At 38.3% G+C, this 144,179-nt stretch overlaps 7 protein-coding genes and 1 long non-coding RNA gene across 10 annotated transcripts; 4 read left to right on the forward strand and 4 right to left on the reverse strand.

Annotated features, from left to right (window-relative positions):
• Positions 1–19,399: 19,399 nt before the first annotated feature.
• On the reverse strand, positions 19,400–20,318 carry LOC115263208 (SOSS complex subunit B homolog). The gene is made up of 2 exons (XM_029866192.2): positions 20,164–20,318; positions 19,400–20,103 (listed from the first exon to the last, which is right to left on the reverse strand). Exons 1-2 carry the CDS (start codon positions 20,181–20,183, stop codon positions 19,473–19,475), a joined length of 651 nt encoding a protein of 216 aa, XP_029722052.2. The 5' UTR covers positions 20,184–20,318; the 3' UTR covers positions 19,400–19,472.
• A 31-nt stretch (positions 20,319–20,349) lies between these two features.
• Positions 20,350–70,194, forward strand: LOC115263203 (ubiquinone biosynthesis protein COQ4 homolog, mitochondrial). Its single transcript, XM_029866183.2, has 5 exons — positions 20,350–20,479; positions 68,281–68,546; positions 68,616–68,820; positions 69,717–69,940; positions 70,001–70,194. Exons 2-5 carry the CDS (start codon positions 68,308–68,310, stop codon positions 70,155–70,157), a joined length of 825 nt encoding a protein of 274 aa, XP_029722043.2. The 5' UTR covers positions 20,350–20,479; positions 68,281–68,307; the 3' UTR covers positions 70,158–70,194.
• On the forward strand, positions 28,933–39,426 carry LOC134287223 (uncharacterized). Its single transcript, XR_009997129.1, has 4 exons — positions 28,933–29,136; positions 29,195–29,389; positions 29,497–29,877; positions 39,308–39,426. It is a non-coding gene; the product is annotated as an uncharacterized LOC134287223 (long non-coding RNA).
• LOC115263201 (UDP-sugar transporter UST74c) lies at positions 47,199–49,368 on the forward strand. Its single transcript, XM_029866180.2, has one exon. It carries the CDS (start codon positions 48,025–48,027, stop codon positions 49,042–49,044), a length of 1,020 nt encoding a protein of 339 aa, XP_029722040.2. The 5' UTR covers positions 47,199–48,024; the 3' UTR covers positions 49,045–49,368.
• Positions 70,170–75,939, reverse strand: LOC109430818 (uncharacterized). Its single transcript, XM_019706902.3, has 3 exons — positions 74,986–75,939; positions 70,570–70,703; positions 70,170–70,501 (listed from the first exon to the last, which is right to left on the reverse strand). The coding sequence occupies exons 1-3, from the start codon at positions 75,864–75,866 to the stop codon at positions 70,302–70,304; spliced, it is 1,215 nt and encodes a 404-aa protein (XP_019562447.3). The 5' UTR covers positions 75,867–75,939; the 3' UTR covers positions 70,170–70,301.
• Positions 75,940–83,320: 7,381 nt separating this feature from the next.
• Positions 83,321–96,084, forward strand: LOC109430831 (ubiquitin-conjugating enzyme E2 N). Its single transcript, XM_019706919.3, has 2 exons — positions 83,321–84,571; positions 95,873–96,084. Exon 1 carries the CDS (start codon positions 83,611–83,613, stop codon positions 84,067–84,069), a length of 459 nt encoding a protein of 152 aa, XP_019562464.1. The 5' UTR covers positions 83,321–83,610; the 3' UTR covers positions 84,070–84,571; positions 95,873–96,084.
• Positions 96,085–101,303: 5,219 nt separating this feature from the next.
• On the reverse strand, positions 101,304–107,018 carry LOC115263209 (chymotrypsin-2). Its single transcript, XM_029866194.2, has 4 exons — positions 106,567–107,018; positions 101,954–102,049; positions 101,593–101,890; positions 101,304–101,521 (listed from the first exon to the last, which is right to left on the reverse strand). The coding sequence occupies exons 1-4, from the start codon at positions 106,791–106,793 to the stop codon at positions 101,369–101,371; spliced, it is 774 nt and encodes a 257-aa protein (XP_029722054.2). The 5' UTR covers positions 106,794–107,018; the 3' UTR covers positions 101,304–101,368.
• Positions 107,019–115,367: 8,349 nt separating this feature from the next.
• LOC109424150 (glutaminase kidney isoform, mitochondrial) lies at positions 115,368–137,868 on the reverse strand. Of its 3 annotated transcripts, XM_019699237.3 has the most exons (5): positions 136,954–137,868; positions 128,613–128,704; positions 117,760–117,795; positions 117,523–117,619; positions 115,368–117,457 (listed from the first exon to the last, which is right to left on the reverse strand). In XM_019699237.3, the coding sequence occupies exons 1-5, from the start codon at positions 137,224–137,226 to the stop codon at positions 115,853–115,855; spliced, it is 2,103 nt and encodes a 700-aa protein (XP_019554782.3). In that variant the 5' UTR covers positions 137,227–137,868; the 3' UTR covers positions 115,368–115,852. The 3 variants fall into 3 exon arrangements, with proteins under 3 accessions (XP_019554782.3, XP_019554783.3, XP_019554784.3); XM_019699238.3 differs by lacking the exon at positions 117,760–117,795 and having other exon boundaries at positions 136,954–137,867; XM_019699239.3 differs by lacking the exons at positions 117,760–117,795; positions 128,613–128,704; positions 136,954–137,868 and adding an exon at positions 124,188–124,669.
• Between the last annotated feature and the right edge of the window lie 6,311 nt (positions 137,869–144,179).

Raw genomic sequence — 144,179 nt, forward strand, 5'->3', positions numbered from 1 at the left:
ACCTTGAGACTTTCCTGGGGTACTCTTGGAGGAATTCCCGTGGAACTGCTGGAGGAATTCCCGAAGAACTCCTTGAAGAATACAAAAGGAATTCCTGGAGGAATTCACGAGGAACTTCTGAGAAATTCCTGAGGAACTTCTGAAGGAATTGCCGGGAAGCACCTGGGAGAATTTCCGATGAACACCCATAGAAAATCTTGAGGAACTCGTGGAGGTATTCCCGAGGAATCCCCGGAAGAATTCGCAGGAAACTCCTGGGGGAATCTCAGAAGAACTCCTGGACGAATTTTCGAGGAGTTCCTGAAGAAATTCCCCAGGAACTCCCGGAGGAATTTTTGAAGAACTACAAGAGAAAATCTCGATGAACTCATGGAGGACTTTCAGATAAACTCCTGGAGATTATCTAAGAACTCCTGGAGGAAATTCCTGAGTATCTCCTAAAGCAATTCCTGGAGGAGTTTTCGAGAAATTCTTGGAAAAATTCTTTAAAACTCCTGGAGGAATTCCCGAGGAAATACTGGAAGGATTCTTGAGAAAATACTTGAAGGATTCTTGAGAAAATACTTGAAGGATGCTTGAGAAAATCCTGGAAGAATTTCCGAGGATTTCCAGGAGGAATTCCCGGGGTACACCCGGAGAATTTCATGAAAAACTCGTTTATGTACTCCTGAGGATCATCTGAAGAAATTCCCAAGAAACTCTTGGAGGAATGTCTCATGAAGTCCTCGAGGAATTTTCGAAAAACTCCTGGAGGAATTCCCGAAGAAGTACTAGACAAATTTTTAAGGAAATCCTGGAAGAATTCTCGAGGAACTTCTAGAATAATTTTTGAGGAAGTCTCGAGAATATCTTGGAGTAATTCCCAAAAGACTACTGGAGGTATTTCCGGGGAACTTCTGGTTGACTTCCTGAGAAACTCCTGGAGGAACTCTCTAGGAACTCTGCAGGAATTCTTGAGGAATTTTTGGACGAATCTTTGAGGAACTGGAGAACTGGGGGGATTCCCGAGGACCTAGGTCTGGAAGAATTCCTCCTTCTGGAAGAATTCCTGAGACCTTCTGAACAAATTCGTAAGGAGCTGTTGGGGAGTTCCTTGAAATTTTTTGAGGAACTTCTGAGTGGATTTTTGAGCATTTTTCGAGGAACTCTTTGAAGAGTTTTCGTTATTAACACCTAGTGAAATTCCCGTGGAACCCCTTGAGGAATTTCTGAGCAACTCGTGAGGAATTGCCGAAAATTTTTGGATGAATTTGTGTGGATTCTTGATAAAGCCCTGGTAGAATTTCCGAGAAACTCTTGGAGGTATTCTCGGGGAGCTTCTGGATGAATTTCTGAGGAAAACCAAGAAGAATTCCCGAGAAATTCCTGGAGGAATTTCAAAGCTCCTAACTCCTAAAAGAATTTCTAAAGAACTCCTGGAGAAATCTCCGAGGAACTCCTGGAGGGATTCTTGAAGTTTTCCTTAAGGGAATCTCGAGAATTTTCTGGAGGCATTGCCGAGGAACTCCTGGGAGAGTTCCCGTGGAATTCCTGGAGAAATTTTCGAAGAACTTCTGGACGAAATCTTGAGGAACTTATTGAGAGATTTCCAAGGAACACTTAAAGGAATTTCCCAGGGACTTTTTGATGAATTCGTAATGAACATCTTTAAAATCGAGGAGAATTCATGGAGGAATCCCCGAAAGAATTCTCTGAAAAGTCCTAGGAGAAATCCTTAAAAATCGTCAACAGCCCATTTCTCAGCAGAATTTGACCAAATTTTGAATACAAACTCGCACAACACTCTAGTTTTGAAAATATACGGGATCAAAATTTTCTTGGACTTCTGGACGGAGTAAGGCCGGTGGCTACATTTACGGTTGTTGTTTTCAAATGACATTAAACACGAGATACAGGGGATGGCCAAAATGTTTGGGATAGGTAACTTTTTTTTTCTCTCACAAAAAAGTTCAACAAGCTATAACTTTTCATAGAGCGCATCAAAAAATCTCAAATTTTGACTGCTTGTCAACCTATTATGTGTGCATCATTGGTACAAATTTGGGCTCGATTGATTAATATTTCGCAAAGTTAGAACCGTTCGCGTAAAACACTATTTTTCAGACAACTCATTTTTGAGGTGTCATATCTCGGAAACCAGCGAACCGAATTGAATGAAATTTTGAACGTACACTAACAATATGTAAATGCTTCACAAACTATTAAAACATAGGTACTTTTTAAACGTTGAAAAAAGTTATCATGGATTGACACTTTTTGGATTTTCCTCGAAAAAATGTATTTTTTTTACGTCAATGTCAATATATTTTAGTGTTGATATCCAAAGATTTTCCATTTCTGTTCTCAAGTTATCTCTAATCAGATATATTAGAGCCTATTAAGATTGAAGGAAGAACACATTTAGTAATTTTTGGGTGGTATTGTAAATTTGACTTATTTTCCTCTATATGGGTAAAAATTTCAATCCGGTATAACTTAATTCGCCGTGAGAAAATATAACATTTCATAACGTCGTATTGAGTTTCAATATATTGTTGATAAACGTTAGAAAAATCATTCAATTCGGTTCACTGGTTTCCGAAATATGACAGTTCAAAAATTAGTTGTCTAAATAATAGTGTTTTACCCGAACGGTTCTAACTTCGCGAAAAAATAATCAATCGAGCCCAAATTTGTACCAATGATGCAAATATAATAGGTTGACAAACAGTCAAAATTTGAGAATTTTTGATGCACTCTATGAAAAGTTACAGCATGTTGAATTTTTTTGTGGGAGAAAAAAAGTTGCCTATCCCAAACATTCTGGCCATCCCCTGTATGATTCCCTTATTGACCCCATAGGACACACGAAAGTTTTACGAGAAGCTGAACCGCTCGCGCAGAGGCTTTGTGACACAAGCCGACATGTGCCGAGATAATCACGGAAATATTCTCACGAGCGAGCGTGAGGTGGTCGAGAGGTGGCGGCAGCATTACGATGAGCACCTCAATGGCGACGTTGCAAGTACCGAAGGTGGCGTGGTAACAGATCTAGGAGTATGTGCACAGGACGAAAGACTTCCGGCCCCTGACCTCCAAGAGATTGAGGAGGAGGTTGGCCGGTTGAAAACAACAAAGCCGCTGGAGCAGATCAAATACCAAGCGAGCTTCTAAAATACGGTGGAGAAGCACTGGTGAGAGCACTACACTGGGTCATTACCAAGATTTGGGAGGAGGAATGGATGGAAGGTATCATGTGTCCCATCTACAAAAAGGGCGACAAGTTGGATTGCGGGAACTACCGCGCGAGCACACTACTGAGCGCTGCCTACAAGCTCTCTCAAATTTTATGCCGCCGTCTATCACCGATTGCAAGAGAGTTCGTGGGGCAATATCAGGCTGGATTTATGGGGTGAACGCGCTACAACGGACCAGATGTTGACCATCCGCCAGGTGTTGCAGAAATGCCGCGAATACAACGTGCCCACGCATCACTTGTTCATCGATTTCAAATCGGCGTATGATACAATCGATCGAGAACAGCTATGGTAGATTATGCACGAATACGGATTCCCGGATAAACTGATACGATTGATCAAGGCGACGATGGATCGAGTGATGTGCGTAGTTCGAGTATCAGGGACACTCTCGAGTCCCTTCGAATCTCGCAGAAGGTTACGTCAAGGTGATGGTCTTTCGTGCTTGCAGTTCAACATTGCGTTAGAGGGTGTAATAAGGAGAGCGGGGATAAACACGAGTGGAACGATTTTCACGAAGTCCGTTCAGCTGCTTGGTTTCGCTGATGATATTGATATTATTGCTCGTAGATTTGAGACGATGACGGAAACGTACATCCGATTTTCTATCGACGGTGATGAAATCGATGCGGTTGAAGAATTCGTGTACTTGGGCTCACTGGTGACCGCCGACAACGACACCAGCAGAGAAATTCAGAGGCGCATTGTGGCACGAAATCGTGCTTACTTTGGGCTCCGCAGAACTCTACGATCGAATAAAGTTCGCCGTAACACGAAGTTAACTATCTACAAAATGCTGATTAGACCGGTCGTCCTCTATGGGCACGAAACAAGGACCCTACGTGCAGAGGACCAACGCGCCCTTGGAATTTTCGAACGGAATGTGTTGCGTACCATCTACGGCGGAGTGCAGATGGAAGACGGGACTTGGAGAAGGTAAATGAACCACGAGCTGCATCAGCTGCTGAGAGAACCAATCATCGTCCATACCGCGAAAATCGGGAATTTACGATGAGCGGGTCACGTCATCAGGATGTCAGATAGCAACCCGACTAAAATGGTTCTCGAGAGTCATCCGACCGGTACAAGAAGACGTGGTACGCAGCGAGCTAGGAGGGTCGACCAAGTGGAGGACGATCTGCTGACCCTACGCAGAGTGCGGAACTGGAGACAAACAGCCATGGACCGAGTGGAATGGAGACGGCTGCTATGTACAGCAGAGGCCACCCCGGCCTTAGCCTGATCGATGGGATGATGATGGGCGAAATGTCAACGTACTGCAGACAGTTTGGAAGATCTTATTGAAGTTATGCCTTGACATTATAGAACCATAGATTGATTACAATTAGAGCTATTTGCACGCGGAAAACAATGGTTAGCTCCAGATACAAAAACTTCACCGAACACCTGCTCGGGATGGCCTGGTTGAAGTCAGGGCTTGAGTTCATTGAGCTGTAGATGACCTGTACTGTCACATTTACTAACTGTTCGATGTAGTATTGGTTTCTGGAGCTAACCGTTGTTTTCCGCGTGAAAATAGCTCTAATAGACCATTCCCGTCAAAAATTTTTATGTGCTCTACGGCTTTCCGACAAATTATTGAGCAAACTTTCCCAAAGAACCCATATGTTTTGAAGCCTCTAACTATTGAAAAACAACGAAAAACCTGCGAAGTAGCGCTTTAGCCCTACCGTCTCCTATTTATTATTTCACCCCAAGTTCCGCCAAACCCCTTTCTCCTCTATGGTTCGACCGCAGCGATGTGGTGAGTTTCTGATCTGCGAACTGTCAGTGGTTTCTTGTTTGTTTTGTTTTGCTTGCCAAGTAAATCGTAAAGTAAAGTGCAAATCGTGCAAAATATTGGTTCGGATGAGGGTTCGGTTAATTTTTAATCCCAGCAGTGCTAACGAATCGGTAGCTAACACGTCCTGCACCAGGATCCTAATTCCGCCGATTCCTCAACGCGACACAATCAGCCATTAACGATGACAACGAACTTCTGGGCGATAAAAGTGTGCTGCAGCTGCTGTCTCGTAGCTGGTGGATGGAATGTTGAATCTAAAAGCCGGAACCAGCCTCGGTACACCGACTGTGTACATCACCGCAAGGATTGATTAGGGTAAGTTTAGTGTCCATTCTAGTAATGCAACTGTGAATGCATCACATCAGGCTAGCCGCGACAAGGTCGGTGAAGTGTTGCAATGTTGCTGCACCGACATTGTGATCGACCAAGGTCAAGTGCTATTATTTTGGTTTGACTTGTTTTTTTATTATTATTATTTTAGATGCAGGCGCAGCTAATTTGGGAGGTGACGCGATTCCCAATGAAATGTCACGTCGTTGGGTTAGTTTCTGTAGTGCTTGGAACCATGCGATCACTGGTTAGACGGTCACCGTCAGACGGTGTTCAATTCGCCGTATCCTAGTGCTAGTAAGCAGTATAGTGTCTAAAGTAAGCAAGAAAACAGAAAAGGCTGGGTATGCCAATGGTTGTCATTCTTCTCTTTTGTCCGACTTATCAAGAATATTTTCAAATGTACTACACGCTAAAACCGCTCAGCACCTAAAATGTGTAAGACCTACTCATAAGTGCATAATTTCCAGACTATATAAAAAATGTGTAACAGTTACACATTCCTAAAAACAGCTCGTACACTCTTAGATGCGAAATATCGATATTTTTTGTTTATTAAGGTCACTAGTAAACCTAGCTAGATTGCCGTACAATTTTTTTGCGAATTTCACGATTTTGTGGACGCAGGAGTTGTTTTTGTGAATGTGCAAGTGTTACACATTGTTGGTGTAGTCTGGAAATTATGCACTTTAGTGCTGAGCGGTCTTAGCGTGTACGGAACTACCTTCCATCTTTCTCCCTTATGATGATGAATAAGCCTGCCCGTAGGATATAATTCAAAATCACAATCTCATTCTTAGTCCCCATATATTCTCAATTACTGCGGATTAGTAAGATGAAAAAAATTAATGTGCGATGAAATGCCAAAGCCCAGATTTTGTACTATTATTTTTACTGTCCTACTTCTATAGTTTTATCCAAAAATTACTTCACAAATGTCAATAGATTTCAAATAAGCTATGCATGTTTCCGGGATTTCCTCTCCAAGAGCTCTTGAAAGCCGTTAGTCATTAGGGTATTGGTTCTCTCAATAAGCATGTGACTTCCATGTTCATCCTTATTTTTGTATTTTTTGCTAGAAGTAGTGCAGGCATGAAAACAAAAAGAACGGAATTGGCGAGATGAATCTACATAGGGTGCGGGCACCGGTTTTGGCCAGTCTAAGAGAAATCATTTTTATAAAAATAACCAATAATCCTATGAAAACAACCAATATGTCAAATGAAAGGTTTCAATCTATATTTTGAAGGAAAAATGCAGAAATCGAGCCAATACTTGATTTTTGTATTAAAAGTGGCATTGGCCAAAATAGAAGCACTGCCGCAGTTTTGGCCATATTCTTATGTTTGGTTTCTATTTTGGCCAATCACGTGTATTTCTTATGGGAGTGGCCAAATTAGAAGCACACTGGCCAAAATAGATATATGGGAGCTGATTTTTTAAGGAAATATATTTTTTTCTTCCAGTTTTTAATCGAAAGGTGTGGTTTTCACAGCTATAATCATCATATTGTATTAGTATCTATTAGTAAAAAATAAATGTACGCCGATTCAGATTGCAATAGCCTGAATACCGCACTATGGCCAAAACTCCGGGCTGGCCAAAACTGGTCTTAGCCGAGTCGAAAGACATCAGCAAAGAAAAAAAAGAAAAAAAAAAAGGAACGGAATCAATCGGTGCCGTAATCGTTAATTTACGAATAGGATGAATTTGGGAACGTGAGATTACTTTTACTTACTTTTACTCAAATTTTGATATAATGAGGTTCCCAAATCTAACATTACAGCTGATTGGAATTGAGGAAATCCTTTAATGAAGCCTTCAACTAAGAAAAGGTTTCAGGAACTATTTAGAGTATACAAGTGTTAAGTCTTCTGATTAGGTAGCTTTTCAACAGCTAAAATATTATAGGTTAAAATGTTATTGTTTATAATTCTGGAGCTCGATTTGAATAGGTCGTATGTGATTTTGTCGATTAAAAATTCGATCAGTTGGATTCGCTTATTATAGCGAAAACCGTTGAAATTGAGCAAAGTTTATACATACAGCAGAATCCTCACAAAACAGGCTTTCTGTTCCATCATTAAAAGTTTGCAAAATATCTGCCATATTGCTACAATGACTAAAATAAACTGATCGAATTTTATATCGACAAAAGCACATACGACCTATTCAAATCGAGCTCCAGAATTAAACAAATAAGTTGAACATCCGATTTTTTATCATTTTACAGACACTCCCATCGATCATGGCCATCCTACAAATATTCGATATTAAAATTTCATCACTGCAGTTATCACGGAAACTTATACACATATGAACCAATATTTCCTGTTCCACAACAAAAGTGCTACCGGACCAGCTTGATTATCATGAACAGGATCAAAATTCGCCAGTGTCTTGGTAGTATTGTTAAATTTAGTGTTTTCGTGTTAAGAGCTAATAATAAAAATATCGAGGGTGGGGTGTTTCTGTGGGTGCTGTGATTTATCCGAAAAACACACTCAAGACTGGAAATTAAGCGCATAAAAATTGGATAAGGTTTGGGTTGTTAACATAATGTATTGAAGTCTCTATTTTATTCAAATTATTCTAGAGGGTTATTCCTGTTATATTATTAGCTTCCTAGAATATCAAAATAATATTTCAATAAGCCCTTACTTAACCAAACTAAACTAAAACTGAACTAAAAGGCCTCAACAAGTTATCTTGAGTTGAGAGGCGACGCATAAAAAAAATTGTTTTTCTTGCTCACTTATTCGTAGAATAGCTGGATGGAATGGAATAATGTCCATAGACTAATCTGCCAATGATCGCATATCAGTCCCATATTTGCTGGGTTTCCTATTCATATGGGACAGTTATGCGATCATATGCAGTAATCCTTTACTTAATAAGTTTTATATATATTGTAACATGATTTACTGTGTTAAATAAGCTCATCATGTCCCCTCAAGAAGCGAGCTGAAAGTATATTCGAACTATTATTATTAACTACTCCACATTAAGACTTCCATAACTACCCATGAACTCATTTTAAGGGGTTTTGTTGTTGCTGAATAGGTTCACCATGTCCTCCTAAATAACGAGGTGACGCAAACTATTGATAAGAATTACCTACTGCTCATTTAAACTTCTATAACTGCTCCAGAGATCCATAAGTGATACTTCTTTTAAAGAGATTCTGCTTTGACTGAGCAGGTTCACCATGTCCTCTCAAATAGCAAGGTGACGCAAACTTTGTTCGCTATTGATGATGGCCACTTCTAATTAAGGCTTCCTTTCACTACCCCAGAAATCCATGAGTCTTCTTTCAAAGAAATTTTGCTGTTGCAGAATTGTTTCACCATGTCTTCCCACGAAGCGAAGTGACGCAAACTATTGATATTGACAACTACTCATTAAGACTTCCTTAACAACTTCAAAGATTCATGTGTGATTCTTCATTTAAATAGATTTTGCTATTGTTGAATAGGTTCACTGCATATTCCCAAGAAGCGTGGTGACGCGAACATTATTCAAGCTAATGATATTTAGCCACTCACTCATTAGGATTTCCTTCGCTACTTCAGAGATCCTTGAGTAATTCTTCTTTTAAAGAGAATTTGCTGTTGCGGTATAGGTTCACCTTATCCTCCCAAATAGCGAGGTGGCGCGAAATTTGTTCAAACTATTGATAATGGACACTTCTAATTAAGGCTTCCTTAACAACTTCAAAGATCCATGATTCATTTAAATAGATTTTGTTATTACTGAATAGGTTCACAATGTCTTCCCTCGAAGCGAGGGATTCAAAGTGGCTATCAATAGCGAATAGCCACTTCTTATTAAGACTTCCTTAGCTATTCTAGAGATCCATGATTTTTTTAGATTTTTTTTAGAATATCTCTGCTGTTACTGCATAATGACCTAATGAGGTTACAATCATAGTATGAAAACGATCGAGTACTTATTCAATTCCGTTTTGTCTAGACTTCGTTGAATACCCAGGCTTATTCTGCGCGGCGTGTAAATCAAATGGGGCGATTTGACTTTTGTCACCTCATTCGACTCGTCTCACCTCACACGCCGCGCAGAATAAGCCTGACCGACAGTACTCAAGAGAGGCTTCAAATTTATTAATTTTATTTTATTCGTTTCCCTTTAATAATTTAGTAAAATAGGTTAACCATGTCTTCCCAGAACTGTAAGGTGATGCTATGCAGGTCTTCTTTAATAATTTAGTAAAATGGGTTCACCATGTCCTCCCAGAACTGCAAGGTGATGCTATGAAGGTCTTCTTTAATAATTTGTAAAATAGGTTCACCATGTCTTCCCAGGGCTGCAATGTGATGCTATGCAGGTCTTATCTAATAATTAAGTCAAATTCGTCGTTAAATGGGTTCACCATGTCCTCCCAGGGCTGCAAGGTGATGCTATGCAGGTCTTCTCTAATAGTTTAGTCAAATTCGTCGTTAAATGGGTTCACCATGTCTTCCCACAACCGCAAGGTGATGCTATGCAGGTCTTACCTAATAATTAAGTCAAATTCGTCGTTAAATGGGTTCACCATGTCCTCCCAGAACTGCAAGGTGATGCTCTACAGGTCTTCTCTAATAGTTTAGTCAAAATCGTAGTAAAATAGGTTCACCATGTCCTCCCAGAACTGCAAGGTGATGCTATGAAGGTCTTCTTTAATAATTTAGTGAAATAGGTTCACCATGTCTTCCCACAACCGGAAGGTGATGCTATGCAGGTCTTATCTAATAATTAAGTAAAATTCGTCGTTAAATGGGTTCACCATGTCCTCCCAGAACTGCAAGGTGATGCTATGCAGGTCTTCTCTAATAGTTTAGTCAAATTCGTCGTTAAATGGGTTCACCATGTCTTCCCACAGCCGCAAGGTGATGCTATGCAGGTCTTACCTAATAATTAAGTCAAATTCGTCGTTAAATGGGTTCACCATGTCCACCCAGGGCTGCAAGGTGATGCTCTACAGGTCCTCCCACAACTGCAAGGTGATACTTATGCAGGTCTTATCTAATAATTAAGAAAAAATCGTCTTAAAATGGGTTCACCATGTCCTCCCAGAACTGCAAGGCGATGCTATGAAGGTCTTCTTTAATAATTTAGTAAAATAGGTTCACCATGTCTTCCCACAACCGCAAGGTGATGCTATGCAGGTCTTATCTAATAATTAAGTCAAATTCGTCGTTAAATGGGTTCACCATGTCCTCCCAGAACTGCAAGGTGATGCTCTACAGGTCTTCTCTAATAGTGTAGTCAAAATCGTAGTAAAATAGGTTCACCATGTCCTCCCACAACTGCAAGGTGGTGCGCTACAGGTCTTCTGTAATAGTTTAGTCAAATTCGTAGTAAAATAGGGATCCCAGTCTCGGCCTAATCCCATCCCCAAGTCCCATCACAATAGACACGCTCCACATACAGAAAAACATATTAATCGCAAACGCTTGTGTAAATCCGCCAGTACGGCAAAACGTTTTGGGGTTTTCGGCGCAGCATTTCAAGACACCAGAACGATTAAAGGTACGAGCAGAGTTAGCGATGTTGTACCATTACATTACCGCTCTCTTTTTTCTTGAACGGTTAATACTAAACAACAGACAAAACACAGAACATCCTGTACCCAATGAATAATTATTCGTTTAATTGAGACGAGAATCGATTCCACAGCCTAAACAAAGAACATCCATACGGTTGTGATTTGGACTCGGAAGCAGTAGCAACCCTGGATCCATACTTGTGGAGGTTTCCGTCCGAATATGAAGTTTCCAGGCACGTAAGCCGCAGTTGGTCCATCACGTTGCAGCAACGGTTCCGGAATGGCTAGAGCTTTTCTAAACGAGCTGCAGTATAAATACGAAAGGCATTCGCTGGTGGTATTTACGGGAGGAGAAAAGTTGGAAACGGTATTTAACTTCCAGCACATCTAGAGTTCGGTCCGGGCACATTGACAATTCCAGCAGCTGCGAGTTTTGATTCGTGCTACCTAGAGGTAGCCATTCATTCGTATGAGCGTCGTGATCTTTTGCCTTGTCCACGACCACCAATTCCATACTGAACACCCGTGAAGTCTAGACCAACATGTGAAAAGGGCGGATATCCAAAATGTTAGAATCGAGAAAAACGCTTGCAAAGTTTCACAATCTAGAACTAATTCCTATTTAACACTTTGTGCGTGTGCACTCAATCTTTTTCGTTGTTTTAGAAGAAAATACTATCCTCTTGGTGATTTTATGTCAAAAAGTACAAACAAGCGTTTTTCCTTGAAGAAAATGAATGAAATGAAAATTACGCCCAAATAAAAACTCATTGGTCATTACGCCCGACATGCTACGCCACTTGGTCGCCAGCACTGGAATTACGCCTGGTCAATATTACCTAGAATCGATCGCTTTTGTTGTTACGCCCGAAGAAATTTTGTATCGAAATTAGTGGAATGCAATAGATTTTGAACCTAGTCCACTGCAATAAATTGATTTTGAAGCTTTTTTAACTAAAAGTAATTAATTGAAGATTATCTGACATTGGACAATGGAGGAGGAAGCAAATTTTCTCTTGACGTTGCCTACGATGAGTGGTAAAAAAACAATGAGTAAAATGCAATGGCAATCAGATTTCGATTAAAATCTATATTCTAGCTCTTATCTACGAACAACAACTCTTTACAGTTTATCTAGTATCGTACAGCAAAGTAGGGAGTTGTCCCTGCCATTGTCCATAATGCGCGTTGAAAAAAAATATAGCTACAAAACCGATGGGGAAGCGTAGGCAGCATATTATGTTCCCAACAAGCCCGTGCACAACGGATGGGTTTTAGAGGTTAAACTCCTCCCGTTGCCGATACTCTATACACAAGGCCTCCTCCACCCTTTGCTAAAATTGGGTAAAACCCCTCCCTTGTCGCCTTTTCTGTGCACGGGCCTGGTTCCCAATATCACCTTTTGCTGAATCTACCTGCTGTGACCTATGCCGGTCAATAGATTTGAGACCATTAGCTAACATTTTTATCACTGAAGCTTTACCAACTGCATATCATCCAAATCTGGGTCCTTTGGAGAAAAATATATCCTGAATAGACATTGAAGCCATATTATCGCCACTTATTGCAGTCAGTCAGCGACTTTATTGAATTTTACGATGAAAAACGCACGATTTGATCTTGGGCGTAAGAACCATCCGTGCGCAACAAGAGCAATAAGTGCGCGGCGGATTTCCACTCAGACATTTTGATGGGCGCCGAAGCACGACGTAATGACGAAGGCTTTTCAATAACGGTGTAAGTAGTTAGGGGCGACTTTAATCAAAAGTGGGAGTAAAAATTTTGTGTAAATTTGATAAATATGAATGGCGAGATGCTGTTCTCGACTGTTTATTCAACAGTGTTAACAATTTTGTGCATTTTTGTGCTTTTTTCAAAGGCGCAAGATCATTGGCGGAACAACCAAATGAAATGATCAAAATCAGATGTGGTAATCCGCCTTTATTTAAATTATTGTTTTCCAGAAGTGGAAACTCATTTTTGAGCTAGCGTCAGGAAAAATCATATGTTTATGAGTTGTTTCATCAAATTATGCTGAAAAGTGATTTGTTTACATTTTGGCTCTTCCGCCCTTTTCAAATGTTGGTCTAGTCTAGACCAACATGTGAAAAGGGCGGATATCCAAAATGTTAGAATCGAGAAAAACGCTTGCAAAGTTTCACAATCTAGAACTAATTCCTATTTAACACTTTGTGCGTGTGCACTCAATCTTTTTCGTTGTTTTAGAAGAAAATACTATCCTCTTGGTGATTTTATGTCAAAAAGTACAAACAAGCGTTTTTCCTTGAAGAAAATGAATGAAATGAAAATTACGCCCAAATAAAAACTCATTGGTCATTACGCCCGACATGCTACGCCACTTGGTCGCCAGCACTGGAATTACGCCTGGTCAATATTACCTAGAATCGATCGCTTTTGTTGTTACGCCCGAAGAAATTTTGTATCGAAATTAGTGGAATGCAATAGATTTTGAACCTAGTCCACTGCAATAAATTGATTTTGAAGCTTTTTTAACTAAAAGTAATTAATTGAAGATTATCTGACATTGGACAATGGAGGAGGAAGCAAATTTTCTCTTGACGTTGCCTACGATGAGTGGTAAAAAAACAATGAGTAAAATGCAATGGCAATCAGATTTCGATTAAAATCTATATTCTAGCTCTTATCTACGAACAACAACTCTTTACAGTTTATCTAGTATCGTACAGCAAAGTAGGGAGTTGTCCCTGCCATTGTCCATAATGCGCGTTGAAAAAAAATATAGCTACAAAACCGATGGGGAAGCGTAGGCAGCATATTATGTTCCCAACAAGCCCGTGCACAACGGATGGGTTTTAGAGGTTAAACTCCTCCCGTTGCCGATACTCTATACACAAGGCCTCCTCCACCCTTTGCTAAAATTGGGTAAAACCCCTCCCTTGTCGCCTTTTCTGTGCACGGGCCTGGTTCCCAATATCACCTTTTGCTGAATCTACCTGCTGTGACCTATGCCGGTCAATAGATTTGAGACCATTAGCTAACATTTTTATCACTGAAGCTTTACCAACTGCATATCATCCAAATCTGGGTCCTTTGGAGAAAAATATATCCTGAATAGACATTGAAGCCATATTATCGCCACTTATTGCAGTCAGTCAGCGACTTTATTGAATTTTACGATGAAAAACGCACGATTTGATCTTGGGCGTAAGAACCATCCGTGCGCAACAAGAGCAATAAGTGCGCGGCGGATTTCCACTCAGACATTTTGATGGGCGCCGAAGCACGACGTAATGACGAAGGCTTTTCAATAACGGTGTAAGTAGTTAGGGGCGACTTTAATCAAAAGTGGGAGTAAAAATTTTGTGTAAATTTGATAAATATGAATGGCGAGATGCTGTTCTCGACTGTTTATTCAACAGTGTTAACAATTTTGTGCATTTTTGTGCTTTTTTCAAAGGCGCAAGATCATTGGCGGAACAACCAAATGAAATGATCAAAATCAGATGTGGTAATCCGCCTTTATTTAAATTATTGTTTTCCAGAAGTGGAAACTCATTTTTGAGCTAGCGTCAGGAAAAATCATATGTTTATGAGTTGTTTCATCAAATTATGCTGAAAAGTGATTTGTTTACATTTTGGCTCTTCCGCCCTTTTCAAATGTTGGTCTAGTCTAGACCAACATGTGAAAAGGGCGGATATCCAAAATGTTAGAATCGAGAAAAACGCTTGCAAAGTTTCACAATCTAGAACTAATTCCTATTTAACACTTTGTGCGTGTGCACTCAATCTTTTTCGTTGTTTTAGAAGAAAATACTATCCTCTTGGTGATTTTATGTCAAAAAGTACAAACAAGCGTTTTTCCTTGAAGAAAATGAATGAAATGAAAATTACGCCCAAATAAAAACTCATTGGTCATTACGCCCGACATGCTACCACAGAGAACAGACATCCAGGCTAGAACAAATTTCATTTGGAAAGTTGTGTAAGGATTTGAATCTTTACTTGAGTAAGGTTGCAAACCAATACACGATGAAGCACTAACGCCACCATACACCATATTGCCACAGTCAGTGGTGAATTGAAACATTTCAAGTGGTGAATTAAATTAGTATGGGAAATTAACCGATTGCAGCGCCACGCGATTGCCACTTGTGTTGCCGATTTCAAATGGCCGTTAAATTCCTTACACAGTTTCGGAACTGGACTTGGATGTCTGTTCTCTGTGATGCTACGCCACTTGGTCGCCAGCACTGGAATTACGCCTGGTCAATATTACCTAGAATCGATCGCTTTTGTTGTTACGCCCGAAGAAATTTTGTATCGAAATTAGTGGAATGCAATAGATTTTGAACCTAGTCCACTGCAATAAATTGATTTTGAAGCTTTTTTAACTAAAAGTAATTAATTGAAGATTATCTGACATTGGACAATGGAGGAGGAAGCAAATTTTCTCTTGACGTTGCCTACGATGAGTGGTAAAAAACAATGAGTAAAATGCAATGGCAATCAGATTTCGATTAAAATCTATATTCTAGCTCTTATCTACGAACAACAACTCTTTACAGTTTATCTAGTATCGTACAGCAAAGTAGGGAGTTGTCCCTGCCATTGTCCATAATGCGCGTTGAAAAAAAATATAGCTACAAAACCGATGGGGAAGCGTAGGCAGCATATTATGTTCCCAACAAGCCCGTGCACAACGGATGGGTTTTAGAGGTTAAACTCCTCCCGTTGCCGATACTCTATACACAAGGCCTCCTCCACCCTTTGCTAAAATTGGGTAAAACCCCTCCCTTGTCGCCTTTTCTGTGCACGGGCCTGGTTCCCAATATCACCTTTTGCTGAATCTACCTGCTGTGACCTATGCCGGTCAATAGATTTGAGACCATTAGCTAACATTTTTATCACTGAAGCTTTACCAACTGCATATCATCCAAATCTGGGTCCTTTGGAGAAAAATATATCCTGAATAGACATTGAAGCCATATTATCGCCACTTATTGCAGTCAGTCAGCGACTTTATTGAATTTTACGATGAAAAACGCACGATTTGATCTTGGGCGTAAGAACCATCCGTGCGCAACAAGAGCAATAAGTGCGCGGCGGATTTCCACTCAGACATTTTGATGGGCGCCGAAGCACGACGTAATGACGAAGGCTTTTCAATAACGGTGTAAGTAGTTAGGGGCGACTTTAATCAAAAGTGGGAGTAAAAATTTTGTGTAAATTTGATAAATATGAATGGCGAGATGCTGTTCTCGACTGTTTATTCAACAGTGTTAACAATTTTGTGCATTTTTGTGCTTTTTTCAAAGGCGCAAGATCATTGGCGGAACAACCAAATGAAATGATCAAAATCAGATGTGGTAATCCGCCTTTATTTAAATTATTGTTTTCCAGAAGTGGAAACTCATTTTTGAGCTAGCGTCAGGAAAAATCATATGTTTATGAGTTGTTTCATCAAATTATGCTGAAAAGTGATTTGTTTACATTTTGGCTCTTCCGCCCTTTTCAAATGTTGGTCTAGAAGTCCGTAAAGCTTCTTCTTCTTCTTCTTCTTCTTCTCGTTGTGACTGATCAACGTCAAGTCACTGTTTGGACTGGTAGCACCGACCATATGTCCAAGTCCGTAAAGCGAAGTCCGGTTGAAATCCGATCGATTATCCGATCCGTTGCTGCTGCTCCTGTTCCTGATGAAACTGATTGTGCCGAGAAGTGGAGAGTTTGACATTTCCGAATGTAAACAAGAAAAGGGCTCCCAGACGTTGCTCTTTTTCTGAGGTGAAAAAAAAGTTCACCATTCCAGGGTTGCCGAAAACTGCAAAAAACTACTTCGCATGGTGATTTTAATTTCAAAATGTGGTGAATTTCCCAGTTTTTAAAAATTTGTATGAAAATCAGGAGTTGATATAAAAAAAATCTAAAAACGGTAATAGTCATAACAAACACGTGGCTTTCGAAAAAAAATATGAAAAAGGGGGGTTAGGTCAGACGGGAATGGTCTATTGTATTCCATCTATGGTTCTCTGAAGTCGAGGTATGACTTCACTTAGGTCATCAAATTTTCCTAGGAGTAGTTTGTGAGAGGCCTTCTCGTTACTTACTTACCACAGAGGTACCACATACGTAAAATAGTGATTACGGTTTATCAACAGGCCATAAACAACGTAGGTGGGTTTGGGGAGGCTGGCCAAAGTCTACGGTCCATACCAATTTTGAAAATTTTGTGTGGACTAAAGTCTACGAGGAGGGAGCGGGGGGGGGGGGGGGTCTGAGATTGCCAAAATTGAGTCTACGTAGTTTATGCGCAGCGCCGGTAAGATCGTGCTACTCTTGGTGCTGCTACAACCCATCAGATCGCCTTCGGGCCCGGAGAATTTCGCCAACAGTACCACATATAGTACCACCAAGTAAGCATTTTTGGTCGGGTATCATTGGCGTCCCGACGTCGCACGTGGTTTACCATGCCAACAGGGTGCAACTCATCACATAGCGATCGCAGCGCCGATTGAAATTAAAATTCGTGAAAATTTTCCACCTGCGAGCACGTGTGGAATTGAACGCTCTGAACTTTTAAAACTGAAAATCAAATTTAATTGAAAATCCATGGATTTCACTCTGCAGAGCGAAATTAGTAAATACATCTTCAAATTAATGTTAATAGTAAAAGTAATTGTAAATCCACCCAAGGAACAATTCGAAATCATAAATAAGCATAAATGTTGAACTATTGCTGGTTTATAACATTCGCAGCTGAACAAAACCAAATGCTGAATAATAAGCTGAAATGATGCTATTTACATTGGAAATAAGCCCAAATGCAACATTGGGCACGTATGTGAACAGCAATTTAATTATAAGCTTAATAAGCGTCAGCAATTTTTGTTTGTTCGATTTGGCCTTACTAGCTTTAATATAAGTGGAAGAAGAGCTTTCTTCTACGCGTTAAAAAGCTTATGTTCCACAGTTTCCGATAGCTGATTATTGTGGTCTACATAAGTTGAACAAATGCTTTTGATGTTTAATACTTCAGCTATTGTGGAAACGTTCAAAAATGGTTTAACAGTAAGCTTTATAAACGAATTTATGATTTATTTGTTCGATTGTCACTTTTCGATTGAACAACAGATCAAAATGGTTATAATGGAGCAGTACTGGAACGTTCCTCATTATTAAATATGTTTTGATATTTGTTGCACCCCAATGCAAAATATTCGAAACACTTGCCAATTTTCGTAGCAATTTCAAAGTTGTAGTCATCTTCACAACTTTTTTTAAATAAATAATTACAACCTTCCATAAATCTGAATATTGATCTTTCACAGCTTTGTGAAGGTGTTTCACTCTTAGCGAGCAACTTACCAATTCCAGGATGGCGTAGTCGGCAAGGCATGCGACGGGTGATTGGAAGATCACGAGTTCAAATCCCAAGTTGAGAAATTTTTAGAAGAGCTGGTGTGTTATAAATGTGTTTAGATGCGACAAATAAACATGATTGGACCATAATTGCACCTCGCACTTCGATTTGTTTTTGTTTTCGCAGCAGGTTATTATAGCTGAATACAAGTTTAATATGAGGCTGATATAACACAGATTACTTCCGATTGTAAAGCCTGTATCGCGCTTGCAGAAAAGATTGCTGAATAAATTCTCCACTTTTGTTTGAACAACGCCTGATTACAAGCTGTTATGAAATAATGTTAAACTGTAGTTCAATCAAATGTGGAATAAAAATGTCATTGCAATGTTGGTTAAATGAGTGATTGTTCCTTGGGCAGAGTTAAATTAGTGAACAAATCATTGAATAAATGTTAAAACTAATGTGTTATTTTTAAATTCAACATGAGTGATTAAGTGACTTTGGCGCAATAACCAGAAGAAAAGCAGGAAATTTGGAAGGCGAGCTTTCAGGTTAGTGACCACCGTCCTGCTGTTCCACAACGAGAGGTGGCTTAAACAGTTTGAAAAACTTTAACCTTAATGGTATGATGCCTGAACCCTGAGAAGATTCTAGAATCCGTATGAATCATTCCAAAATGATTCAGAGAAGGTTCCTGGGTACGTTCCATGAAGGATTCTAGAATCACTCCAGAAGGATTCAGTTACTATCTCAGAAGTACCCATTCAGGAACCTACCAGAATTATTCAAATTCATGTTGGTGCATTTTTGTATCGTGCCGCAATAGGCGCGCTGCAGCGCCGCTCCCCATTGTACCTGGGCCTTTAAGTATGAACAGAAACTTCTATGCAAGCCCTATATAGTAGGATTACCAATATTTTTGGTGAACTTAGTCAACATGCACATGTGCATATCTTTTGAAGTTTGAAAATATTCGGAAATCACAAAATTTAATTGATTTATAATAAGATAATAATGATTATTCATCCTATGCAATACTATGCTGAAGGGTTAAGTTAATATAAGTATTAGTTTTTATTCAGTTTAGCGTTAGCCAGTAAAAAATATACTAAGACCATAGCTCGACAAATAAAAGTAACATATCCTTAGGAATGAATGCACTATATGAAAGATTTATATCAAGCTTATACAAACAACTGTCATCGTTAGCATAGTTTATTATCTCCTTTCGTTCTTCGCTCCACCCGCTTTTGCTTGTCCACTACGGCCCGTCCTTGGGGCATTCTTAGGCGATGATTTACTCTGCTCAGCTGCACCGGATCCAAACCGACCGGCCGCCGTTTGGCCAGCTTTTACGCCTCCCGCGCCTCCGCCCGTCACTTGCGGAGCTCCAGTCTCGCTAGGTGCCGGCTGTCGTCCTCCCACTTTACCTCCGGCAGGATTGCCCGTTGCTGCACCATTCCCGTGAATAGGGGCATTCCCCGCGCCCAGATTCGGATTCGGGTCGCTCATGTTGATCATTTCATTGAAGGTGAAGCAGAAATCACCCAACCGGTGGATTTCCCCATTCTTGCCCGAGTATAAGGTCAAACATTGGCGCCAAATGGCCGCGTAGCCTTTGGTCAGTCGCACGATATCGCCCGGCATCAGCAGCTTGCCCGGTTCATCCCACACGGACACGTTGATGGCGGCACTCTGGTCGGCGACTTTGAAGGTACGCACCTCCCGGTTTTCCTTCGTCAGCGTTACCGGACCGACGTCCAGTACGATGAAGATTACGTTGATGTTCTTCAGGCCGGGGTAGATGTCCTTTATGGCGATTATTTCGATTGGGTTCGGGTGGGGTGCGCTAAATGGAAGCTTATGGTTAATTCGAAGAATTTGGACTAAATGTTAAGGTAATACGAACCTGTGAGATGGCAATGCCATGGTGTAATTAGGGAAGCTAAAAAAACTGGCTTTTTTACACCAGAACAGGGAAATAAACTCTTATTTATAATGTTTTGTTATGGATTTGAAAGTTTAATGCAGTGCTGGCTTTCTGTCAAAGACGCATGCAAGAAGAACTAAACGCACCCTCAGTCCGGTTCGCGGACCCCGCGAGGCGGACCTGACGTGTGCGGTGAAGTTAGCCCAAGTCAGCTGAATGTGATTGCGAATGAAAAATCGGCGGAAGGTTTTGTTCAGAATAAAAGGATAGCTTACCACTTTTTTGCGACGAAACTGTAAGTAAATCAATGCAGCTCACTTGAATTTAGCGTAGAAACTTATCAGGGATCCACTAAAGCAGCATTTAACTTGAAAAAATCACGTTAAAATCACTGTTAGTATTCCACAAAAAAACGTAAACATTACGTATCACACCGCACCGTTTTGTCCGGTCGGACCAACACAAACACACTTTTACTACGCCTTTCGGTGGTCAACACGCCAGCAACACAAAACCAAGGAGAATACATTTTACTAAGGTGGCGCAGATAAACATTGCAAACCACTGGTTGTCTCTTTCACTCTTCTGGTGTTCTTATGCAATTAAAATAGTGACGTCACTATTTCAGTTCTATAAGAACACCAGAAGAATGGAAGAGACAACCAGTGGTTTGCAATGTTTATCTGCGCCACCTTAGTAAAATGTATTCTCCTTGCACAAACACTACCGTTATAGGGCACTGCACTGTTTTGATTTTGTATGGGATTTTGACGTTTCGTGGCCTTGTTGTTTACAAAATTTCTGTAAGAGTGAAAGAGAAGGAGATAATCACCCTCATTCTCGTTTACGGACGTATCCACTTTCGAACGTTTTTGGTTCGATCGAATCAGTAGGCCATTTGATTTTGCTGGCGTAAACGGGAATGCGAACGATTTTCGTTCGAAAGTGGATTCGATCGAAAACAAGAATGAGGGTGAATTTCATGCACTGCCCTATTCATTCGAGTTTGCACGGCTAGGACCAAAGTATATAAATATGTACCAAGGTAAGAGATTCCCGTAAATGTCAAAAATGAGACTCACCAACACATCTGCGTTAGTTATGAAAAGTTGGTGTTTTTACACTAAAATGTCATTATTTCAGCAAAGTTTGTGAAGTTTTGTTAGTTTGGATGTTTCTAAATGCTGAAAAAATATGTTTAGAATCAATTAAAAAAAATTTGTTACCGATTTTCAAATGGCGATATTTTCTGTTTTATTGCATGCAGGTCACATTTAATCCAGTCAGATGCAATTAAATAATACCCAAGTAACCACAAGCATTATATCATTGCACGAATTAGACTGAATATCAACATCTGCAATGCGAAATGCAGTTATTCCACACTTGTCATGCAATAATCCTTTAGATTGGCATTATCAATGTAATGATGCATTGCATTTTTCTTTACATTAGGGCTCATTAAAAGGTGATATAAGATAATTCAATAATTCAACACTGCAAAGACTGAATAAATGCAATGTACAAACTAGCAAAGTTTGCTCTAACAATACAATTATAAAAGCTTGACTCAACTTTGGTAAACAAATCAAATCAAGAAGATTGAACAACTTTACGGTCAACTCCATCAGTATTCAACATTTCTGGTTCGACTCCCGACCAATTTAATCCTCATTTGAGCCACCGATCGACGACAGCAAAACCTTTTTAGAGATGACCTTTTTTTTCTGTAGGCTGCTATCACAATTAGCATATGAGCAGCATGCGAAGGGTGTTTTAATCGACGTTTTAATTTTCTTATTGATTAAATATCTTCTAAAATGCATTATGTATTTATCATTAATTTATCAGAATGTGATAAATTACTGTATTCTATTCACTATGTCATTCGTTTTGGCTTCTACTGCAATGATTGAGACAGAAGATCAGTTTCCTTTTAGTTAATGAAAAATCTGTTGTTATCACTGCAGCAGAAACGGTCCAGGGCGCCAGCGCGATGGAACTCATCTAGCGGTCTTCAACACTTCTGGTTCGACTCCCGACCGGGCGACAAAAAATAATGGTTAAAACAGCATGTGTGGGGGCATCAGTACCGCCGATAACGAAACGGTGCTAAAAATAGTTTTTTGTTTTGGTTTTTCGTGTTGCACGTATTAAGCATGTGCAAATGCAAATGTACAGCACATGCATTTATGTTACTTTAGCAATGGCTGTCAGCGTGCTGCAATATGTGGCACTAACTTGATTTTAGTGGGGCCCTTTTCGACTTTAATATTGCTTTAATGAGGTGTTTAAAGTAATGCAGCATTATATACACAATTTTAAATATGAATTGATGGCAAAATTGATGCACTTATATACGGCTTCGTGGTTACTTGGGTAGCTTCTAAGATGGGAGTGCTTAATTTCTTAAGAAAGTTTGCTAAATAGTGATGTGCCCATACAAATCAGCGCAAACTTCATAACTATTTTTTGCTTTTTACCCTTCTTACACCCATAAGAAGGGTATAAATATCGCTCGAAAAACCGACTTTCGATCCGAGGCCCGGAGGGCCGAGTCTCATATACCAACGAACTCAGCTCGACGAACTGAGCAAATGTCTGTATGTGTGTGTGTGTATGTGTGTATGTGTGTATGTGTGTGTGTGTGTGTATGTGCGTTACAAAAAAAAGTCACGCACGTTTCTCAGCCGTCTGTCAACCGATTTGAGTTCTCTTGGAAGCAAATGAAAGCTACTACATCCTAGTAGAACGCTATTGAATTTTTTTTCGATTGGACGTTTGGTTACCGAGATATCTCTCGAAGAGTACTTATGAGTCATGCATCTAAACTTTTTACGATTTTTGACCAATTGTATCATAATAAATATTTCAGCCGTTTGTTAATCGATTTGGGTTCTCTTGGGACCAAATTAAAGCTACAGCATCCTAGTAGATCGCCCAGAAATTTTATTTCAATTGGACATTTGGTTACCGAGATATCTTTCGAAGAGTACTTTGAAGTAATATAGGTTAGCTTTTTGAGAGATTTTTGACATTTAGCATATTGATGAATATCTCAGCCGTCTGTCAACCGATTTGAGTTCTCTTGGCAGCAAATGAAAGCTACAACATCGTAGTAGAACGCTCTGAAATTTTATTTCGATTGGACATTTGGTTACCGAGATATCTTTCAAAGAGTACTTAGGAGTTATGCAACTAAACTTTTTGAGATTTTTAACAAAGTGTATCATACTAAATATCTCAGCCGTGTGTCAATCGATTTGGGTTCTCTTGGCGCCAAATGAAAGCTACAACATCCCAGTAGATCGCTCATAAATTTTATTAGAATTGGACATTTGGTTACAGAGAAATCTTTCGAAGAGTACTTAAGATTTATTCAACTAAACTTTTTGAGATTTTTGACCAAGTGTATCATAATAATATCTCAACCGTCTGTCAACTGATTTCGGTTCTCCTGGCATCAAATGAAAGCTATAACATCCTAGTAGAACCCTATACAATTTTATTAGGATTGGACATTTGGTTATCGAGATATCTTTCAAAGAGTACTTGGGAGTAATACAGGTTAACCTTTTGAGAGATTTTTGACCAAGTGTATCATAATAAATATCTCAGCCGTCTGTCAACCGATTTGGGTTCTCTTAGCACCAAATGAAAGCTACAGTATCATTTTAAAAGGCCCTGTAACTCAACTCGACGAATTGAGCAAATGTCTGTATGTGCGTGTGTGTATGTGTGTGTATGTGTGTGTGTATGTATGTTACAAAAAAATGTCACTCACGGTTCTCAGCCGTCTGTTGACCGATTTGAGTTCTCTTGGAAGCAAATGAAAGCTACTACATCCTAGTAGAACGCTATTGAATTTTATTTTGATTGGACGTTCGGTTACCGAGATATCTTTCAAAGAGTGCTAGGGAGTAGTACAACTTAATTATTTTAGATATTTTTGACAAAGTGTATCACCATAAATTTCTCAGCCGTCTATCAACCGATTTGGGTTCTTTAGGCCCCAAACGAAAGCTACTACATCCTAGTAGAACGCTATTGAATTTTTTTTGATTGGACGTTCGGTTACCGCGATATCTTTCAAAGAGTGCTAGGGAGTAGTACAACTTAATTATTTTAGATATTTTTGACAAAGTGTATCACCATAAATTTCTCAGCCGTCTATCAACCGAATCGGGTTCTTAAGGCTCGAAACGAAAGCTACTGCACCCTAGAAGAACGCTTTTGAATTTCATTCCGATTGGACATTTTGTAACCGAGATATCTTTCGGGGAGTACTTTGGAGTAATACAACTTAACTTTTTAAGAGGTCTTTGACAAAATGCTTCATAATAAATGAATCAGCCGTGTGTCAATCGATTTGAGTTCTCTCAGCATCAAATGAAAGCTACAGCATCCAAGTAGTATGCTATTAAATTTTATGCCGTTTGGACATTTTGTTTCCGAGATATCTTTCCACGAGTACTAAGGAGTCATGAAATTTACGCTTTTGAGAGATTTTTGATAAAATGTATCATAACACATTTCTCAGCCGTTTGTCAACAGATTTTTTATGATCATATTTGGTTACACAAGTTAGTTATACATAAAAATGCAATTGCATCAAGTACATAAAAGCTACTATCTCTTTGTTATATTTGAGCTTAGTAGCAAAAATATCACGGAATGTATGTAGGAAAAGCCTTTTTACCCTTCTTACACCCATAAGAAGGGTATAAATACCGCTTGGAAAACCGACTTTCGATCCGAGGCCCGCAGGGCCGAGTCACATATACCAATCAACTCAGCTCGACGAATTGAGCAAATGTCTGTATGTGCGTGTGTGTGTATGTGTGTGTGTATGTGTGTGTGTATGTATGTTACAAAAAAATGTCACTCACGGTTCTCAGCCGTCTGTTGACCGATTTGAGTTCTCTTGGAAGCAAATGAAAGCTACTACATCCTAGTAGAACGCTATTGAATTTTATTTTGATTGGACGTTCGGTTACCGAGATATCTTTCAAAGAGTGCTAGGGAGTAGTACAACTTAATTATTTTAGATATTTTTGACAAAGTGTATCACCATAAATTTCTCAGCCGTCTATCAACCGATTTGGGTTCTTAAGGCCCCAAACGAAAGCTACTACATCCTAGTAGAACGCTATTGAATTTTTTTTTGATTGGACGTTCGGTTACCGCGATATCTTTCAAAGAGTGCTAGGGAGTAGTACAATTTAATTATTTTAGATATTTTTGACAAAGTGTATCACCATAAATTTCTCAGCCGTCTATCAACCGAATCGGGTTCTTAAGGCTCGAAACGAAAGCTACTGCACCCTAGAAGAACGCTTTTGAATTTCATTCCGATTGGACATTTTGTAACCGAGATATCTTTCGGGGAGTACTTTGGAGTAATACAACTTAACTTTTTAAGAGGTCTTTGACAAAATGCTTCATAATAAATGAATCAGCCGTGTGTCAATCGATTTGAGTTCTCTCAGCATCAAATGAAAGCTACAGCATCCAAGTAGTATGCTATTAAATTTTATGCCGTTTGGACATTTTGTTTCCGAGATATCTTTCCACGAGTACTAAGGAGTAATGAAATTTACGCTTTTGAGAGATTTTTGATAAAATGTATCATAATACATTTCTCAGCCGTTTGTCAACAGATTTTTACCCTTCTTACACCCATAAGAAGGGTATAAATATCGCTCGAAAAACCGACTTTCGATCCGAGGCCCGGAGGGCCGAGTCTCATATACCAACGAACTCAGCTCGACGAACTGAGCAAATGTCTGTATGTGTGTGTGTGTGTGTATGTGCGTATGTGTGTATGTGTGTGTGTGTGTATGTGCGTTACAAAAAAAAGTCACGCACGTTTCTCAGCCGTCTGTCAACCGATTTGAGTTCTCTTGGAAGCAAATGAAAGCTACTACATCCTAGTAGAACGCTATTGATTTTTTTTTCGATTGGACGTTTGGTTACCGAGATATCTCTCGAAGAGTACTTATGAGTCATGCATCTAAACTTTTTACGATTTTTGACCAAGTGTATCATAATAAATATTTCAGCCGTTTGTCAATCGATTTGGGTTCTCTTGGGACCAAATGAAAGCTACAGCATCCTAGTAGATCGCCCAGAAATTTTATTTCAATTGGACATTTGGTTACCGAGATATCTTTCGAAGAGTACTTTGAAGTAATATAGGTTAGCTTTTTGAGAGATTTTTGACATTTAGCATATTGATGAATATCTCAGCCGTCTGTCAACCGATTTGAGTTCTCTTGGCAGCAAATGAAAGCTACAACATCGTAGTAGAACGCTCTGAAATTTTATTTCGGTTGGACATTTGGTTATCGAGATATCTTTCAAAGAGTACTTAGGAGTTATGCAACTAAACTTTTTGAGATTTTTAACAAAGTGTATCAGACTAAGTATCTCAGCCGTGTGACAATCGATTTGGGTTCTCTTGGCGCCAAATGAAAGCTACAACATCCCAGTAGATCGCTCATAAATTTTATTAGAATTGGACATTTGGTTACAGAGAAATCTTTCGAAGAGTACTTAAGATTTATTCAACTAAACTTTTTGAGATTTTTGACCAAGTGTATCATAATAATATCTCAACCGTCTGTCAACTGATTTCGGTTCTCCTGGCATCAAATGAAAGCTATAACATCCTAGTAGAACCCTATACAATTTTATTAGGATTGGACATTTGGTTATCGAGATATCTTTCAAAGAGTACTTGGGAGTAATACAGGTTAACCTTTTGAGAGATTTTTGACCAAGTGTATCATAATAAATATCTCAGCCGTCTGTCAACCGATTTGGGTTCTCTTAGCACCAAATGAAAGCTACAGTATCATTTTAAAAGGCCCTGTAATTTTTTTTCGATTGGACATTTGGTTACTGAGTTATCTTCCAAAGAGTATTTCAAAAAATTCCTTTTTTTATTATCATATTCGTTTGTTATCTTGCATGAGCTTTTGACCAGTCTAATGTTCAATCAATAATGCTGACCTCATATAAAATGTATGTGGTTATTGTTTTCAATAAAATTATAAATAACAAATTACAAATAAACAGGAATTCTATGAAAACTAACAATATGTTAAATGAAAGTTTTGAATTTATATATTCTGGGGAAAATGCAAGAACTGGACAGCCAAATTAACTAGCTAATTCCAAAACTGATTAGCATAGTAGATATATTATTTTTGTCCTTTTATGGTGTTAACTATAGATAGTAGAGTAAACATAGATCCGTGTTGATGAATCCGTTGTATCCAAACGAACTGTCAAAATCTGTATCCAAACGAGCATGACGTCACGATTTGGACAACATCAACGGAACGCATGACGTCATATTCAAACGTCGCACTCTTGAAAATTACTACTTACACGCTTGACACATTTTAGTCAGCGGTGTCCGCGGATCTATGTTTACTCTACTATCTATAGTGTTAACCATGAATACCAAGTACTTCAGAGCTAATTTAATCGACTGATTAAGAGATATTAGACAAACTGTATCTCGCTGATTTTCTTATCCATTTGTTAATCGATTCAAGATCTTTTGGCAGTTAACAAAAGATACAATATTCCAGAATATGTAAGCTATTTTTTAATATTCCGATACAAGTTTCTAGGAGGTGTCTGGCATTTCTGGTAGTTTAGTCCATGGTCTAATGCTATTTTGGAAACCAATCCACTAGATGCCAAATCCACAATATTTTCTAGAACTTTTGATCAATCACACAAAATAAATTTGTTAAAAACGAATAATACAACAATATTTTTAATAAGTGTAAGAAGGGTTCTGTTCACCATGGGTGGATTAAATCGGGTTTTTCCTTTTCTCACTAATCCGTGAATATTAGCGGGAATCTCTTACCTTGGTATTTAGATACTTTCCCTAATAAAAATGTATTATTCACTGCTGATAGGGTGAATGATTGTATCATTCCTTGTATGATCAAGATGATATCCCGAAAGGGTTGTTAAGCACGTTGTATCATATTTTTCTATTAGGGTTGGGCTAGGACCAGGACCGGTACTTTACAAACGAATGGGAAAGGGACAGTAAATACGGTAAATACCATTCGAAGGGCTGATAGTGAGTCACTTTTTAGTGGTTACTTACATTTTTGCCAATTTCGACTATATGAAATTGATTTTAGGTATCAAAATTAAATTTTAAAAATCTTAAAAAAGCATAGTGGCTCAGTGCTTTTTCGTATGAAAATTGAAAATCAACATTTCTTTTTTAATTTAAAAACAGCTTCGTTATCGCGATGGGCTGTGTGTGTAAACCATTGTTATAGAAATTCTGACTGTTTTTAGAAATTTATTAGATATTTCTTTAAATATTTCTGCAAAAATCTCTAGAGAACTTTTCCCTATAGATAAAAGATATCATAAAGTAAATCTTAAATCAAAATTTGACATTTAACATTAACATTAAGTAACATTTAATCACAAACTTATTTACAGACGGGACACTGGCGATTTTTCCATGGCTCACTTCTTAACGACTATTCACAGTGTACTTGTTTTGGATTCGAGGGGTTATGCGGAAAAAAATATGTACTAGATTCGATGTCAGAAATGACGTTTGATTGACGTTTCGTTTTTTCGTGTTTGGTTTATTTACTTTTAGTCCTGTTCAACGACGTAGGTTGAACTTGTTCGAAGTTGCTGCATCCCGCTCTTACCCGTTTGATGACAAATGGGTGAGAGCAGGATGCAGCAACTTCGAGCAAGTTCAACCTGCGTCGTTGAACAGGAATTTTGTTCCTCGCGAGCCTTGATCCTCGATCAGTTTTGACGGAAATTTCACCCGACGGTGTCTGTCCCACCCGCGCTTAGTCTCAATTAATTATAGCCATAAAATGATTAAGCAATAATTAATTATTAATTGCGAAAAGAAAAAAATCAATGTGTGATTCTTCTGATTAGGTATGTAAAGTTGAAGATTTAGTGTGAAGAATTTATTTTATCTTTGTTGTTACTGCAGATCCGGAGCCTACGAGGAGCAGCGGCGACGGTGCCCGTTGGGATCCGCTGATGGCCTTGATCCGCTGGACAAGTCCAAATAAGAACACTGTGACAGGTCAATCGTAGAGTGATTTGAAGCCCAGCTAGTGCTGTTATTTCGTTTTTGTCTCCACTTTCCGAAAGAGTCGTCTCGATTACGACCAATATTTCTCAGGTATGCAGATTTGTTTATTTTTAAATTTACTTTTTGTTTAAAAACTATGGCTAGCAAAAGTTGTAGTTATATTGTGCTGTCATGTTTATGTATGTATTATTTCACAGGCTATCAATCAGGAGTGGGAACACCGCCACACCAGGAGAAAGTCAGGTAGAGGAAAAAGCAAATCAGACGGCTAGGGCCGGGAGAGTCAACAACCGGAATCATCACAGCAGATATTTGAAAAGGCCCTGCTTGTACTCGTCCAAAAGGACGGCACGCGTGCTGCGAATGCAGAAACTGGACGATATGCTGTTATTTGTACTAGAACATCATAGCACGGCCAACGGAACCGATTCCTTAGTTCAACTGGCCACCACTTTCGGTAGGCATTTAGCGGAGTGTCTGAACGATTTTCAGCGATTTTCAAAAGTCAACCTGCGCGAATGCGGCGATTCGCAAGGGAAGCTAGCGACAATGCACTGATAATGAATATTTTCTTGGAGGTAAGTCCATGATACACGCAGGGCTATTACAGAACATAATTTTTGAAATTATTTTTGGATATTCTCTGAAGGAACTCCTAGAGGTTTATCCGAATGAACATATGAAAGATTCCCTGAAGGAACTCCTGGAGGATTCCCTCAAGGAACTCCAGGAGAATTCTCTGGAGCGATTCTTGGAGGATTCCCTAAAGGAACTCCTGGAGGATTCCATGAAGGAACTCCTGGATGATTACCTGAAGGAACTCCTGGAAGATTCCCTGAAGAAAACTTCTGGAGGATTTTTGTAGGAACTAATGGAAGATTCTCTGAAAGAACTCCTGGAGAATTTCCTGAAGGAACTCCTGGAGGATACCGTTAGGTATTTATGGAGGATTCGCAGAAGCAACTCCTGGAAGATTCCTTGAAAGAACTCCTGGAGAATTCCCTGAAAAAACTTATGAAGAATTCCATGAAGGAACTCCTGGCGGATTCCCTGAAGGCACTCCTGGAGGATTCCTTGAAGGAATTCCTGAAGGATTCCCTGAATTATAAATTGATAAGACGATTGGATGATTAGTCATCAGTCGACAGTGCCCGAAGTTCACGACAATTGAATAAATAATTCCTCTCCCACTTCCCACTTCGACATAGGTAGGGTGGGGTGGGGCAAGATGGGTCGCCTAAGGATGGATCATCATAATTTTGTAAATACAAATCGTATAGGTTTTTATTCGTCCTCTAACCTTTAATACCCTAGTTAGCTATGCTAAAAGTCGATAAAAAGTTCTTTAAATACAAGATATGATGTTAAACAAGCAGTTTTAAAAAGTGACCGATTTTGCGTCGTGAAAAAAGAGCGGGGCAAGATGAGTCATCTTTTAACCCTCTAATACCCAATTCCGCCTTTAGACGGGGTATAGTTTGAGCATTTTTATAATTTTTGTTTCGTGGAAAATAATTTTTTTTATATTTTTGGCTGATATTTAGGACTGTTCTGTATATCTCAAAATGGTTTTTGGTGTACTTTAAAGCGTATTTACATTTTTTTTAAATCATTGAAAAATTGATGTTTTAGTCATCTTTTAGAAGTCATTGTTTATTTTGTATTGAATAGCTACAATTAACATATTTAAATTTTTTCCCAAATCATTCTATCCTTGTTCAATAGTTTAAGGGAATCGAATACACTCTAAAATTATTTTTCTTAAATTAGCACGGAAAATAAAATTTTCTGTGAATAAAATTAAAAATAATAATATTTCAACAATAATCATAAAATCTCAAAATGTTTTCATCCCAAAAAATCCGTTCCCCAAATTGGCTTCCAGGAAAAATATAAAAGTGTGGGGATGTTCAAAAATAAAAATTAGAAAAATCAAAAACTGAAATTCACGAAATTGAGAATCAAAAAGAGATGTGTGATCTTCCAAAACATGTTCAAATCGATTATAGATGACGAAAAATGATATTTAGATCAAAATAAAAAATTTGGGTATTAGAGGGTTAAGTAATTCACATTTTCTCAACGAAAAACGGCAATGTATAATATTTATTCCGTATTCATTCCATACTGAGTAAACAAGAGTTACAAGTAAACATTTTATAAATTTACCGTGACCGGCCCTAATTCTGCGCAGTCCCTAATTCGGCGCACTTTCCCGAATGTACCACAAAATCACGGACGCTAGTTCAATATTAGCTTCAAATATATTTTTTGAATATTGCTTCAATAGTAATGAAAAAGTTTGTGAAGAAAAAAATTTCAAATCAACGATCATTATTTTGTAAAAAAATTAAATGATGTCGCAAGTACTGTAAATTGTCTGAAATCTGTGTCCGTTAGCGAAAGTGCTAAAAAGTTGCTTCATGAGCTGAAGCATTTTACGAAATAAATAATGAAGAGAATGTCTGCTTTTCCATGCGCATCCTGTACTACTGTCTTCGAGGAATCAGAATCGGCAAAAAACAATTGAGTTTTCTTCTTCTTTTTTTAATCTTCTTGTTCTTCTTAGGTGCGCAGAATTAGGAACCGGTATTAAATGGTGGTCCTAATTCTGCGCAGACATTCAACACTAAGTTTTAAACATATAATTAATAAACAAACATCATATAAATGCCACCATAGTTATAACTAGGATATTCTATGTTTCTAGCAATCCGGTGAATGTAATTACGGCTCAACAAGTTAGTTTATAAACTTTGAAGGCTAATTTACGATTTTTGAATTTTTGATCTGATATGTAGTTCGACCGGACTAACCACTTGTTTGCTATCAACCTCGGGTGAAATTATATGTATTCATGTAAGCATTCGTCAAATGCGAGATATGATGTGAGTTTACATGGAATTTTCTTAAACAGTGGAACCCTGGAGTTAGACAAGAAAGAAGTCTCAGTTTGCAAACAAAGATTGTGCCACCTTGTCATGGCGAAAAAGTTTATATTGCCTTTAGAAATGAAAGTAAATTTTACTAAAATGTGCATATGCGAATAACTAAAAAGCTTTACGTAGTAGTATTCGATAATACTACAAAATCCTTTTGTGTATTACGATTAAAATTCCCTTTGCTTAGTAATCAAAGTAGGTAATACCAATATTGAGGACATGCATAGTTCCAATATGGTCGTAATGTCGTATAAAAGTTGAAAATGAAGAATTCAATTGAATTTCATCTATGAATCATGTTCTCATTACAATATGTTATCTTTTTAGAGTTTTTCCCATTTGCGCAGAATTAGGAACATTAGTGCGCAGAATAAGGAACATTCCAAAAATGGGTGCGCAGAGTTAGGAACAGAGACACTCTTTAGAATTTTCATGATTTTACATATAAATTGAGTGTTTTGTATAAGAATTATATTTTTCCCTCATTTACAAAGCTAATAACTATGTGCAGTCAAAAATTCAGCCAAATCGGTTCGATTTGGAATTTGTTACAGCTGATTGAAATTGAAAAAGTCTTAGATGCGCAGAATTACAATTTGAGTGGTCCAAAGACGATTTAAAAATCGATGTTTTCACTAAAAAATTATCATAATTTTATGTTATAATTTTAGGCGTTTATTCCGCTTGATTGAAGAGAGGTGATGAAAAAAAAGCTTTTAAATTTGAACCATACGCTCTAAATGGAAGGCGACCCATCTTGCCCCGCGGTCGTTTATATTGAGATTATATGGAATGTATCGCATAAGAAAAATGGCTAAAACTCATTTTATTTTTTATGTACAATGAGAGTGAATATTTTTTCAATCAATACCCAAAACTTTTGTATATTCTTGGTGGTCACCTAACAAAATTTTTAACATAATCAACCATCTTGCCCCGGCCCACCCTTCATGTTTTTTTATCTGTATTAACGAGATTTTTAGCCTTAGGCTAGTTCATCTCGGGACCCACGCTCGGGACTTCCCTTCCGAAGGAAGAACTCACATTTTGTGAGTTTGGCGGAAGTGAGATCCGATCCCAAGTCCTCGGCGTGATAGTCACGTGCTTTAACCATCACACCAGATCCGCTCCACATAGTGCACAGTAGAGATGTGTGAGTGGTGTTCATCATTTATTGTCGTTAATCAGAACTAGACCGCTTTGTTACATTTTAAACCTAAGGGTTTAATTTGTAATTTGTTAAAAATATCCCAGATGACTGGGAATTTCTGAGAATCTTCAGGGATTTTCAGGAATTATTAAAACATATTTCGTGAAGCTAACTGACTTCTATAAGTAATTGAGAATATTTTCTGCAATTTGTTAAACATATCCTAGATGACTGGGAATTTCTGAGAATCTTTAGGGATTTTCAGCAATCTTTAGGGATTTTCAGAAATTTTTGAAACATGTTTCGTGAAGCTAACTGACTTCTACAAGTGATTGAGAATATTTTTAGATTCATTTGTAAAATATATCACAGAAGACTGGGAATTTCTGAGAATCTTGAGAGATTTTCAGGAATTATTAAAACTTTAATTCAGGAATTCTGTAATTTGTTAAATGTATCCCAGATGACTGGGAATTTCTGAGACTCTAGGGATTTTCAGAAATTTTTAAAACATATATCGTGAAGCTAACTGACTTCTACAAGTGATTGAGAATATTTTTAGAATCATTTGTAAAATATATCCCAGAAGACTGGGAATTTCTGAGAATCTTTAGGGATTTTCAGGAATAATTCAAATATTTTTCCGTGAAGCTATTACCTTTTGTAAAAGATTGAGAATATTTTTTATACTTCGCAAAATATATCCCAGATAACTGAGAATTTTTGAGAATCTTTAGGGATTTTCAGGAATTATTCAAGTATTTTTCCGTGAAGCTATTACCTTTTGTAAAAGATTGAGAATATTTTTTGTACTTCGCAGAATAAATCCCAGATGACTGAGAATTTCTGAGAATCTTCAGCGATTTTCAGGAATTATTCAAATATTTTTCCGTGAAGCTTTTCACTTCTATAAATGACTGAGAATATTTTCTATACTTAACAGAATAAATCCCAGATGACTGGGAATTTCTGAGAATCTTCAAGGATTTTCAGGAATTATTCAAATATTTTCCGTAAAGCTATTTACTTCTAAAAAAGATTGAGAATATTTTCTATACTTCGCAGAATAAATCCCAGATGACTGGGAATTTCTGAGAACCTTTGGAGATTTTAAGAAATTATTTAATTTTTTTCCGTAAAGCTATTTACTTCTATAAATGTTTGAGAATATTTTCTATACATCGCAGAATAAATCCCAGATGACTGGGAATTTCTGAGAATCTTTAGGGATTTTCAGAAATTATTCAAATATTTTTCCGTGAAGTTATTACCTTTTGTAAAAGATTGAGAATATCTTCTATACTTAAGAGAATAAATCCCAGATGACTGGGAATTTCTGAGACTCTAGGGATTTTCAGAAATTTTTAAAACATATTTCGTGAAGCTAACTGACTTCTACAAGTGGTTGAGAATATTTTCTGTTATTTGTAAAATATATCCCAGAAGTCTGGGAATTTCTGAGAATTCGGCATCAACATTTCAAAAGGGCGTAACTGCTTTTACAACCAATTACTTCTCACAGAGCTGTGCATCGTATATCATTCATCTTACGCAATTCACATCCATTAAACGAAAGAGGAGGATTTTATCTTTCTATGTGTGCTAGTGGATTGCTCGGGAGGGATGAGATACGGTCCACAGTTTATGAGAAGGCATTGGTTGCAAAAGCAGTTACGCCCTTTTGAAATGTTGGTGCCGAATTATTAGGGATTTTCAGGAAATATTCAATTATTTTTCCGTGAAGTTACCTTTTGTAAAAGATTGGGAATATTTTCTATACTTCGCAAAATATATCCCAGATAACTGGGAATTTGTGAGAATCTCTATGGGTTTTCAGGAATTATTTAAATATTTTTTACGAGAATCTTTTCACTTCTATAAATGACTGAGAATATTTTCTATACTTAACAGAATAAATCCCAGATGACTGGGAATTTCTGAGACTCTAGGGATTTTCAAAAAATTTTTAAACATGTTTCGTGAAGCTAACTGACTTCTACAAGTGATTGAGAATATTTTCTGTAATTTGTAAAATATATCCCAGAAGACTGGAAATTTCTGAGAATTATTAGGGATTTTCAGGAAATATTATTTTTCCGTGACGTTATTACCTTTAATAAAATATTGAGAATATTTTCTATACTTCGCAAAATATATCCCAGATAACTGGGAATTTGTGAGAATCTTTAGTGATTTTCAGAAATTATTTATTTTTTTCCGTAAAGCTATTTACTTCTATAAATGTTTAAGAATATTGTCTATACTTCGCAGAATAAATCATAGATGACTGGGAATTTCTGAGAATCTTTAGGGATTTTCAGGAATTGTTCAATAATTTTTCCGTGAAGCTTTTCACTTCTATGAATGTTTGAGAATATTTTCTATACTTTGCAGAATAAATCCTAAATTACCGGGAATTTATGAGAGTCTTGGGATTTTCAGGAATTATTCAAATATTTTGCCTTGAAGCTTTTCTTTTCTATGAATGTTTGAGAATATTTTCCATACTTTGCAGAATAAATCCCAAATGACCGGGAATTTCTGAGAATCTTTAGGGATTTTCAGGAATTATTTATTTTTTTTTTCGTAAAGCTATTTACTTCTATAAGTGTTTGAGAATATTTTCTATACTTTGCAGAATAAATCTCATTTGACTGGGAATTTCTGAGAATCCAATGATTTTTAGGAATTATTTATTTTTTTCCCGTAAAGCTATTTACTTCTATAAAAGATTGAGAATATTTTCTATACTTCGCAGAATAAATCCCGAATGACTGGGAATTTCTGAAAATCTTTGGAGATTTTCAGAAATTATTCAAATGTTTTTCCGTGAAGTTATTACCTTTTGTAAAAGATTGAGAATATTTTTTGTACTTCGCAGAATGAATCCCAGATTACTGGGAATTTCTGAGAATCTTTAGGGATTTTCAGGAATTGTTCAATAATTTTTCCGTGAAGCTTTTCACTTCTATAAATGTTTGAGAATATTTTCTATTCTTTGCAGAATAAATCCCAAATGACTGGGAATTTCTGAGAATCTTTAGGGATTTTCAGGAATTATTTATTTTTTTCCCGTAAAGCTATTCACTTCTATAAATTATTAAGAATATTTTCTATACTTCGCAGAATAAATCCCAGATGATTGGGAATTTCTGAAAATCTTTAGGGATTTTCAGAAATTATTCAAATTTTTTCCGTGAAGCTATTACCTTTTGTAAAAGATTGTGAATATCTTCTAAACTTAACAGAATCAATCCCAGATGACTGGGAATTTCTGAGAATCTTCAGGGATTTTCAGGAATTATTCAAATATTTTTCCGTGAAGCTTTTCACTTCTATAAATGTTTGAGAATATTTTCTATACTTCGCAGAATAAATTAAAGATGACTGGGAATTTCTGAGAATCTTTAGGGATTTTCAGGAATGACTGGGAATTTCTGAGAATCTTAGGGATTTTCAGGGATTATTTAAATATTTTTGAATTTTTGATGGAACTCCTGGAGGAATCCCTGATGGAACTCCTGGAGGAATCCCTGATGGAACTCCTGGAGGAATCCCTGATGGAACTCCTGGAGGAATCCCTGATGGAACTCCTGGAGGAATCCCTGATGAAACTCCTGGAGGAATTCCTGATGGAACTCCTGGAGTAATCCCTGATGGAACTCCTGGAGGAATCCCTGATGGAACTCCTGGAGGAATCCCTGATGGAACTCCTGGAGGAATCCCGGATGGAACTCCTGGAGGAATTGCTAATGTAAGTCCTGGAGGAATCCTTGATGGAACTCCTGGAGGAATCCCTGATGGAACTCCTGGAGAAATCCCTGATGGAACTCCTGGAGGAATCCCGGATGGAACTCCTGGAGGAATTGCTAATGTAAGTCCTGGAGGAATCCTTGATGGAACTCCTGGAGGAATCCCTGATGGAACTCCTGGAGGAATCCCTGATGGAACTCCTGGAGGAATCCCTGATGGAACTCGTGGAGGAATCCCTGATGAAACTCCTGGAGGAATCCCTGGTGGAACTCCTGGAGGTTTCTCCGAAGGAACTCCTAGAGGATTCCCCCAAGGAACTCCTGGAGGATTCTCCAAAGGAGCTCCTGAAGGATTTTTCGAAGGAACTTGTGGAGGATTCCCTGATGGAATCCCTGGAAGATTTTCCGAAGGAGCTCCTGGAGAATTTCCTTAAGGAACTCCTGGAGAATTCCACGAAGGAACTCCTGGAGAATTTCCCGAAGCTGCTCCTGCAGGATTCATTGTATGAACTCCTGGAGAATTCGCCGATGGAACTCGTAGAGGATTTCCCGAAGCAACTCCTGGAGGATTCCCTGAATAAACTTCTGGAGGATTCTCCGAAGAAATACCTGTAGGTTTTTTCAAAGGAATTCCTGGAGGATTCGCCGAAGTAACTTCTTGCGGGCTCCCCGAAGGAATTCCTGGAGTATTCCCCGAAGGAACTTCTGGAGGATTCTCCGATGGAACTCGGTGAAGCGACTTATGGAGCAAACCCTGAAGTGAAGGTGGTCGGAAAAAGTTGGGTCGCCCTGCGGTAAACATCGCCATCAACTACCCGAGCACAAATCGGACGACGAAGCTAGGCGGCTCTATCCCGGCGACGACTCCCACCGGAACCAGTAGCAGCCTCCAGAATGGCTTGGAGGCTTGTTTCTACGTGATTTTTCGTTTCTTCTATGAAAAAATATCATTTGTTTTAATGAGGTATCTTTCAAAGTTGCAAAAAGTTGCAAAAAAGTCAAAGCATAATGTGAAGTTGAGTAAAAATGCTATCTTATACAGGTCAACTGATTAGTTGCTTTTTGTCTCTTCGATGCTTAAATTGTGTTTGAAAATTGAATTTTTCTCACTTTTTAAGCTTGAAAAGGGCCAATTTCTTCACCTCGGCTTAACCGGTAAGCCAGGCTTACCCATACAGTTAAACCTGGCTTAACGCTTAAGCCAGGTTTAACAGTAAGTATGGGTAAGCCTGGCTTACCGATTAAGCCGAGGTGAAGAAATCGGCCCTAAATTCGTTGATGCCATACACTCCCGTGCAAAAGTTTGTGGTCACCCCCTCTAAAACATGAACATGTTTTCGGTCATACCTCAGTCATCTTTCATTCAATTCTCTTGTTTTTAGTCTCTATCGAAAGATAAAGGGTTAGATTTGATTCGTAGGTACTTAGCATAAATTTCACATGAAATTTTTAGTATAGAAAGTTTTACCTGTACTTACATGTTTTTCCTAAATCTGTTCAAAAAAATTGTTTTCCGTGTAATTTTAAATTGGGTCTACCATATTTTGAAACGAAAGTTGCATTGGAATTCTATTTCTGTCCTCTTTAAGAGCTATTCATTAGATTTTAGCCGAAAAAAATCATAACATAATTTAAATTATTGATTGAGAGGTATGAGCTAACACCCCAGGGGAGCGTCCGCCTTCGTGATCACGGAGCTTCCTGTGTGCGGTAAAGTGTCTTAAATATATAGTAATAATAATAATAATTTAAATGATCGAGTTAGGTTTACAAGTCACCGTGCAAAAGTTTGGGGTCACCTTTTAAATCAAATCTGAGTAGGATTTTTATTCAAATCGTCATTTTTTTATATACAACTTCAATTCCTTCTTTGATAGTTGAAAGCGTTGAATAATTGAAAATTGAAATTGAAAATAATGAAGGTGATCATCTTGTCCTGTGGTTATTTATATGAAGATTATATGGAATGTATCGCATACGAAAAAAAGGTCAAAAGCCATTTTATTTTTTTTTGTATTAATTATTTGCTTTGAAAATCAAAAAAATACATATGATTAGATTATCTTTACGTAAAATAATAAGAAAAAAGTTTGGTATACATTGCGTATCAGAAAGTGTTCTACATCTAGGATCCATCCCTTATTCATTTTTAAACCCGTTCTAGGTACTCTCGTCAACATGGCTAGCCAACACCCCTGGAAACAACAATTGAAAAAAAAACTTGCATCTTTACCATGCCTGGCAAAAAATATTAATTTTTCATTTCTATCCATTTTAATAAAACACTACGGTGGGTGGGGTGTCTCTTTGATCTCAATAATCCATCCGAAAATCCACCGGGGTTCTGAACAAGACCACTTATACATATTCGTACATCTAAAGAAGTGCCAGCTTTTTCCATATTAGTTACAAAGTCTCAGGTTGCGTGGTGACACAAAGCACTTCAGATTTATGGAACCACCCCAGCGATCCATAAGATATCCTTCTATTATATTAGAATTTTTCGCTTAGAAGGTTCATCATGTCCTCCCAGGTTGCGTGGTGACGCAAAGCATTTTAAAATTGAGGAACCACTGTACTATCTATAAGATATTGTTCTATTATATTAGAATTTTTCGCTTAGAGAGTTCATCATGTCCTCCCAGGTTGCGTGGTGACGCAAAGCATTTTAAACTTGAGGAACCACTGTACTATCTATAAGATATTCTTCTATTATATTAGAATTTTGCGCTTAGAAGGTTCACTATGTCCTCTCAGGTTGCGTGGTGACGCAAAGCATTTTAAACTTGAGGAACCACTGTACTATCTATAAGATATTCTATCATATTAGAATTTTTCGCTTAGAAGGTTCACTATGTCCTCCCAGGCTGCGTGGTGACGCAAAGCACTTTAGACTTATGCAACCACCCCAGCGATCCATAAGATTTTCTTCTATTATATTACATACTAGCTGTCCCGGCAAACTTTGTCTTGCCAATCTTGTGGTGGTTTGACTGCTTTTGAGCTTATTTAAGCAACGCACTCTAGATTGGTTTAATTTCGATCGTGTTGATTTTCTTCCCAACTCATGCAAAACCAATACTTTATCATTTTTCTTACATTTTCATATGATTTTAGTAACTTTTTTTTGCATATAAACACAGCCACCATGAATACGAATCGAACCATGCAAGAGTCATGCTGATCGGTTAATCCGTTCGGGAGTTTTGTTGCCTCAAAGGGACTTCAAACTCATTTTTATATATATAGATTTCGCTTAGAAGGTTCATCATGTCCTCCCAGGTTGCGTGGGGACGCAAAGCATTTTAAACTTCAGGAACCACTGTACTATCTATAAGATATTCTTCTATTATATTAGAATTTTTCGCTTAAAAGGTTCACTATGTCCTCCCAGGTTGCGTGGTGACGCAAAGCATTTTAAACTTGAGGAAGCACCCCAGCGATCCATAAGGATTTTCTTTTATTATATTAGATATTTCGCATAGAAGGTTCATCATGTCCTCCCAGGTTGCGTGGTGACGCAAAGCATTTTAAACTTGAGGAACCACTGTACTATCTATACACTGAAAAAATAAATCACATATCACATGGAAAATTTCCATCAGTTTGGCTATATAACTGTTATTAGATTTTCCGATAAAAATTTCTTTGAAAATTTCACATGAAATCGATACGGTATATGGAAAACATTGGGAAATCACTTAACCTCTATTGGGAAATCACATAACTTTGCAAAATCTATGTGATATTCCCATATAATTCAATGGATACGCGTATGGAAACAGTCCATGTGAAAATCAGATGAAAACAATGTGAAAACTTTTTTCAGTGTAAGATATTCTTCTTAATTTTTCCCTTAGAAGGTTCATCATATCCTCCCAAGTTGCGTGGTGACGCAAAGCATTTTAAACTTGAGGAACCACTGTACTATCTATAAGATATTCTTCTATTATATTAGAATTTTTCGCTTAGAAGGTTCACTATGTCCTCCCAGGTTGCGTGGTGACGCAAAGCACTTTAGACTTATGGAACCACCCCAGCGATCCATAAGATATTCTTCTTTTATATTAGAATTTTTCGCTTAGAAGGTTCATCATGTCCTCCCAGGTTGCGTGGTGACGCAAATCATTTTAAACTTGAGGAACCACTGTACTATCTATAAGATATTCTTCTATTATTGCAGACTACATCCCAAATTGGACTATCACACTTTTTTTGGGACGCCTAAAAAGTGTGATAAAAGTGCACATTTGCCTCGGATCGTCTCGACGTCTTCGGTGCACTTATTCCTCCATTTACAAGGAATAAGTGCACCGAAGACCTCAACTCGATCCGACGTGTCCCTGCGCTGCAATCACACTTTGAAGGTGTGTTCACACTATTGTGTCAGTCAGAGGCGCCTCGTCCACATGTTCGACCTGTTCTTGGAACGGGTATAGGCTGAGAATAAAACTCGCAAAATATTCTTTAAGTATATATACCAAAAGAATAAACTAAATTTAAAACTCCCACCGCACATATCCCATAACAACTTGCACACAAGGCGCTAACATCGTTCCCGGTTTATGAAGAACGAAAGACGACTCCAAGCCATCCACCGGCAGAAACCAACAAGAGCATGCGAGAGCCAGCCTTGCGCAGCTCTCTCTTGCTCGACTCTTCGAAACTACATGCCACCGGTTCCCCGATTCATGCGAACGATGGATGCTGTTCCCAAACCAACCGTTTCCTCCCTTTTTTGCCTCCGAATGGCAGTGTTCATTCGAATTCATTTCACTTTACTCTGTCGCTCATACGTTCCCTACTCGTCTAGAACCAGCAGCAACGTTGTCAACGTTTCTTTCCATTTTTCACTTCCCGCCTGCTTCTCACGCGTACACGCACGCTAAGCGCAATCGACTAAAGTCTTTAAAATCATGTTGAAAATTTACAGTTTTAGAATGCTAAAAAATGTATGTTGTATCGTTGTTGGAAATTAAAGGATTATTTAACAATATCTAAAAAAATGGAATAAGGAACATTCATTGCACAGTATTTAAATCAATTTAAATAAATATTTTGCCAGCTATGCTTACCGATCAGGTTCTCAAATGTGTGTAAATGATTGTTAGCATGCTGCTCGGTATACTCTTCAGAGAAAAAAGCGATGGATACAGATGGATACCAGAGGCACACAGCTAAACGCAAAGAGCTTCTTCAGTGGAAAGTTTACATGTGTGTAGCAAAACCAGAAATCAGGCCAAACATGTCTAAAGGTCCTATCTGCAAAAGAGAGGCTCTCTTTGGTTTCCCTCTCTTTCGTTAATATCTCAGCTGTTTATTTGTATTATGATTATCTCCTTGCATTGAACGATGGTCAAAACAATCGTCTTTTGATATGTACTGCAAGAATAGTTGAAAAGTGTACCATTACATTGCAATAATTGAAAGAGAAAGTGAACAAAGAGAGCCTCTCAAATGCAGATAGGACCTATTGAAATGTTTGGCCTGAAATGAATGAAAGCTTGGATTGTGGCTTCTCGGTTTGTCGTTCTACGTAGGCTGAGAACAACTTGCGCAGCTAGAGCACATTTTGGCACACCCAATGTCGTGCGCGCTTGTTATGCATTAGATCCAGCGTGGATGAAGCTGGGGGTGCCGAATGTGCTCTAACTCGTTGGCAACGGTTTCCAAATTTTAAATTCGAGGTCATGATACGAGCTAAAACAATTTATGGAGGTGGAAATTTCGTTCATTTGCGGAAAAGAGAGCATGTTGGACATGATTGAAAAAAAAACCAGTTTTGTCGGTGTGTGAAGAACGTTAAAAAATGACTTCCACCGAAAATTGATTTTTCTGTAGAACAGGTCAGTCTGCTAGTCACGAGACGCCTCTGGTGTCAGTCCAATTTGGGGTGCAGTCAGCAATATATTAGAATTTTTCGCTTAGAAGGTTCATCATGTCCTCCCAGGTTGCGTGGTGACGCAAAGCATTTTAAACTTGCGGAACCACTGTACTATCTATAAGATATTCTTCTATCATATTAGAATTTTTCGCTTAGAAGGTTCACTATGTCCTCCCAGGTTGCGTGGTGACGCAAAGCACTTTAGATTTATGGAACCACCCCAGCGATCCATAAGATATTCTTCTATTATATTAGAATTTTTCGCTTAGAAGGTTCATCATGTCCTCTCAGGTTGCGTGGTGACGCAAAGCATTTAAAACTTGTGGGACCACTGTACTATCTAAGATATTCTTCTATTATATTAGAATTTTTCGCTTAGAAGGTTCACTATGTCCTCTCAGGTTGCATGGTGACGCAAAGCATTTAAAACTTGTGGAACCACTGTACTATCTAAGATATTCTTCTATTAGAATTTTTCGCTTAGAAGGTTCACTATGTCCTCCCAGGTTGCGTGGTGACGCAAAGCACTTTAGACTTATGGAACCATCCCAGTGATCCATAAGATTGTCTTCTATTATATTAGATATTTCGCTTAGAAGGTTCATCATGTCCTCCCAGGTTGCGTGGTGACGCAAAGCATTTTAAACTTGAGGAACCACTGTACTATCTATAAGATATTCTTCTATTATATTAGAATTTTTCGCTTAGAAGGTTCACTATGTCCTCTCAGGTTGCATGGTGACGCAAAGCATTTAAAACTTGTGGAACCACTGTACTATCTAAGATATTCTTCTATTATATTAGAATTTTTCGCTTAGAAGGTTCACTATGTCCTCCCAGGTTGCGTGGTGACGCAAAGCACTTATGGAACCATCCCAGTGATCCATAAGATTGTCTTCTATTATATTAGATATTTCGCTTAGAAGGTTCATCATGTCCTCCCAGGTTGCGTGGTGACGCAAAGCACTTTAAACTTGAGGAACCACTGTACTATCTAAAAGATATTCTTCTATTATATTAGAATTTTTCGCTTAGAAGGTTCACTATGTCCTCTCAGGTTGCGTGGTGACGCAAAGCATTTTAAACTTGAGGAACCACTGTACTATCTATAAGATATTCTTCTATTATATTAGAATTTTTCGCTTAGATGGTTCATCATGTCCTCTCAGGTTGCGTGCATCACACGTGCAAGCACTTGAAACTTGTTTCCATAAGATATTCCTCCATTATGATAGATTTTTTCGCTTAGACGGTTCACTATGTCCTCCCAGGTTGCGTGGTGACGCAAAGCACACTAAACTTGAGGAACCACTGCAGTGATCCATAAGATATTCTTCTATTATATTAATTTTTTTTGCTTAGAAGGTTCACTATGTCCTCTCAGGTTTCGTGGTGACGCAAAGCACTTCGAACTTTAGAATCACTCCTGTGCTCCATAAGATATTTGGATTGGCGATCCAAAGCCTTATCCACAAGGCAAACCCTCGGTAACCAAATGTGCAATCCAAATAAGATTGAAGAGCGTTCTACAAGGATGTTGTAGCTTACATTTGGTGCTAAGCGTCGTTTGACGGACAGCTGAAAAATTTATTACGATTTGCTTGGTCAAAAATCTCAAAAGTTATGTTGTATTACTACTTTGTTGTATAAGATATCTCAGTAATCAAAATGTCCAATCGAAATAATATGGAAAAGTGTTCTACTAGGATTTTGTAGCTTTCATTTTGGTGCTAAGAGAACTAAAATCGATTGACAGACGACTGAGAAATCTGAGCGAATTTTTTCGGAACATAAATTTTGTATACACCTACAGACATTCTCAGTTCGTCGAGCTGAGTTGATTGGTAATGAGACTCGGATCGAAAGTCGGTTTCCCGAGCGATATTCATACCTTTCTATGAGTGTAAGAAGGGTAGAAAGGAAATATGGCTCATTATGACATTTTTTTTAGAGGAATTCCCTTTTTATTTGGGCAAATGTAGATACAAAGGTTTGGGCCGCATTCATAAGTTTTATTTACCCGGTATAAAATTTCCACCTTACATTTGATCTTTGATACACTCCTTAATGCTCAGCTGGTCCATACCGATGAGCAGAGCCCCAAGAACGTACTGAGGTAAGGCATCATGAACGCAGATTTTTCTTTCCTTTTCGATCGCTTGTCCAATGCCGCTGAACTCCCCGCTGGTGAGCGGTGCTCCGCCGATATGTGCATGCGCTCCCCGATCGCCAACATTCCGAAGCCCGCCGAGGATGTCCCACCTCGAGTTGAAGGTGGTTCTCTTTGGATTGTTCAAAGCGCAAGCGCGGCAGATTCGACCACCTCGTTCGCCTCGGTAAAAAGGAAAAGGGACACCTCCCCGACTGGTACGTAAAGTGGTGGCGGTCGTTCCTGATTACAACTGCTCTTTTCGTATTCATCGTACCGACACCAATGTGTAGTTCAATTACGATGGCCTCCTTTGCTTCGGCAGATCGATCGGCAGGGGAACCCACTTGGGACGTGGTCGCTTGCGGCTGTTGGCACCGTTGAGCTGATCGCCCCTCTTTGGTCGACTGTGATCTTCCTCGGCGGAGAGCTGTTTGGCAGGAACTTGTTGCTGAGTTTACGGTGTGGCGAGTGGATCTACTTGCAGTGCCGTATGCCTTCAAGCCGTTGCTGCCGGAGGGTAAGATTTCGGCGCCGCGGAACTGGTGCTGGTTTGACGTATGTTGGACTGGCTGCTGGTTGTTCACTGGGGGTTGTGGGCTTTGCCGGTTCTAAGGCGGGCGCTACGGACACTGCTGACTCAGAAGCCTCTTGCACAGCTCCCGGCTTTTTCGCTGGCTTGATTTGAAATCTGGCGTTGGCCAATCGGAGTTGCTGGATAGGTCACTTGACTGAAAGAGAAGTTGATCGATTTGATTAAAAATAGAAGGAAATTATGTTGATACAAAACACGAAGTACCTTTTGACTAGGTCGCTTCTTTTCCTTTGCTGGGGCTGGGGTTGGGGCAGGTTTCGATTGTTCTGGGCCTGCTTTCGGCAGAACATTCATTCGGGCTGCCAAATAAAGAATAAACTTCAGCTGCAGAACTGTATGTACCTATGAGGTTCAACCACATCAGCTTCTTTTCTTCTAAACCGATTAAAAACTGTTTTTCTCCCATCATCCGCCACGGATTCTCCATGCAAAATAACAAAACTTGAGCACCTTTCCTGAGTATGCAGCACAAGAGGACATTTTTCAAGCACGGGAACACACTTTTCAACGAGAAATTTTATTTAAATTCCCCACAAAAATGCACACTGGTGCAGCCACAGAAATGATTCGTCAAGCGCCTATCCACTTTATTTACAAACAAATCGATGCAGAAAAAAGGGAGCGAACTCGGACCAGGACGTGCACCGTGCAGAAAAGACGACCTGCTTTCAAATGCATGTTCAAGCCATAAAATATATTAATTTTTCAATAAGATTTTGTATAATAAATCAACATTTTCAAAACCAATTAACTAAATATCATCAAATTTGATTTAGGTCACATAAATATTTACCGTTTTATGACAATTTGGGTCAATATTAATTTAATTACTGACAAAATAATTGAAAGTGAGCACGTTATTTGTTTAAGTGTTTCGTGCTTTGACGTTTTGTTCGCGTGTGAAAGAAAGAGATGGAAATAATGTTTACATGACGAGGGAGAGCCCTGATGAACACGCTGAAAAAATCGTGACCAAAATAAAGGAAAATGTGCTAGTACTTCATGAAAAATTCTATTCCCGAGAACCATGATTTATTTACAGATTCCTTCGCAGTAAGGGAACGTCCATAAATTACATCACGCTTTGAGGGGGGAGGGGGGGTTCAGCAAAGTGTGACGACCCATACAAAAATTTCAGAGGTCTCATATAAAAAGTGTGACATAGGGGGGAGGGGGGGTTGAAAATGGTCGATTTTTGCGTGACGTAATTTATGGACGTTCCCTAAGTGGTCTGTAAATGGGTTTGTGATTTAATGTTACTAATTCGCTGTCACTATTATTCTGGTATCAGCTCGCTATCTTTCGCTACCAGCCCTGTAGGCGCTGGTGTTTGTGCGCGAGAATCAGTGCCGCACAAAGAAAGTGCGAAGCGAGCGAACGACCGAACGTCAACGATCTCTCTCGTCTCGTCTATTTCGTCAGGTCCGTGTCCGTCCGTCAGATGCTCGAGTCAATCTGTCAATTCAATCCAATCGCGGATCGCTCGCGAGTGGCCTGCCTTTGCCAGCGTAGCCACCGGTTCTCGTTTAGTGTAATCTCGCGATTCGTAGGTACTTTATTGTTTGATAAGAATACTTCGACAAATCCTACACAACGGAAGGAGTGGTAATCATTACGCAAACGATACCGAAAGATTCGGACGGACTGGTGGTCGTGATTCGTGAGTGAAGAAGGAATCTGAGCTGCCGTCGTCGCGAGTGATGATGTTCTTGTCCCGCTAAAGAACAATATCCAACTCAGCTCAATGCAGTCAGTGGATGATTGTTTATAAGTGCGCGTGTGGGAAGCGGAGGAAGAGGGATTTTTTCTTGTCCGTTCTTCCCCGGAGTGGAAGATTCAGCTCCCAACATTTGCTGGCTAATACGTCAAACTAAAATCAGGGAAGAAGCAGCAAGGTCATCGGTTTGAGCAAGTGTTTCGTAGTTTTTTATGTAAAAACTGTGCAAACAAAGTTGATTCTCGATTCAAGTGCGAAAATATCCGTCAAGATCTTATTGTGCCTACATTTTGCCCCGGAATGAAGCAAATCAAGGAGGAATAATGGTGAATTCGGAGTATTTGGGTAATCTCCAGCCTTCGATAACTAGATCAGCGTTCGTGACAGTGAATGGGCGCTGCTCTGCGTTGGAAGCTACAATTACGCCTAATAATCGGATAGAGAAGCATAGTGGAGATTCGTTCCAAGTTTGGAGATAAGCAGCAGCGAGAGTAATCAGTTTTGGACGTGGGAGGAACCAATCAGACGCGAGCAAAATGGGAGCCACAGACATTTCCGGCAATGGGAATGAAGGCATAACCCATCTAATGAAAGTATCCAGCGCCCTGTTTTACGGGTTTGCCTCTTTCTTCATCACCGTAGTCAATAAAACCGTTCTCACATCGTATCGATTTCCGTCGTTCCTGGTACTTAGTTTGGGCCAGCTAGCGGCCAGCATCGTAGTACTGTTCCTGGGGAAACATTTTAAAATAGTCAAATTCCCGGATTTCTCCCGGGACATACCACGTAAGATATTCCCATTGCCATTGATCTACCTGGGCAACATGATGTTCGGCCTGGGTGGAACGCAAGCCCTCAGTTTGCCGATGTTCGCCGCCCTCCGGCGGTTCTCCATCCTGATGACGATGATCCTGGAGCTGCGGATTCTCGGCATCCGGCCGACGACCACTGTCCAAATCAGTGTCTACTCCATGGTGGGAGGAGCTCTACTCGCGGCAAGCGACGACCTGAGTTTCAATCTGCACGGTTACCTTTTTGTGATGATTACCAATAGCTTGACTGCCGCCAATGGCGTCTACATGAAAAAGAAACTGGACACCGCCGACATGGGCAAGTACGGACTCATGTACTACAACTCGCTGTTCATGTTTCTACCGGCCCTGATTGGCACATGGCTCCTGGGCGATCTGGAGAAAGCATGGCAGTACCCGGGATGGAACGATCCCGTCTTCTTGGTCCAGTTCCTTCTCTCCTGCGTGATGGGATTCATCCTGTCCTACAGTACCATCCTGTGCACCCAATACAACTCAGCCCTAACGACCACAATCGTGGGCTGCCTGAAGAACATCAGTGTGACCTACATCGGAATGTTCATCGGTGGTGATTACGTCTTCTCCTGGCTCAACTCCATCGGTATCAACATCAGCGTGGCCGGTTCCCTGCTGTACGCTTACGTCACCTTCCGAAAGAAATCCCCTTCAGCGGCGGCGAACGCCGGATCATCCTCGGACCGGAAATCGCTCCTACCGCCACCCGGTCGAATCGACAACGTGTGACGGATGCGCAACTTCAAATGCGGCGGCTGTTGAAGATTTCGAATTTGTTGGCCCGGAAACCGGCCTGGCAAAACTGAAACCAAAGTGTGACGACGGAGCGCGGTTTGGAGTTGTGTCCTTATTGTGTGTAAAGTGTTTTAGTTTATTGTACGTAATTTGTATGTAATTGTGTAATCCTGGAATAGAGAGAAGTATCCTGACGAAGAAAGTTAATTTAATGATTTACAGTGACCGTAATATAGTTTATTTTAAAATTGGAAGAGTATTGGCAATAAAAGTGGCAAGGTGCAGAGAAGCCAGCATGAGCCGAAAGTGAAACTTGAATATAGCCTTTCAATGGAATCGGATCGAAAGAAAGCGTCCCTTTGACTTTCAAGCGCAGCTCAAGAATGTAAAAGGTAAGTTTTGATTTGTTCTTATTCATATGAATCCATTTTGTACCGACTTTTCGAATCCTCTAAGCTAAATACCCTCTTCGAATGAGTGTAATCAGATTCATACCTTTTAATTACGCCCCCTAATGCTTATTCTTTGACAGATACGCGTTATTTTTTCAATCCAATTCTTCACTCAGGTGAAGACGAGTTTCAAAGTCTATATTTCTGCATGGAGCGATAGTTAAGTTGGATTTAATTTAAACAAAAAACGCTGAAGCGTGATTCTACACTAGGAACATACATACTTAGTAGTTCTCCAAATTATATTGAATGCTATTTAAATAATTGATATAGCACAAAAGAAATCACCCTAGTGATAATCATGGGGGTTCACGGTATTAAAGTTAAGGCGTTTCGTTTGTATCGTAATGTTCTTTAGAGAAATATATCAGTTTTAACACTGAGAGGTGCATCAATCTAACGGTTCATCCCAATCTACAATTGGAAATGGCTGATCATATTTTTTCAGCATAGTTTTCAGATATGCTCGATAAACACGGAGGAATCAAAAACCTTCAGGATTTTTCCAAATACTCCTATAACTTATCCAGGGGTTTTCAGATCGTGCACCGCGGTGCACTTGGTGCACCGCGAAGCCTTGCCAAGTGCACCGTGATATTGCGCGCAAACCCCAAAATTTTATTCCCACCTTTGGGTTTCCGCGCCGAAGACCCAGCGCCAGATTCGGCGACAAAGAAAACTGACAGCAGTCGCCGGGCAGTTGGCAATCCTGATATTTGACGGCGGTCGCCTGTTAGTCATGGGAGTGGATTGTTGTCACGCAAATAGAGCTTTTCGCTGAAAATGCATGTGTATTGAGGTCTTGTTGACAGATTTTCTGCTGTGTTAGTGTGAAATTCAGTGATTTCCTGTATCGCGTAAGCCTTCGCTGGAAGGAAATGTCATATTGCTCAGCGAAGCAAGGAAAATTTTCAGTGAAAAAAGCAATACTTTATATGATACGATTGCATTTCAAAATTTTAAACCTCTCCAAAAAAATCTTATGATCTGCATACGATCCGTGTCCTCGGTGATGCAAAAATCTACCAATCACAAATATGAAAACACTTTTCTCAGCTGTTCTTACATGAGCATGAGCATATGACCGCACAATTCGTAGTTGATATTCCGTGATTGACCAGAGCAATCGAAATTGCACAGAGAAATAAAGAAAGAGGTTTTGGACTAGCACAGCATTCTCAATGTGCACAGTTCGAGAACTCTCAACTATATTAAGGTCAATAACGGCGCTGACTACGTCCTTACGGTCAATTTTCTCAGCTATGCTTATTGTACAATTTCAAAAATCTCACAAGATTATTTGTAATTTCCTCGGCTAAGTATGTATCATTTATGATCTGAGTGGAGATCAATTGATAATCTCACGAGAACTTTTTTTATTACGAATTTGCTAGTGATTTTCAAAAACATTTTTCTTCTATCTGTTGAGGAGCTTGCCAGGAGTCCTAAGTTAAATCTACGAAATAATTTAGCAATTATAAGTGAAAGTTCTTACGTAGTGAATACCAGAAATCGGCGAATGATCAACGCAAGACTTCTATGCATTGAGGTTCTAATCAAATTTCCTCCTGAAAATTGCAATTTGACTAGAGCTTCACCTGAAATCTGTCTAAGATCCCGCAAAAATGCTGTTCATACAATTATTCCACGCGTAATACACTCCGTTGAGTTTTGGAATTTTGGTATACTTTTTTCAAATTAATTATTTTTTTAATTAAAATTGATTTTTATGGATGGGTGCACCGCGTAGCAATTAATTTCTAAAAAGTGCACCGCGAGGCAAAAGGCTTGAAAACCCCTGACTTATACTATTTCACTTGCATGATGGCCATCACGGATATCATGAGCGACAATACGTTCTAAAAATTTCAGAAAAAAAAGAGGTTAAACTAATAGATCCGAAACTCTTTGCTTCTTCATACGATGCACGTTTTCGCTTCGGGATAAACTTTACAGTTATTTCACGACAGGATCTGGGAATGTGAGCCAACATGTTTACCAATCTGGAAAGTTCATCGTGACTCTTTTACACAAGGTTGTTTATGAAATCGGGAAGGCATTCGTTCAAAAGCAATTCGGCTTGGGTGTTTTCTTAGATATCGAGGGTAGCTTTTTTTCGATGCCGAATTACACTCAGCCAATTAAGCATAAGATTTTCATAAGGTCTACCTTATGAAACGGCCTTTAAATAATTCATATGATTAGCATGAATTTCATAAGGTCAACATAATATTCTCAAGCGTCACAAGCCGTGTGGATTAAACTCGAGCTCAGTGATTCCGGCGTTAACGGATCGATTCTAGTTTGCATCATTTTAAGATTTTTTTTGCTCTTTTTATAAGTCTACCTTATGAAATCGGTCATAACAAGCACGATCAATTTTCATAAGGTATTCTAATGGCATCTATAAATTTTAGTTATAGCAAAAATTCATAAGGTATTTCGATGATTTTCGATAGTTTTTTGTTTCCGCATGGAAGCCGCATGGGGTTATGGTATATCTCCAGTGATTTCCAATTGCATTTACCAAATGCTCAAAAACCGACATCTCTTCTCTAGATTACGTCAAGCAGCGATTAGGAAATTGAGTGTTTGTGGATGCCCTCAAGGAGGAGTCTTGTCACTACTTTTGTGGAGTCTTTCAAGTAAATCAATAATAGCGGTTTTCCTACTTATGGTTTTGCCGACGACTACCTATCATTGACAGTTGGTATGTGCCTCAGCAGCATCCTATTCAACCTGATGCAAAGCGCTCTTGGACAGACTCGTTAGAATCCCAAAATGACCGCCACAACGGCCGACTTTGGCATCTACTCACGATTTCAAGCGCACAAATCTCTTCTGAAACAAAACCAGCGCACCTGATCTTCTTGTTTTAAGCTTATTACAAGTAAGCAAGTACAAAATAAAAAATGCACTATTGTTTGAAGTTTGCTTCTTGAGGTTTGTGCGCCTGAAGTTCTGGTGCACATTTTGAAGCGGGAGTTCCAGACGTTTGTCCTTAAGGATGAAAGAGTTGTCTGATGTAGTCGTTAACATTAAAAAATCAAAAGCAATGTCCAATAAGTCTAATAAATCATGCCCGTTGAGTTTTATTAGATTCTGAAGGCATGCTGGGACCCTGAGTTTTCAAGAATCATGCCAAAAAATTGATGACATACATTTTTTTTTGTTAGAAAAAAAGTTACTACTCCAGTATCGCCAAATCAGCTACACTCATACAAGGAATCAATGAGATAGCTGCTTGGGACTAACAGGCATCTTCAGTGTGTGAGCGTTGGTGGTCTTGTATTTTTAGGCGACAATGGCGCCTGCTGTGTCAGGTTGTAGGTCAATGTGGGGAAGGGGAGGGATAGGGAAGTGATGATTGCAATCTCTTGTTGCCAACAGGCCGTTGTGTCCTCTGCGCCTGTACAAGGTCATGCGATGCGGATGTCGGTATACTAGTGGAAAAATGTTTATTTTTTGGCACAGGGTTCATGCATTGGAGCATGGATGCCAGCCGTAAAGTGATAGATTGTGTGAAGATTACTGTGAAGCGGCACAGTTCGCTTGGTTGCATAACTTGTAGGCGTTATATAGATTGACACTGTGCTGTGATGAACGATGAAAGAAAGGGAAATGGCTTTTTTTTTCAATCCGTTTCTGGTTCTAGCGATCGCCACAAACATACGAATATACATGAGATGTATATGTAAGGAGAGAGAGAAAGTAGATAGAAAGATACAAAGTAGGAGGAAAAGGACGAGGCAAGGATTGAACCTAGGACTTTCTTGCATATGAATCAGAAGTGGTAGCCACTAGACCAAGTCCGTCTTTGATGTTAGAAAAACTGTTTTCCCTAAATGTGCCCATCTTGCACTATATGGCGAACTTTTAAACAATATTGTATTCAGAAAAAAAATCCTAAATTAAAAAAATAGGCATGCTTTTGCAAATTTATATTAATTTTTTATTGTTTTTTTGTAGATAACTATTTATGCTTAGCTTAGCTTAGTCTGACTGCACATATCTTTGGTTGCTACTCCGTGATTGACCCAAACCAATGACAGTTGCACAATGAGTCAACTGAATAATTGTCTGGGAGTGGTCAATATTCTCACTGTGCAAGCTTCAGAGACTCTTTTTAACGGTACAATAACGGTGCCGGCCACGGCCTTGCAGTCAAGTTGGGAGAGGGAAGGAATATTAGTACCAACCTTTGTTATGTGAAAGTTTGCGTTTACCGCACATCTCCAACAAAGGTTGAAGTTTAGGAAAGGTGTCGTTGGGCCGGAATTCACTCTGTTAATTGATATGGCCTTTTGATTTTAATCCCATAATCGTCGCGCTATAGTTTACTTCACGCGGAAAGCAAACAAACGATGTGACAAAAAAACAGCCTGCCTCGATATTGTTCGCTTTACGCGATAAGCAAACAATCGATCACCCACATCAGGCACATATACGAGTATTCCTGCGCGATACTCTCGATACATTTACAACAAGAAACAATATAATTCTAAACACTAAACACCCACGCATCTATTGTTTTCATTGCCGCGCGAGAACAATGGCGAGCACGATCCTGTTGTAGCTAACTATTTATGAAGAAAAATCTCAGTCATATTCGCAATCGTTAGAGATTTGCTCAATAGAGTAAAAAATTAGGTGTGGTCCGCGGGCGCACTGATAGTTTACGAAGTTCGTCAGATTACAAAAAGTTACGAAACTAATTTCAATTTAGTAACCTTGTACCTACTACTAGCCTCGATACTAAGCTTCAGTTTGAATCCAAATTTGCTTGTCGATAAGTACAAAGCAAATTTGTTGATGAAATACGTAAAATGTTGAGCTGCACACCAAAGTATGCAAAGTTGCATCATAATACAAAGTCTTCATACCCATAAAATTTTATTGGATTCTGAGAGAGAGAGCTGCCTACTACTGGATGAGTTGACGTGAAATTCAAAACACCACACAAATATCTGCACACAATACGGCTTCAGTTCCATGGTCACTTGGGTTATTTAATGCCAAAATCACTTTCGGATATCTAGGGCAGTGGGCGAAATCCCCCCTAGGGGGCGAAAATCAATCCGAAGGGGAATCGATTTTATTTGATATATCTGTGAACTTGACAAAAAGAAGAAAGCTGAAAATATGCTGCAGGAGTTTTCAAAGATACATATTTCGTAGGAATCTGGGAAAGCTATAAAACTATTAGGAAATTCGAAATGGATGAGGAAATTAATCACAAGTTTTGTTCTTGATTAGTTTTCGACAAAATAAATGCGATGAAGAGGTCCAACTTTATAAGAAATGTTTGTTTTTAATTTATGATCAGATTTATTCAGGACTAGCTGTCCCGGCAAACTTTGTATAGGGCACTGCACTGTTTTGATTTTGACATTTCTTGGCCTTGTTGTTTATAAAATTTCTGTAAGAGTAAAGGCAAAGGAGAGAATTTCATGCAGTGCCCTATAGGGCACTGCATTGTTATGATTTTGTATGGGATTTTGAAGTTTCTTGGCCTTGTTGTTTACAAAATTTCTGTAAGAGTGAAAGAGAAGGAGATAATTTCATGCAGTGCCCTATAGCCATTATTATGGTGGTTTAAAAGCTGTTGAGTTTTTGCAGCACCGCACTCTAGATTGGTTCAATTTCGATCGGGCTGAATTTCTTCCCAGCTCATTGAAATTCATTAATTTCACTATTTTCATGACTTCTTAGATGATTTTCCCAACTTTTCTACTTATAAACACAGCCACAATTTGCACTCATCATTTTGTTATCTAAAAACGATGCCCAGAGTTCGAACTTTTGCCAAATCTTCAAATTCCAAGCAGATTAATCAATGAACCCAAGCTTAACCTTATGCCATGATTAATAACACCTGTGCACAAAACACATAACGGTTTTGAAGATATTAACATTTTTCGCGATTGTCGTACCTGACCATGCTAAATTTTCAACGTTTTCGTGCAAGATTTTTTTCCTCTTGTCTTTAATCTGAAATAACTTTTCACTCGTTGCAAGAAAATCTAGTCTATGATCAGACTGCGGTAAAAGAATGATGATTGTGATCATTGAGAGCGCCACTGGAAAATATGCCATGCGTCCGGATTTTAAGTGGACAATGCTTTATCCTCCAAAATCTCATATGAATTCAATTGATTGATTGATTTGTCTTTATTAAAGAGTCTTTCATATGAATTCAATGGGATACCACAACATTAGGATCCAAGATAAAATGTTGTTGCCATAATAGGAACAGTGTGCCTAATTTTATGATATGATTTTATATGAATTGAGTCGAAAATTTTCAAGAACATATGCTACGCAAGAAAAGCTGGTAAAACTTTAAAAACAAAACATTCAAACAAAACAATCAAACACCTGGTAGACTAACTTGAGCTTTGAGCATAACTACGAGTTCAAGTTCAAGGGCGGGTTCGATTTTGTTTGGCATCCGACCGAACGAAGAAGCGGAAAGGCACAAGACGCAACAAATCTGGAGCTTGATTTGAATAGGTCGTATGTGCTTTTGTCGATATAAAATTCGATCAGTTTATTTTAGTCATTGTAGCAATATGGCAGATATTTTGCAAACTTTTAATGATGGAACAGAAAGCCTGTTTTGTGAGGATTTTGCTGTATGTATAAACTTTGCTCAATTTCAACGGTTTTCTCTATAATAAGCGAATCCAAGTGATCGAATTTTTAATCGACAAAAGCACATACGACCTATTCAAATCGAGCTCCAGAAATACTCAAAGCTTACCTCAACCGCTATGTTTTGCTTGTATGCTATTATCGACCGGCCATGGTTTAGGTAGGTAGTTGAAGTTGACGCTCTTGCGTGGCCAGTGTAAAACGTAAAGCATAAACTCTGCAAATCTGAAGAATTTGTCGAGTGAGACATGACCTCGGCCCAAGTCACGCGGCACCGGGCATCGATTGAGTCAGTGACCTTGATACTTCGTGGGATAAAATTAACGGTTATTTTTCTAGTCAATTTTAATGCGACAGAGTAGGAAAAGACAAAGCTTAAAATTGTTCGAAACGAATGTCATTCGCACCTAACGGTGCCAAATAATTGCAATCGATTAGATTAGATCGTGCGCGGAATCCAATGAATTTCCCATTACGTATCGTATGGACATGGCCAAAAAAGTCTGTTTCTTTGGCACCTCTGTACAAAGTATTCTTCATCTTGAAATTGATGATCTAATCATTTAGCCCTGGTAATCAAAACATTTTATTTCCATTTTTCAATAGATATACAAGAGTATATTTCACTGCAAAGGATGTCATTGAAGAGCTCTCATTCAAAGCACAATGATTAATGCAGTATTAATTTCTTAAACCAATGAAAGAAAAAAGAAAAAATCTCTGGAAAGCACGTGTCAAGAAACATCATAATGTGTTCGCAGATGTTTACTGCCAGTTGCCACTGTAGGTGGTGGCTGGTTGCAAGTGCAACAGCTAAACAAATGGCAAGGGCAATTCCACTTTGATGATGCAAGCACGCAAATAAGCTCATGCCGATGGGCCTCATTATTATCGTGAGTGAAAAGGCTAGAGATGCATTTTGGTTGCACAGAGATTGGGTGTAATACTTTAGTTTGTATGCATTTACATGTTTCAATTGCAACACTAATTGAAGTACAATTCTAAAGCTATAACCATATTTAAATGTAACGACATTAATATTTGTTCCCTATTGCATTTCACAGATTTCTTTTCACAAAAATCCGAGTTTCTTGGGATTTTCATTTTTGAACCACGAAGAGACAAACAAAATCACTAGAAAACTCCTACAAACTTTCAACGTGTACCAACTAAGCCGTTGAATACACACTCAAGCCTCGGTCCATCGTTAGTTCTTATGAATGTGTGGAAATCACGTTTATTCGTGAAAAATCGTTGTGTAAGTCAAAGCTATTATGCGAATTACGCGAGAAATAAACAGTACTCTAGAAATTCCTACTTGCATTACGCATACGATTTTTTTTTTATTTTCCGCCTTCTTATCAACTAGGAACCTATCAGGAAATGTATCGAGGTTGATAGTCGAGCAAAATGAACGTATTGCTCTTATCTGTCGTTCTTTCTTGCTTTTCGGCTACTGTCAAGCATTCGAAATTTTAAAAGTATTTCAGGTATTTGAGATCAGATTTTATTGACGAATTTCTCCTATGATTCTTGTGAAACTTTAGACAGTCAAATAAACATATATCTGCGGATACCGCTGAGTGAAATGTTTCTAGTAATTTTCTAGAATGTGACGATTCAATATGACGTCATGCGCTCTATCGGTGTTGTTGGAATGGTGACGTCATGCTCGTTGGGATACAGTGGATTCATCTCCGCGGATCTATGATGACTCTACTATCTATATACGAAATCATGACAGTATATGCGTTATCTTCGGCTGTTCGGGCTCGAAAGAAGTTGATCATCAATATTAATTCTATTCTCGATCAGCCTAGATAGCCGTGTAGTGTCGGTAGCAGTTCCTTCAACTGGCTAAGAATTTCACTACAGATTTCCTAATCCGGTGGTAAAAGTCCACCAAACAGGCGACCCCTAATGCATGGTGTCAAGCGGCTTAATGCGTACCGTGCCTAGAAATGGGTGGTTAGGAGGTCCAATAAAAACCTAACCGTTAACGGTGCGTGTTCACAATATTTTGCCCTTACTGTGTTCAACGGAGCAATGATGCAGTGAACCTTATTTGTCTCCGGGTTAATCGGCTACTTTTTTAAGTCTCAATTCCGAGGCTTAAGAAAAGTGGGAAAATGCAATTTTTCATGTCAGGAATTAAGTTCGTACAGGTAAAGCTTCATCATGCAAAAGGTGATTCTGCTGTGTTGAGTCGAAGGTTTAAAAAAGAAAGACTGGAAGTGGCGCTTATTATTCAAGAGCCATGGTCCAACAAACGAAAGATTCTAGGAGTTCTGACACAAAATAATAAACTATATTATGATGAGCAACAAGTCTCACAGAACTGCTGTCTTAGTACGTAAAACGTTAAAATGATATCCAATTATTTATTATTAGAGTTTGTCAGAAGGGACATTGTTACACTGTTACAGTCATGGTAGAGGTATCAACCACTAGGAATAACACTGAGATCGCTGTGGCTTCAGCTTATTTTCCTGGTGACGCGCATCATACGATTTGGGGTGGCCTTTCGGTTAATCCGAGTAAAACATCTATTGTTCTTTTCACGGAAAGGCGAAACCGTAATGGCGTTCGACCTTTGCGTCTCTTTGATTCTGAAATCGATGTGACTGAACAGGTAAAGTACGTTGGAGTCATTCTTGATTCCAAGCTTTCCTGGACACCTCACATTGAGTTCAGAATCAAGAAAGCTTGTATGGCCTTCGGGCAATGCCGGCGTACTTTTGGTACAACTTGGGGTCTAAAACCCAAGTATATCAAATGGATTTACACAACTGTGGTTCGGCCAATATTGGCTTATGGATGTCTTGTGTGGTGGCAAAAGGGTGAAGTGAGAACGGTCCAATCAAAATTAGGCCATCTCCAAAGGATGTGCTTAATGGCGATGTCTGGAGCGTTCTCTTCAACTCCTACGGCAGCGCTAGAAGTTCTCTTTGACGTTGCCCCACTACACATTCATCTCAAACAAGAAGCCCTATCTTGCACTTACCGGTTACGGGTACTCGGTCTACTAGAGGAAACTCCTGTGAACCGCAGTTCAACACACATCTCGTTGTTTCCACTTTTGGTGAATTGGGACAAAATTGTCCTTGCTCCAAGTGATCTTACAATTGCTTGTAATTTTCCATATAGGACATTTTCCACGAAATTCCCTTCCCGGGAAGAGTGGACATCTGGTTATCTGGAAAGAAGTATTTCAGACGGCATCGTATGTTACACTGATGGCTCCCTTCTCGAAGGTCGAGCAGGTGCTGGTGTTTATTCTCGTGAGCTAAGGCTGTATCAGTCTTATTCACTTGGTAGACACTGTACCGTTTTTCAGGCCGAAATCTTTGCTCTTATGTGCGGAGTGCAATCAGCACTTCAGCAGCACGTAATGGGCAAAGTAATATACTTCTGTTAAGATAGCCAGGCTGCTATTAAAGCACTTGCTTCGCCCAACTCCAGGTCGAAGATAGTTATCGCTTGTCGAACTCAAATCGAGGAGCTGAATTCAGCAAACGCTGTTCACCTTCTATGGGTACCTGGTCATTCTTCCATCGCTGGAAATGAATTGGCTGATGAGTTAGCTCGCTCTGGAGCATCACATGACTTCATTGGCCCTGAGCCAGCTATTCCGATATCGAAGTGTTGGATTAAGCTTCAGATTCACACCTGGGCTGTCACTCAACACAGACAATATTGGAATAGTTTGGAGTCATGTCGTCAAACCAAATTGTATAGTGCTGAGCCATCTCTACGGGTGGCGAAGTATCTAACTAATCTGTCTAAGCAGAATTGCAGCATGCTGGTCAAAGCATTGACTGGCCACTGTCGACTCAGCTATCACATGGCGAATATTCAGCAAGCTGATTCATTTGCCTGTGATAGCTGTGAATCCGATTATGGAACTTCGTATCATTTGATATGTAACTGTCCAGTTTTCGCGCAACTGCGTTTCCGAGTATTCGGTAAACACTTATTAAGTGAAACTGACTTCAGAAACCTGAATCTTCAGGATATTCTGTTGTTCTTAACCCGCTGTGGTAAAGAGCTATAGGCTCTCTTTCGCTTTATGCCTTATTACAGTGCCCTTTTCAGGGCGCTGTTTGAACCCATTGTGGTACGCTTGTGCGTTAGTACCCTCTTCCAGGGTATTTTTCCTATTTCCCTACCTGTCCCTATCCCCATCCAAATCCTTTTTCCTTCCTTTTCCCTCAGGTAGATGATGAAATAGGCTGTTATTTTGGCGATGGCACAAATGTCCCAAATGGAGGATAACGTGCCTCTGGAGCCGGCCTTCTGATACCTGATACCTGATACTAGGAATAACACTGAGATCGCTGTGGCTTCAGCTTATTTTCCTGGTGACGCGTATCATACGATTTGGGGTAGTATACGGATATTAACAGTCGAGGTGACTATCTGTCTTCCCAAAATATAGACATTTGCAATAATGGCGATAAATCCACTTTCTCAAATGCAATCAGACCAGAGGTCTTGGATCTAACACTGTGCAATGCTGCAATCTTTGACTAGGTCACAAACTGACATGTGTCAGATGAGATTTCATAAACATATAATCTTTATTTGGAATGGTGGAGATTATTCTAGAACCGCATTTAGAAATCCCAGGAAGGCAAACTGGGAGCAATATATAGAATTCGCGTTTATTTTCAATGGGAGAAACTATCGATTCAACCATTCAAGTTAGAATCATTTCCTCCAAGGGTAAATGAAAACATCATCAATTCCTTTAAGGATAGACTTGTTAGAATCCCAAAATGGCCGCTACAATGGCCGACTTCGGTACCTACTCACGATATCGAGCGCACAAATCTCATCGTAAACAAAACCAGCGCACCTGATCTTCTTATTTAAAGTTTATTACAAGTGAGCAAGAACAGAATAATAAAATTCACTGTTGTTTGAAGCTTGGTTCTTGAGATTTGTGCGTCTGAAATTCTGACGCAGTATTAGAGCGGGATTTCAAGACGTTTGTCCTTAACAGCAGTTACCCCACCATACAAACGTCTTCAACTAGAGACGTGCCATGGTGGAACTTTAAACTGGATCGCCTTAGAAAAAACGGGAAATTGAACTCAGTACAGGAAAGCTCTAATGGTCATAAGCACCAACGCAGTTGATACGAGATTTAATCTCGATTTGCGAAAATCCAGATTAAATTTAAATACTCCGTTCGGTAAGCTCCAAGAGAGGATTAATCGAAGGAAGCACGAGAAGTACGCAGCCATTCTCTCTCTTGTTCTTTTTTTTTGAGTGGGAGAGTGCCCGAGCAGGAGAAAATAGCTGAGGAATACCAAACTCAGGTATGGAAAACCGAATACCTACAACCTGAATGAGGTATTAAGAAGCCCTGCATAAGAGGTAAAATACCTAAAATAATAACTGGTTCATATTCTGCGCATAACACGTGAATAATAACATCAGGTATGATAATACCTGAATAATAATCGGCGATTTTTCCATACAAATAGCAATTTTCCCATAATTGAATAATACTTCAAGCAGTCCTCAACACCAAACCAATAGCTCGTTGAGGTATTACATCAATACCTACAAAATACCAAAATGAGTTATTTTCAATACTTGGATAACCGACCAATACCTAGCCCTGGTATGATACCTAAGTTTGGTATTCTCCAGTTATGTGTCAGTTATTCATTCCTGCTCGGGTGTGCTCGCAAAAGTGTCAATTCCAATCAGCTGGTGTTTATTTACTTTTTTTTTGCAAAACAGATTGTTCCGCCTGCGATGGACAGTGATCGGCCTGTTGGAAATACGTGGTTCGCGTTCTCCTGGAATTCCTACGAGTATTCTTCAGGGAATTCCTACAAAGTCCTACGATAATTTCGATAATTTCTGCGGGTATTCCTATGAAAATTCCACCGGTAATTCCAATTAGAAAAATCCGGAGAATCCAAAGGAAATTTCTTCGGGAGTTCAAAGACGAATTCCAAGGGAAACATCGCCGGGCTGTTCAAGGTACAGTGCTCTAAAAATTCATAAGAAAGTTCATCCAGCAAATCCAAGAGAAGTTCCTCCGAGAATTACAAGATAAATTCTTCAGGAATTTCCTTTACGAAGTTCTCCGGAAATTCCAACAAGAATAATTAAATTCCACCGAAAATTCCTCTGAAAATTCATATAAGGATTTTTTTCTGAAATTTATATGAGAATTCTACCGGAACTCCTACGAGAGCTTCTCCAGGAATTCCGACGAGAATACACGAGAGAAATTCTCAGGAAATTTATTTGAAAAATCCTCCACGAATTCCTACGCGAATTCCTCCAGGATTTTGTACGATAATTTCTTTGGGAAAACCTTCAAAAATTCCTCAAGAAGATCCTGCAAAAAATCTCGCAGGAATTCCTCCAGAAATTCCTCTAGGATTTCCTCCAGAAATTCCTCTAGGATTTCCTCCAGAAATTCTTCCAGGAATTCCTCCAGAAAATCCTCCAGGAATTCCTCCAGAAATTCCTCCAGAAATTCCTCCGGGAATTCCTAAAGAAATTCCTCCAGGAATTCCTTAAAAAAATCCTCCAGGAATTCCTAAAGAAATTCCTCCAGAAATTCTTGAAGAAATTCCTCCAGAAATTCCTGAAGAAATTCCTACAGGAATTCCTCAAGAAATTCCTCCGGGAATTCCTAAAGAAATTCCTTCAGGAATTCCTAATGAAATTCCTCCGGGAATTCCTAAAGAAATCCCTCCGGAAATTCCTAAAGAAATTCGTCCGGGAATTCCTACGCGAGTTCTTCCAGGAATTCCTAAAGAAATTCCTCCAGGAATTCCTAAAGAAATTCCTCCAGGAATTCCTAAAATAATTCCTCCAGGAATTCCTAAAGAAATTCCTCCAGGAATTCCTAAAGAAATTCCTCCAGGAATTCCTAAAGAAATTCCTCCAGGAATTCCTAAAGAAATTCCTCCAGGAATTCCTAAAGAAATTCCTCCAGGAATTCCTAAAGAAATTCCTCCAGGAATTCCTAAAGAAATTCCTCCAGGAATTCCTAAAGAAATTCCTCCAGGAATTCCTAAAGAAATTCCTCCAGGAATTCCTAAAGAAATTCCTCCAGGAATTCCTAAAGAAATTCCTCCAGAAATTCCTAAAGAAATTCCTCCAGAAATTCCTAAAGAAATTCCTCCAGAAATTACTAAAAAAATCCTCGAGGAATTCCTAAAAAAAATCCTCCAGGAATTCCTAAAGAAATTCCTCCAGGAATTCCTAAAGAAATTCCTCCAGGAATTCCTAAAGAAATTCCTCCAGGAATTCCTAAAATAATTCCTCCAGGAATTCCTAAAGAAATTCCTCCAGGAATTCCTAAAGAAATTCCTCCAGGAATTCCTAAAGAAATTCCTCCAGGAATTCCTAAAGAAATTCCTCCAGGAATTCCTAAATAAATTCCTCCAGGAATTCCTAAAGAAATTCCTCCAGAAATTCCTAAAGAAATTCCTCCTGAAATTCCTAAAGAAATTCCTCCAGAAATTACTAAAAAAGTCCTCGAGGAATTCCTAAAAAAAATCCTCCAGGAATTCCTAAAGAAATTCCTCCAGGAATTCCTAAAGAAATTCCTCCAGGAATTCCTAAAGAAATTCCACCAGGAATTCCTAAAGAAATTCCTCCAGGAATTCTTAAAGAAATTCCTCCAGGAATTCCTAAAGAAATTCCTCCAGGAATTCCTAAAGAAATTCCTCCAGGAATTCCTAAAGAAATTCCTCCAGGAATTCCTAAAGAAATTCCTCCAGGAAGTCCTAAAGAAATTCCTCCAGGAATTCCTAAAGAAATTCCTCCAGGAATTCCTAAAGAAATTCCTCCAGGAATTCCTAAAGAAATTCCTCCAGGAATTCCTAAAGAAATTCCTCCAGGAATTCCTAAAGAAATTCCTCCAGGAAGTCCTAAAGAAATTCCTCCAGGAATTCCTAAAGAAATTCCTCCAGGAATTCCTAAAGAAATTCCTCCAGGAATTCCTAAAGAAATTCCTCCAGGAATTCCTAAAGAAATTCCTCCAGGAATTCCTAAAGAAATTCCTCCAGGAATTCCTAAAGAAATTCCTCCAGGAATTCCTAAAGAAATTCCTCCAGGAAGTCCTAAAGAAATTCCTCCAGGAATTCCTAAAGAAATTCCTCCAGGAATTCCTAAAGAAATTCCTCCAGGAATTCCTAAAGAAATTCCTCCAGGAATTCCTAAAGAAATTCCTCCAGGAATTCCTAAAGAAATTCCTCCAGGAATTCCTAAAGAAATTCCTTCAGGAATTCCTAAAGAAATTCCTCCAGGAATTCCTAAAGAAATTCCTCCTGAATATAACAACGAAATACGAAAATCTAAAAAAAAAATCTTGGGTGCTGACATGTCGAATCTAAAAAGAACTCCTGTGGTTGCAAGACTACAAAAAACGCTTGCAAAAGATCAAACAAATGAATTGGAAAATCTGAAGCGTGATGATGGAACTTTTACCAAAACTCCTACTTTGGATTTAATGATGGAAACCCATTTTCCAGGTTCGGTTCTAAGTGGAGTTTCCAATGATACTATATTATTGGAAGGTGAAGGATGTCCTTGTGTAAACTGTACGGAGTCAAATAGTACAGTAAACACCGCCTCAGATATAGCTGATGAAATCTTCACGAAGGCCAGAGTGGAAAATGCAATTAGATCTTTGCAGCCTCTTAAATCTGTAGGAGTGGATGGGATATTTCCAGCACTGATTCAAAATAGAGAAGCGATGTTTGTTCCATTGAGAAGTTCAAGGCTAGTTTGAGATTGAATTATGTTTCATCAAAATGGAGACTTGTAAAAGTTATCTTTATACAAAAAAGGGGAAAGCAAGACAAGGCTCATCCGAAAGCATACAGGCCAATAAGTCTTTCTACAGTTTTGTTAAATATGTACCTACTATGGAAAAGGTTTTGAAGGATTTTATTGCGACATTTGCACCCATTTAGACTCGGCCGAAATTCATTATCATCACAGTCGAATTTCGCACACGACTTCGCAGCGGCTGGCATACACAAGTTCGGTTATGCTCATGCCAGGGGCGTCGGATGCAGAACAGGTAAACGAAATAAGTTTGATTAGTGTGAAATTTCGCTGGGAAATGATGATTCAATGGATTCTCAAATTATCACAGTAGTCTAAACATTGATGAGAAACCCAATATCAATTCTTCTTACCTAAAAGAGCATCCTCTATCTGACTTCCAGTTTGCTTATCAATCTGGTAAATCAACGGTTACTGCACTTCATTCGCGTAACAACGTTTTCAGCAAAAGACATAGCTCTATGCGCCTTTTTAGACATAGAAGGAGCTTGATAAAGCCTTCTATTCATCTATGATGCGTGCCATGGAGAAAAAAAAACTTCAACCAATGTGTGCCATCAGTAATCTCACGCTCCCAAATAATCCTATTCGAAAACAAGCGATTATGGAACCGATTGATTCCTTTTTTTTTGTTTTCATGCGTATGCACTTCTAACAAAAAATACAAAAATAAGAAACAAAACAAACAACGCTTCAATCCTTTGTTTTTCGTAGGATGAAAATGGGAGCCACATGCTAAATAAGGAAACCAATACCCTATCATGCATTGGATTTATACTGTGCTTACAAAAAGAGAAATCACCTCTGAGCTGGGAAGTTCTTCTATAACTCAAGGAGGAGTCCTGTCACCACTAAAGCGGCCCTTAGTTGTAGACGATCTTCTAAGAAGCTTGAAGGAAAGAGTTTTCGAGGTTGTGGGATTTGCAGACGATATACAGTATGACCCATAAAAAATGCGACAGTTTTCGAAGTCATCGTTCCCCTACTTCGAACTGATTAACCTTGCATGTATCTATTGGATAGTATAGTAGAGCCACTTATCTGATAATGGCAAAGGAACATAGACTGATTTCATGCACATACCTTTGGAAATATAACGTTGAACATATGGATGTCGAAATCGTCCACGCGCCAGAGGCCGTTTTTTAAGGATATAATTTTCTTTCAATTGCTTTCAATCACATTCAATCAAATTTTATTTTCAAGATAGTACTTTTATGGCTGGATAAGGTCTTTAGGAGTTCGTTGGTTCGTCGGACAAGAACGAAAAAAATATTAACTTATAAATTTGGAGACATTTTCTGAAAATTGAATTATTTGACAAATGATAATTTTTAGAAAATATTATGTTTTATGCATGAAATTGTTTTTAAGTACTTAGTATTTGTACCTATCATAAAGGTAGGTTTATATGCCTTCATCAACAAAAAATTGTTTCGAAAAATTTTCAAACAGTGTTAAGTTTTTTATTAACTTATCTTAAATACGGTTTTTAATATGTAGCACCTTTTTAAGTTTTTGTTTCCTAAACATTTGAAATTTTTTTTTAAATATTTTACAAACATGGGCGTATTAAAGAGTACATATTTCTTCATGATTTCCATGTGTTTAAAAGTTTTTGTCTTAGTTCATTTTGCTCTGAAAATTAGAGGAAAACTTGATTTTATTTAGAAATTGTTAACAATCATAAGGTATCCCATATACGTAACCAACACACTAAGATTCTAATTTTCCAGCTCAGTAAATTTTTCGCTGAGTTCTGCATTTTTTCCATCTTTTTACTGAGTTCTCAACAGCAGATTTAACTCGGTGCACTCGGTAATCAATATTTACCGTTCATCAGTAACAATATTTACAGTTCATCTGTAATTTTTGACAGTTTATTTGCAGAGCTCGTTAACTCATTTACAGAGTATTCAGCAAAAGGGATAACCGAGCGTACCGAGTTAAATCTGATGTTAAGAACTCAGTAAAAAGATGGGGAAAATACCGAGCTGATCTTAGTGTGAATGAATATTTTGACAAAAAATTTAGAGATCCTGTATGACAATGACCTCCTTATTGTATCCTAATCCAAAAAAGTTTGATTCATTAGGATTATTTCATTAAAAATCATCAAATACCGCAAAAAAATGGAATGTCGCATTTTTTTATGGGTCATACTGTAGTCATTATAGCAAGAGGAAAGTATGATGAAACTGTTTCGGAAAGAATACAAAGGGCCCTAAACTATACACATATTCATGGTGTATTAACGAGGGCCTTAGCATCAACCCGTCAAAAGTCGTAATCGTCCCTTTCACTATGAAAAGGTCAATCTAAGAGCTTTTCGGCTTGGAGGGATACAAATTCATCCAAGTGATAGAGTTGAATACTTAGGTTTGATTCTGAATGCCAAACTGAACTGGAATGCTCAAATTGAGTCCGTGATCGGTAAGGCGACACGTGCCTTTTGGTTATGCTCCAAAACTATTGGCAGAGGCTTTAGATGCGATTCTCAATCTGCTACCTTTGCATGAGTACCGTATTACCCCGCCAACTCGACAACGACTGTTGTCGAATTACCGGGGTAAACTTTTAATTCGACAAACTGGCTACCCTGTGGTGGTGTACCTTGTTCATTGAAATTTGGCAACTCTATTTTTGTTTTTGTTTTGATTTCCAAATTTGTTATAAAACATAATTGCAACATATATTGTGGTGGTGCGAATGAAAAGCACAGAGAACAGACATCCAAGCCAATAGAAAATTTTCTCAAAAGCTGTGTAAGGATTCAATTTTTTTAGCATTGACAACACTAACGTCATTTATGCGGCAAATTGCTACAGTCAATGGTGAGTACGCATATATAAATAAGTTTTATATTCACCACTGACAACAGTCATTAGAAATAACAACACAAGTGGCAACATCGTGGTGGCGCTGCTATCCACGATGTTTCCACTTGTGTTGCTATTTCTAATGACTGTTAAATTCCTTACACAGTTTTTGAACTGGACTTGGGTGTCTGTTCTCTGTGATTAAAAGCATCGTGCGCTTACAAATGCACTTCAAAGCTTGTCTGGGAATACATTCTTTCACTGCGCAGGTTGTGCCAAGGGATCTTAGTAAACTTATACTGGGTTCCAGGTCACTACATTGGAAATTTATCGTTCCGTTCTTGCCGTTTTGCCGTTGTCATCGTGTTTAGGTCTAGTCGACTTGAATATATTCACCTTTCATTTCATTATTTTTTTTAAACCTGATTCGCTAAACTAATCTAATGCCGTATTGTTGTTCCCAAAAATGCTAGAGTGCCCAAACGGAAAATTTATCTAAAATGCTTCACCGGTGTATCGTTCGCTCTTTGAGGCTGAATCGAGTTGTTGTTGGTCGTTACTATACAACCGCTGAAAACACCGATAAAGGTGCACAGCCTCCTCCCGATGCCGAACAAACCGCACAACCAGTAGACGAGTTTACCAAAGAGTTCCTCAAAAATCAAGTCAAACTTACCGACCTGCAGCGATTGATTCTCAGCGCCGGTAGTTCCATTGCTGCCCTAATTGATCCTCGAAGGTAAGAGCTGTTTTGACGTCCTATTTGGAGGTCCATCTGCTGCCATCTGTTCTCGTTTCCTCATTCTAGACATGACATGATCGCTTGCCTAGGGGAAACGACCGGTGTTCCGGCATTGGAGAGCATTCGCCAACAGATGCGCAACTGCGAAGAAGGTCGTCAGATATTGGCAGATAAACCACGCATCAACACTCGGACGGTGGACATGGATGCGCTGAGGAAACTTCCAGAAAATACGTTTGGCTTTCATTATGTTACGTTTCTGGAAAAGCACGTAAGTATCCTACTGCTTACCTTTGTTCTGCCTTGGTATATTTTTGGCTGTTGTGCTAGCCGGAACAAATCTCATTTTCTTCTTTTGTCACTTTGCCCTTTGATTCGTCAAGGGGGGGGATGATAAAAAAATAAATGTTTTTGATGAAAAATTACCCAAACAATAAGGCAAAATCGTCAAGCTCATCGGATTTGTTAAGAAATTTCCTCGACGACTCTAATTTCATTTTAAAATTTTTAAATTTCTTGAATAATTTATTTGTGTCCCTCCTGAAAATGTCGAATTCCGTCAAAAATGTTCCCCCTTTTAGAATTACTCCAGATATCTGTTCTAGGATTCTGTAGAAGTTCATTCTCAGATTCCGGAAAAAGTTCCTTCTGGGATATTTCAGAATTACCCCTGAAGATGATTCTGGAATTGCTCTGATAGTTCCATTTGATATTCCTCCTGTTGTTTCTTCAGTGTTTTTTTCTCAGGAATTCTTTATGATATTACTTCAGATATTTCCTCAGAGATTATTTTTAAACTTCAAAAGAAACTTTTGGATTTCTTCTAGAATTCCTACTTAGAGTCATGAATATATTTTTTTTTATTTCTCCTACTAGGGTTCCTTCAGATATTTTTTCTGGAATGCATCCAGAAAGTCTTTCTGAGATTAATTAGTTCTTTTCCTCCAAAAGATTGTTCTGGTATTCTTCATGGAGCTTCTTCGCAAATTTTCCAGAAACGCCTTACGGAATTCCTCCAAAAATTCTTCAAAGATTCCAAAAGGAATTGCAAGAGAAATAACTGAAGGAACTATCTAAGAATGTCAGTCTCCAGGTGAAATTCCTTGAAGAATCAGGTTTCATTTTTGTATGTGAGACCGTTAATCCTACTTTTCCTTCGCCCCGCAGGAAATAACACCCGACTCGCGGATGGAAGTAAAATTTATGGACGATCCCGAACTTGCCTACGTCATGACACGGTACCGTGAGGTGCACGACTTGGTTCACGCCGTTTTCGGAATGCCAACCAACATGCTGGGAGAAGTGGCCATCAAATGGATAGAGGCCATCAACATTGGTTTACCCATGTGCTACGGAGGAGCAGTTTTCGGAGCGTTTCGACTCAGGCCAAAGTATGATTCTTTTGGTGTGTTGTAGTAATCTGGATTCATTGTTTTTTTTCTGTTTTGTAGGCAACGTCAGAACTATCTACAACGTTATCTTCCGTGGGCTTTAAAAATGGGACAACGCGCCAGACCGCTTATGTGCGTTTACTGGGAAAAACGCTGGGAGCAGGACATCGACGAATTAAGAGCAGAATTGAATATTGAAGTACTTAAATTAGATTAAATTGAAATCTGCTGTAATATATAATTTTTGTTCTATATTTTGATATTTCTAATAGAAAAATCACCTACATTTGTCTTATTTACACACTATATACAATTATTTCATCGAACGATTCTGCTAAGATTTCACAAAATCTCAAGAATTTTAAAACTTCAGCTGGTATTTCTTCGCCTGTAGTTTCTGCTTTCGTTTGGCTACACTGTCGGTGGTAGGTTTATGCTGCAGAATGGAGCGACCCAACAGCAGGTCCAGCAGCTTTTGGTTGTACGTCTCTGGCAGAGGAATATCCAGGTCGATAGAATTCTGCATTATCTCCGAGCATGCTCGCAAGTTTTGTCTCCAATCTAAAATTCAAAACTCAAATTGTTATGATGAGATCACAAAAAAGGGAATGAATGTTTCGAGCACTTACATTCGTATTCAAACAAGCTAATTAATATTAGTCGGCACTGGGTGGACATTTGATGTTTTAAAAATAATTCCATCAGTCGGTACAGTGGCTCGGTGTTAAAATCCTGCATGCAATTGAAGCACATACTGCTAACTCTGAAAAATATAGAAAATAATAAACAGCATTATATTATTGATGGTTTTCATTTTATTTTGAACACTCCTGATCAAAAGTTTGAGATCATTCCCAAACTTTTGATCAATAGCGCTGGATTTGGCAAAGTTTGAGTATTGACCAAGGGATACCACGTGAGGCCATTCCATATTCGGAACTAACCTTAAATGATATCATCTGATCAATCTACATAAAATAATTAATTAACTGGAGGTGTTATTTCAAAGCACCGGGAAACATAGAGATTGGAACAACGATTTTTTTATTTACTAGGTTTCTAGCTGCAGTCTGAATAGAGTTGAAACTTATACACTAGACCTGAAGATAGGAAAGAGTATACGTAATCTTTCAGAAACAGTTTGCCAGACGTACGCGGAAAATGACATCCATTAAAAGATTGTACATTTCCCCGAAAACCAGTTCCCCGAACGAACCGTTTCCCCGAATGAACCGTTTCCCCGAAAAAATCATATTATTTTTAGTACTGGTTTCTGGTCATTTTCTTGATTAATCCTTTTGTCTAAACTAGTCATTGAAACGAAACAGCGGAAAGTTATCCTGAGTACAAAGTGTGATGATGTGTAGTGTTGAGAAAAATATCAAGATCGTTACGTTGCGTGGTAACGGAGTAATTCGTAGATTGCATACTGAAAATTGCCATGTTAAAACTTCAGGAACTCCTATTCTAAATGCTTTTATGGAATGCTATTTGGGAAGGAACAGCTATCCAACTAGAGGTTGAAGTAAAAAAGACATGAGAACTTCCATTGCCGGCCACGCCCATCTTCCCCGTTACGAGGATCAGCATAGGTGTCAAGTAGTTGGATATTTGGAATGGGGTGATTTGGGAATCACTATAAGCGAGTGATGCGACAAGATTCAGATTGTGTAAGTGTATTTGAATAAATCATGTAGATGTGTTGCAGTAAGTGAAAGTGTTTTAGTATATTTAAACACCAACGTTGGGAGTGACATAGCCGTTAGCGGAGCCAGCTTTTTCTTTTTTCTTACTCACTCTCCCAAACATGCAAGCGAAAGAGCGAGATGAAAGAGGGGGCAAGCTGCCTCCTCTTCTATCTTACTCTTTCTCGTGTATGTTTAGGAGAGTGAGTAAGAAAAAAGAAAATGCTGGCTCCGCCAATGGACATAGCTAAGACATTTTGTCACTCCATGGGCCTTTTTGATTCCGTGATGGGGCACAGGCATTTACACTGTGTCCTGGCTAACAAGCCTACACTGAAATAAATTTTGTTGTGGAAACTACAGATTCCATAGTTAAATTACTAACCGAACCGTACCTATGATTCTCAACCGACAACAAAATTTGTTAAGTTCACTGAAATATGATTGAAGTTACAACGCATTGCAGTAAATTTTACTAAAAGCGTAGTCGCCTCAACAACAAAACATTGTCAATTTTTCATGGACACGCATCTTACAACATACATACATACATACATTTATTTCATATCCGGGGAAATGTGCTTATGTGACCGAATAAAACACTTCACAACCGGACATTACGATAATAAAAACATGCACATTTATTTACAGACTATGTACACAAATTACACAACATTACAATTAATCACAACATATTAAAAGTAACACCGCGGAAAGCGCGCGCGGGCAGCATCTGGCTGCTGCTGCAGATGATGGCGTTCTGCTGTTCTGCTGTATGTTCGTCATCGTCGTCGTCGTCGTCGGCGGCGGCGGCCGTCGTCGTCTATCCATCGTTGTGATAGACACGAGCCGAGCCGATCATGGGGTACACGAATGCTCGTTCACAACAATTTATTTGTTCAACATCAAATGGCTGCCGCTCTCCATCCTCGGTCGCGCCCAATGCTCGCCAAGTCACGCTCCACCTGGTCCGCCCACCTGCGCTCCACGCCTTCTTGTGGCAACCGGATCAGTTGAAAACACCAGCTTTGCAGGGTTGTTGTCCAGCATTCTTGCAACATGCCCTGCCCACCGTATCCTTCCGGCTTTGGCCACCTTCTGGATGCTGGGTTCGCCGTAAAGTGCAGCGAGCTCGTGGTTCATCCTTCTACGCCACACACCGTTCTTCTGCACACCGCCGAAGATCGTTCTTAGCACGCGTCGTTCGAAAACTCCGAGTGCTTGTAGGTCCTCCTCGAGCATCGTCCATGTCTCGTGTCCGTAGAGAACCACCGATCTTATTAACGTCTTGTACATGGTACATTTGGTGCGGGGGTGAATCTTTTTTGACCGCAGTTTCTTCTGGAGCCCATAGTAGGCACGACTTCCACTGATGATGCGCCTTCGTATTTCACGGCTCTGTAGGGTTTGTACTGGCATGCACTCTCTATGTTTACATTGAGTGTGTAGATGGTGCGAATTGAGCATTTACGAATGAGCGTGTAGAGTGACAGTTGCGATAAAGTGGAGCGTCGGCGGACGACGGACAGCAAACCTGTGGGAAGTCTGGTGAATCCGAACGACCGGAGAAAGCTTCTGAACTGGAGAGCTGGAGCACAGACAAACAGACGTAACACTCTTCAAAACGACTCGGCACATGCATTTAACGATCAATTCAAATTTCATTTTATTTGCGCGATCCTTCCTCCAGAGGCGCTAGTGTTGGATCGCTTTGACGTTTGCCAGTGTACACGTTGCTGAATGATGCAAACGGAAAATTACAGGCGATTTGTGTAATAGTGTGTGTGTTAGACAAACGTCAAATCGAAATCCATCATGGTCGACAGTGTCTTGCGTGATTCTACCAACAGGTGGCAGTGTGCTCATGAAAAAGGCACCGTGCAAAAGTTTTTGATGAATCTCCTCTAAGAGTTACGTCTGTTTGTCTGTGGCTGGAGTTTGCCGTTGCGAGAGTTGCTTCCGGAAGTGGACCCTACAGGCTCACGTTATTGTCTGCCGTTAGCAAGGAACCGAGGTAGACGAATTCTTCTACCACCTCGAAAGTATCCCCGTCTATCGTAACATTGCTGCCAAGGCTTGTCCTGTCTCGCTCAGTTCCACCTACCAGCATGTACTTTGTCTTAGCCGCATTCACCACCAGTCCGACCTTTGCTGCTTCACGTTTCAGGCGGGTGTACTCTGCCCCCATTCGCATAACAGTCCCATGTTTGCTGGGTTTCCTATTCACATGGGACTGTTATGCGAATGGGGGCAGTACTGTTCTGCCACCGTTCCAAATGTTCTAGCAATAATATCCATGTCATCCGCAAAACAGACAAATTGGCTGGATTTTGTGAAGATCGTACCCCGGCTGTTGAGCCCGGCTCGTCGCATAACACCTTCCAGGGCGATGTTGAATAGTAGGCAGGAAAGTCCATCACCTTGTCGTAGTCCCCGTCGAGATTCGAATGAACTGGATAGTTCACCCGAAATCCTTACGCTGTTCTGCACACCGTCCATCGTTGCTCTTATCAGTCTAATCAGCTTCCCGGGAAAGCTCGTCCATAATTTTCCATAGCTCTGTGCGGTCGATACTGTCGTATGCCGCTTTGAAGTCGATGAACAGGTGATGCGTTGGGATCTGGTATTCACGGCATTTCTGGAGGATTTGCCGTACGGTGAAGATCTGGTCCGTTGTCGACCGGCCGTCGATGAAACCGGCTTGGTAACTTCCCACGAACCCATTTACTTAAAATGAGCATTTCCACAGTTATTAATTAAAGGCCTTCCTTTGCCTGCCATTGCATGAATTTTTATTTTGTGAGGCAAGTACAATGATACACTATGCCCAGGGAGTCGAGAAAATTTTCCCGACCGGAACGGGAATCGAACCCGCCGTCTCCGGATTGGCGATCCTTAACCTTAACCACTAGGCTAACTGGAGACCCCAAAAAACCCTCATGACGAAGTGAACAAACTTGCCGATAATACCCTTTGTTACTCTATGTGCTGAAAATATTTTATCCAGCTAAATCATGTTTTGGATTCTGCACGAATTCATAAAAGTATTCACCGCGGAGTCTAAAACTCAGTAGAATGAAAATTCCAAAAGTGCCTGCTAAACATTCTTCTTTATTTTCCCTGAAAACGCTTAAAGATATTTTCAATCATTTTCCACATTGTTAGGAAGAATTATGGCATTTTTCAGCGGAATTTAGATATTGAGGTACAACTTGACCTATTCAAAACGACTCCCAAAACTAGAACCATTTTCCACTCGTACTCCTCCAAGAGTTTTAGATCGACACAAATTTCAGCTGCTAAAAGTCCATTATTAACTAAATATCCTTTAATTTTTGTTATCAAATTATTTCAACATACCTTTTAGCAATTACCAATCTCAGTCTTTCGTGCTTGTCGAACAGCGCTTTGGCCGCTTCTTGGTCACTGAACCACTGGCTCAGGAAGCTCCGCTCCCACACGTAGCCTATCAGGAAGTCGTCGTTTATTTCCGTCAAGCAAAACTCGCCCAACTCAATCACAGCGAGCAGAACGGCTTCACTTTTCTTCCCAATGGTTTCGTCTACGATTTTTACAAGCAGTCGATTGACCACGATTTTGCTTTCGCTGGTGGACTCGATGAGGGCTTTCTTGAACATATCCAACGAATTGAGCGAATTCCCGCTGCTCCAAAGGCTTACGGCTTTGTAATGAAATAGATTGCTATTATCAGTAACGAACTTAGGATCTACTCTGGTACAAAGCTCCACCAATTTCTCCAACCGTTCCCGATCGGAAGAATTGGAAAAGTGCTCCAACAGCATGTTCAGAATTTTCTCGGAAGGAAGCTTCCCGTAGTCAACCATCTGTTCAAACAAAAGTTGAACGTCCTTTGCATTCTCCTCTCGTATTGCCGTTTCTATCAGATTGTCGATATGCGTCTGTTCCAAAGGTTCTATGTTGATAACAATCGGATTCGACGTGAGGTCATCGAAAATCTGCGTTAGCCGGAATGGGGCTCGGCTTTGAACCGCCGGCAGCACGCCATCACCCCCTTTCACCAGCGGAGGAGTCGATTTGTGCTTGTTGCTGAGCACTTTCCACTTCAGAGCCTTACCTTCCATTAGTTCGCTGATGAAGGAATCGATTGCGTCGACATTGGTACTTTTGCGATGGCCCACCAGCAAGTTCAGCAGCCAGATACTTGAAAGTGGGGCGCCCCGGTATGCAGCGCATCGCGAGTGCAATGCCAGCAGAGACATTGGAATTAAGCTTTTGAACGCAGTTGCGATACTATTTAGATAAAACAAATAGAGTACTTTTTAATTTAGAGTACTACACACTAAGATTATATCGCAGAATTCTGTGAAAGATTTCACCGAATCACACCGGTAAAATATGTTTTCACAGATCGTTCTGTGAAACTTAAGGTTTTCCAATCCAACTGTCAAAATTTCACCGAAAGTTCGGTGAAGGAAAACAAATTACCAAATTCTGTGAAATTTTTACATAACGGTTCGGTGAACATCAACATAGGCCTTTTCATGTGACAGATCCGTGCATGCATTTGTTTACAAAGCTTGAACAACAGCTGCTAACAAGAACGTGTCATCTTCATAGAAGAACTGTCAAACGCCCGAACAATCAGCTGATTTAAGACGTCAAATGAAAAGGCCCATTTTCACCGTACACTGCGATTTTTACCGAATTGATGTGAAATCAGTAGTCGGCCATATTGCCAAACGTGTGTTATCAAAAATGTTTAGAGTGTTATCGTTATTATGTGAAGTCATCGGAATCTAAAGTGAAAAAGAGCAGAAGAAAAAAAACTGAAATAATTGGACGATATTCAGCAGCAACACGAGATGGGGTTGGTATTTTTCGTAAGTAGCAATTTCACATTAATAATAATTTGTTTTTTTTTTTCTGCAGTTTGCTGATTCTGCCGGGCAAAAACTGACGGGTTGAAGTACCCGCAAATGTTGCGTAGCAGCTTCCCCAACGGCCGTGCAGTTAAGTTAATGTTAATTTGAGTGTTTAAACATCTCATAAATACATTTTAAAATAAATCCAAAAGAAGCAACTATTAATTTTGTTTTAATTTGCAAAAACTGTGTAAATTATCAAGTAAGGTTTACCGAAACCGCAAATAATCCAACTAAAAAACACCGTAAATTTGTGAACAAATCACCGAAAGTTCTGCGAAACCCACACAAATAAACCACTAATTCACAGAAAATCTGTAAAACATTTCACCGAAATGTTCGGTGAATTTGACAGTTGATCATTTTCATTCTCTACAGTATGTTCGGTGAATTAAAAAATCACCGAACAGTTCACCGAAAATTCTGCTGTTGAGATTTCGGTGAAATTTCACAGAATTCGGCGATTTATTCTTAGTGTGTATACTTATACTATTTAATATACTATTAAATAATATGCAATTTAATGAAAATCACGATTTTATGCACTTTTCGTGTGTTTTGTTATTGTTTTGAGCTTGCTGCACACTTATTTCTGAATTCTCGCGTTACATTTGAAAAGGGCCTATCCCTAAAATGTAAACAAATCGATTTTTATACCTTTCCATAGCATCCCCCAACAGTAACATACTGTGCAAACATCATCCGCCTAACCGTTAATCTTATCAGAATAAACCCCACTTTCAAAACGGCCGATCATTGCTTTTTTTCCCAATCATTCATAAGCCCGTGCTCCAAATGGGCTAGTAACGGTAAAATTTTGTTTTCATTTGTTGGTCCTCTCGTTTAAAGGGCCGACAACCGAAAATTTTCGGAGCTGCTCTCGGGCCGAGCGCCGAGAGCGAGAATTCTCTCTCTCAAAAACGGCCAAGCCTTGATACGATGTCAACAACGGACTCACTCGGGGGACCAATCCACGCTAAGAAAATTTTAGAAAGACTCACAATAAGGCGTACACCGGGTGAAATTTTTCAAATCAGCTTAACATGTTTATCTATAATTTTTCATACTTTTTTGATAACTTTTAATGCAAAATTGATTATTGAGGCATAGATACATCTATTCTTGTGTCATTAAAACGAAAAGCATGTTGAAAAATCCGAAAACTGTGAAATACGAATAGGAAATGTGATGGAAAATGTTTGCATCGGTTTTTCTCAATGTTTACGTTCTGGGGATAGGCCCTTTTCAAATGTAACGCGAGAATTGCCTGTTCGGTACTTTTTTGACGAGATTATAACAGCAGTACGATCTCGGTAGTTTCGGTAATCGATTTTACTGAGGCTCAGTAAAACAACTGTCAAAATCGTATGGAAAAGGTAAACAATGCATTTTTGCTGAACGAGTTCGGTGCTCAGCAGTTTTAATCTCGTCAAAAAATTACCGAACTCGGTAATCAAAATTAAGTGTGTGATGTGACTTAAAAACGATAAATGATGAAGTAGGTCTGTGCTAGTGAAAGCGATAAGTCTCGCATCATGTTTGAAAAGGGCCCGGGCGTGCAAGTACCAATGTATTTACATTATAGACTCGCGGAGACATGGTTGAGCAAAACGATTCTACACGGGGAAACGAAAAAACTCAAATTTGGGTCTTTTTCATTCATCTTGACAGCTAAGTAAAACCAGTCAAATTTGAGTTATTTGTGATATACTCAAATTTGAGTTGTTTCACCAAAAGCCCGTATTGAGTGAAAACTACTATTTTGCGAGCAGTGCGTTTTGGTTCGAATAGGACAAATCGGTGAAGTACTAGATTTGTAGTGATGAGCTGAATTTTAGTATGGTGAGAAGGTCAATTCTCCGTTTCTGCAATGAAATGGTGCAAAAAGCGTGGGTATTATGATTCCTTGCCTAATTTGATGCTGTTTGAGCAAAACTTTGGGCAACAGTGTTGTTGTTTTCTCCATTTCTTGCAACATAAACAACATAGTTATCCAAAGTTTTGCTCAAACAGCATCAAATTAGGCAAGGAATCATAATACCCACGCTTTTTGCACCATTTCTTTGCAGAAACGGAGAATTGACCTCCTCACCATACAAAAATTCAGCTCATTACTACAAATCTAGTACTACACCGAACGTGCCCCATTAATCCAAAATCGAGTCTTGCTTAACCACAGAGAACAGACGTCTATCTTCGCTTTCTGCCTAGTGTAAAACTTTGTAACGGTCATTTCAGAGTATGTGGATATGCTCCCGTTGAGCGGCGCTAGCGTCCCATCACTAACATTGTAGTGTTGTCATATTTGTTTCCAGTGCTCACCGTTTTTGGCCGTTTGGCGCTCGTGTCGCTTTGCGGGCTAGTGTATTTTAACGATGAACACTGCCATCGTGGGGTCAAATCGACTTTATATGTGGGGCTGTCTCCGTTGGTGGCGTTGAGGTACACTTAAATCCTTTACACACGATTTCAACGTATTTTTGTTCGAGCTTAAATGTCTGTTCTCTGTGGCTTAACAGCATTTATTTTTGGAAATTCCATTGATTCAAATGTAAAAAATGTTTGCAGTTATTGCGCAGAAATAATTTTTATTGCGCTTTTATCAGTATTATACAAATTACTAATAATATCACTTTAGAACATACATTAAATAAGTAAAATGAATATTTGTGTTGGAGGCTCCGCTATCCGGAACATGTTCCCTTGGCTGATCTCATGGCCGTTTTGTTGGATGCCGCTCGGTGTTTGGCCATCTATCCCGCTCCAGCACTGATGTCATCGTTGGTGTATTTCTGCCGAAGTAAGACACTAATTAACTTTCGTTTTTATTTTGAATTTATCACAACTTACCGGTTCGTTTGTACGGGAATTGAAATCTTGCATTCTCCGATCTGCTGGATTTTATCTTCGATTCTGCCTCTGGTTTTTCCTGCAGCACGGATTTAGCGGAGAAGAACTAGAAATTAATAAAATAGTTGTTTAAAATGTTAAAAGTTCATTTTGTTTGATACTTACAGAGAAACCAAACCGAACTTGTGGAACAAATATGGCGCACAATAAAATTTTCATCCAAAATGAAGTGCGACTTCAACACTTCATTTTGGATACTTTCATAGCAAAAGAAAAGCAAAACAAAATGTTTGACAACCACAACTTCAAATGAACCCAAAAGCAAGTCTTTGCCGATAACTATAAGATTAAGTCAAAACTACTTTGTAGTCAGTTCGATTTTGTACCCAAAAAGCAAGTGTTGCCACAGTACTCGATTTTAAGTACTTTTTATCTGAGTTTTGAGTAATTTCGTTTCCCCGTGTAGTGTGTTTAACCGTGAATTTAGAGTGTACCGAGCGAATGACGTCACACAATCCATTGTCGCTATTGAACTCGTGACGTCATGCTCGTTTGGCTACAAGAACTGACAGTCCGTTTGGCTACAGTTGTCTTCGCCTCCGCGAGTCTATTGAATCTACAGTGTCTATACTGCGACGACTCTGGCGACGGTTTCCAACGGTTTCATCCGCGACGGATTCAAATCGTCGCGTTCGATAAGGGGGGAAACCACAAACGAAGATACAGACGGAGCAGTAATCATTTTTTTCGGTACCACTTTCTTTTTCATCATACAACAGCGCGATCGTTCGAGGGTTAATAAAGATAAGTGATAAATAGATAATAAAAATAATATGATAATTTTTAGAACAGTATTTTCTTTATTGCGTATTTCTTCAAGAATACGAGTTTATTTTCAAGAATAACCAAAATGCACAATTAGACGAATACCGTTAATATCTATTTATGCATAAATGAATACATACCTGCACGCTTGATACATGGTGAACATACTTCATCTTATTGGGAATGAGAAACTTCTGCTAGTGCTTATGGTGATATTTGCACCAACGGGCAGCGAATCTTACAGTCGTAGAACTACTGGTTGTGGAAGTGATGGTTCTTGCAGGTTCTTCTTCGCCCTTTGTTTTATTTGGAATGATTTTATCTCTCCATCCTGTGATCATAGTACGTGCTGTGCGTACTAGAGCGGGTATCGTAGCGCAGCCGGATACTGATTTTTTTTTCAGACTAAAATGATCTAGACAAATTCACCGTAGGGATTGTTGTTACTAAGATGATGAGACAGATTGTTTCAACTTTTTTTTCTTCTTTCGTAGATCTGTGGAAAAACAAAAAATAGAATGATAATTGGATTGATCAATGAATGTGTAGAAGTCATATAGGAAAATAAATAAAACGGGTTGTAGATTTGGTTTAAAATAATAGCTACTTACTTATTGGGTAGTGACAAATCGGTGCCTTTTTGATAAGTTTCTTCTTTTCATTTCCAACCGGTTCGAACTGCATCCCGTCCAGATCCGGTACCCTGAAGGTTTAACGCGTCACCGGCCATTTTGGCAGGAAACTGCGAGAAATCTTTGCAAGGTTCGTTTGGATGCGGGGTTCAGCGTACTGGTATAGCATCTTCTGCCCGCAAGCAATTTATTCTAGAAAATTTTCCGTTTTCTGAGCATTTTTCGTGTGGCTTGGGACAGAGATTCTCCCACACTTTACAGTCCAATACCCACAAGGATCATTCGCAATCTGGAATCGAGTAGTAGCGGCCTTAAATAACTAATGTCCAACTTTCAATAGAGTATCCCGCTTGTTCTCCCCCGATGAACGGTTACGGCCACAGTGAATTTTCCGCATACTCCTGCACAATAATCTTCCTCTTGTGTGTTCCCCGCACTTGCATCTGCACACAGAAACTGCGGCCTCGCCTCAATTCATTTGGTTGTCAGAAGAACGTCGATTCTGAGATCCGCTAGTTTAGCCCGACCACCTCCGGTGCTATTTTTGCTGCTGCGCTACCCTACTCGGTGATTTGTCTCGGCAGGAAACACTGGTTCAGCTCGCGTAGATGCTCGTCCGGCGTAATTCGCACCGCCGCACCACACTGACCACTCGTTGCGCACTTTATCTAATAAATAATTATTTTGGTTTTGGATTGAAATTAACGGACTAAAAAAACAAAAAAGCTTCTCGCGGGATGATGTTTACATGGGACCGCGCATCATAAAAAAACATAAACAAAACAAGTTTCGGTGCGGCGAAATAGGGCGAAAACTGTCAAATTTTTGCGAGAGGGGTAAACCAATGCATAAAAATCTACCGAAAAATGGTAATCACTAGCCCCCTCGTGAACTTTTGAATAAGAAAGAAGAAGAAAACATGGTACCGAAAATTTTAGGTGGTTTGTACCGCACTCTTACGTCTGTATAAATTCGTCTGTGGGGAAACCGTCAATATATTTTTAGTTGGGGGTAAAGGCAATCTACCTAGCGTGAGTTTAATCGATTTACTCAAATTTTGGCTTATTGGGCCGAACTATGAAATAGGAAGCAATCAGTGAAGTACTAGATTGAAAGTAGTGAGCTGGATTTTTGTATGGTGAGATGATCAATTCTCCGTTTCTGCAAAGAAATGCTGCAAACAGCGTGGGTTATATGATTTCTTGCCTAATTTGATGCTGTTTGAGCAAAACTTTGGGTAACTGTGTTGTTGAAGTTGCAAGAAATAAATAATAAAACAACACAGTTACCCAAACTTTTGCTCAAACAGCATCAAATTAGGCAAGAAATCAAATAACCCAAGCTGTTTGCACCATTTCATTGCAGAAACGGAGAATTGATCATCTCACCATACAAAAATCCAGCTCACTACTTTCAATCTAGTACTTCACTGATTGCTTCCTATTGCGTCAAAAGAACTCAATAGGACAGATCGGTGAAGTACTAGATTTGTAGTAATGAGCGGAATTTTAGTATGGTGAGAAGGTCATTTCTCCGTTTCTGCACTGAAATGGTGCAAAAAGCGTGGGTATTATGATTCCTTGCCTAATTTGATGCTGTTTGAGCAAAACTTTGGGCAACAGTGTTGTTGTTTTCTTCAGTTCTTGCAACATAAATAACATAGTTATCCAAAGTTTTGCTCAAACAGCATCAAATTAGGCAAGGAATCATGATACCCACGCTTTTTGTACTATTTCATTGCAGAAACAGAGAACTGACCTTCTCACCATACTAAAATTCAGCTCATTACTACAAATCTAGTACTACACCGAACGTGCCCCATAGGAAGTAATCAGTGAAGTACTAGATTGAAAGTAGTGAGCTGGATTTTTGTATGGTGAGATGTTCAGTTTTTCATTTCTGTAAGGGAACGTTCAAAAATTACGTCCAACATTTTGGGGGGAGAGGGGGTCTAAGAAAGTGTGACAGTACGTGTATTAGGTATAGGAAAATAGCGTGACAGAGGGGGGAGGGGGGGTCTAGAAATCCCGAAAAACGATGGACGTAATAAATGAATCTTCCCTAATGAAATGGTACAAACAGCGTGGGTTATATGATTTCTTGACTAATTTGATGCTATTTGAGCAAAAGTTTGGGTAACTGTGTTGTTGTATTATTTATTTCTTGCAACTTCAACAACACGGTTATCAAAACTTTTGCTCAAACAGCATCAAATTTGTCAAGAAATCATATAACCCACGCTATTTGCACCATTTCATTGCAGAAATGGAGAACTGATCATCTCACCATACAAAAATCCAGCTCACTACTTTCAATCTAGTACTTCACTGATTGCGTCCTATTTTGGGTAGTTTGGCGGTTCCGTGTAAGCCTTTTTCAAATGATACGCGAGATTTTCCTCTTTCGAAATGACAGTTAATCGATAATTTCATAATAATGACAGTCGCTGGTTCCCTCAACGGTCACCGATGGGCGCTGCTGCATGTTTTCTCGCCGCACCAGCTAGCGCCAGTGAAAGACGTCGTCGCCATCATTCATTCATTATTCGATTTTAGAATTGCTCACAGCAGCAGATTGTGAAAATAGTGGAAAAGGCTGTTCTCCGCGTTTATAAACGGCTTAAAAACGTGCGCGATATCGTGTGTCGAATAGAAGTGATTTGAAAAATAGGACATTAGATTGCGTATCGGTAGGAAATATCCGAGTTTTGCGTGGGGGAGTGATTTCGCGAGGAGCAAGTAAGAAAGAAAGACACCGCAGCAGGAGACACAAAGATGGCTGCTCTGCCTCGAAGAATAATCAAGGAAACACAGCGCCTTATGCAGGAGCCCGTTCCGGGGATTAGCGCCGTTCCAGACGAGCAGAATGCTCGCTATTTCCACGTGATTGTATTCGGCCCGGAAGATTCTCCATTCGAGGGAGGCCTGTTCAAGCTGGAACTGTTTCTTCCGGAAGATTATCCGATGTCGGCGCCAAAGGTACGGTTCATTACGAAAATCTACCACCCAAACATCGATCGGCTGGGCCGAATCTGTTTGGATATCCTGAAGGACAAGTGGAGCCCGGCGCTGCAAATCCGCACGGTGCTGCTGTCGATCCAAGCCTTGCTAAGTGCCCCCAATCCGGACGATCCGCTCGCTAACGATGTGGCCGAACTGTGGAAGGTCAACGAGGCGGAAGCGATTCGAAATGCAAAAGAATGGACCCAGAGATACGCGATCGTGGACAATTAAAAAAGCTATATCCTATTAGGCATCGGCGGACGAAGGACGGGCGCGACGTTTTATTAAATTAATTTTATTAAAGCAAAAGAACACATCCACACAGCAAGATAATTCACCACCCAGATGATAAGAGCGCTAAAACAACAAAAAAAAAAACGAGATCGGAGGTAACGCGTTAATTTTCCAGAGAAATTTTACAATCCACGCGGAAGTTCTATAGTGCAAGAGTTTACCATCGGCAGCCAACACAACACAACGCAATAGCAGTGGGGCGATCGCATCGGAAACTACTGCTTCGCTAATGAGTCAATAAATGCAAGAAGAAAAACAGCTGAAAATCAGACAACAAAGAAAAATTACGACCGTGCGGTGTGGTGTGGCGAGCGTGAACCCACAGCCGCAGCAGCAACAGTAGCAGTAGCAGCGGTTCGCTTTTGATTGATTTTCACCCATCCACTTTTCTTTCGAGAACGTTCAGTAAATCCACCACCAGCCGCATTAGAAATTGAAGGTAAGTTGGCAAATGTAACATATTTAGGGTAACAGTAGTAAACGGGATTAGCTTCAATCGGATTTTGGAGTTTTATTCGATTGTTGATTTATCGGGGTAGCGAGCCACTTGGGCAGTGGCCAGTATTTTGGGCACTTTTCGCTGTAACTCAGTCAATTCCAAACCAATTGACATGAAATTTTGTACACGGACACGGCTTGATACTAGATCTCATCACGTTGCAAAAATTGTGTCAATTGGTTCATAAAAGCAGAAAAGTGTCCAAAATAGGAGCCCTACGGAGATGGTTCCACTTCACTAGCAGAATACTGTACACTCGGTTCTTGATTTTCACGGAATTATTTATTTACGACACTTAGGTAACCCTAGTAGGCATTCGTGTCGAGAACCGTGAAATTCTTATTTTTGCATGAGAAATCGTGTTATTTTTTAAGATTCTTGAAGTTTGATAAACAACTGAAATTTTACCATAAAGTAGGGAGACAAAGGGTATTATCGGCAGGTTTGTTCTCTTCGTCATGGGGGGTTTTATGGGCCGAATTGCCTGAAATTTGGGCATATAACTCAGCTTGGTTGGGAAGGATTTGAGGCCAACTCTGAGACCTAAAGGTTTCAAAAAAACCCCAATGATGAAGAGAACAAAACTGCCGAAAATACGTAAGTTCCCCTATATCAGAGTAATTTCTTCAGTAATATTTTGACACTTATTTTTCATTGGGGCCTAACTGACATTTTCGAGTTCTCTTCATCGGTCCTCTCTTTGTGTTATCACAGAATGTGTATTGAGTTTTCCAAAGATTTTTTGGTTGAAGAAGACGAATACATGTTGCTATAGAAACAAAAAAAATAATGATTTTATTTGTTTTGATCAAGTTGTTAGCGAAAGAGAGAGTCGACGAAGAGAAATCGATCAAGTAAGTTAGGCCCTTATGAAAAATCATTGTCGATTTAGTGCAGGCACTGTAGCTCCCAAGAAATATAAATCAGGCAACTTCCCATTATACTAGATAGTTACAGCATTAGTTTTGATTTGTTTGAAAGTGCCAAATTTAGTGCACGGGTTCCAAATTTCGTTCAAAATGGGTCCAAATTTCGCTCACTCTAAAAGACGTAGAATTCGTCTTATGTTAATTTTCAAAACGTAGCATACTCGTATAATACCTATGAGTCCTCCAGGAGGAGTACTATCGCCCTTATTGTGGTCTTTGGTAGTGAATGAACTCCTTAAAAAACTCATCAAACAAGGCTTTGAGGTTATTGGATACGCAGATAAGGTAGCTATTCCGATACGTGGAAAATATGACGACACGATATCTAGCCGGCTACAATCTGCGTTGAATTTTACCATCAAATAGTGCCGTGAGGAGGGATTAAACGCAAACTCTTCAAAAACTGTAATTGTACCTTTTACTAGAAGCTTAAAAATAAATCTTACTGAATCTTCTTTAGATGGAGTTCAAATTCAGTTCTTCAGTTCAGTATATCTATGATAGGAGCAATGAAAAGCACTCCATCAGTTGCTTTGGATGCCCTTCTCAATATCCTGCCATTGCATCAATTTGTTAAACTACAAGCGGCAAAAAGTGCCCTGCAGGTTATACGTTACAATCAAGTCCTACACGGGGATCTTGTTGGACATTTGAGGATTATCAAAGACTTCAAATTAAACATGGACATAAAAACAGTAGAAGATTGGATGATAACGAAGAACAACTATGATGTTCCCTTCAAAGTGGTGAAACCATGTCGCTATGTTTGGGATGCTGGTGGGCCAAGCATACGTCCAGGTTCTATTGTATTTTATACTGATGGGTCCAAGATGGGAGAAAATACTGGAGTTGGTGTTTTTGGCCCTGGTATCAGTAAGGCTATATTAATGGGATGCAGTCCCCAGCCACTTGTCATCCGAATACTACCCCACAGTAAAAAAGCGAGCCAACATCTCTGACCCCATTGTGCGTTGAACCCCATTTTGACAGCAAAAGTTTGTAAACAGTACACTTTTCTGGACCAACACTTGAAAAGCGCGTAATATTTTCCACAACAAAAAAGAAAATTTTCGAAAATACTAGGAGAATCATGAAAAAATCTAATTCTCTTAGCTGAAATATGTTACAATAAATAAAAACGTGTTCAAATTTTTCCGCAATTGGGGATGCAAAGAACTTTTTTGTCAAAGAAAAAATATCATTCGTAAACTACGCCTAAATCAAATGTTTGACCTGAAACAGATGATGACTTCAAAAACATGGCCGCATCGCAGCCGGTTGGCAGTCCCACTGTATTTCAAGCGGAAGTTCAAGCCATTCTAGAGTGTGCCAACATTTGTCTGAAAAGAAATTATTGGTTTGCCAAGGTCTGTATTTTTTCGGACAGTCAGGCGGCTCTAAATGCGCTAAAAGCTTTCACGTGTCAATCAAAGCTAGTGTGGGAATGCATTATTTCTCTGAAGCAATTGGCCAGTAGGAACGAGGTAACTTTATACTGGGTGCCCGGTCATTGTGGAATTCTGGGAAATGAAAACGCCGACAATTTAGCCAGACAGGATGCGGCATCAAGCTTTGTACTGCCGTTCTACGCATAATTGTCCCATGTGTAACAAATAAAACATTGGAACCTTGTAAATGCACAACGCCCTACGTTGAGCGCCAATGTAACGAATAGTACATTGGAACCTTATAAATGCACATTTTAGTTTTCCATATCGGGCCCCACGTTTGGGAACTAGAAAAATAAAATGGAACGTTACAAATGCACAAAACACAAACATGCAACACATAAGGGGCCGTTCATAAACCACGTAGACTTTTCGGGGGGAGGGGGGGGGTCTGGCCAAAGTCTACGCTCCATACAAATTTCAAAATTTTTGTATGGACAAAAGTCTACGCGGGGGGAGGGGGGGGTCTGAGATGGCCAAATTTTGGTCTACGTGGTTTATGAACAGCCCCTAACATAAATTGTGCCCAGTTATCTAAACAGATAACGAAATCCAATGCCAGGATGACGAGGTTTCATAATTATTCTTCTTCCATCAGTCGTCCTAGAATTGTATTTTGTTTGACAGTTCGCCTTTTAGTTCGCAGCATCTGTTGCTGCATGCATAGCTTGTTTTGGTGTAGGAATTCCTAATCCTAAGGGGGCATCCTGATTTGGGCAACAACACAAAACCGTCTACAATATCATGTCCGTGTTAGGGGACGGCTTGCATGTTTTGTACTGGATCGCTCCTGAAATGTTTGAAGCGCTTCAAATGCACATTAAATTTAGGGACAGTTTCACAAGCCAGATTATAGCATACGATACAAAAATACGACTAAATGCAAACGTAATACATGTTATATGGGATTCCCATACTGCCGTGAATCGCATAATTGTCCCATTTGCATAGGAAATCCAGCAAAGATGGGACTGATATGCGATTCACGGCAGCATATAACATGGGATAATCGGGCGTAGAACGGCCCTGAACCTTTCTGTGGAGTTCCTGAGTGTGCTCTTCGGATGAAACTAAAAACTTGGGAAATGTCCACGGTAGAAATTAATTGGAATGCCACGGATCCAAGCAAGCAAAAAAGTTCATAAAACCCAGTGCAGAAAAAACCAGGTCCATACTGAATCTAAACAAAACAGATCTCAGGGCAATTACTGGTCTGATGACTGGCCACTGCCCGAGTAAATATCAGTCCTGTTTAACGACGTAGGTTGAACTTGCTCGAAGTTGCTGCATCCTACTCTTACCCATTTGTCAACAAACGAGAAAGAGCGAGATGCAGCAAGTTCGAGCAAGTTCAACCTACGTCGTTGAACAGGACTATCATCTAAGTAAGATTGGAAAAACCCAATCCTCCGAGTGTCGTTTCTGTCAAACGGAAAACGAAACTGCCGAACATTTACTCTGCAACTGTGGAATGCTGTCCCATCAAAGATTGGCGTTATTTGATAAAGGGTTTCTAGAGCCCTTGGAAATTTGGCGAAGTAATCCCAACAGGGTAATAAACTTTATAGAACGAGTTGTGCCTAGTTGGGATCAGGTGTTACATCAACCAATATCCATCACAGCTCAATTGTGACAGGATATTTGACTAGCACCAAATTAAATATGGCTCATACCACAATATTCCTAAATAATGAACGCAGTGGATAAAAGGCTCTTGAGGGAAAAAATACCCATGAAACCATTACGAGTAGGTAAAATTGATGTCTTTGACGAAATATGAGTAAATATTTGCTGTTTCCCATATTCGTTCCGGATGTTTACATAAGGAGTTTCAAAAATCCTTCTGTAGTTTTAAGGGTTATTGTTTTTGACGTTAATTGACGCTCCTTAATTGACATCTTTATTAAACAATATATTGTTTGCTATTTGAATCAAAGTTCACTAACTTTACTGATGGTCAGTAATGTGAATCAATGGAATCAATTCATTTTTTTTATTTGTAGCTTCAGGAATTTGTCCCAGGATTCATCAAGAATTACATCGGGGATTCTACCGGAAATCCCCACCGAGGATTTCTCCAGGAATGCCACCGGGGGTTTCTCATGAAATTCAATCAGGGATTCCTCCAGGAATTTCATCAGGGGTTCCACCAGGAACTAATCCGGAGATTCCTACACCTCTTGGAATTCCTCTGGGTATTCCTCCAGTATTTGTTACGGGGATTCTCCCAGCTATCTTCTGCGGATAGCTCCAGGAATTCTTTCGGAACTTCGTCCAGGAATCAAAGGAATTCCTTCAGAAATTTTACAGGAAATATCAACAGCAGCTCTACCGGGGACTACTCCAGGAGTTGCTCCGGTGATTCTTTTAGAAATTCCTCCGGGTATATCTACAGGGATTCCTCTCCTCCTGTAATTCTTTCGGAAATTTCCTAGAATTCGTCCGGAAATTCCTCCAAAAATTCCACCGGGTACACCTTCAGTTTTTTCTCGGGGATTCTCCCAAGAATTTCGCTGGGAATATATACAGGAATTTCTCCAGCAACTTTTAAAGGGATTCTTCCAGGGGATAACTCCAGGAATATTTTCTGGGATTTTTGACAGGAATTCCCTTAGGGGTTCCTATAGAACTACTATCAAGGATTCCTCCAGGAATACCGCCGGGGATTCTTCCGGGAATTTCGCCGAGGATTTTACCAGGAATTTTTCTCGAAATTCCTTCAAGAATTCCTTTGGAGATTTCTCCAGGGCTTCCTACGGGGATTCTACCAAGGATTCTTCCAGAAATATCTCCGGGGAGTTCTCCAGGAAATTCCTCCGGAGATTTCTCTAGTAATGCCTCCAGGGATTCTGACAGAGATTCCTTTGAGAATTCTTCCAGAAATTCTTCCGATGAGTTCCTGTAATTTCTTCGGGAATCCTCCAGTATTTTTTTTAGACATTCCTCCTGGAATTTTACCAGGGATTCCTCCAGGAATTCAGGGATTTTTTTCAGAAATTTTACTAGGGATTTCATTAGGTATTCCTGCAGAAATTCCTCCGGAGATTCCTCCAGGAATTCCTCCGATGATTCTTCTTAAGTTTCCGCCAGGAGTATCACCGGGGATTCAACCAGGGATTCCTCCGTAGATTGATCCAGGATTTCCTTCGTGATTTTTTCCAGGAGCTCCTTCGAAGATTCCTGCAGTGATTTCTCCGGGGAATTTTCCAGAAATTCCTTCGAGATGCCGGGATATCTGACACCGAGAAAGATTAAAAGTGGTAGTCCACATACGCGTTTCTGTGGAAGGATAAGTAAAAGAGGGCGGAATCAAATGATAATAACTGATTACATTCATTCAAGGAGGGTAATCTGCTTAGAGGCTTCGAAATGTCGGTACAAGAAAACAAATGAGTTTGGAAAACATTGTTGCGCCAGCACAATTTTCATGAATAGACTACTTTTACGGATGTTCCGGATAATCCGAAGGTCCATCCAGTGGCCACTCTGATTTACAAAATTCTCAAAATATTGATTTCATCCTTGGTTTATTGCAACAAATGAGTTTGGAAAAAGTTACGACGCTCTAGCTCAATTTTCATGAATTGTCCACTTCTACGGATGTTCCAGATACACCAAAGGTCCATCCAATCCAGTCGCAACAATGATTTCATCATTGGGACTTACAGATATTCCGGATAAACTAAAGGTTCCTATAGTAAATTCTCCGATTTATAAGCCAGTCGCAACATTGATTTCAACCTTAGATTGCTGGAACTAATGAGTTCGAAAAAATCGCGATCATCTGGGACGATTTTCATGAATTGGCCACTTTTACGGATGTTTCGGATACCTCAAAGGCCCATTCAGCGGCCACTCTGAGCTACAAACTAATCGCAACAGTGGTTTCATTCTTAGATTTCTGAAACAAATGTTAAGAAAAAAAATCGCGACGTTATAAGCACATTTTTACCCTTCTTACACCCATAAGAAGGGTATACATATCGCTCGAAAAACCGACTTTCGATCCGAGGCCCGGAGGGCCGAGTCTCATATACCAATGAACTCAGCTCGACGAACTGAGCAAATGTCTGTATGTGTGTGTGTGTGTGTGTGTGTGTGTGTGTGTGTGTGTGTGTGTGTGTGTGTGTGTGTGTGTGTGTGTGTGTGTGTGTGTGTGTGTGTGTGTGTGTGTGTGTATGTGTATGTGTGTATGTGTGTGTGTGTATGTGCGTTACAAAAAAAAGTCACGCACGTTTCTCAGCCGTCTGTCAACCGATTTGAGTTCTCTTGGAAGCAAATGAAAGCTACTACATTCTAGTAGAACGCTATTGATTTTTTTTTTCGATTGGACGTTTGGTTACCGAGATATCTCTCGAAGAGTACTTATGAGTCATACATCTAAACTTTTTAAGATTTTTGACCAAATGTATCATATTAAATATTTCGGCCGTTTGTCAATCGATTTGAGTTCTCTTGGCACCAAATGAAAGCTACAGCATCCTAGTAGATCGCCCAGAAATTTTATTTCGATTGGACATTTGGTTACAGAGATATCTTTCGAAGAGTACTTAGGATTTATACAACTAAACCTTTTGAGATTTTGACCAAGTGTATCATAACAAATATCTCAGCCGTCTGTCAACCGATTTCGGTTCTCCTGGCGCCAATTGAAAGCTACAACACCCTAGTAGAACCCTATACAATTTCATTAGGATTAGACATTTGGTTACTGAGATATCATTTAAAGAGTACTTGGGAGTAATACAGGATAACTTTTTGAGAGATTTTTGACCAAGGGTACCATAACAAATATCTCAGCCGTCTGTCAACCGAATTGGGTTCTCTAAGCACCAAAGGAAAGCTACAATATCCTTGTAAAAGGCCCTGAAATTTTTTTTCGATTCGACATTTGATTACTGAGATATCTTACGAAGAATATTTCAATAAATTCCTTTTTTTTATTATATTCACTTGTTATCTTGCATGAGTTTTTGACCAGTCTATAGGAAATTATTTTTCAATAAATAATGCTGACCTCATACAGTGTATACTAGCAGGTTATTGTTTTCAACAAAATTATAAATAACAAATTACAAATACACAGGAATTCTATGAAAACTAACAATATGTTAAATGAAAGCTTTAAATTCATATATTGTGGGAAAAAATCATGAACCGGACAGCCAAAATAACTAGCTAATGCCAAAACTGATTAACACCATAACCATGTATACCAAGTACTTCGGAGCTAATTTAATCGACTGATTAAGAGATATTAGACAAAGTGTATCTCGCTGATTTTCTTACCCATTTGTTAATCGATTCAAGATCTTTTGGCAGTTAACAAAAGATGCAATATTCCAGAATATGTAAGCTATTTTTTAACATTCCATACAAGATTCTAGGAGGTGTCTGGCATTACTGGTAGTTTAGTCCATGATCCATGATGCTATTTTGGAAACCAATCCACTAGATGCCAAATCCACAATATTTTCTATTATTTTTGGTCAATTACACAAAATAAATATGTTAAATACAAATAATACAACAATAATTTTTCTGTTCTGTTCGGTTCTGTTCACCATAGGTGGATTAAATCGGGTTTTTTATGAATTGACCACTTTTACGGATGTTCCGGATCATGCGGTGGGTATCATATTGGTCATGTTACTGACCATGTTGGTCCATGGTAATTTGCACTGCGCCAGTTTATCAGCAACGAAATAAAATTATTTTGGCTTATTTGCACTTAACAATTGAGAATTATTACTGCTGTTTGGCTGAAAACACGTTTGGTACAATTTGGGGGTTCCTGGAATGGGTTCCAGGTACCAGAACCATATTGGCAGTGGACATTAATGATTTTTCTATGCTTCCCACATTCAATCTCCATCGCATCCTTCAGTTATTATGTTGAATCAGTTTCAATATTTTTGTCAGTCAATTTAGCCCACGAAAATTTGCCCAAACTGATAAAATCGGATTTTTGAGAACATAATCTAAAAAACTTTCAACTACACCAGATAAAATTGAAGCACATCACTAAAGCCAATATAAATGACGTTTTTTTTTTTATCTGTATTAACGAGTTTATCTCGGGACCCACGCTTCACTTCCCTTCCGAAGAAAGAACTCACATTTTGCGAGTTTGTCGGGAGTGGGATTCGATCCCAGGTCCTCGGCCTAATAGTCAAGTGTTCCAACCATCACATCAGGTCCGCTCCACAATGATGTTTAGTTTGAATCATAATGTTATTTCGTCTTTATGTTATGACAGATTATAGAAAATCGCCTTTTTCTGCTTATAGTCGATTCCCGGTGGCCACTCCGGATTAACCTGGACCACTTTCACCAAAAATCAAAATATACTAGTATAGCCACAGACACAGCTTTTTTTCAATCCGTTTCTGGTTCTAGCGATCGCTACGAATATACATAAGATGTATATGTGGGAGAGAGAGAGAAAGTAGATAGAACGATACAAAGTAGGAGGAAAGAGAAGAGCCAGGGATTGAACCCAGGACCTTCTGCATATGAATCAGAAGCGGTAGCCACTAGACCATCAAGCTCGTCTTTTGAACAGTGCCTATTTTTTTCTAGAAAATCATCAATATCTTTTGAACGGAATGACGTAGCAACATTTCCATCACACGGAAATGTGCGTTTTTTGAGCTCTAAAAATGGTTCTTACACAACTTTGATGAGAAATTTGAAACATAAGATATAAAGCGTTTACATATAAAGCATAACAAATATTTTTTCATGATGAGATATGAATCAACAAAAAAAAAAGCTGAACGTTTCAATGCAATGCGTTTTTTAATGGGCGCTCAGGAGATAATATATTCTCTCCTAATGTTTTAACTAGTTCCTGAAGGTTCATTATTACGTCCAAGTTCAATTATTTCATGTCAGAGAGTCTCTAAAAAAGCTCCGCTCTTAAATTTCTCCATTAAACATTCTAGGAATTCTTTAACAAATTCATTGACTTTTAAATATTTTTTCCTATTTGGTAAATTACCCCCCTGCCACTGGTATCGCCAGCTGACACGATCTGGCTACCAAGATATTTAAAGTTTTCGACCTTTTTCACTGCTTGCCCAGCTACGGTAAAGGGGAGGGGTTGTCCGTGTTACTAGGACAAGGTCTCCGGTATTTGCAATGGAAGTAGTGAATAGAAATGCCGAAGTTATGCAGCTACAACAATGCCATTGACATATGCCTGTTAACACTTGTTTGATGTTACGTATGACTAATCCAAGCTTCGCATTGGAAAGTTGTTGCATAATGCGATTATTTTCTGTTTATACTTTCCACAGCAACCCATTTACTATATCGATTCTTATGCCTGTGGCAAAACTCTAAAGCTATACAGTACTGGATAGATATATGATAGTAAAAATGGCAATAATCTTTTTATAAACGACAATACTATGAAACTTTTATCTCTATATGTTGGAATAAGAAAAGTAACGAAAAATCAATAAACACAGACAACCCGACTACTTAACCGTTAGCGAATAGTCATGTGCACAAATGGCCGAACGAGCGGGTTTTCAGCACGACCATGCTAAGGTTCAATTCCCGGTCAGTCAAGTAATTCACGATCATTTTACTGATAATTTTTTCTCGCGTATTCATTGTACCGTGAGGTCGCCATTCACCGCTCATGCCCCATTCACCGCTCATTTTGGGTCAATCATACAAAAATGATCAAATGTTATTAAAGTATCGTAACAAAAGTGAATGTAACATGCTGTCACATCAAAAAACTTTCATTTCACTAAGTTTTTATATGGGTGTACCTGAATCACGTTCCAAAAATATTTCTTACACTGCGCTGCAGGACAACATGGGAACTGTTCAGGACAAACAGCAGAAGAAATATCCAACAGGTGAAACCCGTTGAAGATTCCATTTTGACAAAAAAGGATGAGCTGAACGTCATGAATCATCAATACTTTGGTGAATAAAAGTTATTTTGTTTTTATAAATGAATAGTTTCTGTGATTCCATGAAAAAATAATCCAGTGAGCGGTGAATGGATGCATGAGCGGTAATAGGAGTCAAGAGATAATACCTAGATTGAGTTTAAATAAGGGCGAAAGTAACATGAGAGGGTTCTCTTCATCGACTCTCTCTTCTTCAAATTAAAGTGACAAGATGTAAGTATGATTGCACTTTTTGGTCATAAATCGCTAGGTTGCGATGCAATCTAGCGTCTAAGTGTAAAAAAGTTTGATTGAATTTGCATCTTGTCACTTTAATTTGCAGAAGAGAGAGTCGATGAAGAGAACTCTCTCATGTTACTTTAGCCCTTATTTATACTCAATCTAGATACATTTGAATTTTTATTTTTTAGAATGTAAACATATTTTACAATTGTTTTATATTTTTTCTATAATAACAACATAATTGTTGAGTTGTTAACGTAAATTAAAGTGCAATATTCGCAAACGTCGATTTTTAATGTCATATACTTTACGAAAATGCCGTTAAATGAGCGGTGAATGGCGACCTCACGGTAGTTGTATCGTTGTCCAAATGACCGTTATGCCAAATGTCTTTATGCCAAGTGACCTTATGCCAAATGTCCCGCTCTCGTCAAATGGGATTATGCCAACGTATTGAAAATTTCTTGGGCATAGTGTGTTTTCATTCCTGTCATACGAAATACAAATAAAAAATGATGGTTGGCAAAGAAAGCTCTCAGTTAATAACTGTGGAAGTGCTCATAGAAAACTCAAGCTGAGAAGCAGGCTTTGTCCCAGTTGGGACGTTGCGCTGAGTAGAAGAAGGCATATAACTTATACTACTTTTACGATCGAAAGCATGCAAAGTGATCAATTTTAATGAAGTCCTGTCTTTTTGTTTATTTCCAGATCAATTCCGCATATCTCCCACGGCTTCTTGATATTAAAGAGGGGTCGCTTTAGTCTGCGCTCATAACATAGTTCGAGTTGAATTTCATGTTCCAACGCCCGCTGCATTATACTATATTCGTAATATTAAATTATTTCATTACAAAATCACAAAAAGCCGAAAAAAATAGTAAAATAAAAAAAAATCCTGCAGTAAACTACACAAAATTCCACCCGCTCGTTTGATTATTATTGTCGAAACTGAATCTGAATGTCCTTTCGAAGTGAAATAGATAATTAAAATATAACAATTTAGAATAAACAAAGTACGGTAGGTTTCCGGATCTCCTTTCATTCTCTGGGTACTACGTTTGTGTGTGTCTGTAAGACATTTTCTTTCTAGGCGATCATTTCTATTTATGTTTCCGCTTATAGCTAATCGCAATGCTAGAAACACGTGTTGCGAAAAAAAAAAAGAATCGCGAAACGTTACAGAAGCTGAAGGAAACAAAACTACACTAAAGCTATTAAACACGACTAAAATGGAAAACAGTTTAATGAAAAACGAAGAAGTATAAATACTATTACTATAAATAATCTGCTCTACATAGTGAATTCATTTGAGTAAGAATTAAAGAGAGTGTAAAACTGCAAGAATTATTATAATAAAATTAATATTAACGCAAGAAGACGTAAGGATTGTACATTAGAAAATGGAATAAAAACACTTTAGAAAAATAACTCCTCTTTCAAATTCTGAAGCTATCCAAATAAATAATCAACTTATATTTTTTCATTACATGCAAACAAAATCGAATAGTGTTACAGTTCCATTAGTAATGCTCCTAATAATCCTACCCGATGGCAAATTTGATTTCGATCGCCTTGGAATTTCACACTATTTGAGTTGAATTTTTGTTGTACTTAACTTGCACCGTGTCCCATAAAAAAAGCCAGTTGGTTCAAAATTGACTGAGTTATATGAACAAATGCATAAAATAGGTCCCTTTGCCCAACGGGCTCAAATCCTACCCAGAACAGGTCAGAATCCTAGAGGGCTCATTATATAAGTTTGTGTTACATACAGCGAAGTCGCATCTACTCAGCGAAGTAAACTAACGAAATTCGTCGAAATACATCATGATTTATTTGGCATAATATATGGATTTATCAATATTCTTTTTAACGGAAAATTTGATCTTTTCATGTTATTCTGACAAAACAAATACAAACTCATCAATAATAAAAGAAGTTTTGATTGCAAAATATGCCCACAGACAAACATACGTAATACTCTTCAAACCGGCTTGGCACATGCATTTAAGGATCTATTTAAATTCCATTTGATTTCCGCGATCCTTCCACCAGAGGCTAGTGTTCGATCGCGTTGACGTTTGCCAGTGTACACGTTGCTGAATGATACAAACGAAAATTACAGACAATTTGGGTAGTAGTGTGCGTGTTAGACAAACGTCAAATCGAAATCCATCATGGCCGACAGTGTCTCGCGCAGTTACAGGGGATGGCCAAAATGTTTGGGATAGGCAACTTTTTTTTCTCACAAAAAAGTTCAACAAGTTATAACTTTTCATAGAGCGCATCAAAAAATCTCAAATTTTGACTGTTTGTCAACCTATTATTATGATACACATTGGTACAAATTTGGGCTCGATTGGTTAATATTTCGCAAAGTTAGAACCGTTCGCGTAAAACACTATTTTTCAGACAACTCATTTTTGAGGTGTCATATTTCGGAAACCAGTGAACCGAATTGAATGAAATTTTGAACGTACACTAACAATATGTAAATGCTTCAAAAACTATTAAAACATATGTACTTTTTAAACGTTGAAAAAAGTTATTATAGATTGACACTTTTTGGATTTTTCTCGAAAAAATGTAATTTTTTTACATCAATGTCAATAAATTTTAGTGTTGATATCCAAAGATTTTCCACTTCTGTTCTCAAGTTATCTCTAATCAGATATATTAGAGCCTATTTAGATTGAAGGAAGAACGCATTTAGTAATTTTTGAGTGGTATTGTAAATTTAACTTATTTTCCTCTATATGGGTAAAAATTTCAATCCGGTATAACTTAATTCGCCGTGAGAAAATATTACATTTTATAATGTCGTATTAAGTATCAATATATTGTTGATAAACGTTAAAAAAATCATTCAATTCGGTTCACTGGTTTCCGAGATATGACAGTTCAAAAATTAGATGTCTAAATAATAGTGTTTTACCCGATCGGTTCTAACTTCGCGAAAAATTAATCAATCTAGCCCAAATTTGTACCAATGATGCACATATAATAGGTTGACAAACAGTCAAAATTTGAGATTTTTTGATGCACTCTATGAAAAGTTACAGCATGTTGAAAATTTTTATGAGAGAAAAAAAGTTGCCTATCCCAAACATTTTGGCCATCCCCTGTATATCAACAGGTGGCAGTGTGCTCATGAGCATCTGCACGAATTTTCTCTGTCCTGCTCACTCACACAGAACATTTGAAAACAGCGCGCACACCCGGTCAACCATTTCTTTAAAAATCTTTACATACCCGGGTAGAGCTTAATGGCAAAAGAATGGCAAATTTTACCATTAAAACAGAATGTTTGAATGGCAAAATGTGTTATTTGTTTGTTTGAAATAAGAGTTAAAATAACAAAAATAATAACAAAATTTTGGTAGCAGAAAAACTTAAAAATAACTTATTTTGCCATTGCAATAACAAAGTAATGGTAAAGCATGCGGATTAAATTGAAGAACAAAATAAGTTATTATTGAGATATTGATAACAAAAATAAGACCCAAATTAACTGTTATCGGTGAATAACAAAATATGACATTCTTGAGTTATTGATAACAGAATAAGAACAAATTTAGCTGTTTATGTGGCGATCAAAATAATGGTAGGTTTAGTTGTTCAAATTCCATTTTAAAATAATGGTAGATTCAGTTATTATTTCAAAGTAGCAGAAGAAAGGTAAAATGAGCTATTTCTTTTTTTTTTTCTTCAATAAAATTTAAGTTCATCAATCAATGTGAAAAACAGTTTTATTTTGTGGAAATTAAAAACTCAAAACGAAACGAACTTAAAAATCAAATTCACTTTGATGAACGTAGCCACCGTTGCCCCGCGATCTACTCTGGCTTCTCCTATTTAGGAACGTTTGCGCAGCGTAGGGTTGTTTGCGATAACATTCGCGATATGCTTATTAATCATTTTGGATTTCTCTATCGCAATCCCTACAGGGTCTTGGAGAATCAGTCGTCTCTCGTAAAAGCGATCTGCATGTGCAAGAAAAATCCCACTACACCAGTGCCCTAGTAGCTTCCTTAAAAAAAATCGAAAAAGATAGATTTATAAATAATTTCTCACAATATCAAAATAATGGCAAATTTAGCTAGGAATGTAAATTATGTTATTGTTTTGATATTTTATACAATTCATTATAAAAGGTGCTAAATTGCAAGTTTTACCATGATAGTAATTTTTGTTATTGATGTGTTATTTAGCATTATTCATGAATAACATATCAATGACAAGATTTGCTATGATTGTATATTTTGCTATTGATTTGCCATTTTGAGTTTTTCATAATATTAGAAGAATGGCAAAACGAGATGTGATGGCAAAACCAGTTATTATTTTGTCCTTTGTTTGCCATTAGCCTCTACCCGGGTATCTTTAGAACGATCTTTAACATGAACGTCTTTAAAGATCGTTATAAAGATATGTAAAGATTTTTAAAATTACTCCTTCGTTTATTCCTATATTCCTATAGATATTCGTTTATTGATTTGTTTCGGGAATTCTTTAGAAATTTCTCTTTTAGTTCCGTCAGGAATTCCTTCATTATCTCCCTCCTTCTTTTACTCCTTTTACGAGTTTATTTGTAAACTTCATTCTTTATTCTCTTTCTTACGCTTGAGTGGATAAATTATGTTCATCAAACAATACACTCAATAGCAACAAAAGCCGAGCCTAATTTTCCTCCTGAAATTCGTTATGTTCAATCTTCTATAACTTTGGCAATTATCAATATTTTGGCTGAAAATGTCACCACATTATCATCGACTACCCATCTACTGTTGGTTCTAATTTGTAAACATCTTTTGTTTCTTGGTTTTATAAACATAAACAGCAGAACAAACATCAGTGTTTTTCTCTCGCTTTGGATGCTTATGATCAGTATTTTCGATAATTATCGAAATTTATTGGGTCATAGTGTTAAATTATCTTCACATTTATGCAAAATAATCGCCCAGGGAGTTTCCAAATTTCAGCCGATTTCTACACTTCAAACAAAAGAACAACAAAAACAAACTAGAGTAGAGGCTAATATTTCATAATGGTGAAAACAGAACAGCGATGTTTCCGGAATGATTTTTTTTAATCTAATATGTTGAATATAACATCCTTTATGTAAAAAATATGTAAATATGTAAAATGGTATTAAAATCAATTTTCCAAACGAAAATTGCAATTTTCTTGTGTGTCAGTTACGTCTTTCTACTGGTTCTATAACAAGTTAGAGGGTAGGTGAAATTTGTTCCCAGTTGACAGTCAACTTACACCCCTGGAGAATTGTCCGTCAGTTTGAGGTTAGGTTCGTTGGTGTAATAAAGAATGACCACAGGCATAATGAAGATGCATTACAATAAATCATTGTAATGCATCTGCGATGCGTTGCAAGCATTGATAATGACAATATTGAAAAAAAATATTTAAACGATTTTATATATTTTTTTTAATTCTTCCAAAAGACGGCATTGTGTTTGTAGCGGATATGTTATGTTCATCGCAATAAAACATAAGAAATGAGTATCGTTTATTGCGATGTAGTCGTGCCTTGATTTGTAATCTTATATAACTTATCTTATATATGTAACATCATATGTTATGAAATTTGTCCCTCTGCTCACTATATGCGATAGCGACTTTAAAAAGGAAATTTATACGATGTAATGCATGCATCCTTATGCGGCTCATGGTTGTTTTGGAGATGTCTTTGTTCTATTGTTTCATTGTGGAATCAAATTAGTAATGCTAATGGATTCAAAGATGCTGCACTGTAGGCATGACGAAGATGCTTTACAATAATTATAATGCATCTCCGATGCGTTACAAGCATTGATAATTACAAGATTGGAAAAATGCTACTAGTAGTAGTTATGATTCCTTACTTTGAAGTGATTGAATATTTTTTGGATGTTTCGTTGATCGTTCGAACGTTATTTTCGGAATTTCATTCCTGATTTTATTTTATCCTACAGCAAAAAAGACTAGAATTTACCCTTTACAATTCATTAGACAAATGAAACGAAATCGAAGAATAGTGTGCCAGTCACTGTTGTATTCCTAGGGAGGTATGTTTATCGTCTGGACAAAAAAAGGTAGAAAGAAAGGAACACTAAAGTTACAAAGTTGTCAACACGATAGCTCAGTTACATGATCATCATCCATTTATTTCCTCAAATTATCCTGTATCAGTACCATCTCATCAAATCATTCACTATTGCTAGCCACGTTCGTACGAATCCAATCATGGTAGTAGGATATCCTTGCATGGGCATCCGGATATCCTCGCCCACAAGGAATGCCCCAATTCACCAGTGCGACTAGCTTACCTTCCCAGGTAAGAGGACCTCCTGAATCACCCTGCGTAGAAAAAAACATGTTATAGATATCAATCACAGATGATGACCGTTGAATATGAGATAAGACCATACATTGCATGCACCCTCTCCCTTCTTTGTGAAAGTACACAAATGTCCGATGTCCACGCTCTCATCACCACCGTGCAACTCTTTGCAACGGGCATGATCGACGTTGAGTAGATTTATAGTTTGCAACTTGTTTGGAGCGGTTCCACCAGCCGACAATCGCCCCCAACCGGTCAACGTGATTGTGGCATTATCCGGCACATATTTTTCCGAGTACTCAATCGGTTTTATGCGATCACTGAAGTTCAGCTTGGACGCTAATCGCACCAAGGCGATATCATTGTGGTAGGATGGTTTATTGTAGCTGAAAGTATTGTTTCAGGATCATCGGTTGAAGTGGATAGCTTAGAGAGAAGTTCAAACCTACCGACTGTGGTGAACCAGGAAATCAACTTCAAATACCTCGCCGCCATCTTTAAGGTTGTTTGTTCCGACTAGTACTTTTAATTCCGATGGTTTGCGCCTATTAGGAAAAGAAAGAAAATCTGGTTTAGCCGTACACTTGATTCTATATAATGGTAATACACGCTTTATATCCTAAGACCACAGCTTTGATAGGGTTTAAGATTCAAGTTGTCTGAAATGGCCAATTTTTGCGTTACGTAATTTGTATACCCTGTTGTATATGTATGGAATAATTTCTTGTGATATTTTTTGGAGAAATTCTTAAACGAATATATTTTTATATTTGCCTCATCTTTCAAGATTCTACCAAAACTTTGTGCAAAATTATGATTGTTTTTTTTTTTTAATTACACAATTATTTTGCAATGCGCTTTTGTGAAAATATCACTTTCAAAATTTTATCATGAATTTTAAAGCCGAAATATATCTATAAAATAATAAACGCTAAAAACAGTTTATCATCTTATTTGCTTCTCTTGCTATTTCGCATTTCTTTTTTTTTTCATGATAGAAAACACAACATGAATTACGTCTGACACCTACTATTTCGTAAGTCCTGAAGATTTATTTCAGAAATAACTCAAGCAAAGATATTCGCAAAGCATAATTTAGTCAATATAGGGCCCATATAGCCGAGGCGGTAAACGCACGGGTATTCAGCATGACCATGCTGAGGGTGACGGGTTCGATTCCCGGTCGGTCGAGGATTTTTTCGTAAAGGAAATTTCCTTGACTTCCTTGGGCATAGAGTATCTTCGTGCCTGCCACACGATATACGCATGCAAAATGGTCATTGGCAGAGGAAGCTCTCAGTTAATAACTGTGAAAGTGCCCATAGAACACTAAGCTGAGAAGCAGGCTTTGCCCCAATGAGGACGTTACGCCAAGAGGAGAGGAGAGGGGAGAGAAATTTAGTCAAATATTCATCATTTTTCTCTGTCAATGTTTAAAAAATTTCAAAAAACATTTGAGGGGTTAAGAAGCAAAACGGTGTAAGTGGCAAAAATCCACTTTCGAGTAAATGTGTAAACCTCAATTTTTCATCCCATAAAAAATGTATGGAGTTTCAAAATCGACCTTATTTTCTCAGCTTTATTGTAATTTTTCTAATCATCGTATAATACATAAATAATATTCAAAGAGTTCCTGAAAGCTTGAATCCTGAAGATTTTTCCGATATGTTCAACTCAAAATCAACAAAATGGTCGCTTACATTTTCGGACATTTTTTTGGTAGGTATTTGTTTTATATTTCTTACACAAATTTCACCAAAAATACCATCAATTTTTTTGTGAATCATCAATTCTCCATAAAATGTAAAAAAACAAAAACTGACATTTTGCTCTGCAGAAACAACAACGCAAATCAAAAAGAGTTTCCGACTGTTAGTTCTAAAAATATCACTAAAGATTTTTCTTTAAACGGCATGAACAATATCACTTTTTTCTCAGATATTTCACAAAAAAAATAGAAATAAACTCCAAATATACAAAGGATTTCGCATAAAACAATTTTGAAAACTTCGCCAAGCTTTTCTCTAATCCGTTGAAGTATCACAGCCAGCATCAAATTCTTTGCATGAGGGTACCGATTTTTACTTGTTGTACATGTTTGTTTGGTTCTATAATTCCTTAACCGTTATGTATCTGACAAACTTTTTGCCTTTTCTTCCCCATACTTTTTAAATAAACGCTGGTAACCCGAGTATAGAAGCTCAAGATACGCCAAACGGGCAGTGGCAAATATATTGCCACCTTCATTTTTGGGAGTTTCGTTCAAACGAAAATGGTTTTGTGCATCTGACCATGTGTATATTATACAAAATAATATAAATAGTATGCGTTGACACTTCGACTAATTTTCTCGGCCCGTTAAAATAATATTGATTGATCGCTTTATGCAAACGAGTATGAACGATTTTGAGCTCGCAATGTACAGGCCGTCGATTCCTGCAGGAGTTCCTCCAGAGATTTCTCAATGAATTCTTCACGAGATTCTTCCAGCAATGCATCCATAGGCTTCACTAGGTATTTCTTCTCTTTCAAAATTCCTCCAGAGTTTTCTAAAAAAAATCTTCCAATGATTCGTGCATGTTTTCCCCAAATCTTTCAGTTCTTTATAGGGGTTCTCTCATCCTTCATATATTCCACCATGGAGTCCTTAAGGAATTCTTCCAAAGATTCCTCTCGGGGTTCTTCCAGAGATTGTTCCAGGAAATCCTCTTGGATTTATTGTAGAAATTGAACGAGGAATTCTTCAAGCGATTTTTCTATAAACTATTACAAAGATCTCCCTAGGAACTTCTCAAGGAATTTCTTCATAAATCCCAGGAATGAGATCCTCCATTAATTTCTCCAGAGATTCCTCCAGGAATTCAATTACTCCAGAAGTTTCTCCAACTGTGCCACACTGAGCGCACAAAGACATTTTCACTCGGGTGAAATCACTCCAATCAATTTCACTTTGAACGCTTCGTGTGGCACTGCGGTCAACTAAGTAGGAAAGATAATGAAGATTTTGATGGTGTAAATCCAAAGCGCAGATTTTTTAATGCGTTCAATGCGGAAAAGCCTGATTCCAGGAATCCAGAACTTCTCCTACAGATTCAGTTGAGAATCCTTGTGGAAAATATGAAAAAAATAATGCTGGCCTTTAAAAGAATTCTTGGAGAAAAATCTGGAGACATATCTGGGAGAATTCCTGGAAGAATATATGAAAGATTTTCTGACGCATTTTTAAAGGAAACTCTGGAGGCAGACCCGTGTGCAGTAGGGGCGGGTTGAACCCCAAACGCCTCCACCCCTTTCTGCGTACGCTCAATTCAGGAGGTAATAATGAGCAAATTCCTAGAGAAATTGTAGAGGCATTCTTGGAAGAATTTTGGGTGAGCTTCTATAAGTATTTCTACGATATTTCGAGAGCGGACTTCCCTGTAGGATTGTTATAGGACTCCACGAGGAACTCTGCAGAGAAATTCCGGGTTGAATTTCTGAAGGATTCTCGGAATGATTTTTTGAAGAGACCTTAATTTTAGACATATGGAGGAATTGTGCTGGAATTTTTGAAGGAATCTTTGATTGCATATTCGGAAGAACCCCTGGCGGAATACCTGATAGAATCCTGGCAGAATTTTCTTGGTAGAATCTCTAGAAAGTAACCACGCTACTGCTCAACACAAAAAGCGGGACCTTTTTAACGTGTAGTACAACATACAACAACGCGAACACTCGAGGGTTAAGAGACATGAATGATTTTTTTTAAAGTATGTCTGAAGTAACAGATAAAAGAATTTCTGAAGCAATTCTTAGACAAAACTCTAGATAAATTCCTAGAGGATTTGTGATGAAATTTCTGAAAGAACCTCTGGATGAGTTCCTAGAAAAATTTCTTCGGGAATTCTTAGTGGAATATTTGCAGGAACTACTGGAGGGCTTCTTGGTGGAGACTCTCTGATATAATTCCCGAGAGAATTTTCGAAATAATAAATCAAATTGCTGAAGGAAGCTCCGGAAAATTTGTGGAAGGGTTTCTGAAGTATTATTTGGAGCATTTTTCGATGAATCTCAGGAGAAGTTTCAGGAATTTCTGGATGATATCTAGATGTAACCTGCAACGGAAATCCAGGAGGAAATTATTCCTAGTTGATCTATTTTATGGGTACAAGGAAGATTATTTGGAAAATTTCTGGACAAATCGCTGTGGAAATTCTTGAAGGAATCCCAATATTTATCCCAGCACCAAACTTTTTCAAAAAATTGCCAGGAAACATTATTGTCCAAATCACAAGCTTACTGTCAGAATGCGCAGCTACTTTCCTGAAGCCCCATTATTTCTTTGAAATCACGAGATTTAATGTTAAAATTATGTTAACCTCTGTGGTCTGGTTGTGACAACTTATCTTGCAACTTCTCGTCGTTATTGAATTATTTGCTCGTGAAATTTCATGATTGCCTTTGCCGTTATTTGAAAATAGTGTATTTTAGTTTTTTTTTTTCTTTATTTTCATCACTTATCTACGAGGGGCTAGATTTAAAGATTCAGGATGCTTTCACTCACCTGGCAATCATTTAATTCGTCTATAACTCAGTGCAGAAGCTTGTTTTCTACAATGTGATGTTCGACTTGTAAGGTAGTGTTTTTCCTACGATCATTACCAAGGACACCATGTTCTAACTCTCATAACGCTAGTATTACCTACTCATACTAAATGAAAACGTAATAGTAGTATGTGGTACTAACACTTTTCAGCCGTAAATATAAGAGTTAGAATATGGCGTCGTTGGTGATAATTGTAGGGATAACATTACTCCACAAGTTTGCCGAACATCATATTGTAGTAAACAAGCTTCTGAACGGGGTCTAGACAAATGAATTAAATGATTGCCAGGTGAGTGAAACCATCTTATTCATTTTATGAGTATGCATGACTGGGGTTTCAGAAACAAACTATTGATCTTCAATTTGGTCTCATTTTGGTTGACCAATTGTCTTTCCCTTATCCTTTTACATTTTTTTAACTCATCTCTTTGTTATGAACATGAATTTTTTGCTAGATAGTCACTTTTTTATACTTACCCGACAATGCAATGTGCGGCAGTAAGAACCCACCGCTCTGCGATTATCGCACCACCACAATTGTGCCCAAAAGATGACTGCAAAGAAATTTGGAAAGGAGCTGCACCATCTTTCGCTTCTTCACCTCCGACGATTCGGGTCGACTTTAGGTCTATCGATGCGCTATTGCTACCAGTTATCACCCACAAAAAGGCAGTAGATAGCAACACAACATGTCTGGAACCCATTCTGCGACACTTCTATTTATGAAATTCACTATTTCTTACAAGCTCACAGTACGTACTTCTACTAGCTAACCAAATCAAAGAATGGCGCAGTCTTAGCAAAACTCGTGTAACTTATAATCAATGGGAGTGCTCCTGCAGTGCGCCACTTGAAGCCCCAATTGATGCCCGACAACTTAAAAGTCATTCGACAAACGGGGAAACAGTACAATAAACCCATTCAATTGAAATAGATAAAACTTAAGCTTCTCCTGAACTACCTATTTAACATTATTTAAACGAGCGTTACGTCGCAGAACTGTTTATCTTCCTGTCTTATTACGTTTCTACAATATATTTCCTATACGTACTCTTCAAGTTTTATTGGCTGGATTGTGGTGTGACCTATAATTGATGATGTAGTGGCATAAACATTCTTGAAGATTTAATTCATAATCAATACTGCATAGACTTTCTTTAAATTCTGATAAGGTAATCAAACTTGTGAGAACTAATCAAACTTATAAGGCTTTATATAGGACGCACCGCACATAGTCGAAGTGGTCAGAAAATCCATACTGACGGTTCGATTTCTAGCTGGTCCTGGAACTTTTCGTGATGGAAAGTCCTTTGAATTACTTGAACATAGAGTGGAAGCATTCCTTGTGAAGTAATTCCTGAGGATTTAATCGAAGAAGTTATGGTGGTATCCCTTGTTAGTATTCTGATCCGGTGAACTGCTTGGGCGGTATTTTAACATGCATATCTAACATCATATCTTAGGTTAGTACATATTGGAATTCGATATTGTGCATTAGAGCAGCTCAGATTATAAACATGGTTGAAGCTCCAAGCTCCCATACCTTCATCACAATCGTTGGTGGAAAACTAGTGTCATGTCAAATTGTCAGCCATTTCGGTGTTGATATAAATATGATAACTAAAAACAGTTGGTTGGGTATTCCTGAGGCAATACGGCCGGCATGGTTCTTTTTAAACTTTGGTTATTGATTGATTTGGTAGCTTCGGGACTATTCATATATCACGTAGACTATTTTTTAACCTAAATCTAAAGCTCTTGCTCGTACAAAATTTTTAAAATGTGCATGGATCGCAAAAAAGTCTACGTTGTTTATGAACGATCCCTTTCAACTAACATCTGCGTCGCGTCACTGACTCGTGCCAAGCGGATTAACTTTTTCATAAGTGGCACATAGTCAAGTGGGAGTAGGGCCATGCGCATTGTCTTATTAGTTTTGTGGTAGGTACTTTTAACTTCCCGATAATAAAGAGAATTCTTCAATAAGACTTATCAGCAAAAATCCGATTTCTCTTCATCATTTTTTTCTTCGGATTATTTCGGGAAATACGAGCAATATTCGGATGATTCCGTCCGGTAACGTGTATGATTGCATTTGAACGGTGCATTACGGCGTATAATCTACCGCACTAAATTTTAATGTCACACTATTTTTCTACCTAAATTAACCAGATAATAATATATCAACATTTTTTTCATTAGGGCCTAACTGACATTATCGATTTCTCTTCATCGATCCTCTTTTTGTGTTATTATAGAATATGTATGTATGAGTATGAGTATATGTATGAGTTTTTCAAAGATTTTCTGGTTAAAATCCGTATATGCTACATCTTTATTTGTTTGATCAAGTTATTAGCGAAAGAGAGAATGGACCAAGAGACATCGTCAACCAAATGTATCCTTTGGTCTTTACCCTTCCACTAACATCACTCTAACGGGTGGCCACTAAATAACGGGAATGCTTTTAGCAGCTGATTAAAAACAATAGAAGCGTCCATAGAGTAAACATTTTTTAGACAAAACCATCGTCTATCTATCCTCAAAGTCAGCGTATTTTTTATTTTGTGTCAACTTATTCTGTTCTGCAGAAAACGACATTGAAACAGGAAGCACTACCAAAACGCCTTGGACGGCTCTACTTATTGCTCAAAACAACCGTAAAAAAAGTTAATAGTAAACCATTATAAAACTAGAACCCGCCCGGTTTTGAATGAATTCCACATTTCGGCATCCCAAGAAACAGATCCTGAAGGAAATAGAGGAAAACTAGCAAAACCAATAAGCATGATATCATTTCACATAATAACATCTTCTTTTGTGACATGGGCTGGATAAATCAATAGAATGCCTTGTTAAATAACAAATATTTACATCAAATCACATTTACACATTGAACAACATGTAAATGGTTCGTTATAAAAAAAAATAGCACAAAAAAAGTTCAACAATGAACCGCAGTGCACAAATTACATCGACACGTTTTGGTGATACAGAAAAATAACATTTTTTGGAAATTTCTATAAATGTCATTTACGGGAAAAGGCTACAACCAAAGCAAAAAAAAACAAGTCAGTATCCCCATTTTTTCTTATTACTGTTTGAGTGTGTAGATGCTAAAGGTAGCTGAGAAACCATTTATTTTGACCAACGATTTCACAGACGCAGAAAATGCGTGAAAGTAAACTCTGAAAAGTCGTACAAAGCAGTTGCTTCAACATCACTGCAAAAAAAAATACTGTACAAATTACTACGTTCAACTTTCTTAAATTTTATATTTTCCATGGACTACATTGTTAAACCTTTATGATAGTTAAATTCAGATTGCCATTTTTAAAGATCATATATTTTTAAGAGCACATTCAAAGCATTCCCGTTATTTAGTGACCACCCGTTAATCCCTCAGCTGTCCCAAGGACGTGGCCGGACAGCTTTGAAACGTTGGAGAATTGCGTCAATCATGTTCAAGAGTCATACATTATTTTTAAATCTGTGTACTTCGGTAACAGCTGCGGTATGTTATCTATTTACGAATTTGTGTAACTTACTTTATGCCAATAGTAATACTAACAACTACTAAAGCTACGCATTTAGAACTAGCTGTAGTCTGCTTTAATTATTATTTTAACATTACACAGTCAAGTACAAGACACTGAAGACGACCTTACAGTTGAGGTCGAAATACGTATCTGTCAAAGGATGCAAATTCTTAGTGGAATTCAAAGGAACCGTACTTAACCCGATTTTCTTTTATTTTATTTATAATTACACAAGATTGATGAAGTTTTCATGGCTTCTGATAATAGAAATACACTAGAGCTCCAAAAGCGCTGTAGTCACTTTCCTATTCAATTATATTAACAACTTTAATTGCCATAATTGATTGTTTGTAAGTGTTCATCGTGTAGAGGATCTCTTGTTTTGGTAAACAAAATTTATTTGACACTTCTAGTACCGCTAATGACGCTGTAAGGGCGTGGCAAACTAGATGTTAGGTTCTACTATTATTCTATTGTATTTATAAGATAGCATTTTTATTCAACTTTACACTATATTGATTCAATGCAATGACTTTTTTGCAACTTTCCCAATTGCAAGATTTCACATTATAAAAAATGATCATTTTTCATAGGAAAACTGAAAAATCACGTAGAAACAATAACAATATGGCAACACTGTCCTCAGAAAAAATATGCATAAAAACATACTAAAAAAATGTTCAAAACATCAGAAGCCATGAAAACCTCATCCAAGAAAGATATAACAGATTTAGTGGTTATTCAAGGGTTGAAAGTGTTGTTTATACTAAATGTATTATATATCGCTTATTTCAAAAGATAGAACAAAAGTATCTGCGGCAACATTTTTCTGCATGATATGATCTACAACTTTGCCGAAGATACCATTTACCGTGCCATGCCCTAATACCGTGTAGTTGACAAAAAACTCCAATATTTCACTAAGTGTATTATTTTTTAACTAAGTAACTAGTTCAATCATTAGCATATTAAACCTTCTTAAGTTAGGCGTAAAAAAATTGGCACATATTTACAAAAACAAGCAATAAAAAAAGGTGAGTGCAAAGTATCAATACAGGGTATCAGGGCATGGCTCCTTTTGTATTCCAAATACCGTGTTTCGGATAAAACTGCAAATTGAAAATATTATTGATACTTTTTACTTTATGGATCAATAGTACAAACCTCTCGGCAACGTTTAACGCACAGGTTCTTTTAAGTTTGAACTTAGTATGATTGATATAGTGATGATTCAAAGGACCACCTATGTATGCGGGTCACATACACGGTATCAGGCACAATGCTATGTTTTACCATTTTGATTTGAAGAATGGCTTAAACATTTGGGATTCCATTAATTATATTTATATTTTATAATACACGCAATAAGAAATAAAATAGCGTTTAAAAAATCAAGAAACACAAATAATTATTTTTTACAGGGCTCTCTAAAGTGAAGAGCACCCTTTAGGTCACGGTATTAGGACATGGCACGGTATAGGGTGTCCCAGAAAGTATGGGCACAACTTCGAAGCTCTGCCATTTGGAAACGGATGCATGATTAATCCTTATTTTCACACATATCCTGCCTTGATATATTAGCATCAAATGCTAATTATTCGAATTTGCTTTTTACACATCGTTTGAATACAGTAGAACTTTCCCTAGAAGACCTTTAAAAGTTTCTGCACAAATTGCTATATTTTTCAATAACATCGCTTAACAAATTATTTCCCACGCATGAAATTAAGCTAGATAAAAATTTTAAAAAATATATCTGTGATTTTCTACATGCGTATCTATGATACAAATATTGGATTGAATTGAAAACATATACTTTCGAACCTGAAAATTTAATTCAAACTCAAAAATCGATATTTTTGAAACTCCAAATTTCAAATACTTGAAAACTAGCTTCTAAATATGTATCACAGCATGCAGAAAAAGACAATTAAATTTCACTATAAGTTAAATATATACTCCAGCTTTATTAAGTGTAGATTGATTTTATTTTATTCTCGTTAAAACATGTTTTAAAACTCGAATGTCTGTGGGCATGTCTCATCCAGAAATAGAAAAAGCGATTTTTTCGATTTTCTCAAAATTCTGAAAGGCCAGTACACATAGGCAAACCATATTCTTATGAAAATTTTCAATCATGCATCTGAGGAAACATGTTTTCGAATATATCATGCCATAAAAATTCAAAAAAAATGTTCCGAATTCGAGTATTTGGCAAAACGGTAAAAAAGTAGGTTGTGCAGGAGTTTTGAAAGTTCTTTTTGCATTTTAAACATTCTGCATACAAAAACACTTTTAAATGTATAATTTTTTTACAGGTATCATTAAAAATACTTTGAATAAAAATACAAAAATATAAAAATTGTTGTTTGTTAAAAAATGATTGTATTCTCGCTATACAAAGTTGTGCCCATACTTTCTGGGACACCCTATAGTTATCGTGGCTTATGTAGAAAATAGATTTTTTTATCTAACTTTTGAGTAAACTTATCAAAAAACAAAACTTTTCAAAAGTTGTTCCTAAAAATATGCAACAACTTTGCAGAACATCACATTATATTATTTTCACATTCAAAATGCCACGATTATGTTTTTTGCGATTTCTAGACGCTCTACTAAACGGCAGTAGCTTAGCGAAGAGGATGAGGATGGTGCGGTCTGCACTGGGCTCTTGAATTCATGGAGCCTCCAAATCAGGGAAGGTTTTTAACACTTGTTTGAATAAAGTAAAGTATAAAATTAAGCACAAGTTCAATACTTAGCAGATCTGCTAATATGTATGTAAGGGCCCGTTCATGATTATCAAGAGTTTTCGGTATGCGCCGTTTTGATATTCGCATTTAGCTGACTGTGAATGTGTCAAGAAGTAATATTTGGAGAAAAAGATTGAATTCTTACTGAAACTTTTTGAAGAATTCTTGAACGAATTGTTAAAGATGGTATGTTGTGATGTTCCAGTCCCGAACCCCAATGATGATGCAGAGTGCCGAATTGTAAAAGACGACGTGAAAAATCACCCACGGAATCTTTGGACGATTCCCTACAGCAAATATTGGAGGAATTTCTGATGAAATCCCTGCAGGTATAACATAAGAAATGCTTGCAGAAATGCCTAAGAAATCCTTGAAAGAAGTTTTAGTAAACTCGTGTGAGGCATTGCCAAAAGAACATTAAAGACATTTCTATAAACAATTCGTGAAGGAATTCCTATTTGACGGATTCCTCTGCGAAATTGATGAAGGGATCAGAGAAAGTCAAATAGAAATCGTTTTTGGAGATCTTTAAGAAAGTCTTTATGGAATTCTTGAGAATATTACTAAAAGAATTTCTTCAGAAATGCTTGGAGGAGTTCCGAAGCAATCGCTGAGGCAAATTTTGAAAGAAATCTTGTAGGACTTCGTTAAGAAGTCCTCGATGTAAATTGAAAAGACATCTAAGAAAGAATTCTTGGAGAGAGATGTTCTTCACTTGGAAACAATATTTTATGATATCGTTAGAAAATGTTCTTAGAGGTTTCGGGAAGGAAATCCGGAAAAATCCTTGGTGTTATCCTCTAGCGTGCGCAGCTTTTTCTTTTTTCTCACTCACTTTCGTAAACAAACACGAGAAAGAAATAGATAAAGAGGAGGTATTTTGCCCCCTCTTTTATTTCGCTCTTTCTTGCATGTATCAAAAAGAATAAGCGAGAAAAAAGATAAAGCTGCGCACGCAAGTGGTGTTATCGCTAAAGAAATCTTTGTAGATATTAATAGAAACATTCCAGATGGAAACCTTTTAAGAATACCTAATTCCAATAGAATTTCTTGGAGGAATTTCTGTATCATTTTTTTTTTTAATTTCTGAAGTATTCATTGGGGGAATACCTGAATTATTGAGAAAAATATTGGAATAATTTCTAAAGCATTTCTAGAAAGAACACTCAAAAGAATTCTCTGGATGAATTCCTATAGCATTTCTTGGAGGAATTTGTGTTAGAATCTACGGAAAAAAAATTGCAGGAGTAATTGCATGAATACAAAAATCTTGCATGAAACAATTCCCGAAAGATTTCTTGTACAAAGTTGTTGGTAAAATTCCTGAGGAGATCATGTATAAATTTTCCAATGAAATATTTGAAGAATTGATAAATGAAATCATTTTAAAATATGATGCGAATCAAACCAAATTTTTGGATGAAATACTTAAGAAATCTTTGGAAAAACTCCCGATGGAATTCTTGGAGTGATTCCTGAAGGATTCTCCCGATGGATATCCTTTATAAGGCTTAGGCTTGCATCAGAGGAATCATCAGAGAAGTTTTTTAAACGTTTTTATAGGAGTTTCTGGAAGCATGATTAATGAATATTGACGTCATTTTCAACTGAGATACTTAATGGAAACTTGGAATGATTTTTAAAATAGTTTCTCAGAAGATTTTTGAAAGAGTCCTGTCCAAAATCGCTATAGAAATGTTTAGAAGAGTTCCTAGAGGAATGCTAGCAAAAAACATGAAGGGATCTTTTAGAAAACTTCTTGAGTAGATGGATTTTAAAGAATTCTTCCGAAGAATTCGAGAAGGATTCTTCGGAAGAATTCCTATAGATTTTCTTAGGGGAACTTCTGTAGGAATCATTGAAGGAATCTTTGAATTTTTATTTAAAAGATTCTTTGTAAATTCCCTAAGGGAATTTGTTACGGGTATAAATATTTGTTACAATTATACACAGCTAGTCGCTAGTAAACGTCACCGAGTTTTCCGGTAAAAAAATTACCGAAGTCGATGATTTTTTCCAAATGTGTAAGACAGAATAATTGTTTAATGTGTTAAAAGTTTATTATTTGTGCGTTCTTTGTGATGTATGTTTTATTTTACCTTGTACATATTCCCATATTTTCAATGCACATTTATAGGGTTCTGGATAAAAGAGGCCCATGAGATGCAATCCTACTTTGATTGCGAACTTTCAGGCCATTTCTGGCAGCGGTCAAGTACTAGAGATGTAAACCTTTCCCTGCCACGGACTTCAAGTTGTTGATCTCAAGTATCAAACCCCAAAACGGGATGCCCGATTAGGATCAGTTTTCCTAGACAAAGCCAAGCTATGAACACAGCAACAAATGCTGTGAACTAAAAGGCATACTGCCAACTAAAATACAATTCCAGGATGACTGATGGACCCAAACCAATAAATGAAACCTCGTCATCCTGTGATCGGAAGGAGTTATCCATCTCGATAACAGGGCACATTTATGTTATGCGTTGTGCTGCGTCAATTTGTGATGTTCCTAATTTGTGCATTTGTAGGGTTCGATATGTTGTGATGTGTTAATCCTTTGTAATAATTAATTTCTTTTATTTTTGTAACAAATTCTAGGATGAATCTCATAGCAAAACATTAGAGAAACTCCTTGCAGAATCCTTGGAGATTTTTTCCAAAAAACCATTAACCACTTAAAAGATTATTAGAGGCAAATTATTCTTCAAGAACGATTTCTTCAGGAAAACGTTGAAGCAATCATTGAAGAAATTTCTAAAGGATTACTTGGTGGAAATCTTCAATAAATTAGTAAAAGTCTTTACATAGAATTGGAAAGATACGCTCATTAATGGAACTCCATGATGTATCCTTGCAGAAATCCTCGAAAAAATTCATAAAGGAATACAGTAATTAATTTTTAAATGTTAAGATTTTACATCATAAAATATGTACTACTACTTCGCTTACTCCTTGTTTTATTTATTGGAAATGTGATATAATTTATCAATGTAGTTGTGTGTTTTGTGTTTCATATTTTATTACAGCCATTCCAACAACAGTCACAATGCATTCGAGCGATACGATTTCATGTTCAATGTAGCAGACTTCAGCCAACTATATATAATGTAATGCTTGTAGTATAATAATTTTACACACTAATTACTTTCTAAATTATTGTCGTCATATTCCTTCTGATTATTCGCAGCAAAATTAGGTATAGTTTCTGATAATTGCATGCTACACAGGTTATCACTTTAATGCAGATCATCCATTTGTGGTGGGAAGAGTAACATCATTTAAAGCCCTAAAATTTGATACTAATAAAATTTTCACCTTTTCACAGTCAAACGTAATTTAAAACAAATTTTATAACTTGCAAAATAGCTGCAAAATGTAATTATATTAATAATTGCGCGAGAATTTTTATAATTGACTGATATAACCAGTAACACATGTTTATAGGAACGTTGATCTGGACAACATTTTCTACTTCAAGATATCTGTCGGGTGTTTGCCACTTACATCAGTCGATGTAGATTTCTCACTATTCAAACTGTCTTGGTCAGAGTTGTACCCCGTCTCGCTATCCGTCTTTTTAGCCAGTTCGACTTTTTCGTTCCATTCCTTCAAATAACCGACAACATCATTGTGGCCAAAAGTCTCCGCCTCATCCATAGGGCTGTTTCCCCAGCGGTCCTTAGCATTGTGAGGTACACCACAGTGTTCCAGTAGAAACTTGACACATTCCAAATGACCCTCTGAACATGCCAAATGCAGCGCCGTTCTGCCGTCGTAATCCGATAAGGTGATATCCATTCCGGACAGCTTGTGCCTTCTCAGAGCGGTAACATCTCCGCTAGCTGCAGAAAATAGCAAATTCACGACGGATAAGCCTTTTGTTTCGTACCGATGACGACGTGGATCCTTTTTGTTGGACCCATGTTTCAAATTATCGTACAAATGAAAGTTGAAAATGTTCACCAACTCTTCACAGAACTGCACACCCCGACAGCTGTTACCGAGTGGATCCAACGGTGGAGACCACATGAAAATTCCCATGACATTCGGAATAACTAGCATGACACCTCCGCAGACGCCAGATTTAGCTGGAAGTCCAACCTTGAAGGCGAACTGACCGGAAAAGTCGTACATTCCACATGAATGCATCAACGACAGGACGTCTCTCACGTTTTCTGACTGCAACACTTTTTCTTCCGTTAACGGACAAATTCCTCCATTTGCTAACGTAGCAGCCATTATAGAAAGTGTTTCACACGTAGCTTCCATTGAGCAGCATTGGAAGTAAAAATCCATACATTCGCGGAGATTAGCTTTGTCAGGATAACATTTATGTTCTCGCATGTAGAAACCAAGTGCGTAATTCCGATCGGCGGCCTCTCTTTCGGACAGGAATACTGCGTTGTTGAATCCCAAAGGTTCATTTCCAGCCATGCGGCTGAACCAATGTTGGGTGTAGTCAAACTTTTCAGCTAGGGTCATCTCTGGATGTACCAGAGTCTTCAGCAACGAACATGTTAGAATGGACCCGGCATTGATCATGGGATTGTGAGGCTTTTTATTGTAATCTAACACCAATTCGTTGAAGTTCCGCCCACTGGGCTCTTGGCCTACATACTGATGTACAACATCCGATCCAAGCTTTTCCAAAGCAATAGCGTAAGTCAACGGTTTACTGCAACTTTGCAGAGTAAACCCCACATTCGAATCTCCCATGGAAAATCGTTGTCCATCTACCGTACAAATACTTACGCCCCAATAATCAGGATTCACACGAGCCAACTGCGGTATATAGCTAGCAACTTTCCCGTCCGTGTTACTTTTACACTTCCAATAAATTTCCTCGATGTCTTTGGTAAACCCCTGAAAGTCCGGAATCACAAACTGATGTCGGAAGGCTCGAGCTATGAGGACGATGTTTGGCGCAATCACTGCTTTGAACGTTTCCGCGTTGAGATTCTGTGTCAGTGGAGATCCACCGTCGTAGTTGTTCAACTTGTGCACCTTCTTGAGATTTTCCATCATCTCACCGATCCGGGGATCATTTCTGCGAATTCCAGTCGTACGAAGAGCCTGCAATTGGGTTGAGGTGTATAAGTTTTAAATTATGAATTACACGATTCACATGATAGACGTACCGCCAAGAACTTGCCAATGTTGAGAAGTCCCGTGTCTTCGTTCTTGAACATATCGAACAGCAGGTCCTCAGCATGTTTTTTGTCGGCATCACGTTGTCTGAAATAACATTAACGTATGCAGAAATTAGTAATTTAGTTTGAATACTGTGTACCTCACATTAAATACTAAAAATCTACACTACATAGCTCAACATCAACTGCAACGGAGACCAGTGTGGTCCTGGGCTTAATACTCACATCAAGACCATCGAAAAACGTCTCCTACATTGAAAGCTTTGCATTAAAAAGACAAAGAAATTGATCAATGGGAATTAGTTTTAGTTGAGCTGTCTATCCATTTTTTTAATCTTAGACATCAGAGGTAATTCACTATAATCACAATCGGCCTATGCGATTTCACGTATGGCGATAATACGTGTTATCAATCCATAAGTTTTATAAAAAATTGATTCTTTTTGGAAAAGTCCAAATTAATTCATTGAAAACAAATAAAAGCAGGTACAAACAATATGTTATTAACTCCAATGTTTAAATAAATTTCCGTCTTTAGAAGTATTAATTAAATTTCCGCTTTTAGAAGTCTCAAGTCGTATCCTTTATTTCTTCCCCAAATTAATAAACGAACATCCTTCGACAACTGCTCATATTTCGGATACTACTTGTAGTCTTCAGTAGACCCAGTTACTCGGTTGTTAGGTTGTATGAGTATGAATATTGCTGCTAAATAAAATAAGCCTGCATAAATATTTGAACAAAATTGACACATTTTTTGTCGGTAACAAATTTGTCATGTGATTTGCATGAAAGTCCATCTGTCCACTTGACAGGCCTTAAATTATGTGTCTCCTCTTCTATTATCATCCAATTAGCGAATTAGTGTTAATTAAGTCATTTCAATAGTGCACTCACACACATTTTTAGGAACACGCTGAGCAAAACAATTCATATGCGACGTACGCCAATACTATGTGATGAGGTTTCTAATTTATTATTTTACATTTACGTTGTACATAAAATATGTACCGGAACCCCTACAAAACGTAACTTCATTGGAATTTCAATGAAATAATTTTCGAAATTTTTTTTTGGGGGAATCTTTTAAACTATCCCCAAAGAAAGCTTTGGAGGATTACTTAGAAGAATCCCTGATATAACTCCTGAAATAGGTCCTCGGAGGGAATATTTGGAACAATCCATCACATCAGGCATCAGTAAAATTTATTACAGCAACAAATCTCCCTAGCATGTTACACAAAATTTTAATAGACACTACACTGTCTTTAGCTAGAGGTTGTACAGACTGAACAAGCAATAACATTAGACAACGGACAACACACATAACATCCAGTAGTCCTAGTGCAGAATTTTCCGTTTGACGAAAAGTTTTTCCCGACTGGAGCGGGAATCAAACCCACACTCCGAGGCTTACGAAACGCCTAAATAACTGACGCCTCTAACCACATGGCCACGAAGCCTAATGAAAAATACATGCTTTATTTCATAAGCAACATATGTTACGGGTATAAATATTTGTTACATAAATAAGACAAAAGAAGGATTCACTTAACAGCGTAAACTGTTTAAACTGATTAAACGTCGCGATCACCAAGGCAATGTTTGATTATTGCATTCGCAAAATCATGAAACATTTCAAATAAGCAGAAAATCATGGCTTACGCAGCAATATAATCTGTTTAGTGAGTACCCCTAAAATAATTGTTTAGTAGTTTATTATTCGTGCGTTCTTTGTGTTGTATGTTTTATTTTGGAAAAATAGAGGCCCATGAAATACAATCCCACTACGATTGACAACTTTCAGGCCATTTCGGGCAGCAGTTAAGTACTAGAGATGTAAACCATTCCCTGCCACGAACTTCAAGTTATTGAGCTAAAGTATCAAACCCCGAAACGGGATGCTCGATTAGGATTAGTTTTCCTAGACAAAACCAAGCTATGAACACAGCAATAAGTACTGTAAACTAAAATGCATATTGCCAACTAAAATACAATTTCAGGATGACTGATGGACCCAAAACCAATACATGAAACCTCACCATCCTGTGGTCGGAAGGTGTTTTCCATCTGGATAACAGGGCACATTAATGTTATGTGTTGTGTTGCGTCAACTTGTGATGTCTCTTATTTGTGCATTTGTAAGGCTCTATGTGTCGGACCAACATATTCCTTTGTAATAATAATATTTTCTTTTATTTTTGTAACACATATTTGTACGTTTTTGCCAAACTATCTACTTCAGATGCACTAATAGGGTAAAAAATATAATTTAGACATGTATGTGAGATTATGACAACCCTAGGACCAGTCGATTGCATTCTGAGTTAGCTCTTTAATTTCTTTTGCTTTGCCATTAAGTAGTTTTCTCTTACCTGAATTCCCATTCGAGATTAAAACGATTGGTCAGTACTCAGTTAGAAGTGCAAAGGACCGGTCCTGTTGCGACACGCTGCTTTCGAATAAAATTGTTAAATTTAAAGTTCCGTATTCATCGTTTAGTATTATTCCGAAGAATCCAATTCCCAATAGTCGATTGTATGTAATTTGGACATACACGGTGATGTATGTCTTGTTCCGAAGAACTAATAAAAGTAGATACATTTCAATATCGATAATTGGATCAATCAGACCCTGTACTGTTGACTTACGTTGAAAACAAGCTTAACAATTGAGAATTAACTTCAAAATTAACGATAATGTAAATTGTTTCCTAAAATAGAATGCGAAGCTATGCAAGAGCACATACACTTCACAGTCACATACAATATGCACCTCAAAATCATTGAATTAATAGTTGTAATAAATTTGAAAGGCTTATTGAAATGAGAAATGTTAACATTTTGAATTCAATAAAGAAACATTAGGCGGCCAATTTCTTCACATTTATCTAGAACGCTCAAAACAGGTGGCGTCCAAAATAAAGTACAGGTTTTTTACTGTTAATATATTTTGGTCATCTGATGAACTACATGGGCATGTCGTGCGATTGCGTGCTTATATTCTGTGGGTCTGGCGATATTTTTTTTAAATTCTAACAAAAATTGTTTAGCTACCAAAATAGAATGCCTGTTAAAAGAATAAATTTTATTTTTTTTAAGGTTGTATACTTCATAATTTAACAGTATTCATGGCTAAACATTGATATATTGACCCTGTCCAAATTATATTTACCTGAGGGTGTCCATAATATATATTCAGTGCCAAAAATACATTTTTACAGGCGATTGAAAATCGTTAATTTCTTGTGAATGGCAAGACCTTGCAACATGTAATGTTCAAAACAAGCCTGCGTTCTTATTAGCTCTACAAATGTTCCATACGCCACATCTTCGAAAAAAGATCAAACAAAAAAGTTATTGTGGAAAAAAGTTTTATCAGGGATCACCCTAAGTCAAAACTTAAAATTGACCTACTACGTTCAAATTAAGAGCTAGAAAAATTGTGTCTTCGGCCTAAAACTTTACTGAAGAACTGGTTTGCATACGGTATCGAATTAAAAAGTTTTATTCCAGATTTGAGTTAAGACGTGGGCCATCCTAATCAAAAGTGTTGGGAAAAGATGCAGCTAACAATTGCAAACAACTTCTCTGAAGACATAAAGCGTCAATTAACGATAACGAAGATATACAGTTGTTTTTCTGCTGAAACATGAATTCGGACCATTGTGCATTGCTCAAACAATTCAGTCGCGATAACAAACTGATTTTTCGATCATAAGAAATTTCAGCTACTAAGGGGTCCACTATTGATTAACATACCCTAGTTTGTTGTTATAATAGTACATATGCTATGGTACTTTACCCCATTACTTTTCCCATGTTTATTTGATAGCAATAGTAGGTTGCGTTAGATTTAGACAATAGTGGACCCGTTCGCGGGAAGAAAAAGATTCGAGCTGTACATTAATGATCATGAGCTGAGATGAACCTGCCTCGGGCTGAAAATCTCATAAAGACAAAAAAAAAATGATCATGAGTATTTATGGGGGCCCACTTTTGCTTAAAATCCCCTGAAAGGGCACGTTCGTGAGTTCCAGGGAAATTATTTCGGAGATAAAATCGCACACTGCCTGTAAAGTAACTCTACGCCGAGCAGGGTTGGTAATATCGGCTCATGCACTACAATGTACCGTAATCCGGGGTCAAATTGATTACTTTTAAACAACTTCTGCGGATAACATTAGTGGCAATTCAAATATTGCCAAAATAATTACTGTAAAATCAGTACGTAGATCTCCATAGAACCATTAAATAACTCCAAAAATCAAACAAATAAAAATGCTACTTTGACGAAATTGATCGATCAGCATTCAGTTAAGCAGTTAATTTTTTATCTGTATTAAAGAGATTTTGGCCCTAGGCTAGTTTCATCTCGAGACCCACGCTTTACTTCCCTTCCGAAGGAAGAACTCACATATTTGCGAGTTTGTCGGCAAACAGAATGGACTTTTTTTAACTTATTCATTATCAAAATAGCTACATAACTTCCCAACAAAGGCTCCACAAAAATGTTTAAACAGAATATTTACGGGAAATGCTTAAAAAATGAGTTAAAACTAACTTTTTTTTCTCAATAATTAAAAGTCTACACTCACCTCTAGACATCATGAACTAGATGAGGCAAGAAGTTAAAGACGCTTATAAGTTCCTAGTATGGAATTACAATGTAGTACCCTCATGATCAATTTGACCCCGGTTTACGGTACTTTCCTTCCCATAATTTTGAAGAGATTTCTTCACGCAGAAAAATCTACGGTTAAATTAATTATATTTGACGTTAAGTCAAAAGGGATTTGACATTGTTTTGATCGCAATGACAATTTTTAATTGTTTGTACAATCCAGTATTGTTGTTCCTCAAACGAAAATCTTATTGAAACAAGAGTTTCAGGTTTTTTACGTGGCTTGTCAAGTTTGACATCTGAAATATTATGGTATTTGCAGTATTATGGTGAAAATAATTTTATTTTACTTGCAAGGGTATTACCGGCACATTTATTCTCATCGTCATGTTGGGTTAATATCGGCCAAACTGTTCGAAACCATAATTTTAGGAATTTGATTGAGAAGCATATAGGTCCGACGACGACGGAATCATTAAAGTATTTTTTGATTCCATGAATTCTATGCATGGTTCTATCTCACCAAACCATAATTTTATGAATCTGGTGGTAAAGTGGTATTCTTGGCTTCATGAATGCTTCTCATGATCCCAGCTCATTTAATCATAGCTTCATGATTATATGTATTTTCCATTTTTAGTCGTCGAAAGTCAAAACAATAACGAGTGCATAGCGTATGGTGAAACAATCATAAAATCATAAATTATAATCATGGTGTATATTTATAACATAAAATCATAAAAAATATTGGGAAACTATGAGTCATATTCATGAACTTGGGAATGGATTAAAATAGGGAATGTGTGCTATCAGCAGTCTCACGCTCCCATATTCATCCTATTCGAAAACAAGCGATTGATTCCGTCCTTTTTGTTTTCATGGGTGCTCACTTCTAACAAAAAATAAGAAATGTACTAAAGTTTGTTTGAGTTTGTTTGACGTTTGTTTGTTTACATATTTTTCGCCAATCCAGTTCCAACCCAGGTTCGAAAACGAATTCGACATAAGTAGAAATGGGTTAATTTCTACAAGAGTCGCCATAATACACTGGATTGGTAAATCGAACAGAATTTCACATGGATTTTAAATTAGCAAATCTGTTTGAAATTATAAGAATTCACATAATTTCAAAAGAATTTCAATGTGTAAATTCAATAACCGTTATTTTAGTTTGAATGTCAACGTTGTTCTGTCCGTGTTGGAATGGCAATAATTTAAATGAAAACACAAAACTCAATGTGGTATCCGCACGAAATAACAACCCTTTCCTTCCTACGTCTTTGAATAGTCTTGTACCGACTTTTTTGAACCCTCTAAGCCGAATACCCTCTTCGAGTGGATAACTGATACTGAGGAAAATTACAAGTGGTAGTCGAAATACGCGTATCTTTCAAAGTCAAAGGATAAGCAAAATAGGGTGGAATTAAAAGGTACAAAACTGATCACACTCTTTCGAAAAAAAATAATAAATGTTTTCAAAAAAGGGCGTGAACAACTGCATAATCGCTATTTTTCGAAATTGATAGTTGTAAATCAATAGCTTCTTTTTTTCTTTATAAATTGTTTCACTATTGAAAAAAATAGTTATCTATTGGGCTGACCTAATGAGGTTCCAAACATAATCTATATGATGCAATACATATAGATCTAACTTCGTTTGATCAATATGATTTTAATTTAACTAACTCTAAAAGTTAGTTTGTATTTTGGATGAAAAAAGTTTAGTGTAAATAGCAGATTTACTTGAATTTAAAATAAAATGGAGTTTATAAAAGCGCTGTATCCACAATTATTTGATTCGCTGTACTTCGTTTTGATGTGAAGATAACTGTTGGAATATTCCATTGATAATTTATTTTGTTCGCTACCACATCAATCCACATTCACAATTTCAAACATTTAGCACAGTTCATATAAACGAGCTATACAAACTATACATCACTTTCGCACTTTCTATGAATAGAAATTCTACGCATTTTGTTATCCTAAAATTGAACCACGTTTTTGCATAGCAATTACCACAAAACTACCTTATGAAATTGGCCAACAGCTTAACGAAAGCTTCTCGTTGTTTCGGATGGATTACGTTGCTCTGCTCAGCATCTTGTTGGATAAAATGCTCATGATTTGTTTCCGTCTCCATACCGATCCGATCAATTTTCACTCTAAATAGCTGTTAGCGCACCGACGACAAGTCTCCGTTACTGAATTCGAGCGAACTGGACCATGCGGTTGGCCAGTGATATGATTTTATAGGGACGACCGTTCCCAACGCTATCCCAGTAACAAGAAAGTTTGACAAACTAATTAACATTATAGATTTTGCTGGGACGGCGACGTGTATGCTACTGGCTGACTCCTCTCCAATAGCTGAATATCAATCAGTCCAATAATCATCTCTACAAAAAAGGTGTGTGTTAAAAATGTTTACTGGAAATTCGCAACCCACCTACTCTGCTGGACGAACCACGTCAGACAGATGCTAATGGGCTGTACAAGCCATAGTTTTATTTTTCAACTTATTTCTTTAGTGGTGGGTAAAGTTGTTTACGGTTTATGAAGCTTTGCGACATTTTTGACGCATTCCAGCGTTGTTTCCCCTTGAGGAATTGGGTCTATTGTTAAGCCTTGATCCATATTTAAACGGTTTTAGCTTTTATGCCTAGTTTTTGTTCTTGAAAACCCAGCATAAACCTGCCTAAGGCAAAAATCCCACAATAAAAAGCTAATGATTCAACGAGTCTTAACAATATGCCTTAAGGCGAAACTGGAAGCATTTCCTCATTTTTTTGGTTTTTGATTTTTTATAAAATAACGAAGCAATATTTTCAAAATCGGTTTTCGTGCACAGCAGTATGGATCAAGGTATCTTCTGATTTTTTTTTGTGGTGGAAAAAGTTTTCCATTTTTGCAGAAACCATTTTTTGGTGAAATTTTATTCAAAAATGGTTTCTGTGAAAACCAAAACCAAAAAGTGAGGAAATGGATCCAGTTTCGCCCTAATCTGTGGCGATATTTTTTAAAGCTGGCAGCCATTCTGGAATGTTTTGAAGTTTTCAAACTAAAGGCTTCATTGATTTATGTTATTTTATTATGCTTTTACTTGAAATCCAAAGTGACCTGAGTGCGAAAATTTAGTTTTTACCTACTTTTAAATGTCGCAACTCGATTTGGATTAGTGCATAGCTCTTAATTAGCTTAATGATGCGCAACAGAAAAAATCGATTCAAATTTACATCGCGTGTGCCTGTAGACGCGACTTCGATTTGGTACTGCAACGATAATAAGCTTTTGTTTGCTAGAAAAGTGATGGAGTTTATTTTTTCAAAAGAATCAGCCCTTGTTAGGGAAACGGAATACCAATGTCCGGCAGAGAAGCAGAAGAGACCTTTAGGGTCTCGCCTGACGAACTTCTGACTGAAGAAGTCTGCAAGTTGCAGACGGCTGCAATCGATGTCGAGCAGCGAAAACACGATTTAATTATGAAATTCAAAATGGCGACCATATCCAAGATGACTTCCAATTGTTCATCTTCAAATGAAAGGCCTAAACCTTCCCCTATATGAAGATTCTCCGAGCAGGAACGAATAACTGACACATAACTGCAGCATACCAGAGTCAGGTATCATACCAAGACAAAGTTGTAATTGGTTACCCAGGTATTGAAAATAACTTATTTTGATATGTTGCAGTTATTATTTAGGTATTACCATACCTGATGTCATTATTCACGTGTTATGCACAAAATGCACATCAGTTATTGTTTTAGGCATTTTGTCTCTTATGCACAGCTTCTTAATACCTCATTCAGGTGGTCGGTATTCGGTTTTTCATACTTGAGTTTAATATTCTTCAGCTATTTTCTTCTGCTCGGGTTGGAACTTTTTTTTAGATATTACACGTTAAATTAGGTGCAATGTGATGAAAAATCGTCATTTTTGTCACCTTTCCAGACCCTTAGCAAGCGAGGTGACCATCAGTTTAACCCAACCAAATCAGCAGTCCGCATTTGAGTGCCTCTAAAGCACTAGACCAAATAGGGTGGGGCGGGGCAAGTTGGATCACCTAAGGATGGATTACCATAACTTTGAAAATACAAATTGTATTGGTTTGTATTCGTCCGCTACTCTTTATTACACTAGTTAGCTATGCTAAAAGTCGATTAAAAGCTCATTAAATACAAAGTATGATGTTAAACAAGCAGTTTTAAAAAGTGATCGATTTTGAGCCGTGAAAAAAGTGCGGGGCAAGATGGGTCACCTTTTAAGTAATTTACATTTTCTCAACGAAAAACGTCAACATATAAGATTTCTTCCGCATTCATATATGCTCCATATCCATACTGAGTAAACAAGAGCTACTAGTAAAAATTTTATAAATTTATTTGGAATAAAAAAAAAACGATTTGTGTGGTCCTAGGGCGACTTAAAAATCGATGTTTTCACTAAAAAGTTATCATAATTTTATGTTATAATTTTGAGCGTTCATTCCGCTTGATTGAAGTCATTTATGAGATAGTCTTATAATAAAAAATAAATAACTTTTGAATGCTCCAAAAATAGGTTCAAAATTGAAGGTGACCCATCTTGCCCCGCGGCAGTTTATATGGAGTTATATGGAATGTAGGGGGATTAGGGGCATAATGGACATCCTAAGCAAATGAGTACGTTAGGCCTATAAAACAGAGTTAGACTTAACATATTGTCAATTGACTTACAACTTTAACTTGTTTCCTACGTATTTCAATCATTTACAGAAGGTAGAATGTCTTTATTGTGAAGAAATAATGAATTGTAAACCGTGTGTTTTTAAGGGTTGGCAGGAAAGGTACAGGGCGAAATGGACACCCATCGGGGCATAATGGACACCCCTGCATATTTTATGCTAATTCTTTGTTTACATCGATCAGTTAAGTAATTTGCCTACGGAGATCAATACCACATATATAATACTCCATCTTAGATGAGTTAACATAACATCAAAGTTGATTGAATAAACTTTAGGCTAAAATATTCAGATTATGTTTTCAAACTCTCTAAAACGCCTAACAGTATGCAATGCGCGTACATCCATTCGTAATTGCCAGTGTTCATTTCGCCCCGAATCGACTACAACATTAAAATTGCTATTTAAAGTAAATTCTGATCAAAAATAAAATACTTTATCTATTGCTAAATCTCCGTATACATGTAGATGAGGTAACAATTCACTTGTTTTTATGGTGGACACACTCCAGCACTCGTAATACCTTATTTGCTGCTGCTTCGAAATTATAAGAAATTCACCATATGGAAAACATATTTCAATTTCAATTTATTTTGGTTATTTTTGAGGAATATAAATGGTACTTTTGATAGATAGAACCAGGGCTTGTTCCTTCATACTTATGCATTAAAAGTTTAACATAAAAGTCAACGGTTTCGGCAAAAACAGGGGTGTCCATTTCGCCCCGGGTGTCCATTATGTCCCTAATCCCCCTATCGCATAAGAAAAATGGCTAAAAACCATTTTATTTTTTATTTCCAATGAGTGAATAATTTTTCAATCAATGCCCCAAACTTTTGTATATTCATGCTGGTCATCTAACAAAATTATTAACATAATCAAAACATGAGTAATGTGCCCGAAAATGGCACTGACCCATCTTGCCCCGCGACCCATCTTGCCCCGCCCCACCCTACATTTTGCAATTGAAAATTTCAGGATAGATTCTCACCATAATCAACATCCTATGGAGAGGTCTCTAATTTTGAACCCGTCTAATGTTCAGTCATATGGTGTCATATACATCTCATATGACAGCGGAAAAGTTTTTGACCATTCAGGCTATATACGATATGTCGGCCACACACCTCTCACCCACACAAATTGCGCGAATTTGAGAATGAATTTAAACATGATTCCAGATGTTTCGACGATAATCGTGAGTAACCACTAAGATATCTGATATCTGGCGCTATTTCGCAGCAGTACCAGCGATAAGATAATACGTGTATCGGAGAACGTGCCATGTTTGCTTACATCACATGTTTCGTTTTCGCTGGCACCTACATACCTACATATTCCAACGGATAAGCATTTCTAATCAGTTAAGCACAGGATAAGATACGCCCCCAGACACCACCAATGACGTATTTGTATGATTAGCAGAACCCACACTCATGGCAACCGTTTCACAACTTTATGCGTTACGAACGGGTTGTAAATTAAAAATTACACCTGCTGAGCTCTTAGTATATGTAGTCTGGAAGACGAGGGTGATTCATAAGGTGGATAAAAATCAATGGATTTTCAACACAAAGAGACTTATAATTATCACATTAAATGTATGTGGACACGAATGTCAACTTATTTGGTAAAGTGTCTTTAATGAAATATAATAATAATAACATTAAATGTATTATTTACACTAAATATTTAAATTTACACTTGAATTGTAAATGAAAATTACTTACTCAGGTGAATGATTGTATCCATCGTTTGCATAGTCTTTGTAGAAAGCTGCTCGTTTACTGTAGATTTTATTTGGTAAAACAGGTACTTGAATCTGGAATAAATCGAAAAAATGAGAGCATTAGTAGAAGTAGTAAATATTTGTCCCTTTTTATGAAGATCCCGCGCTTTTTACATGAAAAGACAAAAACATGTGTAACCTAATACCACAGAACAACAGATTGACGTCTGATTCAACTCAGTTGTCATCATCATTTTTTTAGAATTTGTTACAGGAAATATGATCGAGAAAGCCAAACTTTTTTATTTAAAAAAATATTCAACTAACTGTAACAGTGTTGTGGGGGGCCTTTATATAGAGAACTAGCTGTCCCGGCAAACTTTGTCTTGCCAAGATGTGGTGGTTTGACAACTGTTGAGATTATTGTCGCACCGCACTCTAGATTGGTTTTATTTCGATCATGTTGATTTCCTTCCCAGCTCATGAAAAATCAGTACTATACAAGGGGCTAGTCGCTTGGAACATTGTGCCAAGAGGTGCCAGGCACACCGTCTTATACGCTGTGTGGCACACCGAGGCACTCTGAGGCACAATTTTGACACTTGAGTTTGGGTGAAAAAACTACGCAACCATGTGCATTTGACCTGCAAAATGAAAACAAACAGTTGGTTGTCTTGGTAGTTGCCAAGCAAAATCTGAATCATCAAGCAGTGGCACTTCGGGGCACACTGAGGCACAATTCAATACCCGGTGGCACACTGAAAATGAATGGCGCAAGTAAAGATGTGCTCAGCGACTCCCCCTTGGTACTATATCAATTTTCTTACTTTTCTGGTTGATTTTCATAGCTTTTTGTACATATAAACACAGCCACCACGAATACGAACCAAAACGTGCAAGAGTCATGCTGATCGGTTCATCCGTTCTTGAGTTTTGTTGCCTCAAAGGAACTTCAAACTCATTTTTATATAGTTAGATAGATAGATATATTTTTGCCAATATAAAATGGAAGAATGTAATTTTAAAACAATATTGATCATTATACAAATATAATAATAAAGGTACTCAGGCTTGATAATCCTCCTCGAAATCAAAAGAGTTTTGCAACATGCTCTAGAGCGGTGTTTTGCTTTTACCTCGTCGCGAAGGAGCGAACGAACCCCAAACAGAGAGGCAATAAAAACTGAGCGAGGAAGAGGGGAACGAAAAAAGAGCCGATGATTATTTCGGGTTTTTGAGTGCGATTTTCGCCTCGAGAGTCTTTCTTTGTATGGGAGTGGAACTCGCGAGAGCTTTTTGAGTGTGAGTGGACGTGAGAAACACAACAAGCAATTATGAGTGTTGGACGAACTCCTCGCTGCGCGGCAAGCTCGCACTCGGTACTGTTGAGGATTTGCGTTGTGATTTCTGAGTTTTATTTTCACTCCTCAGAATATCGCCAAAATCGCTTCCTCATTTTCTCGCGAGGGAGTTCCTGTCAAGCCTGAAGGTACTAATGTCGTTGTGGAAGAATTTGAACCTGGAACAATAAGCAGAGCCTGGAAAAATGTTGATATTTAATAAATTTATTCATAATGGATTTGATATTATGGCGTAAGGGGGCATCCATTTAGTACGTCACGCTAAAAATGGGAATTATCAACCCCCCTCCCCCCTTCGTACGGGTTTTTCCTATACTTAACACATTGCTTGTCACACTTTTCAGAACCCCCCCCCCCTGCCCCCTCTAAGCGTGACGTACTTCATGGATGCCCCCTAAAACAATGAAAAATGAAATTTATATAAAGTGAAAAATGCTTTTCACGCGTATTTTCACGGTATTAGATCCCTGATTTAGTAGAAAATCATGCTAGAGTTCATAGTGAAACTGTAAGAATAACACAGCGTAACAAAAATTAACTTTTGGTCTCTCTCAAGAGCAATCTTATGACAGCACGTCACAATTTTCAGCTATACCCCAATTTATAGGGCAAAATATGTGATTTTAGGCTTGTTTGACTGCCAGTCATTAAGCATGGAAATATATTTTTTAAGCAATCAAAAGGTAAATTGGTCAATCAACATCTAAATTAACGACTCATGCAAAATATTTTGTTTAAGCAAATCAAATTTAAAAGATTTAAGCATTTTATGTTAGTTAGTAAACTTGCATGCAACTTTTGGAGGGTGACTTGCATGGGAAATTTCATACCTATCATAATTCGCTTAAAACTATCAAATTCGATTTGGTAAAACGAAATATTTTGCATGAGTCGTTAATTTAGATGTTAATTGACCAATTTACCTTTTGATTGCTTAAAAAAAATATTTCCATGCTTAATGGCTGGCAGTCAAACAAGCCCAAAATCGCATATTTTGCCCTATAAATTGAGGTATAGCTCAAAATTCTGACGTGCTGGACCAAATCTGAGCCCAGATTCGGATTCAGCGGCCCAAAATCTGCCAAAGACACATAAGCTTGCTCTTGAGACAAAAAATGTTGCGCTGTGTAATTTATAGCTGAAACTTTTAAAAATGTTCAATTAAATTTGTAGTGCAATCGGTTGTGTCGCTTTTACGAAATCCAACGACAAGTTCTGGTAAATCCCTGCTGAATCTCGCAGAAATTGCTGGTCGATCACCACCAATGAACACTTAACATAAACTTGTTCTAGCGCGACTGCGAGGGGAGGTTTACAAAACTCACTCTAAAATCAAAAAGGCAACTCTAATAGAAAATGCTGAAGAAATTTTGAATAGAATTCATGATAAGCTCCCGAAAGAATTATGTTTAAATAAAATTTCCTGTAAAATTTCTTGAAAATCTTCAACCCGGATAAACTTTTGGCCAATTTCTCCACAAATTTCTGCTGACATTTTCACAAGGAATCTATGGATTTAATCAGGAGTTCACTATGGATTCATCCTCATTTTAGTAGGCCAATCTCTCAACTCAAAAAATACAGACTGAAACTCTTCAAAATAATATGCGATATTTCCTTTAAAAAATGTTTCAACCGTTTTGGCGTTCTCCGATTCGAGTAAGTCGTAAGCTGACGATTTTTTGTGATATAAGTTTGTCCCAACTTGAACAGAATAGGATAAAGATCGTACAAGACGAATTCAGAGATTTTTAAGCATTCCATTGCGCTTTTCTAGGGGTACTTTCGAGTCGGTAAGCACTGCAACGCTGTTGAAGATCTATCATCAAACAGTATCGATTTTGCAACAAATTTAGCTTTTGTTTTGTTACCAACAAAAATTTTCGGAGTCATGTAATTCTGTTACCCGTTGGGATAAAGCATAATAATACCGAACGATTGTTTATCCGATATTGAAAGAAGAAAAATGCGAAAGTATTGAAATTGTCTCATCCTCCGCTAGTTTTAACCAGACATTACATCTACAATTTCTTCAACAAATCTATAGAATACTGTCAGGAATTCGCCATACAGAAAAAAAAATATTTCTCAAAAACTCAATCATATCTAGGGATGGGAAATGTTACGGAATTTCACAAAAAAAAATGTCATGGAATTTTTCAATTTCCACCTCTTCCGGTGTAAATTTTGGTCTGTTTACATCACCAATCCATAATGCTAAATAGTTGGAAAATTAATGATGTCGTCGATAAACATTTCTTATCAGTGGCAGAGAAATACTCAGATCTACAAATAGTTACTTCTATTGTATTCTATTGTTTCTCGAGAAATATGTATGAATTTTATTTCAAAATTTAACGACCACCAGTTTTTATTGTAAAGTGAAATTTACCATGCACTAAATGCTGTAAAATAATAGTGGTGATGGTGAGCGTGCTGTGCAAATAACGATACGCTATATCACGATCGAGAACAGCTATGGCAGATTATGCACGAATACGGATTCCCGGATAAACTGATACGGTTGATCAAGGCGACGATGGATCGAGTGATGTGCGTAGTTCGAGTATCAGGGACACTCTCGAGTCCCTTCGAATCTCGCAGAGGGTTACGGCAAGGTGATGGTCTTTCGTGCTTGCTGTTCAACATTGCTTTGGAGGGTGTAATAAGAAGAGCGGGGATAAACACGAGTGGGACGATTTTCACGAAGTCCGTTCAGCTGCTTGGTTTCGCCGATGATATTGATATTATTGCTCGTAAATTTGAGACGATGGCGGAAATGTACATCCGACTAAAGAGTGAAGCCAGGCGAATCGGATTAGTCATTAATGTGTCGAAGACAAAGTACATGATGGCAAAGGGCTCCAGGGAGGAATCACCCCGCCCGCCACCCCGAATTCATATCGACGGTGATGAAATCGAGGCAGTTGAAGAATTCGTGTACTTGGGCTCACTGGTGACCGGCGACAACGACACCAGCAGAGAAATTCAGAGGCGCATTGTGGCAGGAAATCGTGCCTACTTTGGACTCCGCAGAACTCTACGATCGAATAAAGTTCGCCGTAACACGAAGTTAACCATCTACAAAACGTTGATTAGACCGGTCGTCCTCTATGGGCACGAAACATGGACCCTACGTGCAGAGGACCAACGCGCCCTTGGAGTTTTCGAACGGAAGGTGTTGCGTACCATCTACGGCGGAGTGCAGATGGAAGACGGGACTTGGAGAAGGCGAATGAACCACGAGCTGCATCAGCTGCTGGGAGAACCAACCATCGTCCATACCGCGAAAATCGGGAGGCTACGGTGGGCGGGTCACGTCATCAGGATGTCGGATAGCAACCCGACTAAAATGGTTCTCGAGAGTCATCCGACCGGTACAAGAAGACGTGGAGCGCAGCGAGCTAGGTGGGTCGACCAAGTGGAGGACGATCTGCGGACCCTACGCAGAGTGCGGAACTGGAGACAAACAGCCATGGACCGAGTGGAATGGAGGCGGCTACTATGTACAGCAGAGACCACCCCGGCCTTAGCCTGACCGGTAAGGTAAGTATATCACGTTGTATGGTGAAACATTTTTGAACAAATGGTGTTGCAACATTAAAATTTATCGTATTTTTATGATATTTTTTATCAGGGAATGCTTAGTGAAACATATTTTTATTTTCTTTGTTCAAGGAGGCTGACAAAGTCGGGTAAAAACCTGGCAAATTCGGGTCACCACTGTATTGGTCTAAATCAGTGATTTCCAAACTTGTCGGAGCTTTCGCCCCCTTGTAGCTGCCCTCCTAAGTATATTTTTTAAACAAGATTAAAAACTCGAAAACTGTTTCAAAACTGTATTCTCATCATTATGTAAATGAGTGGATTTGCTATTGCGATTTTTTTTTTGAGAATTTTTCAAAAATATTGCGGTACACCAATACCCAGGGCCGGATTTACAAATGTGGGTCCGGGCCACGGCGTTGTGGGGGCCCTTTATATGAAGATAAATTTTGCCCATATAACATGGAAAAAACTAAAAAATATTAATCATTCTTACAAATATGTTAATGAAGGTGTTAATATCGTTGTGGAAGAATTTTGATCTAAAACAATATTCAGAAGTAGGAAAAAAGTTAATATGTATCCACTGAATTATTTATAACAGACTTGAAATTCTAGCGTGAAATCAACGATGAAAGGAAATTATATAAAGTAAACAAATATTTTCAAGAGTGCATTCGCCGCATTGGATCCTATATTTAGTCGGAATTCATGCCAGAGTTCATAGAGAAACTGCAAGAAGAATTTATAGCTGAAATTTTCAAGAAATTTCTAGTAAAATTTGTAACGCAATCGGCGTTGTCGTTTTTGAGAAATCCAAAAAGAATTTCTACGGGATCTCTGCTGCAATCTCTGGAGAAGTTGCTGGTCTATCACCATAAAGCATGAACACTTACAAAAACTTTTTCTAACACGACTGGTAGGGGAGGTATACTGCCCCGTAACGTGGGTAGATCACCTTAGAATGGTGCGTTGCGGCGTAAGATCTGCCACCACATAAAATTTTGAGCAGACACTCCAGAATCGAGATTTGATGTGTTTTTTTATGTTTTGTTGCTAATCCACATTTTATTTCAGGAGTAATCAGGTAAATGTTTTGTTTATAAATGCTTATTTATCATGATTATGATTGTTTTTCAAACAAATGTATAACAAAACATACACTACACACACTGACATACATTACATATACATATCTCATCATATATTGGGAAAGAGAGGGACCATCAGGGCACCCGATTGAAACGATTTGGACAGGAGCTTGGAACTGCCTCCTCCTTGTTGTTAAAATTTCGTGGATTGAGGGCGGGCTCTTCGACCCCATCTATTGGGAGATTCTGTCAATCGAGGGCTTGATTTTGCAGTTGTTCGTGAGAACTTTCTTCTGGAAGGAGATTCTTTTCTCCTGACGTGGGTTTCGCGCAAGTGTCTCTGCTTGCGGGTCCGCACAACCCTTTTTGGCCCTTCATACAGGAAAATGACTGACCACTAACAACAGCGAAATCTTGATCAAATCGCTTTTCAGATTATTCCAGTGCTATAGGCAGCTGCCTTGCTACAATAGATGGTAGAACAATATCATCATTATCACGACTGGTAGGGGAGGTATTGGGCACCTTCCAAAATAACTTTCCACATAACTCTGGTATCAAAAAGGATATTCTAATAAAAAATTCTTAAGAAATTTTAAAGAAAATTTATGATAAGTTTATAATGGAATTTTTTACTTAACTTCCAATAGAATTTTGTATTAAATTTCTAAAAAATCTTTAGCGGAAAACCCGGATAAGCTTTTAGCCAATGTATTATTATTTATTATTATTTATTGTATTATTTATGTATTATTTATTAGCCAATGTATATTCACAAATTTCGAATTTTCTTAATCTATTTCGTCAGGAGTTCGCCATGGATTTATCCTCATTTTAGTAAGCAAATGTCTCAATTCAAAAAAAATTGGACTGAAACTCTTTAAAGGAATCTGCCCTAAATTCATGCTAGATTTCCTCTCAAAAATGGTTCAACAGTTTTGGTGTTCACGATTTCAGAAATTCATAAGCTGTCTAAGTAAAATCAAACGCAAGAGTTCCAAGAATACTTCAAAATTTGGAATGAAAAATTTCTTTGATTCTTTTAAGAACTCTGTAGGAAATTCTTCATAATGTTTTCTAAAACTGTAGACAGAACAAAAACAAACCTAATTAGGAGGAACTTTATGACTCTGAAATTTATAGGGTTTTGGAGTTCCTCTAGAATTCAGTCGAAGATTTTCTTCAGTAAGTAGTGAGTAGTCAAGTATAAGACACTGAAGACGACCATACAGTTGAGGTCGAAATACGTATCTGTCAAAGGATGCAAATTCTTAGTGGAATTCAAAGGAACAGTACTTAACCCGATTTTCTTTTTACTTATTTTCTTCAGAATATCCGATGATGTTTTCAACTGCAATTGCACAACAAAAAAAAATGTTAATCAATTTTTGAGGAAAAATTTAAAATTTCATAAACGGATGGACAAATATTTGCAGTCTCACTCGAAAGAATCACAACGTATCACATACTTCTTGACAGTAGACAGTAATTCACTGTTGCAAATATCAGAAATCCCACCATGTTAGCGAAAAATGTCAACAGAGGCATAAGGAATGTGTAATACATTTTCGATTTCGCCCACTTCAGGAATCATTGGTCTAAATTGAATTGAATCTAAGTTCTTAGAGTTCTAGTTGTTGGAAAATGTAAAGGTTTTCAAGGGTTTTTATGGGTTAATAAGATTTATTATACTGTTACAATACCTATACATACTGTAAAAGCATGCAAAACATGAGTGGTGTGTACATGAAGTATATATACAGTGTTGGACAAAATAATAAGTCCACCAGCCATTTTTTTTTAAATAAAAAATGATCAAGTTTGACTATGTGATGTGATTTTTAGTTAACCGATTTGGCTGTAATTTTGACAGTCCCTATGAAGTTACGTGAATTTTAATTTGTATTTAATTGACTGAGTTCTGTTCACTATGCATCAAAAGTTACAGATAAACGAAACGACAAAATAATAGACCAGATTTCAGATTGCCATTATCAAAGAGTATCTGCCATTATTGTGAGAGTATCTGATACTTGATTGATAAACAAGTACCTAAATTAAGGATACCATTTGAACTTGGGGAAATTTTTATTGAATTGACCACAATTTGTCGCACCGTATATCTGTAACTTTGGAAGTAGTGAGCATAACTCAATCAATTTAATACAAATCAAAATTCCCGTAATTTTAAGTCGGCTGACAAAATTTTAGCCAAATCGGTTTACTAGAAACCGAGTACCATATCGCCAAACTTGGCCATTTTGTGTGAAATAGGTGTTATTGTTTTGTCCGACACTGTAGGTTCTGATTTATGATATGATAGTTACAAGATTATTATACTTACCACCGCAGAATCGTGAATATTTCGACGATGAGCATCGCTGTAGAGATTCAACGCTATGGGACTAGAGTTACTCAGAATTCTCTGATTGTACTTTTCTCGGGGGTATTTGCTCCACTGATGGTGATTCCATGCTGGGACGTGTTGAGCATCGAGGGTGAGGGTGGAAAAATTGTTACTGCTTTTGCTGACTGCCACCGTAGCTCGTACCCCTAATTGAAAGTTGGATGTGAAAAGTTGCACTGTGGTGTTACATCGGCTTCTAAGGTGATGCATTTTTATCACTAGCCTGAACGAATTCTTTCACTGGTTTGTTATTGTTTGCCCTTCAAATCAGCTGAACCGATTATTACTGCTGCGCTTTGCAGCCGAAGTCTAATCAAGATGAGAAAAATCGATTATTTTCTTGATCAGATTTTTGTCGTGCTACTGATTTCTTTCAATCTGACTGAAATCAAATATCCAACGCCAGAGTCCTTAATCGATAAATAATTGTATAACGAGTCAAAGCGAAGAAGATAAGAATCTCTTGCCCGTAAAGCTTTTGCGCGATAAGAACACTTCAGACACAATCAAGGATGGCACTTTTCACTTGCCAGGATACGCCGTACGCCCACTTCCTAGTGACCTACTGTATGACTGAGGGTCGTTTTATGCTTCACCGTTCTGCTCAGTCAAAGTCGTATTTAACGTCGCTTTCAACACGAGAGGGAGAAATGGAGAATCGAATCCTATTTACTCGTTGTGGAGCCCCTGCGTGAACGCGCGTATGTATCGTCTACTCACTGGATTGTTTCAAACTGAACGGAAACAGTCAGTGGTTCATTTATCGCAGTCGAAATATTTATAACATACGTCGCGGAATATTTAAGATAACGAAATAAAAAAAAAACCTTACCTCAGCGAATCTCGTGACTAACAAGCATTTCTGGTTACGATATACATATGTATGAACGCATGATAAAACACAGTTTTTGGTTACCTATAACAGTAAACTGTCGTGGTGATATGTCCTGATCAAAGCTCAGTAGACTCTCTGAGGTTCTGTTCTCATTTTTTTTCTCGCGCTCTCTCGGAGAAATTTCATTCAGTTTTCCACGTGGGTGGTGTGTCGGAATTTGCTGGCTAATCAGAATAATGGGAGAGTGAGAAACCTCCACCGTAGGCGGGAAAAGTTATGTCTACGGTTCATTAGCATGGCTCATATGCGTTACCTACAAAAAAAATTGCGGAACAATCTACCTAAAGATTACGATACCTGTAATTTCCACAGCATTTTTGAACAATAATTGTACTCAAGAAGGTTTCGTGGAAGTAGCACGGTGGAGCTAATCTGTTTCATTCATAGCAACAGGATAGTTTTAATACACTGCCCAAATTAGTTATATGTTTAATTCATTCAGTTAGCTGATAATTGATGGATACAGTCTAGATACAGGAATTTCTGATTTTTATCCGAGATGGCTTGCAACGTATACTGAGATCAAGCTAATTGGAGAACCACGATTGCTGTACAAAGGAGGAGCGTGTTGGTGCTGTCGGTGATTGTAGGCACGATTGATCGATGGAAGGGTGTATAAATCTGTGACTTCACAAAGGAAATATTCCTGAATATTTTATTATTACTTTTATTACTGAATATAGCACATGTTGCTTAGCATGATAAAGTAAAAATGGCACATAAATATTTCAGTCGTCTTTCATTCAATCCATGGTTTCTAGGTACTAACAAAGACGGCTAATAACAAGACAGACATCTACCCTCTCGCTGCATATACTTTGGGAGCTACAAGCTCACTAGCGCCGCGAACGACTTCAGGGAACAACATCATGAATGAGTGTGCGTGGGATGCTACAATTTCCGTGTACGTATTAGCATGTGCACGAACACATTCGTGTTTTAATGTTCCTGTGAATCGTTGAGGGCGTTTCAACCATGTCGCCTGCTACAGGGTGGGAGCTGTCTGTCTTGTTATTAGCCGTCTTCGGTACTAATCATAAATTTCATATTTTTTATTATTATAAAAAGTTTACCTAAATTTACATGCTTCACATGCTTCACGCACATCTGTACGAAAAATTGTTTTTAGTCTAAGAAATTTTGAAATGGAAGTTGCATCAAAATCCTCTTTGAGATCCGTTGATTAGATTTTAGCGAAAAAAAATTCATAACATTATTTAAATTGTCATGTTAGGCTCAGTGTACCAGTTATGGCTATAGTACCTCAAATTCGCCATAGTCGATTTCAACCTTTAATGATGCAAATCAACAAGATAAAAATTGTGAACAACAGATCACGTTCACAAAAGACGATTGCAATCATTTAAACTTCACAATTTGCTCAAATTACGATAGAAATAAATCATTTTCCTTAATCCTTCGGCTTCCTTGCACCCTATTTCGCCATAGTGTACCAGTTATGGCTAATTCCATAAGGAATGCATGTAAATAATGCGAAGTGGAACCCAAATTAACAAATGTGTCCATAACTGGTACAGGGTTCCTATCATTGGCGCACACCGTAGCGTAATAAATACTAAAACTAGTGTTGGGTCAATTTCTATATTTTTCCTGTTAAGTATGAAAACTAATCAATCATTTGAAGTATCGATGGCATTCGTCGATCTTCTTCTTAGGTAGTGCGATAACTGGTACAGGCACCCTAGTAACACTTTGTCATTATGCAAAAGTTTGGGGTCACCCCTTTTTAAGGACTGTATCGGAAATTAACTATAAACGTTCACAATTGCCTAAAAAATAATCTGTTCGAAATAGACATAACTTTATTTTTGGAGTTACTATGTAAATCTTTTAAATAAAGAATGGCAGTTCTGATTTTCAAAAAATAATCATTTAACTTAAACTTTTATCTCAAAGATTGCACATATGTTTTTAAAATTTTGGACACCCCCTAAAATTTTGAAATTGCGAAAACTGTGGGAAAATATACTATTTTTTCTCTTGTTTTTGCGCAAATATATTCTTTTCCAGAATGCTCACGATATGGGAAAATTATTTTTAACAAGAAAAATTCCCTCCGCAGGTTAGGGCATTTCTTAAAATTGAGAAAAAGGTCATTTTTCGAGGAACTCTTACGCAAATAAAAAATACATAAAGTTGAAAATTTGCATTTTTTCAATTGGGTACGTATTTTAATCTATTGAAGAGGTAGTTTAACCAAAGAACGGAATTTTATAACCTCTGAAGATATTTAAGGCCGGACGGGACGGTGGCTGAATCGTCCACCATTGCTCTGTTGTTAAAAAGATGCAAATCTCTACTTCTACTTCATATTTTCGACTAGAAATTTGATCGTTCATTTGCTCACTTTCGATGCACAATCGATTAAAGTTTCAGCTACGTCAGTGCAGTAGAAATTGACATTTCCTTCTTCAAAATCGCGAGGCAAATTGTTAGAAAGAGAGGAAAGATAGCAAAAATTACACGTCGTCCCGTGCGGCCTTAAAACAGAGCGTCAAAGTTCGACCAAAAAGTAGGTGTTTTAGGAATAGACCATATTCTAAATGTTGGAGGATTTTCTATCCAAAATAAGAATTTTAAAAGTCGGTATTGAGTGATATGTTATGGGTACATAATTGCTAGTAATAATCATTATATTCCAGATTTTTCCCCGTACAATTTTTTTTCGCTACAAATTATTGAAACGTTGAAAAAATATAAAAAAAAATACAGTTTGTACAGATTGTTATTAGCCTGGTACACGGTTTATATGAGAAAATACAAAAAATGGAAAAACTCCAACTCCTGTATACTTTTTGGTTCCATTTTTGTCCCATATCAACTATGCAAAATTTTAGATCGATCGAAAAAACTAGCGTCCGCCATTCTTAGTTTTTCATATGATTTACTATGGGGAAAATTTAATATTCTTCGAAGAAAAATCGCTTGGGGTTACCCCTTGATCCATAAAAAGAAGTCGATGAATGATTTCTGTAGAAAACATCACGAGGAATCAGAACTCCGAAGACCGCAAAGTGATGCGACATTCGTGGAAAACGTTATTAAGCCTTACACGATCGATAAAATTGCGAGATTTTATTATTTATTGTTATTCCTTACGTGTTAAACGGCGTTGCCATGCTATTTGGGTTTCAGTCAATAACTTTTTCCACATGCCTTATATCGCTTTGCGGTCTTCGGAGAGTTGGTTCCTCGTAAAATTTCCAACAGAAATCACTCATCGATTTATTTTTAGTATTTGAGGGGCAACCTGTGGCGGTTTCTCTTTGAAAAAGTGATTTTCCCCATAGTAAATCGTATGAAAACTTAAAATGACTGGCGCTAAAATATAATTTCTCCGATCGAGCTGAAATTATGCACAGTTGATATGGGGCCGAGATGGAACTCAAAAAGTGTACAGGAGTAAAATGTCTTTTTTTGTGTCCCACGCTAATGCATACCTACTGCGTTCTTTGAGACCGTGCGGTATGCGCTGACCACCCTAAGGCACATCAGCCTTTGGGTACTCTCGAGTAGAGTCAGTCTAGTTAGAGTCTGGCGGACTGTCTCTTTCGATCGGAGCCAATCGAGCATGACGTCACGGTGTAGCATTTATCGGTGAGGACACTATGACGTCATGCTCGATTGGCTCCGGTCGAAAGTGACAGTCCACCAGACTCTAATTATAGGGACTCTACTCTCGAGTCGCTTCACGTTTCGATTGACCACTAGCGCATTCGACCATGCAGCGGCGCCATACCGTTGTATGGAGACCGCTACTGTAGCGAGCAGCTTACGCTTACTGGAGACTATTGTGGCGCTGTCCATAAACTAGGTACTCATTTTAGCCCATTTGAGACCCCCCCCCCCCTCGTAGAATTTGATCCATACAAAATTTGCGAAATTTTTATGGAGCGTAGACTTTGGCCAGAATACGCCGCCTTCCGAAGTACCGGGCCCAGGATGGACACCTGAGGTACCCCTTGTCGATCTTGTAGCTCTTCTCGCCTTCCTCGGTGTCATAGATTAGCACCCTATTCTGGAAGTAACTATCCATCAGTATCCGGCATAGGCTAACCGGGACTTCTGGGTGGTGTATGGCGCACTCGATGGCGGCCCAGCTGACGCTGTTCAACACTATCTTTACGTCCAGCGTGGCGACCGCGTAATAGCGGATTCCTATTCGCTTCTTTTGAAGCGTTATCTGTTTTGGTTACAGCCCTAATAGCGTCCATCATCGATCGACCCTTTCGGAAGCCGAACTAGTTATCCGAGAATCCAGAGTTGTAAATTTCCGCACTACAGTTTCGGCCGATTGCCGCAAAATTGCCTCCAGCCTGTTTTGGATGACACGTGCTTGCCGCCCGGTTGCTGCGATGCGAAAGAGGACGATCGTCGGCGGCGCGGTCTCTCCTGTCCGACCGACTCGAGTCTTCGTGTCGCTGACGACCGACGACGTGCGCGTCGCGACGTCGCGATGTCTGATGAAGCGCGAATATTGTTGTCGCGGTTGGGTCGCGGTGTTCGATGATGCGCGAATGCTGACGATTCGCATCTCTGCGCATAGGGTGCTAAACTGGTATGCCACAAGAGTCATCGGGTTTCTTGGTATAGACCATCAGTCTCGACAGAATGAACCGTTCCAACAGTTTTCCAGCTGTGTCCAGAAGGCAGATAGGTTGCCGACGGGTCGCAAGGTGGCTTCCCGGGTCTAGGCAGTAGGACCAATCTTTGCCTTTTCCACCTCTCCGGAAATTCGCCTCTGTCTAGGTATATCTGCATTAGACCGGCCCACATTTGTATGAGGCGAAAAAAAAGTTTTTAAAATTCACGGGGCACCCTCTAGAATCGTGCCTTTGGATGAGAAGAACAATCTGTGAAAGATTCAGCTCAATCGGTTGAAAACTGAGCTGGCGCAAAAGAGTTGAAGGTTTGTATGGGATGTTCAGTCCAATTATTACTAGTTTAGAGAAAACTTTCCGTTTTACGGTAGAACGAAAAGCTACCGCAGCTGTCAGACTACTGATTTTCACTGAGGTATCATCGATCTACCCTAGCGCGCCCAAGCGATGCCTTGGATAGCCTTGGATACGACGCCGATGATTATTGTTTGTTGTTGGTTTTCAGTTCAATTTACCTAGCAAGCATGCTTTGATTTGGCCTTCAGTTTCAATGATAGGATGATTTTCAAGCCTGCGGTAGTACTTTGACAGCTGCGGTAGGACTTTGACAGCTGCGGTAGAACTCGGCGGCTACCGCAGAGTGGAAATTTTTCTAAAAATCCGCAATATATGGGAAATTGGATGACCTCCAGTCTCTCATACAGCACGCCGGTTTGGCGAGTACGATTTGACTCAGAATTGAAAGAACAGCAGTTGATACCCTAATGAACAACTTTGTAGAAGACCATATCATGATAAAACCTAATTTAGTTGCGGTTTTAGCCAACGAAACCAGGATTAGGACATCTTCCCCAGTTTACTCTCAGTTGTTAGATGCAGCACGTGTTTGCCGTTCGAAACTTCCTCACTACATCATAGGCGGCTATGTTGTCCTTTATTTTCATTGCTCACGCATGTGGGTGAGCATCGAGACAATGTAGAATTACATAGCTGCCTATGATGTAGCGCGCAAGCTACGGCCGACCAACACGTGCTGCATATAACAACCGAGAGTAAACGGGGGAAGATGTTCTCATCCTGGTTTTTTTGGCTAAAACCGCAACTAAATTAAGTTTTATCATGATATGGTCTTCTACAAAGTTGTTCATTAGGGTATCAACTGCTATTCTTTCAATTATGAACCAAATCGAACTCGCCAAACCGGCTTGCTGTATGAGAGACTGGAGGTCATCCAATTTCCCATATATTTGGACTGAACATCCCATACAAACCTTCAACTCATTTGCGCCAGCTCAGTTTTCAACTGATTGAGCTGAATCTTTCACAGATTGTTCTTCTTATCCAAAGACACGATTCTAGAGGGTGCCCCGTGGAATTTTTCGACATTTTTGCATTTGGGCCGGTCTAATCTGCATAGCCATTCTGAACACGCTGCTAGCCACGATGGTCGTCTTGATGGCTACTGTCGGGATACCGCCAGGACCCGGAGCCTTTTCTAGCGACTTCGCTACATATTACGATGAGTTCGTCATTTGTATCGTGGCGCGGGAACAAAGTGTCCACGATCTTCTGCAGCATCTCGGGGGATCGTTCTGGGGGTACTGTCGTGCCCTTCGTTTTGGCCATGACAATTCTGTAGGTATCAC

Source organism: Aedes albopictus, chromosome 2 (genome assembly GCF_035046485.1).
Source record: "Aedes albopictus strain Foshan chromosome 2, AalbF5, whole genome shotgun sequence".
In the NCBI taxonomy this organism is placed as follows: domain Eukaryota; kingdom Metazoa; phylum Arthropoda; class Insecta; order Diptera; family Culicidae; genus Aedes; species Aedes albopictus.

What these genes read in the sequence shown, in the direction of transcription:
- LOC115263208 (XM_029866192.2), bottom strand. Translation starts at nt 20,183, where the DNA reads ATGGCATTGCCATCTCACAG. An exon ending in ATGGCATTGCCATCTCACAG is followed by an intron (nt 20,104 to 20,163) that starts GTTCGTATTACC and finishes GCTTCCATTTAG; the next exon opens with CGCACCCCACCCGAACCCAA.
- LOC115263201 (XM_029866180.2), top strand. Translation starts at nt 48,025, where the DNA reads ATGGGAGCCACAGACATTTCCGGCAATGGGAATGAAGGCATAACCCAT.
- LOC115263203 (XM_029866183.2), top strand. Translation starts at nt 68,308, where the DNA reads ATGCTTCACCGGTGTATCGTTCGCTCTTTGAGGCTGAATCGAGTTGTT. An exon ending in GCCCTAATTGATCCTCGAAG is followed by an intron (nt 68,547 to 68,615) that starts GTAAGAGCTGTT and finishes TCCTCATTCTAG; the next exon opens with ACATGACATGATCGCTTGCC. An exon ending in GCGTTTCGACTCAGGCCAAA is followed by an intron (nt 69,941 to 70,000) that starts GTATGATTCTTT and finishes TCTGTTTTGTAG; the next exon opens with GCAACGTCAGAACTATCTAC.
- LOC109430818 (XM_019706902.3), bottom strand. Translation starts at nt 75,866, where the DNA reads ATGTCTCTGCTGGCATTGCACTCGCGATGCGCTGCATACCGGGGCGCC. An exon ending in AGATTGGTAATTGCTAAAAG is followed by an intron (nt 70,704 to 74,985) that starts GTATGTTGAAAT and finishes TATATTTTTCAG; the next exon opens with AGTTAGCAGTATGTGCTTCA. An exon ending in TAGCTTGTTTGAATACGAAT is followed by an intron (nt 70,502 to 70,569) that starts GTAAGTGCTCGA and finishes TTTGAATTTTAG; the next exon opens with ATTGGAGACAAAACTTGCGA.
- LOC109430831 (XM_019706919.3), top strand. Translation starts at nt 83,611, where the DNA reads ATGGCTGCTCTGCCTCGAAGAATAATCAAGGAAACACAGCGCCTTATG.
- LOC115263209 (XM_029866194.2), bottom strand. Translation starts at nt 106,793, where the DNA reads ATGGGTTCCAGACATGTTGTGTTGCTATCTACTGCCTTTTTGTGGGTG. An exon ending in GCCGCACATTGCATTGTCGG is followed by an intron (nt 102,050 to 106,566) that starts GTAAGTATAAAA and finishes TTTTCCTAATAG; the next exon opens with GCGCAAACCATCGGAATTAA. An exon ending in AGGGAGAGGGTGCATGCAAT is followed by an intron (nt 101,522 to 101,592) that starts GTATGGTCTTAT and finishes TTTTCTACGCAG; the next exon opens with GGTGATTCAGGAGGTCCTCT.
- LOC109424150 (XM_019699237.3), bottom strand. Translation starts at nt 137,226, where the DNA reads ATGCATCACCTTAGAAGCCGATGTAACACCACAGTGCAACTTTTCACA. An exon ending in ATATTCACGATTCTGCGGTG is followed by an intron (nt 128,705 to 136,953) that starts GTAAGTATAATA and finishes GATTTATTCCAG; the next exon opens with ATTCAAGTACCTGTTTTACC. An exon ending in ACATTGGCAAGTTCTTGGCG is followed by an intron (nt 117,458 to 117,522) that starts GTACGTCTATCA and finishes ACCCAATTGCAG; the next exon opens with GCTCTTCGTACGACTGGAAT.